Below are 144,179 nucleotides of genomic sequence, written 5' to 3' on the forward strand. Positions count from 1 at the left end.
GGGTGGGGGGTCGGGGTATTTTTAGTTTTAGGGGCGGAGGTGTGGGTGGGGGGTTGGGGTTTTAGTTTTAGGGGTGGGGTGGGGGGTTGGGGTATTTTTAGTTTTAGGGGCGGGGTGGGGGTTGGGGTTTTAGTTTTAGGGGAGGGGCGTCATGGCGGTTTAGGGACAGGGGTGGCGGGTTGGGGTATTTTTCGTTTTAGGGGCAGGGTGGGGGGTTGTTGTTTTAGTTTTAGGGGTGGGGTTGGGGGTCGGGGTATTTTTTGTTTTAGGGGCGGGTGGGGGTCGGGGTTTTAGTTTTAGGGGCGAGGTGGGGGGTCGGTATTTTTAGTTTTAGGGGCAGGGTGGGGGGTTGGGGTTTTAGCTTTAGGGGAGGGGGCGTCAGGGCAGTTTAGGGCAGGGGAGGGAGAGGAGGGGTATTTTTAGTTTTAGGGGCGAGTGTGGGGGGTCGGGGTATTTTTAGTTTTAGGGGTGGGGGTTGGTATTTTTAGTATTTGGGGGTGGGGGTCGGGTGGTTTAGATTTTTAGGGGTGGGGTGGGGGATTGGGGTGGTTTATGTTTTAGGGTTGGGGTTGGGGTGGTTTTAGGTTTTAGGGGTGGGGTGAGGGGTTGTAATAATTTTAGGGGTGGGGTTGGGGTGGTTTTATGGGTGGGTTGGGGGGGTCGGGTAATTTTAGGGGTGGGGTGGGGGTCCGGGGGTTTTAGGTTTTAGGGGTGGGGTAGGGGCTCGGGGTAGTTTTAGGGGCAGGGTGTTGGGGTGGTTTTAGGTTTTAGGGGTGGGGGTTGGGGTAGTTTAGGTTTTAGGGATGGGGTGGGAGTTGGGGTTGATTTAGGGGTGGGGGTTGGGGTGGTTTTAGGTTTTAGGGGTGGGTCGGGTAATTTTAGGGGTGGGGTGCTGGGGGGTTTAGGTTTTAGGGGCAGGGTGGGGGGCTCGGGTAGTTTTAGGGGCGGGTTGGTTTTAGGTTTTAGGGGTGGGGGTGGACGTTGGGGTACTTTAGGTTTCAGGGATGGGGTGGGGGTTGGGGTTGTTTTAGGTTTTGGGGGTAGGGTGGGGGTTGTGGTAATTTTAGGGATGAGGTGGGGGTTGGGGTAGTTTTAGGGGCAAGGGTGGGGGGTTGGTGTGATTTTACGGGAGGGGGTGGGGGGTTGCGGTAATTTTTAGGGGTGGGAGGCCAGGGGGACGCATGCTGGAACCATACATGCCTATCACTAATGCCTTTACCAGGAATGCCTTTACAACGAAAAATCGTTGTTCAGGCATTCGTGTTAAAGGCATTAGTGATAACAACGCGGTCGTTGTTCCGACCTCGTTGTTCAGGCATGCGTTGTTCCAGCATGCGTTGTTCCAACATACATTCCCTTATATGCCTATCCCTATATTCTTTTCCTTTTGACGTAGCTTCCTGGCCTTTGAGATTTTTCCTCACCATTTTATAGATTAATTCAGGTATATTACCTTATAGATTGTATTCATGTATAGGAGAGAAGACCGAAGTCTCTTCTCTGAGCATCAGATTCTACTGCTGATATTCTGTATTGCTGTAACTAAACTCTTAGTTTCCCTAATGCTGATTTGCCTAAACTTCTTCAGGAAGGTTTGGTTATACTGTTGGTATCCTGTATCTCTATAGTATGCTTTTGTGATTTGTTTATATTAACTTGACTGTTAATTTGTAATAAACATGTAACTTTATTTCCAATTTTGGTCCTTATTGTGTGATCAAATTGCAAATTAATGTTGATTTGGTTGAGAGCTAACTCCTTCCATTTTTCCTTTCTACAAAAAAGTCCCATCACCTAAGGATTTATGGATGATGGCCCAATGCTCCATGAAACTGGTAGCACAAGATTGTTTTGTCAAGGAAGTGAGGAAGTTAGGGTGACCAATTAAGAGATTGCCCATACCTAGCCATACGTCTAAACCCAGGATTCTTTCGTAGGATTAATAGAGTTCCAGTGGTTTGGAAACAAGTTGCATTGGCGGAAGTGTGAGTATTAATAGGGTTGCACATTGCAATTGCATATGCTTAGTTTGCAGTATTGTCTGTGATTGTGAAGTCTTTTGTGGAGAAACTTTAAGTTAATGTGGTGTTTATTGCTAAGAAGTTGAAGTTGCTATCAGGTTCGTCGTGGTCTAAGATCCTGGGATATATGCGACAAGTGTAGAATATACTGTGTTGTTCTTGTCTGCTGTGTTGTAGTACAAGTTGTGAGTTGTCTTGGACAGTTCTATTAAATAGGGACTTATCCTTGTGTGATTCGGAGGTGAGGTTGGTGTAGTGAATCTCAGTGCACAGGGAGGATCTATATCGAGTGAGTCCCCGCTGGTTGAGGTTTCTTTTGACTGTGTGTGAGACTAGGTCAGAAAGGGTTGCTCTGAACCATTCATTGAGTGATTGAATATCCTGAACCCTTTAGAGGAGCAGACAAAGGGCCTGATTTAGATGTTGCCGGTAACGGTCTTGCCGTCAGTTTTCCCACAGAAAACCTGCCCGCAACCTTGGAGGTCCATCTGCTGTATTTAGATGTTGACGGTCCCATAGACATTCAGGCCCTCATTACAACCCTGGCGGTAAATCCCGCTTTCAGCTGTGCTGAAGGCCGCCAACATACCGTGGCGGCAGTGGAATTCCGCTACAGGTATTACGACCCACATCTTGGAATCCGCCACAATACAGACACCCACACAAGTCCGCCACACCAAAGGTCAGTGATAAACTGGCGATACCAAAACCTACACCGTCATGCCAACAAGAATACGCCCACATTATCACGCCCCACGAATCAACGTGGCAGTCCTTCAACCACAGTAATCCATTGGCGGTACACAGCACAGCGCTCAGAATACACACACATTTACAAAACAAAACCACATTGGACAATTCGAAATACACACACCTGATACACATACACACACCACACCCACACACTCAGACCACCATAAAACACACACCCACATTACCCACAAACCCCTACAATGACATTTTTTTGAAAAAGCTGAGAGAGAGAGGATAGGAAACACAACACCAGCATCCACAGGCACACAACACCATAACTCATACAACATCCACGCACCTCAAAGAACACACACCAACACAACACATCACACAGCACAATAAACAGCACCTCACACATCACCCACACAACATCATGGCACCTCAAAGACACCCCAGGTTTTCAGAGGAGGAGCTCAGGGTTATGGTGGAGGAAATCATCTGGGTAGAGCCACAGATTTTTGGATCACAGGTGCAGCATACCTCCATGGCTAGGAAGATGGAGCTATGGCGGAGATTCGTCGAAAGGGTCAACGCAGTGGGACAGCATCCAAGAACACGGGATGACATCAGGAAGAGATGGAACGACCTATGGGGGAAGGTGCGTTCTGTGGTATCCAGACACCAGATTGCTGTACAGAGGACTGGCTGTGGACCCCTACCTCCTCCCCCACAACTAACAACATGGGAGGAGCAAGTCTTGGCAATACTGCATCCGGAGGACCTCGCAGGAGTAGCAGGAGGACTGGACTCTGGTAAGTCATATTTAATTAACATATCCTGGACCCCACCTGCATGCCAAAACATACCGCCTCCCTCACCCCATCACTCCAACACCTCACATATGCCCCACTATTGCAACCCAAACATCCCAATACCAAGGCCCTGCGTGCAACACCTATGCATGGATCCCCATCACCAAAGCATGTCCAGTACAGATACCCACACAGACTCCAAAACAACTATCACAAAAGGGCACACACAATAATGTAAGCACAGGAGTAGAGGGTACCCCACCCAATGTACAAGATGGCAAAGACAGATACTAAAACTATGCATTTACACCCCAACAGGACCCATACCCAATGTTATCGGACAGGAAGTGGCAGACATATCCAGTCCCCCCCACAGAAGAGGCCCACAGTGATGACAGCAGCTCTGCACGCCTGGATCAAGATGACCAGCCCGGCCCATCAGGGACCTCTGGACAGTCGGTTCCCCTGCCACTGTCACAAGCCACCACAGACCCTCCCCCCTAAGGAAACACCACCACAGCACCCACCCAGCGGGCCCATCCCTCTGTCCCCAGGACACGTCAATCAGCAGTGTGTCCACGACTCGAGGGACCCCAGGCAAACCCACCAACCCAAGACAATCAGGGACCTGAGGTCAGTGGCAGTGGGCACACTGTTCAGGGGACAGAGGCACAGGATAACAGGGAAGCTGGGAGGACTGCTGTGCGACAGGGGGAGGACAGGCCCAGGGAACCGACCCTCCACGAGGCACTCTCCAACATCATGGGAGCATACCACCATTCCCAGGAGACCATGGGCACGGTACTGGTCAAGTTTCAGGAGACCCAGCGGCTGCAGGAGGAACACTACCTTGGGATCAGGGAGGACTTGAAGTCCGTTAACACCACCCTGGTCACCATTGCAGGGGTGCTGGCAGACCTTGTCAACACCATGAAGGACACAGTGGCACACAAACGGGCCCCTGACACTAGCCTGGACGATGAACAGCCCTCCACCTCCACCGGCGCTAGTGGACAGGAGGCACAGTCACATGAACAACAGGCCACAAGCACCCCACCCCCTGCAGAAGGAGAACCACCCCGCAAACGGTCCCTGAGATCCAGGAACAAGACAGAGAACATTGCCAAGACCCCCGCCAGGAAATAACACCCTCCTGAATGTCACCCTTCTGTCCCACTTTGTCACCCTGTCCACCTTAAACTGCCATTGCTCCCCTTCCTATGCCCCATTGGACAATGCACCTGTGAGACCAAGAGACTGGACTCAACCATGGACATTCATCCACCATCACCCCAGCCCATTGCACACCCCCCTCCACTTATTAGCACAGAAATAAACACATTTGAATCACTAATCAATCTGGAGTCAGCCTGTGCTTTCACAAATGTGTAATTGCAACCTCTCTGAAATATAGTAATGTCAATGTACTTGTTCACATACCAATGTTACACAGTTGTTGGCCAGCAGTAAACATAGCAGAGGGCACAAAGTGGGACCCAGATCTGTGAAATGGAAAGCCAAAGTGACAAGTCAGGGTCCATACACAGAGGTAAAAAGGCACATTTATGCTAGGTCCTACAATATTATGAGATGTGTGAAGCAGTTCCATCCTCTTACCTGTGTCTCAATGGAAGTATTGCATGATGATGTTGTTACGGTTGTCTACATCTTCTTCTTCTGCCTCCTCTTCTTCACTGTCCACAGGCTTCACAGCTGCCACAAGACCACCATCAGGCCCATCCTCTGGCAGAAATGGCACCTGGCATCCCAAAGCCAGGCTGTGCAACATACAGCATGCCACGATGATCTGGCACACTGTCTTCGGTGAGTAGTATAGGGATCCACCTGTCAGATGGAGGCACCGGAATCTGGTCTTCAGGAGGCCGAAGGTGCGCTCTATTATCCTCCTAGTTCATCCATGTGCCTCATTGTAGCGTTCCACTGCCCTTATCCTGGGATTCCTCACTGGGATCAGTAGCCATGACAGGTTGGGGTAACCAGAGTCACCTGCAAATATCGAGGGACAACTGTTAGACATCCTCCAAATCTTAGGGAATCTCCTATACCCAGACACCAAATTAAACAGTGTGGGGACCTTGGGCTCACCTATGAGCCACACAATGTGCCTCTGGTGTTGCCCCATCACATAAGGGATGCTGCTATTCCTCAACGTGTAAGCATTATGCACAGAGCCTGAATACTTGACATTCACATGGGAGATGTACTGGTCTGCCAAACACACCATCCGCACATTCATTGAATGGTAGCTTTTCCGGTTTCTGTATATCTGTTCATTCCTGCGGGGGGGACAAATGCCACATGTGTACCATCAATGGCACCAATGATGTAGAAGATATGTCCCAGGGCATGAAAGTCACCTTTCAATGTGGGCAGATCCTCCACCTGAGGGAAAACGATGTAGCTGCGCATGTGTTTCAGCAGGGCAGATAACACTTTGGACAACACGTTAGAGAACATTGGATGTGACATCCCTGATGAAAAGACTCACGTGCCAGGAAATGGAGCACTGACAGGACCTGCACTACAGGGGGGATTCCTGTGGGATGGCCGATAGCTGACATCAGGTCTGGCTCCAACTGGGCACACAGTTCATGTATTGTTGCACGATCAAGTCTGTAAGTGATAACGATGTGTCTTCCATTGTTAACAGGTCCACCAGGGGTCTGTACACCAGAGGATGCCACCATCTCATCACCTGCCCCAGCGGACATGCCCTATGGAGGAGAACGGTGAGCAGAGGGCCAGACACCACATTGGTTTCACAAGGCTGTTTAGCACAATCGTTAAAGTTTCTCTATGTGCCTTTGTCTGTCCGTATTCCTGGCCTAAATAGGTGTGACGCAGTTAGTTGGTCTGCCATGTGGCCCCCTGAAATGGCAGCTGCCTGACCTGTAAGTTGGGACAAGGGTAAATGAGGTAGCTGCGCTGGCGTTGTGCAGCATCGCGGTAGGCGGTCGAAGACCGCTGCGCAAATCAGCATTGGTTATCATTGGGCCCTATGGGTTCCAGGAGCCAATGACGATGTACGCCGGCGGTGACAGTACGCACCGCCGCAGACGTGACCGCCATTTTCTATCTGTTCACTCACATGATACCTGACCTTCACCAGGAGAGGACCTACACTGCAAGTGCTGCTGTGACCTGCGTCTGGAAGCAACAATGGCTACAGTGTCTGGGGAAAGGGCCCCTACCTTCACTGCAGAGGAGTTGGAGAAACTGGTGGATGGGGTCCTCCCCCAGTACACGCAACTCTACGGTCCTCCAGACAAACAGGTGAGTAAACTGTGTGGATGGCACATGATTGTATGGAGTGTCGTCGATGGAAGTGACAGGGGGGGGGGGGTAGGTCAGCATGTGAGGATGGTGTGTGTATGTTTTTCTGGGCCAGGGTGGGAGGATTGTGGGCAATGTGTGAGAAGAACTGTACGGGGGAGCAACATCCATTTTTACGTCACTATTCCTCTAGATCAGCGCCCCCCAGAAGCAGGGTATTTGGCGTGTCATCGCCAAGGAAGTGCGGACCCTGGGGTTGTACCATAGACGGAGCACCCACTGCTGGAAAAGATGGGAGGACCTGCGCCGCTGGAGCAAGAAGACGGCGGAGGCCCAGCTGGGGATGGCCTCCCAACGTGGAAGGGGTGCCCGTCGCACCATGACCCCCCTGATATACCAGATCCTGGCGAGGGCATATCCTGAGTTGGATGGGCGCTTGAGGGCATCACAGCAGCCACCAGGGTGGTGAGTACACTTGCATTCAGCTGACTCTGCATGCTTGACGAGGTGTCTGAGTGGGGGAGATGGGCTGTGGGTACCCCTAGGCCAGGGCAGACGCTTAAAGGTAGATCCATTGATTTGCAGGCTCTGTCCCACTCCATCCCCAAAGGTGGTATTTGCCCTCTACACCTAGTCAGGCTCCTATGGGTTCCAGCTGTGCATGAAATGGGTCTAGACAGAGTCCCCCATGGGCATGTGCTTTTCCCATGCCCTGTTAGTGCATGGCTTAGTGCATAGGGCAGCTCCCTGTGTGTTGTGTCCGCCAATGATAGTGATGTTGCAGGCATTGACCATGTGTCTCCTCTGTCTTCCCCCCCTTTTTGTTTTGTCACCCTGTCCTTGTGTGCATTAGCATCATCTGGCGGAGGAGCAGTGGCACCGGAGCAGGAGGGAGCTGCATCGCACATGCCCCTGGAGGGTGAAGTAATGGAGTCCGAAGGCACCAGTGGGATGGAGAGCGAGGAAAGCTCCACAACGAGGACAGGAGGAGACACCAGTGACAGCGACTCCTCCTCTAATGGGAGCTCCCTTGCGGTGGCGGGCACCTCTGTGCCCACTGCATCAACAGGTACAGCTGCCACCCCCCCCTACCAGCACCGCCCTCCCAGCAGCCCCTCATCGAGTTTCCCGTGCCCGTTCACCCCGGAGGGTGTGCATCTCCTTCGCCCCAGGCACCTCAGGCCCTGCCCAAATCAGCCCTTCTGCATTCAGTGAGGAGGCTATTGACCCCCTGAGATCCCTCACTGCTGGGCAATCAACCATTTTGAATGACATCCAGGGTGCTGAGAGGCATTTGCAGCAAACAAATGCATACCTGGAGGGCATTCATTCTGGCGTGGCAGCCCAACAGAGAACGTTTCAGGCTCTGGCCTCAGCACTGATGGCAGCCATTGTCCCTGTGTCCAGCCTCCCCTCTCCAACTTCCTCTTCCCAGACCCAGTCCCCTGTACCTCAGCCTATCCCAAGCACACCATCAGACCAGCATGCACACTCCTCAACACACAAGAGTGGACATGGCAAACATAAGCACCACACATCCCACAGGCACTCACACAAGCACCATTCCCATGCAGACACACCAACATCCACTGCCTCCACTGTGTCCCCCTCCTCCACATCCTCCTCCTCCCTCCCTGTCTCATCTACACTCACACCTGCATGCACTACAGCTTCATCCACTACCTACATCACCAGCACGCCAATCACCAAACAGTGCTCATGTGCAAGCACCACCCCCACTACCATGCACACATCCCCTGTGTCCTCTCCCAGTGTGTCTGTGAGCCCTCCTGAGTACACAAACACAGGCACACACCCATCCAACAGCCATCCACCTCACAACAGCCTCCAGCCCATGCACCTTTACCCAAATTCAGCAGACATACACCTCCTACAACCACTACCTCTTCCTCCACTCCCAAACCCCCTTCATCTTCCCGCCCCAGTGTGTCTAAAAAACTCTTCCTGGCTAACATTGACCTCTTCCCTACATCCCCCCCCCGTCCTTCCCCTAGGGCCAGGCTGTCCAGGTCCCAGCCCAGCACCTCAGCCACCAAATCCTCCAGCACAGTGGTCTCAGCAAGTCCGGTCACATCACGGGCGGCACCCATCAGGGCTGCCAGTGTGCCACCTAGCGAGGCCAAGGAGCAGGCCATTCCGCCACCTGCCAAGGTGAAGAAGGTGCCCACATGTCGGAGGGAGAAGCCGCACCAACCACCAAGCAAGAGCTCCTCCAAGCCAAAAGGGGACAGTGCCAAGGGACCATCAGTGACATCAAAGGTGGGGAAGGGAAACAAGGCGAAGAGCAAGTCAGGACAGGGCACGGAGGCTCCGGCTGAGGGACCAGAGTCACCCCTTCTGTCAACCAGAACATCAACCTGTACGGTGATGGACACCGCCACCTGCATGTCTGCTGCCTCAGCAGCAGTCCCCAGCATCATCCCCAGTGGGCAGCCGTTCGAGGCTGCAGGAGACATCCTGCTGTGTCCCTCCACAGGTGCTGACACATGCACCACCGCCAGCACCTACGTCACAGACACCACCGCAACCACCGCCACCAGCCCTGCAATGTGCTCAGACAGTGCCACCACAGCTGACATGGCTATCATCCCCAGTGGGCAGCCATCTGAGGCTGCAGGAGACGTCCTGGACCCTGCACAGCGTACATGAGGCACGACACCCAGCACTGTTTGTACCTGCAGGTGGCAGGCGAAGTCGCAGCAGGGTGGAGTGTGTCTCTGTCTCCATGGAGTATCATGCTACCTGTTCCCAGGCAATCTCATGGCACACACACCCAGGTGAGGCAATGGGACCTGCCACACTGCATGTGAAGCACTCTGGGCACAATGCCCCCTCCAGAACCAGTGGAGAATCACATCCACTCACTTAATCCTTGGCAGGATGAAGCACTCTGGGCACAATGCCCCCTCCAGAACCAGTGGAAAATTAAGCACTCTGGGCACAATGCCCCCTCCAGAACCAGTGGAGAATCACATCCACTCACCTAATCCTTGGCAGGATGAAGCACTCTGGGCACAATGCCTCCTCCAGAACCAGTGGAGAATCACATCCACTACCTCAGTCCTTGGCCGGATGAAGCACTCTGGGCACAATGCTCCTCCAGAACCAGTGGAGAATCACATCCACTACCTCTGTCCTTGGCAGGATGAAGCACTCTGGGCACAATGTCCCCTCCAGAACCAGTGGTGAATCACATACACTCACCTAATCCTTGGCAGGATGAAGCACTCTGGGCACAATGCCCCCTCCAGAACCAGTGGTGAATCACATCCACTCACCTAATCCTTGGCAGGATGAAGCACTCTGGGCACAATGCCCCCTCCAGAACCAGTGGAGAATCACATCCACTTGAGAGACTGTGGCTTTTTCACTCCCCAGGATAAAGCAGTGGGCAAACCAGCCACTGGAGTGACGGTGGATTTGCACTCCCCAGGATTAAGAAGTGGGCAAACTACCCAGTGGGGAGATTCGAGAGACTGTGGCTTTGCACTCTCCAGGATAAAGCAGTGGGAAAACCACCCACTGGAGAGACTTGAGAGGCTGTGGCTTTGCACTCCCCAGGATAAAGCAGTGGGCAAAACACCCACTGGAGAGACGTGAGAGACTGTGGGTTTGCACTCCCCAGGAACAAACTGTGGGCATGGAGCCCCCTCGAGCAGTGGTGTCGTCCGTTCATCCGGCTGAGGTGCCCCCTCTCCCCCTGAGGTGCCTGTTTATTTTCCATCTGATGCCCCTGCAGTGTTCTCTCCGTTTCGAGTCAGGTATCTTGTGTGGTCTTTGCCCATGCATTTTGGGACACAGATCCACGGACAATGATGTCATTCATATCCGGACTTGTGTAGGTGGTGTACATATTTGTATATACTGATATTTTAATTTGGCCTATCTGATTTTTCAATGATTAGACTTGTTACAATCATTTCCTTTTGTCCTTGCATTCTTCCAGGGGGTGACGGGGTGTATATGTAATGTTGCTGCATGCATTTGTGTGTATGGTGTTGTGGGTGAGGGTGGGGGTGGGGGTGTTGCGTGTTGCGTGTGTGTGTCACTCTCTTTTCCCTCCCCGCCTCCCCTGTGTGCTAGGTGCAGTACTCACTGTGGTCGTCGCCGGCTTCTTTGCTGCTCCTGATACAAGAGGAGTTAAAGCAACGTGGGCAGGACGTGTAACTCGGGCTCCATGGCGTCCTGGGTCATTGTTGGGTGTTGAAAGGTGAGTGGTTTCCGTTCCACAGACTGTTTCCGCCGTGCTTTTGATGTCGTTGGTACCGCCCCGGAAAAGGTGGCGGATAGGTCTCTTGTAATACAGTGGGCGGAACCTTGTCTTCCGCCTGTCTGTTGGCAGTTACCGCTGCAATGTTTGTTTCTACTGCCGTGTCGGTCGGAGTGTAAAAGTGTCTGTCCATGTTGGCGGTTTCCACCATGGTCGTCATCTCATTTTTTTTACCGCCGGCCTGTTGGCGGCATTACCGCCGATTTAACACCGACCGCCAGGGTTGTAATGAGGGCCTCAGTCAATCATTCAGGTGGTTCTTGTAGAACATGAGCTTTTCGTCCCAGGGGGTCTCCAGATGCTGGTTTGGTGCTGTGAGTCTTGCCCTTCTGGTGGAGGTGGAGGTTGAAGAGCCAGGTTTTGAGCTGCTTTCTGAAGTCCTTTAGTGAGGTGCCGTGCGCAGATGGAGGGGAAGGTCGTTCCAGGCCTTGGCAGAGGGGTGGGAGAAGGAGCGTCCTCTGAGGCGTTCACAACAGATGTTGGGGATGTGAGCTAGGGTGAGGGTTGCAGAGCAGAGTTCTCTGGTCCGACGATGAAAGTTGAGGCGGTTGTTGATGTAAGTGTATCCAGCATTATGGAGGGCCTTCTAAGCATGCGTGAGGAGCTTGAAGTGGCAGGGTTGATTTATGGGGAGCCAGTGAAGGGTTTTGTGGTGGGGAGTGATGCTCGTCCTTCTAGGGAGGTCAAGGATGAGTATCACTGCAGCATTCTGGATGATCTAGAGGTGGTTTAGGAGATGTTTGAAGGTTCCAATGTAGAGTTTGTTGCCGTAGTCAAGGCAGCTGGTGATGAGGGCCTACTTGACAGCCTTCCTGGTGGTGAAGAGTATCCAACAGAAGATCCTATAGAGCATGTGGAGGATGTTGAAGCAGGCTGAGGAGACCAAGTTGATCTGTTGTTTCATGGTCAGGTGGGTGTGCAGAATGATCCTGAGGATGTGTGCGTGGCGGGTGGGTGTAGGAGGCGGACCAAGGGTGGGGATCACAAGTATCCTCCCAGGAGGATGGATTGTTACCAAAGATGAGAATTTCCATTTTATCTGAATTTAGCTTGAGTGAATTAGATCTCATCCAGGTAGTAATGTCAGTCAAGGTGTTCTGGAAGTTGGTTCACGTGGCGGTGGTGTCATCTACAAGGGAGAGGACGAGCTGGGTGAAGTTGGCATAGGATATGATGTTGAGTCCGTTGGTACGAGGAATTTTGGTTAGCAGGGTCATATAGCCGTTAAAGAGGGTGGAACTAAGGTAGGAGCCTTGGGATATGCCACGAAACCTGTCTTTCGGGGCAGAGACAAATGGTGGGAGGAGGACTCTCTGTGTTCGGCCTGTGAGGAAGGAGGAGATCCAGTTGAGTGTGTTGTCTTGGATGCCAATCGTGTGGAATCTGTTGATCAGGGTGCGGTGGGAGACGGTGTTGAATACTGCAGATAGATTGAGTCGGATGAGGACGACTGTTCCTCCCACATCTGACGTAATCTGTGGCTGCTATCAAGGTGGTCTTGGTGCCATGGTTTGGTCGGAAACCAGATTGGGATGGGTCAAGTAAGTTGTTGTGTTTGAGGTAATCCGTGAGCTGGCGGTTGAAGGCTTTTTCCAAGATCTTGGCAACAAACGGGAGGAGAGATATAGGGGGTCATTCTGACCTCGGCGGTAAAAGGCGCTTACCGCCGGCCAGAAGACCGCCATAACACTGCTGCGGCCGCGGTAAACCGCCACGGTCATTCTGACCCGCAACTGGCAAACCGCCAAAAACCCGCCATCCACAAAAGTCCGCCACACCAAAGGTCAGCGAAAAAATGGCGATGACCAAACCTCCACCGTCACGCCAACAGAAATACGCCCATACCATTCCGACCCACAAATCCACACGGTGCTCTTTCAAACGCGGTATTCCATTGGCGGTACACACCGCTGCGGTCAAAATACACACACACATAGAAAACTCAGCCACATTGGTCAGTTTGAAATACACACACCTGATACACATACTAACACCACTCCCACACACCCAACACAATATAAAACACACACCCACATCACCCACAAGCCCCTACGACCCGAAATCATTAACGAAGGCTAGAGAGAGAGCACAGAATAGACAATCCCACAACACAGAGGCACACAACACCATCACCCACACAGAAGCCACGCACCAAACACCACACACCACCACACGCACCACACTCATCACCACAAACGCCACCCCACACCTCAACCACACCACCCCATGGCACCCCAAAGACACCCCAGGTTCAGTGACGCCGAACTCAGGGTCATGGTGGAGGAAATAGTCCGTGTAGAGCCCCAGCTCTTCGGGGCACAGGTGCAGCACACCACAATTGCCAGGAAGATGGAGCTATGGCAAAGGATAGTGGACAGGGTTAACGCGGTGGGACAGCATCCACGCAATCAAGAGGACATCAGGAAGAGATGGAACGACCTACGGGGGAAGGTGCGTTCCATGGAATCAAGGCACAACATTGCGGTGCAGAAGACTGGCGGTGGACCCCCACCTACTCCCCCCGACTTTACCGCATGGGAGGAGGAAGTCTTGCATATCCTGCATCCTGAGGGCCTCGCAGGAGTAGGCGGAGGAATGGACTCTGGTAAGTCAAAACTTCACTACTGTTTCCCACCCCCACCCCACCTGCATGCCAAATCATACCCCCACCCTCACCCCCACCCCCATCACACCAACTCCTTGCAAATGGCTCACAATTACAACCCACCCATCCCAACACCAAGCCCTGCATGCGACCACAAAGCATGGACACCCATCACCAAAGCATGCCCACTGCACACACACATCACCCCCACAAGCCACCCTCACAAAAGCCCCCACAAGGGAATGCCTACACTTGGGTACACGGACACCCACCCATCACACGAAATGCCACACACAGAAGCAATAACCATACCTTTATACCCCTGCAGGACCCGAACGCCACCACACCGCCACGGAGGGTCCAGAGATGTCCATCCCACCCCCAGAAGAGGCCCCCCAGCGATGTCTCCCTGGAGCCAGATGACCAGCCCGGCCCATCGGGGACCTCTGGACAGTCGGTTCCCCACAGACAGCCACAGGCTACACCAGACCCAACCCCCTCTGGGAACACCAGCACAGCTCCCACCCAGCGGGCCCATGCCTCTGTCTCCAGGACACGTAAATCAGCGATGTGTCCACCACTACAGGGCACCCAGGTTGACCCACCACCCCAACAACAACAGGGACCTGGGGGCAGTGGTAGTGGGCACACCGTCCAGGGGACAGAGGCCCAGGAACACAGGGGAACTGGGAGGGCTGCTGTGCGACAGGGGGGGGACATGCCTGGGGAACCGACTCTCCAAGAGGCCCTCTCCTCCATCATGGGAGCATACCACCGCTCCCAGGAGACGATGGCGACGGTACTGGCCCGGTTCCAGGAGATCCAGGAACTGCAGGAGGAACAGTACATGGGGTTCAGGGAGGAACTGAGGAACATCGGTTCCGCAATGGGGACCATCGTCGTGGCCCTTACCCAGATCGTCACCACATTGCAGGACCATGTGGCACCCCAAAGGGCCACTGTCACTAGCCCAGGCCAGGAACAGCCTACCACCTCTGCCGGCGCTAGTGGACAGGAGGCCCCCACACAACGACAGGCCACCAGAACCCCACCTCCTGCAGAAGAAGAACCACCCCGCAAGTGGAACCTGAGATCTCACAAGAAGACAGAGTAGGATTGCAAGACCCCCACCAGCCTAAGATACCCCCTGATGTCATCCCACTGTCCCACATTGTCACCCTGTCCAACCTTGAACTGCCCCTGCTCCATCCTTCCCCAGGCATATGGACAATGCACCTGTGCGACTGAGAACTGGACTCTGCCATGGACATTACTCCACCCCCACCCATCACCGTTTCCCAATCATGAACCTATATGTAGCACTTAAAATAAATCACTTATTGCACTTAAAATTACAGGAGTCTGCTTGTATTCTTAACAAATGTATTACACATAAAGGTGCAATAATGTCCAGTTACTTTGTGATGACAACATACCAATTTCAATAAGCTTTAGTCCATGGGCAAACAAAGCTGAAGTCAGGCAGTGGGTCATACAGCTCTGAAAAGGGAAGGGAAAGTCACAAATCAGTTAACAGGAACTGGGGTGAAACACAGACAGTGGAGACGCATGAGGCCTTAAGTAAATGTAAAATGGCGTGGCTGATTCTTACCTGTGTGCTACTGAAAATATTGTTGTATCCCTGTTGTCCGTGTCGTCCCCGTCGTCTTCCTCCTCTTCACTCTCCACAGGCTCCACAGCTGCTACAACACCACCATCTGGACCATCCTCCTGCAGAAAAGGCACCTGGCGTCGCAAAGCAAGATTGTGAAGCATACAGCAGGCCACGATGATCTGGTACACCTTCTTTGGTGAGTACATTAGGGATCCCCCTGTCATATGCAGGCACCTAAACCTGGCCTTCAGGACCCCGAAGCTCCTTTCTATGATCCTCCTAGTGCGCCCATGGGCCTCATTGTACCGTTCCTCTGCCCTGGTCCGGGGATTCCTCACTGGGGTCAGTAGCCACGACAGGTTGGGGTAACCAGAGTCACCAATTAGCCACACACGGTGTCTCTGTAGCTGTTCCATCACATAAGGGATGCTGCTATTTCGCATGACATACGCGTCATGCACTGACCCAGGGAACTTGGCATTTACATGGGAGATGTACTGGTCAGCCAAACAGACCACCTGGACATTCATCGAATGATAACTTTTTCTGTTTCTGTACACCTGCTCACTTTCTTTGGGGGGAACCAAAGCCACATGGGTCCCATCAATGGCACCAATGATGTTGGGGATATGTCCAAGGGCATAGAAATCACCCTTCACTGTAGCCAATTCACCCACCTCAGGAAAAATAATGTAGCTCCGCATGTATTTCATCAGGGCAGACAACACTCTGGACAAAACCTTAGAAAACATAGGCTGAGACATCCCAGATGATATGGCCACTGTTGTCTGAAAAGACCTACTTGCCAAAAAATTGAGTACTGACAGAACCTGCACCAGAGGGGGAATCCCTGTGGGTTGGCGGATGGGGGACATCAGGTCTGGCTCCAGCTGGGCACATAGTTCATGTATAGTTGCTCTGTCAAGCCGGTATGTAAGTATGATAAGTCGTTCTTCCATTGTCGACAGGTCCACCAGCGGTCGGTACACGGGAGGATTCATCCTTCTCCTCGCAAGTCCCAGTGGACGGTGCCTAGGAAGGACAACATGGAGCACAGAGTCAAGCAACCCACAGGTTCGTTCACACAGCTTGCACAGTACACGAATCGCTATGCATTGAAAGGCTTGTATGAGTGGCAATGCAAGGCCTAGGCCTGTGTGACGCAGTAGAAATCATGCCATGTGGGCCCTTGAAATGGCGGCTGCCTGACCTGTGAAGTGTGACAGTGGGATGTGAGGTCACTGCGCTGGCGTGGCACACCGTGGCGGTAGGCGGTCAAAGACCGCGGCGCAAAGCAGCATTGGTTAACATTGAACCCTATGGGTCTCAGGAGCCAATGACGATGTGCGGCGGCGGTCGCGGCACGCACCGCCGCGGTACTCACCGCTGCGGGCGTGTCCGCCATTTTCTATCTGATTAATCACTCGAGACCTGATCATCCACAGGAGAGGACCTATACTGCAAGTGCTGCTGTGACCACGATCTGGGAGATACAATGGCTGCTGCGACTGGGGAAAGGGCCCCTGCCTTCACTTCCGAAGAATTGGAGAAACTTGTGGATGGGGTCCTCCCCCAGTATGCGCTACTCTACGGTCCTCCAGACCAACAGGTTAGTACACAGGGTGCACGTTGAATGGGCTATGCCTGTGTTGAGTGGGGTGTATGTAAGATGGTGGGGAGGGGAGCGAATGAGGAGTGCAACGCACAAAAGATGAGAGCATGTGCCACATGGCAAGGTTGGGGAGGGTGGGGCCACTCACATTGACCAGGCAGAAAACTGATGCGATTTCCTTTACCACCCTGTACATGTCACATAGGTCAGCGCCCATCAGAAGATCGACATTTGGCGTGCCATCGCCAAGGACGTCCGGGCCCTGGGGGTCCATAACAGACGGGGCACCCACTGCCGAAAGAGGTGGGAGGACATCCGCCGCGGGACCAGAAAGACCACCGAGTCTCTGCTGGGGATGGCCTCCCAACGTAGGAGGGGTGCCAGCCGCCAATTGACCCCCCGGATGTCCTGGATCCTGGCGGTGGCCTACCCCGATTTGGATGGACGCGTGAGGACATCACAGCAGACACAAGGGGGTGAGTATCAGCACATTCTGCTATCTTTGCGCGCAGTGAAGGTGTCTGGGTGGGGGAGGAGGGCTGTGGCTATCTCCAGGCCAGGGAGCATTCTGTAGGCTAGGCCCCTCCGTTAGACACGGCCCTGTGCCCTCACCCCCCACCTCTGTAGGGTGCCAAGTATAGCTATCCATGGTCCGGCCTCACCCATGTGTGCATTTGTCGTCCATAGACCTGTAGGCCTAGTCACAATAACTGAGTAGTGTACCCCGATTGCGCTGCCTAGTTCAGGGGGCTTCTGTGTCTGTCCTCTCTGACAACGGTGTTGCCAATGCATGCACTCAACCTGTCTTCATTTCTCCCCCCCCCCCATTTTCTTTGTCTTCCTGTTCATGTGTGCATTAGCATCATCAGGCGGAGGAGAAGTGGCATCGGCGCACGAGGGAGCTGCATCTCACATGGCCCCGGAGGGCCATACAACAGACTCCGAGTACACCAGTGAGACGGAGGGCGAGTGGAGCTCCACAACGGGGACCCGTGGAGACGTCAGCGACACCGACACGTCCTCGGAAGGGAGCTCCCTAGCGGTGGCGGCAACATCCGTGCCCACCGCCACAACAGGTACAGCCGCCACCCAGCGCACCAGCCCCGCCCTCCCAGCAGCCCCTCAGCCTTCGCTCCGTGCCCGCTCGCCCAGGAAGGCGGGCATCTTCTTCGCCCCAGGCACCTCAGGCCCTGCCCCAGTTACCCCTGCTGCCCTCAGTGAGGAGGTCATTGACCTCCTCAGGACACTCATTGTTGGGCAGTCTACCCTTTTGAATGCCATCCAGGGTGTAGAAAGGGAGGTGCATCGGAGCAATGCATACCTGGAAGGCATTCATTCGGGTCAGGCTGCCCATCAGCGATCGTTCAACGCTCTGGCCTCAGCACTGACAGCAGCCATTGTCCCTGTCTCCAGCCTCCCTCTTCTGACTCCCTCCACCCAGTCCCAGTCTCCTCTTCCTCTGCCTATCCCATCCACACCATCAGACCAGCCTGCACCCACCTCTACACCCAAGGGCAGCTCATCCAGACATAAGCACCACAGATCCCACAAGCATTCACCCAAGCAACATCCAGATGCAGACATGCCAACAGTCACTACCACCTCTGTGTCCCCCACCTCCTCATCTCCCTCCTCCCTCCCTGTGACGTCTCCACTCACACCTGCATGCACACCACCATCAGCCAGTACTTCCATCACCAGCACACCCTCCATTACAGTCCGCACACGTGCAGTCACCACCCCCACTGCCATTTACACGTCCCCTGTGTCCTCTCCCAGTGTGTCTGTCACCCCCTCTTTCAAACCACACAAACGCAGGCAGCCACCCACCCAACAGCCTTCCACCTCACGACAGCCTCCGTCACAAGCACCTGCACCCAAAGACAGCACACTTGACTCTCCTACAACCACATCCTCTTCCTCCACTCCCATACCCACTACACCTACCCGTCCCTGTCCTTCCCAAGTCGTTTTCCTTTCCAACCTTGAGCTCGTTCCAATCACTGACCCACCCCCTCCATCTGGTAAGAGTAAAAAAAGCACCTCAGCCACCACCAGCCCTGCATCTACTGTGACCATAGTGCAGGGCTATTGGAGTCCACCAGCTCCTAGGGCAGGAACATCGGCCAGCAGCAAGGGGACAGCCAGCCCACCCCCTGGGAAGAGGACAAAAAAAAAAGGCCCAGAGCGACAAGACTGAGACGGCTGCCACCAAGGACAGTAGCCTTGCCCCGTCACCTGCCACATCATACAAGGGAGGCAAGGGCCACAGAGCTTCAGCGAAGGAGGGCAAGGGCAGCAGGGCGGAGAAGTCAGGCAGCAGGCGAGCTGCCCAGGAGGGCCCCACCAGCCCCATTCCGGTTGTGACGGACGACACCCACAGGCCTAGGACTCCATCACAGGAGGGCCCCGCGACCGCAAGGTCGGATGGCGAATGAGCGGGAAGTCTTGCCCAGGTCTGGCTCCCTAGACACATAGGACAAGCACCGCCGAACAGGGCCCCGCCGGGAGGAGCACCGCTGAACAGGGGCCCGCCGGGACAAGAACCGCTGAACAGGGCCCCGCCTGGAGGAGCACCGCTGAACAGGGGCCCGCCGGGACAAGAACCGCTGAACAGGGGCCCGCCGGGACAAGAACCGCTGAACAGGGGCCCGCCAGGACAAGAACCGCTCCGCTGGGCCCTTCATCTCAAGCACCGCTCCGCTGGGCCCTTCCTGTCAAGCACCGGTCACCTGGGGCCTTCATCTCAAGCACCGCTCCGCTGGGCCCTTCATCTCAAGCACCGCTCCGCTGGGCCCTTCCTGTCAAGCACCGCTCCGCTGGGCCCCGCCGTCTCTGCACCGCTCCGCTGGGCCCTTCCTGTCAAGCACCGCTCCGCTGGGCCCTTCATCTCAAGCACCGCTCCGCTGGGGCCTTCATCTCAAGCACCGCTCCGCTGGGCCCTTCATCTCAAGCACCGCTCCGCTGGGCCCTTCCTGTCAAGCACCGCTCCGCTGGGTCCCGCCGTCTCTGCACCGCTCCGCTGGGCCCCGCCGTCTCTGCACCGCTCCGCTGGGCCCTTCCTGTCAAGCACCGCTCCGCTGGGCCCTTCCTGTCAAGCACCGCTCCGCTGGGCCCCGCCGTCTCTGCACCGCTCCGCTGGGCCCCGCCGTCTCTGCACCGCTCCGCTGGGGCCTTCATCTCAAGCACCACTGGCCCATTGACAGTGCCGGTTCTGTGTCGAGCAGGGCTTCAGGAAGCACTCTGGGCACCATGCCTCCTCCATTAACAGTGGAGTCGGTAATCCATCTGATGGACTGTGGCTTTGCACTCCCCAGGATGGGACAGTGGGCAAGCCACCCACTGTAGGGACTTGAGAGACTGTGGCTTTGCACTCCCCAGGATGGGACAAGTGGGCATGGAGGCCCCTCGTGAATCTGGCGTCGTGGACTCATGTGGCTGAGGTGCCCTCCCTTCCCTTCCCCCTGAGGTGCCTGTAGTTTTATCATCTGATGCCCCAGCAGTGTTCTCTCCAATGGTATCTGGTCTCCTGTGTGGGCTTTGCCCATGTGTTTGTGCACATTGGCCCACGGACTATGGAACTTTGAGGGAATGTGCAGGACTTATTGCCTATGTATATATTGTTGACTATGTTCATTCCTTATTTTTGTATCTTTTATATGGCATATTTCCCATACCTTTAATGGAGCTATTTCTACATATATTTTATAGATCATTTTAATTGTGTCTTTGCATTATTCCGGTGGGTTTGGGGGGTGTCACTCTGACTTGTTGCTCGGCATTGGGGTGTAGGTATTTGTGGTGGGGGGGTGGGTGCATGGCGCATGTGTGTGCGCGTAAGCTTTCCTCCTCCTCCCTCCCCTGTGTCGTAGGTGCAGTACTCACCGTTGTCGTCTGCGCCGGCGTTCGTACTCCTGGTAGATGAGCAGGTAGACAATAGCTGGTAGGATGTTTAATTCGGGTTCCATGCTGTCCTCCTTCTTCGTGGAGTGTGTATAGGTGAGCATTTTCCCGTTCGTAGTCTGTTTCCACCGTGTTTTTATCGGCGGGGCTCCCGTCCCGGAAAAGGTGGCGGATTGGTGAGTTGTGATAGGGTGGGCGGTACATTGTCTGCCGCCTGCCTGTTGGCGGTGACCGCCGCGCTGTTTGTCTGTCCCGCCGTGGCGGTTGGAGTGTTAAAGTAGCGGGCTGTGTTGGCGGTTCCCGCCAGGGTCAGAATTCCTTTTTTTGGACCGCCTGCCTGTTGGCGGGTTGGCCGCCGCTTTATCACCGCCCGCCAGGGTCAGAATGACCCCCATAGTGTGATAATTTTTGAGTTAGTTGGGGTCGACTCAGGGTTTCTTCAGTAATGGTTTGACCTCAGTGTGTTTCCAGGAGCTAGGGAAGGTGACTGTGGTACTGGAGGTGTTGAGGATTTTCTGTGAGGACTGTTGCAATTGCTTCTTTTCCTAGGTTGTAATGGTAGTGAGGGCAGAGATGTGAGGGGCAGGCGGAGTAGAAGAAGGTCATGATGACGATGTTGTCCTCATGACCGATGTGGCAAGCTTCTTCCATTCGGAGATCTGTGGTAGGTGGCTTCTAATGGGGGGAGTTGAGGTCATGGTCTGGGTCTCGAAGTTTCTGTAGATGTCCGAGATTATGTGGTGTAAGTAGTCCAATAGCTTGTTGCAGAGGGCCTGGGTGGAGTGGATCTGTGTTTGTCGTGGTAGAGGGGCAGGCAAACTCCCTTATGATGTTGAAGAGTTCTCTGGTGTGGTTGGTGCTGGATTCAATGTGGGCAGTGAGAGCTTCTTTCATTGCTTCTCTGAGTTGGTGGTGGTAGGCCTTGAGGGTGAATTTGAAGGAGTCAAGAGTGGCGGGGGTCTTGTTGGAGCACCAGCATCTTTCTAGTTTCTTGCAGTGTTGTTTGAGCATTTGGAGTTCTGGGGTGAACCACGTGGTTTGCTTGGAGAGTTTGTTGCTGACAGACTTTTTCAAGGGAGTTTACGGTGTTGGCGGCAGAAGTCAGCCAGTTAGAGAGGTTTTGCATGTGCAGTTCAAGGGTGTCCACGGGCTGGGTCTGGAGTTGTTGAAGGTGGTGATCCAGTGGGGTTTCATGACTTTGCTTCAGTTTTGGCGGGCGGGGGTGTGGGTTTTTGTTGAGGCATTGTGTAGCAGGTCGATGGTGAAGTGTATGATGTAGTGATTGGTCCATGTCAGTTCAGTGGTGTGGGACAATTTTGTTCTGTTGCTGGTGGAGAAGACGAGGTCCAGTGCATGTCCTGTGCTGTCAGTGGGGGTGGGGACTCACTGGTGGAGGCCAATGATGTTCATGTTTTTGAGGAGCGATGTGGAGTTGGCATTGTTACGGTCCTCTAGGTGGAAGTTCATGTCCCCTAGGATGATGTAATGGTTGGGTTGCCATGGGGGCAATGTAGTCCTGTATTGCACTGCAGAAGTTGGGTTGGGGACCAGAAAGTCTGTAGGTGAGGGTTCTTCTGATGGAGGTGTTGGTGTCTGATTTGATTTGGAAATTGAGGTCTTCCATGAGAGAAGTGGTGTCATCGTCAGAGGTGGTGCAGTGGAGTGACTCCTTACGTATGATGGCGATACCTCCACCGTGTCTGATTGGGCAGTCACGGTGGATCATCTTGTATCCAGGAGGGACTGCGGTGGCAATGTCAGGGGTAGATGCAGGGTGAGCCATGTTTCTGTGATGAACATTAAGTCCGGAGAAAGGTCGGTGATGGTGTCCCATATTTCTATGGCATGCTTGCAGGGGGATTGAATGTTGAGCAGTGCGCAATCGAGTTGGGGTTTTCCGCTGTGGATTGATAGTGCGGGGGATGTAGAGGTTTCTCCATTGCAGAAGATGCAGCAGTTGAGGCAGGAGGGTCCTTTTTTTGATTGTGGTGAGGCAATCCTACAATTGGTGTTCTGGGTCTTTGGCCTGAGGTTTAGGATCTCGGCAGAGGTGTATTGGTATTGTCCGAAAGATCCAGGGTTCTTGCGCTGGGCACGGTCCGGCGCAGACGAGCTTGCTATTAAGTAGGTCCTGGGGGGATGGGTCACTGTGGGCAAAGGGCGAGTGAAAGGCACGGGTGGCAAAAAATGGAGGAAAAAGGTGGCAGGGGTCAGGGACAGCCACCACACACCACTTACAAAACCCTAAAAACATGCCAATCCTATATCCCAAAGACAATCCTAATGAAGGTAATAACTAACCATGATGGAGAGCACAATACAATACCAGGGGGTGAAGGACAAAACGGAGCAAAAATACAGAGGACAAGACAATGAGTAACAATGATGGAGAGCACAATACAATACCAGGGGGCTAAGGACAAAATGGGTCAAAACACGGAGGACAGAGCAGAATTGGCAGTGCAGAGTACAAGGGCAATGTGGGGAAGGAGGCTCACAAGGCAGCAGGGGGCAGCAGATTGAAGGAGCTGGCGAGAAGCAGAGGTGGAAGCAGGGCTCAGGACCTACTTACCCGTCTGAGGCCCACCTACTGTGCCAAAGAATGTGCCACCTTGTAAACCCTTTGCACCACATCATGCATAATATATGCATGATGTGTGCAAAGGGAGCGTTCCCTCGTTAGAGGGAAACTAAAAGATTCCTTGGCACCATCTTTAGTGCCATTTTTAACGCCTGCTTGAAAGAGGCATTAAAATGGGGCTCCCATTGATTTCAATTTTATTACGTTAATTCAGTTCAGTATAGTGTTACAATAGCATTAAAAAAATGACGCTATTGCACTGACATGCTCCATTGTGCGCCGCATTGTAAATGGGGCGCTGCCATGGTGGCGTTAGGGGACACAAGGGGGCTGCAAGAAAAGTGGCGCATTACTAGTGATGCGCCACTATCTTGTAAACATGGCCCTTAATGCTTGGGAACACATAGCCCATCAGAAAGAGAGATATGTGGGAAAGGTTAAGAAGGCTATACGCACTTGTGTAAATGCTAAATGGGATGAACAACAAAAGACTTGGAGGACAGATGTGAATGAGGGAACTAGATTATATCCTGCCTTCATGAGTGAGAAGAGGGACAAGCTAAATGAAAAAAAAAGAAAAAGAAGGAAGATATGGAAGACATTGAAAATAGAGGTGAGAACAGAGATAGTGATCTGAATGAGGATTAACCAAATTAACTATTGTTGTATTGTCCACCTCTTTATAACATGACTCTAGTAGGAGGAACAAATAATGCAATAGGGAATCAGAATTCTGCTGTACCTGCAGCACCAGTAGATTTAAATTCAAGTCAGACAAGAGATGGTTTAGAGATGCTTCCTCAGAGTCCAAATGTCTCAGCTGCCCCAGATGTGTTGACTGTTCCCGTCACAAATGGTCCTGTAGTTCTTCTGTATGGACAGGGAATGGCAGGGAATAATGCACATACACTGACTGTTCCAACAGAAAGGGGTGTCTTGGGTGACAACAATTCTAGAAGTTCAGCAATTAGAAGACTTCATTCAGTCCCAACACAAAAGAATACTACATGCATCACAAGTACAGATCCAACAATTAGTCAGGCAGGAATTTACCCAAATGTAAGGGTTCGTCAGGGATCACCACCATTTTTATAGCCACATCCAAAACCGTTTCAACCAACAATTGCAGTACTCCTATGACAAGAATGCGTTTGGATTCGCCAAATTCTGCAATTGCCATTGTGAGTACACTAGACAATTTTAATCTTGTACTTCAACACCCCAGCAGAACAACCAGGTTTTAGTGCCCAAGAATTAGATGATTGGCTAGAGGGGATAGACATTCCAAATGAGGCTGAAGGTTCGGGATCAAGTGGGAAGACATTTAAAACTCCCATTAAACGAAATGATACTTGGAACTCCATACATGTCCCAATTAGACACCTACCAATATGACAAGCTCTTGTTCTCATGTAAAGACATCAATAGATATGGAGGAAAAGCTCATGAGAGATTGGCTGGATTAGTTGGAGATATGAATCTGATTTGAATAAATCCAAAGCATTGCAGGGAAGCTATTGCCTAAGCTTTAATGACTGTGACCTCTCTAAGATGAGCACTTCAGGAATGAAATTACAGAGCAGAGAGTTGATTATCTACATTTGAAAATGGAATAAAGTAGATAAGTGGGAAGGAAGATGGGGAAAGAAGAAGGGTCAAAAGAAAGTAAGGCTAGATCTGCCTCCGGCTGGAGCAGAGGAGAAGGAGGAAAATATCCAAATGCTCCCAAAGAGGAAAGTTTCTGGTGGCGTCTATATTCATGTGCCCTGGTGTAGGATTGATCTTGCACCATTCACAAATGATTTTCCAAAGTTGAGAGAAAACCAAGTGGAATGGTACGGACAGGTCAATCAATTTATGAAAATATCAAAGTTCTTGTGGGTAGATTTAAATACCTTGTTTGAGATTGCTGTTCTAAGCTATCTATGGGTTGAATGTAAGATAGCTGTGGAATGGCCTGAGAAGGAACCTATGAGACATAGACATCCAGAGACGAAGGCTCAGTCTCCAGTTGTGATGAGGAAGTACCACCGGGTGATTGCATTCTTGAAATCAAAGGTGCTTCCTAAAGACATTGATTGGTTCAAGACTGACAAGAGATTGTTACAGGTGTCCAAACAGTATAGTGGCACAGAGACTATTAAAACTAAAGGCATGGGACATTTGTATTCAGGTGTGTACATGGATCAAAACTTGAGATTAGTACAATAATTCAACAGCATTTGTTTTGTTGACAGAGTAAGTCAATTGATGAAATTCTGAGATATGCAAAATACTGCAGCGATGAATTGGAGATGAAACAGAAGAAACTGAAGGAAAAGCTGATGGTGCTGATGAAAGCTGCACAACAGAGTCAGAATTCACAGTTTGTTGGGAATGTTGATGCTATGGTGCTATGCAGGGAGTGTATCAGCAGGGAGCACCAATGATGCAAGAAGATAATGATTTCAACTGCAGAATAGAGGTTGTGTGGTCCAAATAGAACCAAGCACATGAATTGATGTGCCAACTTTGTAAAAAGAGAAATCCTTGTCATGTTTGCTGCAGAATGGGCCATTGGAAGCAAAAGTGTTGTTTCAGTACAAATATTATGGCAAATGAGAACCAGGTTCAGAATGGTGTATTTATACAATCCCAGGGTAGTAATCCTATTCAGACACAGCAAATACTGAGTAAGAGAACACTAAATGTTATTGTGCCCCAAGTTCTAGCGATGCAGGTTCTACAAGCTCTTATGCCCCAACTAAATGCAAATGTTCCCAGATCTAATTTGAATCAGGTCTCTAAATCAAATGGAAATCCCTTTGAGAAGCAGGAAATGTCCCAACATTACCCTCTGTTACTAACAGATGATGATTACAATTCTGATCTGAGAGGGGAGGAGGATTGCGTACTTGGCGCATCCTTAGAGATAGACCTGAGTGGTCCATTCGTGGATGTTGAGGTGATAGCCACCCTGTGTCATTCTAGATCTACACTGGTGGTACCCGCTCTACTGTGACAACAGCAGAGGTTTCCATCCTACCCCTCTCAGGGAAACAAATCCAAGTTGTAGGAGTTGCAAATAAGCAATTGACCTGCCCTGACAGAAGTTGTACCTGTTACAATAGGGTCTTTTGAGGAGAATCACTGATTTGTAGTGGGTATTTCGGGTCATGTCAGTCCTCTTGGATATGACCTCTTATGTAAACTCAATTGTTCCATCTGTTGTATCCCAAGGAAAACAGAATTCCAGACTCATGATGAGCACATTGCATTCAAATTGTGAATCAAACTCCAGATGACTGAATGTACCCCATACTGAGAAGCAATGCTCTACCTTCAGAATTGAGAGGCACAGTACTACCTAAAGTTTGGGATTTTCAGTAAAGAACAAATGTCTCATCAAAGTTGATGAACCTGTTTGAATAACTGTGAAGCCTAATGTTGAGTATCCGAGAATCCTACAACATAATCTGACCTCTAAAACCATTGATTACTCTTGTAATTTTATCAATGAATCAGCAGGGAATACTTAAAGAGATTATGAAAAGTCCATGAAACTCACCAACTATGGGCCTGCAGAAGCCCAGTGACAAGTACCTCATAGTGCAGGACCTGAGAAAGATCAATGCTGTTGTAGTTCCTTGTTGACCCGTTGTACCAAATCCAGCAGTGATTTTGTTTCAGATTCCATGTGCGGCAGAGTGGTTCACTGTAATTGGCTTTTGCTAAGCATGAGGACAATCAGTTCCTCTTTGCATTTTGATTTGGCAGTCGTGTTTTGGCATGGTGCTGAGTCTCACAAGGGTATAACGAGAGTTCCTCCATCTTCAATCAGTTCCTTAAAAAGAATATGGAGATCCTAGTGATGCCCCATCATTCAGTCTTAATCCAGTACATTGACGGCCTATTTATGGTGTCAAATAGATGAGAAGCTTGCAGACAGAATACCACCGCCCTGTTGAACGACTTAGCTAAGATTTGGCATAAGGTATTCCCTTTCTAATTGCAGTCTTGTAAGAGAGAAATTCTAGACCTTGAACATCACATTGAGAAAGATGCAAGGTTTCACAAGAGAGAATCTCAGGAATTCTGAAGAATCCGCCAACTACTCAGAGAGAAGTCTGGATGTTTTTGGGAATAGTGGGCTACTGTTGCCAGTGAATTACCAACTTTTCCGTATTAGCCAAGCCTTTACAAAGGCTGACATACAAAGATGTATCCGATCCGATATCATTGGATGACACTTGCAAGCTTGCCTTCTCAGAGTGGAGAGAAAGACTCAGTTGTGCGCCAGCACCTGAAATGCCTAATTACAACAAATGTTCTACTCTGTTTTTCAGTGAGCGAGAGAGAGGGCTAGGCTCTGCTCACACACCAGTTGTCTATTTTTCAGCTACCCTTGATCCAGTTTCTGCTGCGTTGCCTGGCTGTATTTTGCAACAGGTGTTAGCATTGAACAGTGTGAGAGCATTGTTATGGGTCATCTTTTGAATTTTTGCATCCCCCACTCTGTGGAAATTAGGTTGACCCGCACTAGAACACCGCACCTCACAAACAGTAGTTTGACGCAGTATGAGCAGTTCATACTTGGTGTCACTAATATAACCCTTAAGATGAGTACAACATTGAACCCTGCTAATTTAGTGCATGTACCTGTGAAGGATAATGATGCTGAATATGAAGTTGAGCATGACTGTCTCAACATCACTGAACTATGCACCAAGCCAGGACCTGACATACAAGATATGCCACTTCCAAAATCAGATTGTGTAATGTTTGTTGTGATGTTCCTGCCTAGGAGACCATGAAGAAAGCCTGAGAGCTGCCTATGCACTCTGTACTATCTCTGTGCTGGGCGAAACGTCCTGGCTTCAAGGAGTGTTTTGGGCACAAGTGGCTGAATTGATTGCCCTTACAAGAGTATGCTGTATTTAAGAACAGCTGAAGGTGACAATTTTCACTGATATTCATTTGTTAAAGGGATTATAGCTACATGCCCAAATTTCAGTTGTGAAGTGTTCTGCCCACCGCAAGAAAAATGACTATGTGACAGTTGGAAATAGGTATGCCAATGAGGTCACCAGATATTGGGGGTCATTCTGACCCTGGCGGTAAAATCCGCCAGGGCCAACGACCGCGGGAGCACCGCCAACAGGCTGGCGGTGCTCCCTTGGGCATTCTGACCGCGGTGGTACAGCCGCGGTCAGAAACGGAAAACCGGCGGTGTACCGCCGGTTTTCTGCTGCCCTGGGGAATCCTCCATGGCGGCGCAGCTTGCTGCGCCACCATGGGGATTCCGACCCCCATACCGCCATCCTGTTTCTGGCGGTTTTGGCCGCCAGGCACAGGATGGCGGTATGGGGTGTCGTGGGGCCCCTGGGGGCCCCACCAAGATTTTCAGTGTCTGCCATGCAGACACTGAAAATCGCGACGGGTGCAACTGCACCCGTCGCACCCCTTCCACTCCGCCGGCTCCATTCGGAGCCGGCATCCTCATGGAAGGGTGTTTCCCGCTGGGCTGGCGGGCGGCCTTCTGGCGGTCGCCCGCCAGCCCAGCGGGAAACCCAGAATACCCGCGGCGGTCTTTTGACCGCGCAGCGGTATTCTGGCGGTTCCAGCCAGGCCGGCGGCTTCTGCCGCCGGCCGGGGTCAGAATGACCCCCATTGTGTCTTAGATGATTGTGCTTCCAATGGTGAATATCAAAATGAGGTAACAGATGAGCCCAATCACATCCTTTTACTAACTGCAGCAGATACGTGGGAGGAAGGTAAGAGACTGCGGGAGAAAGTCTCAGAAGAACAGCAAGGTTGAATTAGAACAGGATGTGTCAAGAGAGATGAGGATGATATTTGGGTTTCAACTGATGAAGACCTGCATTGCCAGATAGCTTGTTTTCCCCTATGGTGAGACATTACTATGGACCAGCTTTTTTAGGAAGGGATGCAATGGGGAGATTGTTTCAGATGACATAGTTCAATCCCAGGTTCAGATTAATGGCTGAAGCATTTTGTCACAGATGTGTTGTGTGCCAACAGATTAATGTAGTCAAACAATTTCAGTGCCACTGAGTCACATAGGGAGATCAGGAGGTCCATTCAACAGGATACAATTAGACTTCATGGAGATGCCTGTGTGCAATCGATTGAGCTATGTCCTAGTGACTGAATGCATTTTCTCGTGTTGGGTTAAAGCTTACCTGACTAGGAGAAATAACAGTCTCACAGTAGCAAGTTGTTGTTAAGGGAACTTATTACCTAGTTCGGGTTCCTAAAATCTCTGGAATCAGACTGAGGAACTCAATTTAATATAATGAGGTCCTAAAATTATTGTGAGCAGCATTACAAGTGGGACAGAGACTATATTGCAGCTATCAACCTTAGGCTTCAGGTTTGGTGGAACAAATCAATGGGACACTAAAATCCAGACTGGATAAAGTGTGTGGTTCCACTTCTTTGAAATGGTCTGATGAGTTGCCCCTTGTATTGATGAGTCTTTGTAGTACTCCAGATAGGAGAACAGCACTGTCTGCCCATGAAATCATCATGGGGAGAGCCTCGAGATTACTATCTGTGCCTGCAAATGTGTTTGTGAACATTACAGATGACATGGTTATTGATTACTGTAAAGGACTAGCTCATTTGGTGCTTTCTGTGTCCCATCATGCTGGAGATGCTACAGCTCCACTGCAACAAGAGCAGTGACTTGATCTCAGTCCTGGTGACTGGGTTAAGGTGATGAAGTAAGTGTGCAAGACGTGCTTGGAGCCTTGGTGGAGAGGACCCTATCAGGTTATCTTGGTCACTACAACAGCTGTGAAGTGTGGTGGTCTCCCCAATTGAGTGCATGCTGTGCATACTTGCAGAGTCCTGTGTCTCCTTGATGTTGTAACAACACTTCTCCCTGAAGTGCCGGTGGTTACAGTGAGACAAAGGTAGCAGGTTAGTCAAGGTGTCGGGGACCAACAAGAGTCTGGAATGGCACACATTTGGTCTGAGGGGGGTCTGGGTGAGTTAACAGTGGGAGTCGGTACAGAAGGGTCGCATCCAGAAATGTTGACTGCATCAAACTCAGATCCTGGTGAAGGACCTTTTGCTACAGCAAAGCAAATTGTGCCTGGAGACCAATGGGCAAGAGGATAGAATTTGCCTGAAATACAGGTTCTACACACTATTCTGGAGAAGACTGAGGAATCTGGCCAAGTGACAGTGATGGTGAAGGGCCTGCAGTCTGGAGATGAAAGAGAGCAAGAGTACCCTCATGGAGGCACTCCTCACTTGAATTGACATATTGTGCTGCCAATGACTGGAAGAGAGAACTTGGAATATTTTGTTATAACAGTTAAGATCCAGCTGAACCTCCCTGAACTGAAATTTGTGGCTGAACTGATTTTTGAGATTGCATTGCCACTAAACAGAATGAGACACTTTACCTGGGATGTGATTATTACTGAATTTGAACTGTGCATTTTTAGCGACATTCACACAAACTTTGTAGGGAAAAAAAGAGTACTAAAGTATGTGTCTTTAGAGACATCATATGGTTGGTACTTAGAAGAACATGAATATTTTGCAAATATAATTTGCACTTTCATTGTATGGAAATTGTTTACTGCTCTTGCACAGGCTGGAACTGCGAGAATGGCTTTTGCTGCCGCTGCATTTTACTAACTGGTCTGTATTCAGAAAAACCACAGAACCTAGAAACAATAATAATAGACGTAAAAGCTTGTGTACAAGAGAGCTAGTTGTAATAAATGTAGTACTGATTATCTTACTTATTGGATTGAGCTTACCTACACCCTCTAATGAAGTGGGAATGAGACCAACAAGCACTTTGAAAGGACCATTTCCTACTGATGATAGTTTACCCCTATTTGATGAGTAAGAATTACATGTAGATGCATCTAGGGGAAATTATTCAATGACTGTCTATTCCAAATTTCTTTATGAGTATGTTGACACTACGGATGCTAGGGATTGCTACGTGTGTATGCACTTGCCCGGATCTACTGCAGAGGGCATAACCTATCACCATTTTCCTTTGAATTATGGTGTGTTCATAAGTTTGTTGCTGAGCTTATGCTGAGGAAAGGGATATATTCAATATTATAACTCAAACTATGACTCAGGTTTGGATAGAATGGGATTTAGATTTCTACGGACAGAATATTCATCACCGTTCTGACGGACCAACCCATCCGCTGAGTTCTAAATCATGCCCTAATCCTTTTCAGAGATTCCTTTGCTGAAACATGTGATATGTCATCCTGATCCTAAATCATTATAAATAGTTGGACATGTCTTTAAGCTTAAGCCTACTATGATATTAGATACAGCCTATGTCCATAGACACAATCTAACAATGCACATATTGACAGTCGTGGAGAAGACATTCATAAATTCAGTAGAAGATAGCAGGAGAAACATAATGGCTAGAGTTGCAAATCACCCATGTGCACCAATCTGGGCTAAGGAAGAACTTGAGCATAATGTAGCAAGAGATAGAGCTGATTTAGCATTAGATTGGCAACATAGTGGGATGTTATTTGTATGCACTAGAAAATCCAAACTGTACCCCAATTTTGTAGGTAGGAGGGAATGTTATTATACCTTTCAACTTTGAGGGAAATGGGGATTATAGTTGGATGGTGAGGATCCTGTAATTCCTGGATTTTGCTGTGTTTGTGGGGAAAATGTTTATTACAGGTCATCCAGGAGATGGTATGGAATATGCTATATCGGAGTAGTTTTCCCAAAGATCTATCATATTAAACATCTTGGAAACCTCACAGGGAGAGGTCATACAAGGACAAAAGAAGGTGCTAGTGAAATTGGTGGAGACATAATTGGTGCATTCATCCCATCGGTAGGATTGATACTGAATTCCCACAAGACTAGAAAGCTGTCCACTGTAGTTGATAAGCTGTCCACAAATACAGCTGGAGAATTTTAATTATAGAAACTGAGATGATAGTTAGTAGATCAATGGCTTTGCAAAACAGACTTGTGTTAGACACTCTCCTTGCAAAGGAGGGCATTGTCTGTTAGACAGGTAACTAACATAGAATAAAATGCACCCATGGTAAGGTATCACAGTGTACTCAGGATCCCAATCTCAACACTCTCTTGCCACATAAATGATGTCATTATCAAGGCATATAAGTGCTGAATCACCTACAAGTACAAATCACATACATGCATGTGAAATCTTAAAGTGTTGTGCCTAGGTCTGTAGTAGAAAGTTATGTTTATCTAAATCAGTTTGCCTCACATACAAATGGTCTACATTGCCATACCTATGTGTCAATCTACGTTTACCATGAGACATTGCCCTACAAAAAGCATTCGCATTAATACATATGTCACATGTTGGAAATTCACTACGTGTTCTAAGCAAATAACCATGCTAAATGTAGTTAAATCAAAGGCTGTGCTAATGTAATGTAGGCAAGCAAGGACATCAGAGGTGTCAAAAGGACAAATGTATGTGAGTGTTAAACATATTGCCACTGCCACTACCTACCCAGGATTGAGTATGTAATCTGATCATAAGTTTGTCACTTTGACATACAGTGATTGCGAATAACAATAGAGATATTAAGAACATTCCAAAATACCTAGCATAGTCAGCATATAGAAGTGTCCATTGTATCAGGACATGGACAACATTTGCAATGATACATTGAACTTGAAGATACATGTATAAACCAATGGTCAACAGTATATAACTAATATTGTTCAGAACTGTAATAAATGCTTGTGAGTTTACCAGCACAAAAAACACAAATGGACAGTTATGTCTCAGTAACAATGTGCATAATCATTTACTCTTGTATTTCTGTACTTTTAACTGACCAAGGATATGGGTTGTACTCATGGGTCATGACCCGATTACCTCATCCCCAGATGGAGGCCAAAAAACGATATAACACTGCACACACCAAGACAAGGAATGTTAAGGAGGGGACTTTTGGTGTCCTCTACATAACATTGGATATGTCAGGTGGAAGTCCGTTTTACTCACCCTGTATGGTGTGCAAATTAATCCTCTTCTGTGCTATATTGCACAACATCTGTGTAACAACAAACAACACATCTTGTGGGACTATGAGCCACTATAAAGAGGAACTGGATGAGGATGAAGACAATGAAGGAGAGATCCAGAACTATTGCTCGGTTGGCCGGAGACGTGACCAGATTGTGGCCAATTTCTTTAGTTAAACTATATGACGTGATTCTGACAGAAATCATGTCAACTTAGCAACCTATAAGTACATTCATTCATTGTGTTGTACATATATGAAAGTCGATGTAAAAATCAACTAGCTGTAAATCTCAACACATAACAATCATGTTGCCTGAGTTGTCTATCAACACGGGGCCATAACACCAAAAAATAATACAACCAGTGCAACAAGCCAATGTGATGCAGTGTACTGCATGAAAGGGAAATGGAAGGATTGCCACACATCTACATATCAATGGTCCATTCCTTTCCTCACACACTTAAGCAGTGCTGTGCAGCACAGCTAGCAGTCTTGCTTTGTTCTGCTGCAGCAAAGTGTATTTCATATGGTACTCATTGAATGATGGAACACAAATCTCCTAAAATGTCATTACCTGAAGTAGACCTCTCATTATAGTGTGTCTCACTAATAGACTAGCATTCAGAATGGCAGCACTTTGCATGAACAAATGTTGTCGCTGATACCATCACAGATCATAAGTAAAAAGGTGTTATGGACAAAGGCTTAGTACCAAGTGTAGATGTTAAAATTTCATTTTTAAAGAAGGCATTCATGCATGGCTGGTGATCCACAAAACACTACACATGTGACAACTTTCCTGGACAGGTTGATGTAAATATCACATTGGTCATAATTGACAAAATGCACATTTACCATTCTTTGCACAGCAATGCAAGGATGCTCAAAGGCCTGTAATAGAACACAATTACAGATTAATTAGCAATGTGTAACATTAAACAGAGAAGTAAGACAATGGAGATGGTTGCCAACTATCACATTATCTCAAGATTTCAAAGATGGTAAATGTGTGAAGCGTCCATGTCAAAAGGCAAGCACATATGAAGGTGTACTTACTGGATCCCATTGAATATTGTGCAGTGGGTATTTTGGATATGTAATTACCCCTGCATGGTAAGAGTAGTGTACCCCTGCCCTGAGTGTACAACTGCACAGTTGTGTGGCTCACCAACTCTGATGTATACTCAAAGGGGAATAATGTGTGCCATGACATAGACATGTGTCAAGGATTGCAGTCTGCTTAGACCAGGGGAGCCACACAAACACCTGCCCTCATAATAGATGTACGCTTCTGCATTTGCCAGGATTAAGGCAGAGCTTAAGTGGTGATGGCATCATTTTGTGTAGAAAACAGTAGTAGTGTCAAACACTATTGAGTTCTGGTTCACTGCATTGACGGCAACTGGCTCACACACCTCTACAAAAGGTCTGTTGCCGTGTGTTACACTCACCCCTGCCCAACAGCAGGTTGATCTGGAAATATGAGCATGACAAAACCATGTGCAGAATGCATGTGCTTGTGCAAGACATATAGGTAGGATGAAATGTTAAACAGTGTGCACATAAGTAATATGTGTGTGCTGGTACTTTGTGGTCTACGTGGTACTCTCTAGTACAGTAGAACTAAACAGTGGTGTAGGTCAACAAGTTTTGTCATGCAGTGTAACATGTCACCTTGCTGCACTGCACTGCTCAACAGGAAAAGGGGAGGAATGTGTTGTATTTAAAATAATATGGCACATTCCTGCTTTTTCCCCTGTCCTGGTGCCATTTTGGCTGCCCAGCACCGATGCAGAAGCCTTTGCATAATGGTGCAAGGCTGCCTTTTTTTTAATGCAAAATTGAATTTTGTGCATGATGGGGCACCTTCCATCAAATAACAAATCCTGAGCAGCATATTCCTCAAACTACATGTGCTGCTAAACGCAGCACACACTGAAATTTATTACTCCTTGTTACACCTCTCCTGGAAAGGTGTAACTTTCTGGCACAGTCCAAAGTCTGCCAATTTTGGTAAATCTGGGAATCTGACTAAAGCCATGGGATGTGTGTGGGACACACAGCCCATGGAATGCCTTCCCAGGACAGAGTAAGGCAATGCAGTGATTTGCACTACATTGGTTTACTCCTGATTTAGGGTGCCACTCAGGGCCACACAAAGTGGCCTTGCATGGCTTCATAAATCTCATTTAGGACTTGTGTTGCGCCACCTTGTGTGGTGCAAGAACAACACAGCTCTGCTTGTAAATAGGTGCCTAAGTGTCAGTGACATGAAACACTACCAACCATCCTGCTTCAGCACCTGGACACTGCCATCTATCACTGTGACCTGCCAAGTGGGGCCACCTCAGTCCAGGACTTATGGAAGTAGGCTTCTACTGTAGAACCAGCACGTTCTCCTAGTTGTGTGGCTCCTAATCTGCGCTTTGCCCGTTGCGTGGCTCAAAACGTACACATTGCCCCTGTTGCGCAGGTCTGAACCCACGCAGGGCTGCCATTGCATAACACTGACTGTACTGCAGAAGTGCTACTGTGCAGTGTATCCAAAACTCATTGTCCATTTGCATGTCAATGCATCAAAAAAATGTATGCAAATGTGAAAAAGTGCTGGACACACCTAGGAAATGGCACCGTGGGTGTACAGGCTGCATACTAGGAAATCTGAAAGTTAGTTTCACTTTTACTTACAGTATGTTATTTTGCACCAGGTGTTAGAGGAGTTTTTAAAAGTGTCTGGTGGTTTGAAGTGATATTTTGGTCTAGTGATGTCTGGTCTGTCCCTGTCTTGTGTGAATCTTTTGTGTAATTTTGTAGTATATTGTATTAATATTTGTCTTTGTATTGTTGGGTGTTCGTTTATTTAGGAGCTATACATATTAGGATTAGGCTTAAGTTTAAGGGGTGTTTGGTGTATTGTATATGGGGGAGGGACAAGGGTATGTCTGGAATGGGCAGGGCTAGGGATTTTTCAGAAGGAGATGTGAGGACCTCCTGTGGCTCCTTTGGAACTACCTGCCCCACATTGTGTCCTCAGGGGTAAGGATCAGCCAAGGCTACTCTCTCAAAAACAGGAAGAACAGGTAAAAGCATGTGCATTGGCACATGAACAGGATCTTTAGAGGTGATCACACTGTCTTACAATTAAAATATTGTTGGGCTGACATAGTGACACAGGAGGCTGATCTAGTGGACCTGTGGGGACTGGTAATCAGAGTGATTTTGCTATAGCAATCAGGCAAACCATAAACATTAAAGAGGCATAATTTGAAATGTGGTAGTTTTACATTGCACCATGCAACATGTATCATATGCATTTCAATGATTATAGTAAAATTATTGAAGCAACACCATGATAATTTGTGTGCCTCCGAGTGGCTACATAAAGCCAGTGTGAAGCAATGCAGGGCCAATAGCTGCGTTGCCGTATCCTGGCCCAGAGGGTTGTTCGGTGTGTTGTGGATGGTTGTCCACATTGAACATGCATTGAATTATAAGCATTCCCTGTTTTAACATACGAGAACGACCAGGGAATGCTCGTAAAATGCCAAACCTCCACTTGATGGGTAAGGAGGAAATATATGTTCAATCTCCATTTATGTTAAACGTTTCATGTGTGCTGCATTGTGCAGCACATGTAGACAGATTAATATGCCTCAGGCAAATGTGAATATGCAGGAATGTGGCCCTTAAAGGACAAAACAATGCAAACCTGCTTAAAAGGTGTGCATGCTTGCATCATGTTGCAAGGTAACATGCATTGCTGCTAGTCAGCTCTCTGGGCACCAGCGCCATGATAACTCTGTAGTGGCCCTTACAATGTCACACATGGTGTATACCTGTCCTTTCCCATCCCAGCACTACTTTGGTCTACCCCTGCCAATGGTGTCACCCATGTGTCATGGTGCAAGCGTGCCTGAGATGATGCTGACCAACAGTACTGAAGATATGACATGCTTAAGGCACACTTTAGGGTTGTGATAATAGATACCTCTGACCTTCAACATCCAGCTGGCTCAGCCCTGCAAGGTGACTAGCTGCATCCCATATTAATCCCATATTAATACAATGTATACATATGTATGTCAAGAGTGTTGAATATTTATTAAACACTGTGATGGCATGGGCCCTCATTACAACATTACCGCCGTGCAGAAGACCGCCAACACACCGCTGCGGCCGCGGAATTCCGCCACAGCAATTATGATCCACAGTTCTGAATCCGCCAAAATCTAGACACCCACAAAAGCCCGCCACACCAAAGTCAGTGATAAACTGGCGAAAACAAAACCTCCACTGTCACGCCAACAGAAATACGCCCACACTATCACGACACACGAATCCACGCGGCGGTCTTTCAACCGCGGTATTCCATTGGCGGTACACACCGCTGCGCTCAAAATACACACACATTTACAAAACACAGCCACATTGGACAAATCGAAATATACACACCTGATACACATACACACACCACTCCCACACACCCAATACAATATAAAACACACACCCACATCACCCACAAACCCTTACGACAACAAATCACGAACGAAGGCCAGAGAGAGACAGCACCAGCAAGAACAACAGCATCCACAGGCACACAGCACCATCACCCACAGAACTTCCACGCACCTCACACAACACCCCACTACATATCAGCACACTTATCACCCCACACTCACCTACACCACCCCATGGCACGGCAAAGACACCCCAGGTTCTCGAAGGAGGAGCTAAGGGTCATGGTGGAGGAAATCGTCCGGGTAGAGCCACAGCTATTCGGAGCACAGGTGCAGCACACCTCCATTGCAAAGAAGATGGAGCTGTGGCGAAGAATAGTGGACAGGGTCAATGCAGTGGGACAGCACCCAAGAAATCGGGAGGACATCAGGAAGAGGTGGAACGACCTATGGGGGAAGGTGCATTCTGTGGTCTCAAGACACCACCTGGCGGTTCAGCGGACTGGCGGCGGACCCCCACCTTCTCCCCCACAACTAACAACATGGGAGGAGCAGGTCTTGGCTATACTGCATCCTGAGGGCCTCGCAGGAGTAGGTGGAGGAATGGACTCTGGTAAAACAAATCTTAACTATTACATCCCCAACCCTACCTGCATGCCAGCACATACCTCCACTCTCACCCTCACCCCAGCACTCCAACTCCTCACATATGTCCCAACATCACAAACCACATATCACAAAACCAAGCCCTGCATGCAACAACAAAGCATGGACACCCATCACTAAAGCATGCCCACTGCACATACCCATACAACCCCCTAAACCATCATCACACAAGGTCCCACACAGGAATGCAAGCACTGGGGTACACGGTCACCCACCCATTGCACACCATGCCACACACAGATGTAATAAACATCCTTTTATACCCCTGCAGGAGACCAACCCAACATCACCGGACAGGAGGGTCCACACATGTCCACACCACCAACAGAAGAGGCCGACAGTGATGACAGCACCTCTGTCCAACTGGATCTAGATGACCAGCCCGGCCCATCGGGGACCTCGGGACAGTCGGTTCCCCTCACACAGTCACAGGCCACTACAGAGCTTCCCCCCTCTGGAAACACCAGCACAGCACCCACCCAGCGGGCCCATACCTCCGTCCCCAGGACACGTCAATCAGCTGTGTGTCCACCACTAAAGGGAACCCAGGCTAACCCACCACCCCAACAACAACAGGGACCTGGGGGCAGTGGCAGTGGGCACACGGTCCAGGGGACGGAGGCCCAGGAACACAGGGGAACTGGGAGGGCTGCTGTGCGACAGGGGGCGGACAGGCCAAAGGAACCCACTCTCCATGAGGCCCTCTCCTCCATCATGGGAGCCTACCACCACTCCCAGGAGACGATGGCAATGGTACTGGCCAAGTTTCAGGAGACCCAGCACCTGCAGGAGGAACAGTATATGGGCTTCAGAGAGGAACTCAGAACAATCAGCTCCACCCTGGGCACCATCGTAGGGGTGCTGAAGGAAGTACTCAACACCAGGAGGGACACTGTGGCACTACAAGGGGCCCCTGACACTAGCATGGACGATGAACTGCCCACCACCTCCGCCGGCGCTAGTTGACAGGACGCCCGCCACAGGACCACCACACCAGCACCCCACCCCCTGCAGAGGGAGAACCACCCCGCAAACGGTCCCTGAGATCCAGGAACAAGACAGAGCACGATGCTAAGACCCTCGCCAAGAAATGAGACCACCCTGATTGTCATCCTACTGTCCCACTTTGTCACCCTGTCCATACTGAAACTGCCCCAGCTCCACTTCCTATGCCCATATGGGCAATGCACCTGTGAGACTAATAGACTGGACTCTGCCATGGACATTCCTCCGCCATCACCCCTCAACATTTTACTACCCCCTCCAATATTGAGCACTTAAATAAACACACTTAAAGCACAAAACAATCTGGAGTCTGTCTGTGATTTCGAAATAGTGTATTAGCAATTACAGTGACAAAATGCTCTTTCAATTGTAATGTCAACATACCTATGTCACACAGCTCTAGTCCATGAGGAATCTAAGCAGATGTCACACAGTGGGACCCACATCTGTGAAATCGTAAGGGAAAGTGACAACTCAGTGACCATATACTGGGTGAAAACGACAGACAGTAGAGAGGCAGTAGAGTTTAAGTACATGTAGTAGGCAGGTCTGTACTCTTACCTGTGTCTCACTGGAAATATTGCTGGATCACTGAGTCCCTGTTGTTCATGTCTTCTTCCTCTGCTTCCTCGTCTTCACTGTCCACAGGCTCCACAGCTGCCACAACACCACCATCTGGACCATCCTCCTGCTGAAAAGGCACCTGTCGTCGCAAAGCCAAGTTGTGAAGCATACAGCAGGCCACGATAATCTGGCACACCTTCTTTGGTAAGTAGAATAGGGATCCACCTGTCATATGGAGGCACCGGAACCTGGCCTTCAGGAGGCCGAAGGTCCGCTCGATCACCCTCCTAGTTCGCCCATGGGCCTCATTGTAGCGTTCCTCTGCCCTTGTCCTGGGATTCCTCACTGGGGTCAGTAGCCATGACATGTTGGGGTAACCAGAGTCACCTGCAAATGGCGAGTGACAACTGTTAGACACGCACTAACCTGTAGGGATTCCTGTGGGATGGCGGATTGCTGACATCAGGTCTGGCTCCAACTGGGTACACAGTTCCTGGATTGTGGCACGGTCAAGCCTGTATGTGATAATCACATGTCTTTCCTCCATTGTCGACAGGTCCACCAACGGTCGGTACACCGGAGGATGCCGCCATCTCCTCACATGTCCCAGCGGACGGTGCCTATGAAGGACAACAGCGAGCACAGAGTCAAAAAACTCAGAGGTACGTACCCACAGTTTACACAGAACACCATTCGTACACAAAAAGTGGCCTGTATGTGTGTTGAGTCTAGGCCTAGGTATGTGTGAAGCAGTTGAAAATGAAGGCATGTGGGCCCCTGAAATGGCGGCTGCCTGACCTGTAAAGTGGGACAATGGGATGTGAGGTAACTGCGCTTGCGTTGTACACCGTCACAGTAGGTGGTCGAAGACCTCGGTACAATGCTGCATTGGTTAACATTGGACCCTATGGGTCCCAGGAGCAAATGACGATGTACGCCGGCGGTGACGGTACGCACCGCCGCAGACGTGACTGAAATTTTCTATCTGTTGAATCACTTAATACCTGATCTTCGACAGGAGAGGACGTACACTGCAAGTGCTGCTGTGACCTCGGTCTGGAAGAGAGAATGACTCAAGTGTCTGGGGAAAGGGCCCCTGCCTTCACATCTGAGGAGTTGGAGAAACTCGTGGATGGGGTCCTCCCCCAGTACACGCTACTCTACGGTCCTCCAGACAAACAGGTAAGTACACAGGGAGTATGATGTATGGGCTATGCCTGTGTGGAGAGGGCTGGATGTAAGAAGGAAGGGGGGAGAGTGCGGCGTGCATGAAACAACGGTGAATGCATGTGCCACATGGCAAGGGTAGGGATGGGGGCCAATCACTTTGACGGTGCAGTTGGTAATAACTTACTCATGTGGGTCAGCGCCCACCAGAAAAAACATATTTGGCGTGCCATCGCCAAGGACGTCTGGAGCCTGGGGGTCAACCGCAGACGGAGCACCCACTGCCGGAAAAATGGGAGGACATTCGCCGCTGGAGCAAGAAGACGGCGGAGGCTCAGCTGGGGATGGCCTCCCAACGTGGGAGGGGTGCCCGTCGCACCATGACCCCCCTGATGTTCAGGATCCTGGCGGTGGCCTACCCGGAGTTGGATGGGCACTTGAGGGCATTACAGCAGCAACAAGGGGGTGAGTACACTCTTATTCTGCTGGCTTTGCGTGCAGTGGAGGGGTCTGGGTGGGGGAGGTGGGCTGTGGGTTTCCCTAGGCCAGGGCGAGTTCCGTAGGCAAGGTCCCTCCGAAAGGCAGGCCATGTGGCACCCCACCACACCTCTGTAGAGTGGCAAGTACACCTAGTCATGACCCTTTGTCATCTCTGTGTGCAGATGTCGTCCATAGCCTTGTAGGCCATTTCCCAGGAATTGAACAGTGGAGCCCAAGAGCGCGGCGTAGTGCAGGGGGCTTGTGTGTCTGTTGTGTCCTCCAACGGTAGCGGTAATGCATGCACTCAACATGTCTTTCTTCTGTCGTCCCCCCCTTTTTGTGGTCTCCCTGTTCTTGTGTGCATTAGCATCATCAGGCGGAGGAGCAGTGGCACCGGAGCACCAAGGGGCTGCATCCCACAGTGCCACACTATGGGCTCGGACTTCACCAGTGGGACAGAGTGCGAGGGGAGCTCCACGGCGGGGACAGGAGCTGAGACCAGTGACATGGACTTGTCCTCTGATGGGAGCTCCCTTGTGGTGGTAGCAACATCTGTGCCACCCCCATCTACAGGTACAGCCGCCACCACCCCTTCCAGCACTTCCCTCCCAGCAGCCCCTCAGCCTTTGCCCCGTGCCCGCTCACCCGGGAGGGTGGGCATCACCTTCGCCCCAGGCACCTCAGGCCCTGCCCCAGTCACCCCTTCTGCCCTCAGCGAGGAGGCCATTGACCTCCCCAGGTCCCTCACTGTTGGGCAGTCTACCATTTTGAATGCCATCCAGGGTGTAGAAAGGCAATTGCAACAAACCAATGCATTCCTGGAGGGCATTCATTCTAGTCAGGCGGCCCTTCAGCGAGCTTTTCAGACTCTGGCCTCAGCACTGATGGCAGCCATTGTCCCTGTGTCTAGCCTCCCCCCTCCAACTTCCTCCACCCGACCCAATCCCCCGTACCTCAGCCTATCCCAAGCACACCTACAGACCACACAAGGGAAGCTCAGGCAAACATAAGCACCACACATCCCACAGGCACTCACGCAAGCATCACACACATGCAGACACACCAACATCCACTGCCTCCACTGTGTCCCCCTCCTGCTCATCTCCCTCCTCCCTCCCTGTCTTGTCTACACTCACACCTTCATGCACTACCTCTACAGCCACTACGCCCCTCTCCAGCACACCCACCACCACACCCCGCTCACGTGCAGTCACCACCCCCACTACCATTCACACGTTCCCTGTGCCCTCTCCCAGTGTGTCTGACGCCCCCTCCCAAGATACACAAACGCAGGCACACACCCACCAAACAGCCATTCACCTCACAACAGCCTCCAGCACATGCACCTTCACCCAAAGTCAGCAAACGAACACCTCCTGCAACCACCACCTCTTCCTCCACTCCCAAACCCCCATCCAGCTACCCATTCCAGTGTGTCAAAAAAACTTTTCCTGTCCAACCGTGACCTCTTTCCCACTCCTCCCCCACCCCGTCCGTCTCATAGGTCCCGAACTAGCACCTCAGCCACAACATCTCTGGGACCAGTGGTGCCTGTAGTCACCGGAATCTGGAGTGCACCGGCCACCAGGGCAGCCAGTGTGGCACGGAGCCACAGCACAGGCAGTCCCCCACCTGTGAAGCATCAGAAGTTGGCCAGTGCCCGGTGGGAGAGGGGGAAGACTCCAGCCACCAAAGCCGCTCCCTGGGGTCCCGGTGGGAGTGTGGAGTGAGCTGTGACACCTTCCAAGGTGGGCAAGGGCAACAAGAAACCCGGCAAGTCTGGGAAGAGCAGCACGGCGGAGAAGACCGCCATCATCCCCGCTGCCCAGGAGGCCACCTCCAGCACAAGCCCAGCTGCCCAGGACAGGACCGCCAGCACCAGCCCAGCTGCCCAGGACAGGACCGCCAGCACCAGCCCAGCTGCCCAGGATAGGACCGCCAGCACCAGCCTAGGTGCCAAGTACAGGACCGTCAGCACAAGCCCAGCTGCCCAGGATAGGACTGCCAGCACCAGCCCACATGCCCAGGACAGGACCGCCAGCACCAGCCCACCTGCCCAGGACAGGACCGCCAGCACCAGCCCACCTGCCCAGGAGGCCACCGCCAGCACAGGCCCAGCTGCCCACGAGGCCACAGCCAGCACAGGCCCAGCTGCCCAGGAGGCCACCACCAGCACAGGCCCAGCTGCCCACGAGGCCACCGCCAGTACAAGCCCCGCTGGGCAATGAAGAACCGCCAGCACAAGCCCCGCTGGGCCATGAAGGACCATCAGCCCAAGCCCCGCTGGGCCATGAAGGACCGCCAGCAGCTGAGTCCCTGCAATGGAGACCGCCGCCTCAAGCACCGCTGAACAGGGCACCGCCGCCTCAAGCACCGCTGAACAGGGCACCGCCGTCTCAAGTACCGCTGAACAGGGCACTGCCGTCTCAAGCACTACTGAACAGGGCACTGCCGTCTCAAGCACCGCTGGCCCATGAGCTGCAAGGGCACTGACGCAACTGAGTCCGTCACGGGGTGAATGATGCACTCTGGACACAAAGCCCCCTCCAGAACCAGTGGAGAAAGGCATCCACTACCTCAGTCCTTAGCAGGATGAAGCACTCTGGGTACCATGCCCCCTCCAGAACCACTGGAGCAAGGCATCCACTACCTCAGTCCTTAGCAGGATGAAGCACTCTGGGCACCATGCCCCCTCCAGAACCAGTGGAGAAAGGCATCCACTACCTCTGTCCTTAGCAGGATGAAGCACTCTGGGCACCATGCCCCCTCCAGAACCAGTGGAGACTGTCATCCACTTGAGAGACTGTGGCTTTGCACTCCCCAGGATTGAACAGTGAGCAAAACACCCACTGTAGAGACTTGAGAGACTGTGGCTTTGCACTCCCCAGGATTGAACAGTGGGCAACCCACCCACTGTAGAGACTTGAGAGACTGTGGCTTTGCACTCCCCAGGATGGAACAGTGGGCACGTGGCCCCCTCGTGGATTTGGTGTTGTGCACTCAAGCGACTGAGGTGCCCTCTCTTTCCCTCCCCCTGAGGTGCCTGTTTAGTTGCTCTCTGATGCCCCTGCAGTGTTCTCTCCGTCATGGTCGGGGATCTTGTGTGGGCCTCGCCCATACCGTGTGGTCCCAGTGTTCCACGTACTTTATTAGGGCACTACCTGGACTACTATGCTTGGTATATATTTTGTACATGGTGTATATATATATTTCTGCCTACTTGCTTTTAATATATTACAATGGTTACACTAATTTTCTATTGTCTTAGCATTCTTCCGGGGGGTTTGGGGAGAGTAACCGTGATGTATTGATATGCATTAGTGTGTGTGTTGTAGTGGGTGAGGGTGTTGCATGTGTATGTCCCTGTTTTTTCCCTCTCCCTCCCCTGTGTTGTAGGTGCAGTACTCACCGTGGTCTTCGCCGCCGGCGTTCGTGCTCCTGGTAGAGGAGCAGGAAGACTATTGCAGGTAGAATTTGGACTTCCGGATCCATGGCGTCCTCGTTCCTCGTGGGGTGTGTAGAGGTGAGCGTTTTTCCTTCCTGTTTCCGCCGTGCTTTTATCCACGGTGAATCCGCCCCGGAAAAGGTGGTGGATTGGCCTGTCATAATAGTGTGGGCGTTACATTGTCCTCCGCCTGTCTGTTGGAAGTGACCGCCAAGCTGTTTGTTTGTACCGCCGTGGCGGTCGGAGTGTTAAAGTGGCTGTCCTTGTTGGCGGTTTCCGCCACGGTCGTAATAGCAAATTTTTTCCGCCTGCCTGTTGCCGGTGTTACCGCCACTTTAACACCATCCGCCAGGGTTGTAATGACCACCATAGTATTTAAAATGGGATTTGGAGTATGTGCAGCTGCACTATTTACAATGCAATGTCCAAATCTTTGTCTTCTTGGTGGACATATTCCATTCAACCAGGGTGAGGTCGACAACTTCTGGGACCCCAATGCAACCAGTAAGTAAAATGAGTACATGGATGTAGCTTTTTGACGTCTGTGTATGATCCATGTGAGTTGTAACATTGTGATGTGTATAGGGAGGTATCATTCACCTGCAACCAATTTACAGTCAGGGTGCATACACAACAGAACTTGGCTACCGTCTCATTTAGAATTGATAAAAAGGTGTGTCCTTATGAATGTAGGGGCAATGTAAGCAGGCCTGCAGGATACATGCCTTTTTACATCAGTGGTGATGTTAGCATTTCTATAGTCTTGATGCATTTGGCACATCAGCTATCATCTGGTACATAATCTGCAGATGTTCAACGCAATCAAAGTTGGTTGTAGCACAAACGTAACAAACCATGAGGTAGCAGCAAAGTTGAATGACCGTCACTAAGCTTGCCTTGGCACGTTTCTGTTGCCTATATCCATATTTCCATATTTGTGTATGAAATAGATGCTCATGATGTGCAAAAATATTACCCAGACACTATTACCAAGTGTTAAAACGAAGGTATTATGAAATCAGAGTGATCCAAAATATGTGTCAATATGCCACATATATTCCTTTATCCTACAGCATACTATGCTCATACATGCTGTATACTTTTGCCATCTCCTACTACATAATTCCAGTGTGACTGGCTATATGTGTCCCAAAGTGTTTCCACATCATGTTTTTGAGCCATAAAAGTGAAAGAATACATCTCAACAAGTGTTCCATTGTACATTTTCATCAGTACGATTGAATAAGATAATAGCTACATTGCCCTGAGGTATGGCTGAGTCTCCCTCATAGTAGTCAATGTCATACCAATGTGAACTGGAGTAAAAGAGTTACAATCACACCGATGCCCTTGAGGCAGCAGGGATGTAGGCCTGCAACTATATTGATCCATGGTGTTGTACAAATCATTACCCAACTGCCTGACTGTTGCACATTGTGAGTGTAGATGTCCATATGGCAGAGCTCTGGTCATATGGCTTTGCAAATTTAAACTGAATGTCAGGCTTCATATCTCAGTGCAATGTTTATATTAAGAGCACAATGTGAAATTGTCATTGGTTTTACACCTATGGAGCCCCACTAGGCCTCAATGCATGGATACAGTGTCAGTGGCATGGTGTGGCCAGCTGGACAAGCAGACTAGTCAGCACATGGATTGGCAGTGACATGCAGTGACATGCCAGGCCCTTGGCCCGTATATCCCCTATGTGTCATTTCTGTGAGACTTTCATTCAAAGCAAGGTAAAAAGCCATGTTGCACTATTGTCAATGAGTTCATATGCAGGAACTCACAGTGTTAGCAGTATACAAGGCATTACACTGCTCACTTACTAGTGGGGCAAATTAGACTGCCTAGCACCAATGAGGGCACCATTGCATCATGATACAAGAGGCCCTGGTTTGTACCTAACAAAGTTCTTGTACAGATGTGTACTTGGGCAAGCATTCACACACTCCTGAGATCCATTTACATATGTAATATGTGCGCTGATGAATGCAGCCCAGGGAGAATGAGTGTACATAAAAGTGAATATATTAAGCTGATTATGGTATGTTACAACTGTATACTGGATGCTTAATGTCAGATTACAATGGTTTGCCTGAGACAAAATTGTTGAAGAGTTCCACATAAACATTTTCCAGGGGGTAGACACCCACCCTCTTTGTATGGAGTGGCTACCTGACGCAGAGCAAGTCGAGTCAGCAATCTGTGCTACAATGTGTAACTCCAGATGAGTAATGCAAAGCAGTAGCACACTAGCTGTACTAGCTTACCTTGTCACTGCTCACATACGTTTGTGTCCTACTTTGCCCCCTCACCCTATTATGCGAAACCAACACCCAAATGTAAACATCTGGACCATGTCTAAATTTACCTATTGACACATCGTGAGAATTGAGATTCACAGTTATAAGTGATATGGTTGCTACTACTTTGTGACAAACATCACATATTGTACACCTACACTGCCTTAATTTAATTCAGTGTCACATGTATTAGGAGATGTCTTTGGAATGATGGTGTATTGTCTATGGCCCTAATTATGACTTTGGAGGTCACTGTACTGCCATTCGGGCGGTGGCAGTGGGACTGCCGCCAGGCTGGCAGTGCAGACTGCCAAATTACATCCTGGTGGTGATCCCACTGTAACACAGCCAGTACCCCACCAGTACGGCCAGTGCAGTCCGACTGCCGCCGACTGCAGTTGCCATCTCCAGAACGGCGTCAAGCAGTGAACCACCCACCCTATTAAAAATCAGCAGACCGTTACGATTTCCGGGGCGGACCGACCGCCCCACAAAGCTGGCGGAAATGACCAGTTTAAAAGGAGACACTCACCTCCAGGGATACGGACGAGTCCGCTGATGCCTTGGAACGTGCACTGGAAATCTTCCCAGTGCTCTTCTTCACCTTCCTCCTACAGGATCAACAACACCGACAAAGACGCCATCAATTAGTATACCCGCCTAGCACACAATGGAGGAAAGGGGAGAGTCACACATGCAACACACACACCCGGCATGGACTGCAATGCCCACACATGCATCATAACACTCTTACCGATACACACACACACATTCACAGACACACACACACAGCCCACACACATGCACAACCAAAACATACACACCACACCCAACACACATGTCACACACACACACAGGCGTAAATCATCACAACAGAACCTCACATACCCACCCACAGAAATCCACACTCAATAGGCCAAAAACATAATTCTGGCAACCCGATGCTGTATCAGACAGGGCCAGCAAGCATAACAAAATGACAACACAACCTTTATGGAATAGGAAACATACAACACAACCAATTCTGAAAGGTCAGACATCCATGCAAAGGGAACATATGTACATCATGGACACACAACACACTCATACCTCAACACATACATCAAGATACTCAACCACACAAATACCACAACCAAGCATACACAAACATAACAATCCATAATCACTACAATACTTACACTGCCAAAGTTATGGATCCAGCCAATGCAGCCATACAGATACAATTCATAGCTATGCAAAGTAAACAGCATCCACATACATTTGTATATGAACCATGAACTGAGAAAGGCTCAACAAATGTCTGAAAATGTCACCAACATGGCCTGTTGGGTAGTTGTATTTTGATTTTGACATAAAAAACAGTTATATACAAAATTGGGCCATAGGCCAGTCCAAATGCAATTCACTGCCAAAGTACATAGGCCCAGGCAATTGGCCCAACTTCACTCCTGACAGCCTCATGGCCTTAACAGGGCAGGGACATCAATGGGGCAGGCAGGCACCTCAGGGGTCAGTGGGTGTGGTTGGTGGCTGGGGGTCAAGGTTTGGGAGGTGATCCTTGGGCTTTGGCTTGGGAGGGGGCCCTTGGGCTTTGGTTTGGGAGGGGATGGGGGTTCAACTTTCGATATGGTCAGAAGGGGAGGGGTTTTGAATTGGCTTTAGGCACAGGTGGTTTTTGGTATCGGGGGATGCTTTTTGATGGGAGAGGGGCATGGGAAACAGAAGGGGCTCTTGGGAGGTCTTGGAGATGGAGGGTCTGGGTGTGGGGAGGGAACCATGATAGCGAGGGGTAAAACCGGGTGGTACAGGATCAGGGAACAGACCAAGGCGTGCAAGGAAAAGTTTCTTAAGAAAAGATGTGATGGGCTTGGATGAAGATCTGGAAGTGGAGGCAGATGAAATGTTTGTAGGACGTGTAGGTGTGCTGGACATGAATGCAGGTGTATGCATTTGTGCATGTGTGAGGTAGAGGAATGTTGAGTGTTTGAGTGGGACCGTTTATGTCTCTTGGGAGGAGGGGGGAAGAGTCTCGGAGAGGACAAAAAGGTCATGGAAATGTATTTTGGGGTGGTGCCTGCAAGTAAGGTGGGTGTGCTGCAGGTGGTCATGATGGTGGTTGTGGTGAGTGCAGATGTGGTGAATGGAGTGCATGTCTGAGTGTCTGCTGTTGTGGTGACTGTGGGTAAAACAGAAATGGTGGCAGGATCTGGGAGTGAGGATGCAGTGCTGGCAGGTGTGAGTGGTGATGTGACTGTAAGGCAGGAGGTGGTGGAGGAGACAGGGGAGGCAGTGGCTGTTATTGTGTCTGCTTGTGAGTGTTGAGTGCGTGAATGCTTGTGGTGTGACTTGTGGTGCCTTTGTTTGTCATTGTGTGCCTTATCTGTTGCTGTAGGTGAATGCTTGTCTGAATGTGTGGGTTGGATGGGTGAAGGTAGAGGGCTCTGGGACTGGGCACAGATAGCTGGAGGGAGGACTGAAGAAGTAGGGACACTAGCTGCCATCAATGATGAGGCCAGAGCCTGAAACGATCTCTGTAGGCCAGCCAAGCCACTGTGAATGCCTTCCAGGTAGGCACTGGTCTGCTGCATATGGGATGCCAGGCCCTGGATGGCATTCACAATGGTTGACTGCCCCACAGAGATGGATCTCAGGAGGTCAATAGCCTCCGCATTGAGGGCAGCAGGGGTGACTGAGGCAGCGGCAGAGGTGCCTGCGGCGAAGGAAACACCCACTCTATTGGGTGGGCGGGCACAGGCAACTGGGCGTGGGGCTACTGGGAAGGCGGTGCTGGTAAGGGGGCTGGTGGACAAGGATATTGCTTGGCTGGTCACAGAAAGGTCCGCCCCCACAAGGGAGCTTCCATCGGAGGAGGAATCAGAGTCAGATGTTGCAGTTCCTGTCTCCCCCATGGTGCTCCCCTCACCTTCCAACCCACTGGGTTGACACTGCCTCCTTGGTCCCGTGGTCTCCAGCCTCCCCACTTGCTGGTGCCCCTTCTCCTTTATCTGCTGATGCTAATGCACACAAGGAAAGAAGAGGACAAGGAGGGAGGGTGGGAGAGAAAGGAAAGGAACATAGGGTCAATATCTACACATCTAGCACATGTTAACACCGTTTTAGCCATTAGCATAGCAATCACAGGTTTTCCACGCCTACTACATAACCACATTCTGCAACACTCCCACATTACTACCCATAAGTAAGTAAACACAACCATCATCCTTCTACAGCAGAACTCTGGATCTGCTGGGCACTGGCATGGCTCCATAAATCCTGTTACCAAATATTTTAAGGGAATCCCTAAGTTATAACATTGCAATGGTATGTCAACCTCTGTATGCCCTTACTGAACCAACAAATTCAGGAACAAACTGTACATGAGAGTCAGTTACGTCCAGTCCAATCCTAGATTGCACAACTTAACACATGCCTGGCATCCTTAGATACAGACACTTACCTATCTTACATACCTACAAACATTGTACACGAAATCCTAGCTACATACCCTATGATATATACACTAGGCATCTACCATTGTATACCTCACTCATCCTGTCCATTCAGAGTGAAATAACACAAGAAGTACACTCAGTGACTCCCCCTTGTGGCTGCTGTGTTGCTGCCAAGCGCTCATCGAACTCTGGGTAGGCCACTGCCAGTATGCAGGCCATTAGGGGGGTCAGGGCAACCCTTCCTCATTGGGAGTCCGTCCCCAGCTGGGCCTCTGTGATCTTCTGGGCCGAGCCTCTCAGGTCCTCTCACTGCTTCCTGAAGTGGGTGCTCTGCCGGCTATGGACCCCCAGGGTCCACACTTCCTTGGCATTGGCTTTCCACAACGCATTCTTCTGATGGGTGCTGACCTGGATTGGAGACACATAAAGATGGGCACAGTCATGTAGACTCATCAAGCATGAATATGATAGGACTACAAACAGTATACATCACACATCCATCCACAACATTACACTTTACTTTTTTCCAGCATGCGTGTCCGATGCATCAACCTCCACAGGGTATGCAGCATACACATACTATCATCCACACACAACCATGTTGCTATTAATACACCAATATGCAACCTACCTGCTGTTCTGGAGCCCCCTGCATCTTTGTATACAGGTGTAGAACCTCATCCACAAGTTTCTGCAGTTCTTCTGTTGTGAAGGCAAGGGCCCTATCCCCTGTGACCATGCCATCATGGCTTCCAGGAACAGGACACAGCAGCACACGCAGTGGAGGTCGTGTTCGCTGGAGAGTCAGGAGTCAAGTGAGATAGGCTGTAGAAAATAGTAGTCACGGCCGCGGCAGTCTGCACCGTCACCGCCGGAAGTCATCCTCATTGGCCCCCGTTTCCCATAGACATCAATGTTAACCAATGAGGAGTTGCACGGCGGTTACGACTGCGTACCGCCATGACAACATACGCTGGCGGAATGAGCTCACTGTAATCATTCCTCTGCATGGAGGACAGGAGGCAGCCATTTTACACATCTAATGTACATTGTACAGTATTCGATGTGCGTCACAGCTCGTACAGGCAATGTACATGCCAAGTAGAAACGGTTCTGAACAATGTAAAGCATGTCTTGTTAGTTGTACCGTCAGAGTTATGAGGAATATTGTGCAGACACATTAACAGCCTATAATTTTGTAGTAGGAAAAAGGGTGACTGTACATTAACGATGCCTGACACCAGATGCCACAAATATATGGTGTATTCACTTAAGAGCATTTAAGGGAGTTGTTATATTTTAGGAACTGTCTCTCTTCCAAATTCAGGTCTGAGTTTAGAACTTAGTTGCAGGTGTGATGCATATTACAGAAATAGGGGATAAATTAAGTGTAATCGTAGCCCCACTTGTGTTCTTTGCTAAATCTAGCTACCGACCACTGTGGGGGCTTAGAAACACAACTGTGTACCAGCCCATGGTTGACCTTGCTGCCATGGAAGAAAGACACATCATAGTCACCTATTGTCTCAACCGTGCAACAATCAGGAAACTGTGTACCTTGTAGGAGTCAGATCTTCTACCAGCCAAATGCCAACCTACAGCCATTCCTCAAACTCTGCCGGTGCTTTCAGTCTTCCACTTTTTGGCCACTGGCTCATTCCAGGGAACAGTGGGATAGGCAGCAGTTATGTCTCAACCTATGTTCAGTATTGTGTTGTGGAATGTCTTGTCTGCCTTGTTGAAACATGTTGAAAGCTACATAAAATGTCCCCATCTGTAGATTTTGCCAATGTGAAGGCTGACTTCTATGCAGTGGGACATATTCCTCATGTTATAGGGGCCATAGATGGTACCAATATATTACTGGTAGCACCCAGGGGCAATGAGCAAGTATACAGAAATAGAAAGAGCTTTCATTCATGTGCAGATGGTCTTTTTAGCAGACCAATACATCTCCCAGGTGACTGCAAAGTTTCCTGGGTGTGTACATGATTCTCACATCCTCAGGAACAGCAGTGTCCCACGTATGATTACACATCTACAGACGGAGAGAGGCTACCTCATTGGTGAGTATGTTGAGTGTGTGTATAAAAACTGTGACCTCAGCAAATCTACTCTTTCCACTCTGACAATAGCATGACTGTAATGGATGTTACCACTATCCACAGGTGATTCAGGGTATCCATATCTGTTCTGGCTACTGGCACAGGTGAGGAATCCAAGGACCAAGGTGGAGATTCAGTACAATGAGGCTCATGGGAGGACGAGAAGGATCATTGAGAGGACATTCAGTCTTCTGAAGGTGAGGTTCCGTTGCCTGCACCTCTCTGGAGGTTCCCTGCTCTACTCACCTCAGAAGGTATGCCAGATTGTCATGGCCACCTGCATGCTGCACAATTTGGCACTAAGGAGGCATGTGCCATTGCTGGAAGAGGAGGGAGTAGGGAACGTATTGGTAGCAGAAGAGGGAGCAATGGACAATGACGGAGATGGGAACGAGGTTGATGTCATCACGAGGACTCAGCTCATCCAGCAATACTTCCAGTGACATTCTGGTAGGTTAATCTCTCAATATGCCAGTTTTTATGCAGAACTACAGTATGGGTGTTGTCTGTGATGTGAGCAGTGTTATGTCTTAGTTAGGTACATCAGTAGAATGTACCTGATAGGTAGGTATATTGCCCTGCAGTACTACTGCCATTGCCATTGTCATTCTGTATGTTCTGATTTCAATTTTTATCCAAACACCTTATGTGCTTAATTTTATACGATATTTTTTGGTACTGATAATGTGATGTACCTTCTTCACAGCTGTCCTCATACATCACCTCAGTGGACAGTTTCCCCAAATCTGGTTTCTCCATTTTGTAAATCTATCAGTTGCGGGTAGCATACTGATAATTGAGCTAGACAACACTTCTTTTATGAGTCATGTGTCCAAGACAGAAATGCTGTGATAAGTTAAGTTATGCTCTAAATATCTTCTATGTGTAGTTTCAATTAGATATGTTTGTAGACACTTTCCATTGCAGGTGAATGAAGTATTGCATTGCTATGGTGATCTATCATTACAGAGTTTTTCTTTACACTTTTCACAGTAGACCAGTCGTTGGATGCTGAGTTCCCTTCCCTCTCTGCCATCTGTGGACCCAGAGATGTGTGGACATTGACAGTGAGCATCTGACACCAACCTGTATGGACAAAGGCTTACAATTTTTTACTTTTTTCACAAAACTTTGATTACTATACCACATTATTGTTTGTTCATTGTCACTTATTAAACACACAAAACCAATGTTGTGTTCATATCTGTTTATTGTGATTACAAAAGGATGGGTTGGTGCCGAAGAGTGGGGTCATGGTGTTCGGAATCATCAGTTTGTTGGACCAAGCAGTAGATATCACAGGTTCAGTATCCAGGAGTGATAGTAACAAGGAGCTATGGCAGTAATAAATCTGCAAGGTGTCTCAGTGGCACACAAGGGAGACAGTTCAGGGTAAGCTCATTTCCTGGCAGTGGGGTTGGTCTTGGCTTCAGTCCTTGCACGATGTCTGGGTCGGCGGCCATGTTTGCATGGGGGTTCCTCAGCTACAGGGGAAGGGTTACTAGTGGCAAGTGAGTCCTCAGGCAGGGCCACCATCCCACTAGCTGCAGCAGATGTAAAGGGCTGGTCAGGACTGTGGCTAGTGGAAGGGGCCTGGTGGTGGGTGTAGGACTCACGCAAGACGGATATCAACTCCTGAATTAACCCTTTCATGGAGGCCATGGTGGCATTGTGTTCCTGCCACTGCTGCATGGCCTCCAGGTGGTACTCCCTCTGCAGCCTTTGGTGTTCCCCTCACATGGTGATTATCTGTCCCATCTTGTCCTGGGATTGGTTGTATGCTCCCAGATCTTGTGCTATGGCCTCCTGGGCACGTGGCTCCCTGGGTTGCCCACCCTTTGGCCCACAGATGCCCTCCCACTGGCTTCATCCCCCTGTGCCTGTGTCCCTGGCACAGTGTGGCCACTTTTACTTACACCAGGACCTTCATCGTCTTGAGTGGTGGGTGCTGACTCAGGCCCCTGTATAGGTGGGCACACTATAGTGACACTGGTTTGGGGGCATTGGGTGACGGGTGTTGTGCCTGCTACAGTTCTGAGGGGCTCAATCGTGGCCTGGGTGAGGCTAGTGGAGGTGGACTGGCCCGAGGTGCCCGATGGGCCAGGGAGGTCATCCAGTTCCAGACATCCTGAGTAGCTGTCATCACTGGGGTCTTCTTCTGGTTGAGGACTGGCTTTTTGAGGGATCCTGCTGACAAGTGACATTTTCACTGGTACCTGTGAGTAACAGTGATTGTTATTTTCATCTATCTAATCTGTTTGACATATGCTGCTAAGTGAGTGCTATTTGGCATGCTTCAGTATGCAGGACTACCTATGTGAGGGTGTGTGTCCATTGTTAGGTTGATAAAGGCATTGTAGGATTCGTAATGCTTCACAATGAACATGCATTGGGTGCATTTGTGAGTGCAGACGTTTGGTTTGGTGTTAGTGGGGTTGGTTGGGCATGCAAGGGATGGGAACACATGCGATACAGGTATACTTCATACGAGAGATTATAGGTGACTTACCAGTCTCCAGTCCTCCGGGGATTCCACTGAGACTCTCAGGATGCAGGATTGCCACAACCTTTTCCTCCCATGATGTCAGCTCCAAGGGAGGAGGAAGGGGCCCACCACCAGTCTTCATGAGAGCAATGTGGTGCCTGGACGCCATGAAGCGGATCGTCCGCCTCAGGTCATTCCACCTCAGCCGTGTGTCATCCCTTGTGCGTGGATGGCTTCCCACTGCGTTCACCTTGTCGATGATCCTGGGCAACAACTCCATCTTCTTGGCAATGGATGTCTTCTGGATCTGTGCACTAAATAGCTGTGGCTCTACCCTGATGATTTCCTGCACCATTGTCCACCATTGTCCGCAACTCGTCATCTGTGAAAAAGGGGTGCTTTTGTGGGGGCATGGTGATGGAGATGTGTGTGTTTGTGTCCAAAAATGTTATGTGAAGTGTAATGCGTGAGGGGTGTACAGGTGGCGGTGTTGTACGTGTGCAGTGTGTTCTCCTAAGTGGCCGTGAAATGCGGATTACTGCGCTGCTGCAGTCTTTGGGGGGCCGCCGGCACGGCGGTCTTTGGAAATGACCATCAAAGTTTAAATGAGGGCCTATATCTCAATATTTGATGTTGGTTTGGACTTGCAGTTATGATAACATGACAATGTCAGCTGACTTTTGGAAACAACATGTACATTTGTAAGTCAATATAATATGTGTTTACTTTCACTCTGTAGACAAATTGACACCGGACATGGCTAGGACCTATGAGATTGGAAGTGACAACTATAGGCACATTAGAAAAAGTGCAAAGGCCTACTGGGATGGCTGCAAAATACCAGCAGGAAAAGGCCAATGGGACCTGGAGGAGTGGCAGCAGGTCCCAAACCATTAAAGCAGCAGCCCCACCAGTATCACAGGGTGCCAGACTGCAGGCACATCCAAATATCCAGGCCATAGCTGGACCCTCATATGTTTCAACCTTCCAACAACACACATCCCAGGCCATAGCAGGACCCTCTAATGGTCAGCCCCAGCAAAGGTTGCCCAGAAAGGCTGGAAGAACTTACTCCCTGCACTACAGGATGGTATGACAGATGAGGATGCTCAGCGCCAGGATGGCTGCCATGGAGAGGGAGCAGGTCACCATCAAAGTCATTTTACAAGATATACAGGCCAAGGAGCAGACTGCTGTCCTGATCTGAGACTCTGTCTCTCTTCCCATTGACTTACCCAGTTTAAATTTTGTATTTTTTTATAGTTATTTAGCATAGTGTTAGTTAAGAATTAGTATAGGTATAGTACGGATAAGTTTTAGTTTTTACATATTTTAGTAGATAGTAGTTATTAGGTCTGTTTTTATAATGTTAGGTTTTTAATTGGGCCAGGGTTGATGTTTAGCGTGTTGCAACCAAAAATATGTTTGGATGTAGTTCCTGTTTATATTGTCCTGATCTATGAGGCATATTTACAAGCCCCTTGCACCATTGATGTATCATGTTTTGGCACAAGGCACAATACTTAGTTCCATGCTCACACCACTGCTACCAGATGGAATCCAGCAGATGATGTAGGCCCTCTCCAGATGAAACAGGTAGAAAGTGTATATCCCTCGCAGGAGGTCTTTGTTGTCCCTGAGACCTCCACCGAGAACAGGGGGCAAGCTAACCAGCCCTTGGAGACCACACTTCAGAGTGGCACACAGCAGGCAGTCTGCCCAGGCCAGCCACGATGCAGGAAGGGTGCGCGGTCCCTTCCCAGGGCAGTAAATACTCCTGTGCACAGCAGATTCCTCTGGCAGTGTGCACCACGTGGTCCCGGGTCCCTATTCCCATGTTCCTGTAAGTGTATCTCTAGTTTGTTGCAGTGGGGCACCAGTAGGTATACTGTAGTGTGCCTTTGAAGTTGGGGGTCGTTCAGAGGGTTCCCCTTTGATTCACAGATGTCTCCCCTACATTTTAGTCCTGTCTGCCATGGAGCCGTGGAATACAGATCTTAATCTTTAGTGGTGCCATGATCTGGCCCAAGAGGCCAGCTCTCAAAACCTCTCCCTCCAAACCTGGTTGCCCACACGACTATGCCCAAACTCTCACCCTCCAAGCATCCCAGGCACCTGGCCATCATCCTGGCCACCTAGCTCCCTAACACTTCCCTGTTTCACCTCAACCTGATTTTACATATGTTGCATAGTCTTCTGGCTCGCTCCAGCCACCTGTGACACTATCACCCATGCTGTAATCATATGTAGACTAATACACCAATGCTCGCTACCACAGCATCTCTGCACAGCTGCAACATGTGTCAAACTATCATAGAGAGCAGTGCCTGACTATTACTCAGCCTACCTCGCAGCACACACATACCCTCACCTCTTTGAGATGCAATGGAGCCTATTTACGAGCAGGTTTTCATCACTCTTGCACCATACAGCAAGGTGCAAGAGGGACGCAGCATGTTAGTGTCACTCTTGCACCACGTAACATGGTGCAAGAGCAACGCAAACCTTAAGTCAGATTTTGTAAGCCATACAAAGCCATTTTGCGTGGCTCTGAGTGGTTCCACAAACATGGAGTAATGCAGCGCAAATTGCAAGAACTTGTAAACCTGGGAAAGTGCCAAAATCTTACACCTTCCCAGGGGAGCCATAATTTGGAGAAAGATATATTATTTCTCTTAGTTTTTTCCTCTTACTATGTGTGCTGCATTCTTAAGCACACATAGAAAGAGGAGTATGCCTTGCAGGATTGTTTTTGTGCAAGAAAGTGCCCTTTCTTGCACAACAAGAATCCTGCAAGCAATGCAGGCATCCTTGCACCATGATGCAAGGGTTTCTGAATTGGTGGTAGGTAGCCAAAGGGTCACCAGTGCAGGGGAAAGGACAAGAATGTGCTGTATTTCCTTAAATGCAGTACACTCCTGCCCTTTTCCTGTCACACAGGGCAGTGCAGTGCACAAGGTGACTTGCTGTGTCTTGCTCTGCAAAACGTCCCCATAAATGGGTCCCAGTCTCTCTCTTACTGCCAGTTCAATGTGCTCTGCCATAACTACAAGTCACTTCACTACCCTGGCCAACCCTAATTCATACAACATCTATACTTCCACCAAACAATCAAGGACCTTTGCTGAGGATCTCTTGCTTTAACCCCCACCCCCAATATTGATATGAGCCTCACAGGAGGTGGGTGGTCTCTTACATGAAAGCCAATACCTGTACAAACTTCATACAACACATCAGGACAGCTGCATCAAATATGGTTTAGTGCTAGTGACTGTACACCTGGCTCTTCTGGTAATTCTACTTTGAGAGTCGGCACATACTCGGCACCTGGAATCCCTCTCTGGTGAGAAGTTGACCCTCTGGCAAACCACATTACTTTACATTACAATAGATGTCACTTTTGGCTGCCTAGCACCAAGCAAAGCACACTTGCTTCATGGTGCAAGGGGGTCAGCAATGGCACGGACATATCTGCATAGATTCCAAAGTCCATGCATAATGTGCTGCCCTAATCCTGTTTTTTTGCTTTGTATTGTGGGACTTGTAGTCCTAGTCTATCATTTTGTAGATTACACTACAAATCCCAGGATTAAATGGACAAGCTGAACTGGAAAACCACATCACATATAAATCAGAGAAACTTGGCAGGGCTGGACATAAACATATGTGACTGGGCAATCAATTCATAGGTATGTGATGAATGCATTCATAGGCTAGATATTCCTGCCCTTTCACAAGTGCAAAGTGTTTTGCTGCTCTGCGCTGCATCAGAGTTTTAACCCTATGGTCCCTTATTTTCGCTTACCCTGCAGTTATTCCTGGCCCTTGAGCCCAGCACTTTCCCATCCGGAAGCCCTGGCCACCAACTCTGTCTAACTCCTCTGTGACATCACGTCCTTCTCTGGTCTTCATGGCTGTCCTAAGGTCCTAGCTAGTTTCTCTTTGGTTATGTGCTTTATAGTCGTACCACCTTCTCTTCAACTCCAGCACTGTCCTTTTTGTTTGCCTTCCAGTGCAGACTTTTGTGTTGTTTGGATTTCCAAATGAATTCCTTCTTCCCTAATGGCAATTTGGAGGTAATAAAGGGGAGGTGTTCATTCTTGTCTCCTCAGACATTAATATTTGTCTCTCCTCCTCATTGAAATTAGTCTTCCTCTTCATCCTCTCCTGGCTTGCTGTCTGGTCATTTTGGCTGGGGTTGGGGTTGTTGCCCTCCTGCTTGGTAGATGGTTCTCCCTCCATTTTTTAAATTATTTTTGGTCTGCTGTTCTTTGAATTGAGATGCATCATTTTTTGTGCTTACCACCAAGCAACACTCTCCTAAGTGACGCAAGGCTGATTTGCGGCACGTAAACGTGCTCCATGACACACAAAATAGTGTTGCGTCATCTAGGTGGCAATTGCGTTATAACACATTGCATCATTTAGCTTGACTGTGCATCTAAATTTTTTATGCTCCTTCAGAGCTTGTGATATGGTGCACCAAAACATAAATGTGGCACATCCGTGCTGCAGGAAAATGCCGCAACACAGCGCAAGTTTTTTTGATGTTCTGTGTAATCGTATATCTGTTGTTGGATGTATGTGAAGTGTTCTGTTGGTTGGATGTTTGTGTGATGTTTGTTTAGGTAGTCAGTGTTGGGATTTCTGTGATACCTGTCCTATTTGAGCTATGTCAGACCTCTGTAAGGTGTGGTTTCTCTGTGTTGAGACAGTCCTGCTGGAAAAATGCAAATGCATTTTTGCTTTGCTTAGATGAGCTAGCTATCGGTTAGTCATGACAAGCATTAAATCTAAATTAGTTAATGCTTTTCCAGACATTTAAAATAAATAAAGGCCAGATGAGAGCTGTCTCTGGCATCCAATGTTGCCGGAAACCAGAGTAGCATTTCTGCCCTGATAACCCTTTATGTATCTGCTGCCTTTGATACAGTCAGTCACTGCATGTTGTTGCGCTGCCTGGAGAAGACTTTGTGAACAGCATATGCACACTTTACAATGACTGGCCAAACCATAAAATACCACACAATGACTGGCCATCACATCCCACACCATCCCATTCCATCCCATATCATACTGTACCATAAAATGACAGGCTATACCATACCATTCTATAGAATAACAGGCCATATTGTACAGTACAATGATGGACCACACAACACCATACTATACAATGAAAGACCATTCCATATCTTACCATACCATGCCATACTATAGGACAGGCCATACCATACTGTACTGTACAACGGCAGGCCACACCATACCTTGAACGGCCATGTTATATCATACCATACTATACTACACCAGGCCATACCGTATTATGGCCCACATTATGAAGCCACGGGCACCAGAAGACCACCAGTGCTGGCGGTCTTCCAACCACCATATTATGAGTATTGAAGGATTTCTGACACAATTTGGACAGAAATCCTCCAGCAGTCAAGCTAGTGGTCGGAGGTGCAGGGGAGGTTCCACCACTGGCCCCGCCCAGCCAAAAGAACTCCGCCACCTGTGTTATGACCTGTAATATGGCCTGGCGTTGTCCTGATGGCTGGGCACTGCCGGCGGTGGAAGTGCCTGTTCCCGTTCCCCGAAGGACGACCTCCTCTCCGGACAAGGTAAGTTGATCGTCTGACAGGGGAGGGGGGCGTGAGGGTGGGAGTTGTTTTATGCGTGTGTGTGTAAGTGGGTGTTGTCTACGTGTGTGAATGTAATTGTATGTGTGTGTGAATGGGTGTTAGAAAGCGTGTTTGAATGCGTGTGTGTATGCGTGTGTATGGGTGTGTGAATGCATGCATGATTGTTAAAGTGAGTGCGTATTGGAATGTTTGTGTGAATGCGTGTATGTATGCGTGGGAGTAAAAGCGTGCATGTATGCGTGTGAGTGAATGTGTGTATGTTAGTGTTGGTGAATGGATGTATGCGGGGTGCATATGGGTGTGTGTGTCTGTGTGTATGTGGGGTGGGGGGTGCCAGTATGGAAGGGGGGGATATGGGGAGGGGAGTGCTGTTCTAGAAGGGGTAGTGGGGGGAAGGGAATGCTGGTATGGAAGGGGGGTGGGCAGTATTGAAATTGCATTGGGGGAGTTAAGGGAGTCGTCTGCCGGTGAAAGGAAAGAAATTTCCTGTCACGGGTAGCCTTTCCGCCATGGTTTTGTGGCAGTGCTACCGCCGCGTAAACCCTGGCGGAAAGCCGACTCATGATACCGTTGGTGGTCTTCAGTGGACTGCCGGGTCGGAGATGCTGATCTCTGCCAGGCTGTCCAACCGCCCTGGTGGTACAAGTGGGGATGTGGCAGCTTGGCAGAGGCCAAACCGCCACACTCATAATGTGCTGGTATTCATCACCGTCCCATCGGCGGTGAGACCGCAACCGCATCCCTGGCTGTCTTCAGACTGCCGGGGTCATAATGAGGGCCTATTTGTCAGGTCATACCATACCATACTATATGATAGTCCATAACATAGGATACCATAGCATACCATACCATACAATGGCAGGTCATACGATACCTTACTATACAGTGACAGACTATGCAATACCATACCATTCCATACTATATCATGCCATACCATGACAGGCCATACCATATGATAATATACAATGACAGGCCATACCATACAATTACAGCCCATCAATACCATGCCAAACCATAGCATACCACATAACTAAAAGGCATATTGACAAAGCCAATAGATCTCACAAAGGGGAGAACTATTGGTTTTGCCAGTGCTTGTTTGTGTAATGGAGTGCACAGTTCCAGTCTGTGCTGGGCACACCTACTTACTAGTGTACTGTGGTGTAAACATGCACAGGTTGCCCAATATGCAATTTGCAACCAGGAGATGTGCTACATTAAACTGTATAACACAATGGGCCCGATTCACAAAGTATCAATTTAGACTTTTGGTCTAAACTAAGACCAAAAGTCTAAGTTTATGACTTTGGGAATTCACAAAGGTTATTTACAAGTACTATCCTTACATCCACACTCGGAGCATATAATAGTCGAAGTTTACCTCTGTGAATCAGGCCCAAAGTATTCAAGGGAGTTAAGATAGTTCAATGGACTTTGCAATCCTTGAGTAACCTTGAAGGTGTTAGGTTCAAATTCTGAAAGTTCCACAAGGTCTCTCATTCGTCTGAGGTTGCTAAGTGCCTTTTAACTGATGAATAATACCTGTTGTCGGTACCTAAAGCCAATTGGGATTGTAAGATGCATTTAAATGCCTTTTATCTACAGGACGTTTTGCAGATAGTGGACAGCCACATGGCACTAGAAGCGGGAGCAGCTTGAGTAATGGATGAATAAAAGTAGAAAGGGAGGTAGCGAAGAACATATTTTATGATTTTACAATGCCTTCTTTGGATTTTGGTCTCAGGAAACCAGCCTTGTGCTTTTTATATGGCATTAGAACGAGAGGTCAATACTGAGTGTGTGGCCGTATTTTGGCATGTTTTTTCAGTTTCGAAGAAATACAAATAATGTGAATGAAACTAGGGGTTTTCAAACAAAAATCCAAAAATATTCACGGGCCCTTCAACGCTTATGAGCATCACTTATAGTGGGGTTCACACTTTCTTTCTGGACACGGTCTCTTCCCTGGGTACTGCCTGCTCCATGATGGCGCTGCTCCAGCCCCTCGAAGCGTATCTCCTTCATTTAGTGCACAGGCACCGTCTCCCCCTTAGTCCATTTTCAACTGTGATGTAAATCAAGCCTCAACTCTGGACCGACTCGTATATACACAACCATGCCTCTATCAGCTCTTCTTCTTTTTATCCTCATTGTAGTCCAGATTACTCGTAAATATTTCCCTTCTCTTGCTCTCAGAGCCTCTTTAACCCCATCTCTGTCAGGCTTCCAGCTGTCTATTCTTAAATGCCATCTGACTCCATGGGCACAGCTACCATTGGTGCAGTGGCACCTGTTCCCAGAGCCCCCAGGAGCACATTGAACTCTGACAATGCTGCATTTTACTACCAGAACAGCAGTCAATAAGGTAATTTGCCTTGCTTGCACGAGGGACCATGGTAGTCTAGCTGCGCTTTTGTCTGCCTCCCTGCATCGCAATCCAAATGCATGTCAAGTTCTCACTGTATTCTCATCCTTCAACCTGCTGATGCCCATCTTTGGCTGAAGAAGGCTTCCTGTTTTCTCAAACAATTCACTCTAGGGCTATAATTGAGGGTCCCGAACTCTGCATACCATCCCACTTCACTATCAATTCTTCTGCCAAAATTTGTGTTCTGCTGGTCTCGCTGGAAGTTTAATGCACATGTCATATATCGTCTGGGCAGTTCTTAAGTGGGTCCCTGTGCTTTTGGTTCTCCATTGAGGACTTTATCAGAAAGGAAGGGGAGGAGGAGTATGGGTATTCTGCCTGGATAACACTATCCCCAACAAGGGGAGACTATTCACTTATGAGTATTTTAAGAGGTGGCACTGCCTGTTGGGTTGGACTTCAGCAAAAGTGACAAGTCCATCCATTCACCCTACATGCAGTAAGTATGGGTGTTAAGATCCCCTTCCCCTAATGTAATAATCCTCAAACATTCTATTGTAATTGAGGCTGGGGCACCAATGTAGACTACAGGAACTATGTTTCTTGACTTGATGGCCTATCAAATATTAAGAGAGGTTGTGGATCAACATTCACCCCCGGTTGTTCAAATGGACGACACAGTAAAAAAAATACAAAAAAATATCCAGCCCTGTACCAGCCACAATGGCAAAAAAAAGTAGTCCAGAAAGTTTCATGATCATTTCTAGTCAGTCTTGAGATCTATTGCAATGTGATTCACTGAATGGCCCCTTTGCATGGGACGGTGGCACTGATAATTAGGCCCTGATTTATACATTTTGGTGCAAAACTGCACTAACGCAGTTTTGCACCAAAAGGTTTAGCACCGGCTTGTACCATTTCTGTGCACCAGCAGAGCACCATATTTATGGAATGGTGCAAGCCAGTGCAAAGGGTAGGCTAGCATAAAAGAAAATGACGTTAGTCGGGTGGGGCTGGCGGTATAGAAGAAGGGGGTTTGCACCAAAAAATGATGTTAGGCAGGTTAGAGTAAAAAAAAATACTCTAACCTGCCTAGAGTCATTTTCTGACAAAAAAACATCCATACCACATGACTCCTGTCTTAGAAAAGATAGGAGTCATGCCCACCACCCCAAAGGCCAGCAGAGGGGACCAGGGTCCCCTGGGCATGGCCATTGCACCCACTGCCATGTGGGACGGGGGGCATTTCAAGGCCCCAAATGGCACTTTAAAAAAAATACTTACCTGCACTTACCTGGGATGGGGTTCCCCATCCCCCGCCGTCCCTCTGGTGTGGGTGTGTGTCCCTGTGGCCTGGGTAGGGCACCTGTGGGCTTATTCCATGGTGTTCCACCATGGAAATAGGCCCACAGGTCCCCTAAAGCCTGCCCTGACCCAGGCGCTAAAAAATGGTGCAAAGCAAGCTTTGCACCATTTTTTGACCCCTCCTCCCTCCCGTGCATGATTTTAGCAGGGGGGTAATTATGGCGCTAAGGCCATAGAGTCATTTTTTGCACAGGAATGCCTACCTTGCATCTCAGTGACGCAAAGTAGGTTTCCACGTCCAAAAAATGACTTTAACTCCATAAATTTGGCGCTAGACAGGTCTAGCGCCAAAGTATAAATATGGAGTTAGTTTTGCACCGAATTTGTGTTAAAAAAATTACGCAAATTCGGCACAAAACAGGTACAAATATGCCCCTTAGAACATGCACAGTTTTTGCTGTGGAGATTTTCCTTCCGTGTTTACTGTTAATATTGTGTAGACTGGCAATAGCCATCTCATTGACTCCCGATTTCCTTCCTATGTTTCTATGGATAATTCAATTTTGTGAACTATCTATGCATTAAGTGCGATGGAAGAGTTATCTCAACAAGATTCTATTTTGGGCTGATGGGAAAGTTAGTTTACAGGTAGACTATGCTCTGAATACGCATTCCAAAGCAGGTGCTGTACTCTTCCTCGTGGTAATTGGGTTGATGCTCACTAATCCTATCCATGCTTCTTTCTCCTTAATTGAAGACGTGTTTTGCATTGATCGGAGAGTGCTGGCCTATGTTTCATCTGCCTTATAAAACCCTTCCTTGTTGTCCAGTCGCACCTGGCTGTCCTCCAGACACGGCTTAGCTTTGGTTTTGCACTCCACTCTGACCAGGGAGTATTGTCAGTGTGTGCAGGTCAGCACTCTTCTTCCTGCACACGATTTGTCAGGCTTACTGTGTAGGTGCTGGGTATCATTGGGAAGGCGGGGCAGCTTTATTGATCTTCAGGTTTTGATCAGTAGTTGGCTGTGCACTGGAATTGTCGAAGCATTTTAGGTAATTGTACTATCAATGAAAGTCATCGGATGGCACGACCCCGATTAATTATCTCAGAGCTGATGTGCAGTGTATGCTTCCTGTATTAGACTTTACCTAACGGTGATTGCACATGCTGTCGAGGAATATAACTTCATGTTTTCCCTTTGAATGGACTCTGTTAGCAGTTATGGAGTGGGTCACAGAATATGATGTTCACTATGGACGCTAATGCTCGTCTGCTGTGTCCCTGGTCACTCTCTCTCTATAGCTTTTTGCTCTGTTACTATCTCTCACTCTTTCTGTGTCTAAAGCCTATTTTATAGTCTGTCTTCAGTGCTAAACCACCTTTTTTAGTGACTTGAAGATGAAACAAGTTTTCAACTACACACCTAGGCCGCTAATATTTTCTATGTGCCACAAAAAATTGATTGTTACTTACCAAGGAATGAAAAAAAACTTGTCTGCAAATAGCTGCATAGAAAGAGGGATATATATGTTCACACAGGAGCTGGATGAGTTTACATGCGCGCACTCAGAAACTGGAAGAGGACGTTGACTATCTTCTTTGAATCCACTATGCCTGTGTACATAGAAACCCAAGATGTTTTAGTATGCTTTTACACATGTAGACTTGGGAACAAGATTGACTGTGCTCATATACGTGGTTTGAATATTATCTACAGAGTATTAGAGCCTATAGGCATCGTGACAGGATCTGTATTAATAGTCTTTGGCCTGTCTCAGAGCTGATACACGGGCTATGCTTCTGTCTATGACTTTACCTGAATGGTGATTGTACATGCTCTCATAGTATGTACCTTCATGTTTCCCTTTGGATGGACTCTGTTAGCAGTTATGAAATGAGTGACAGATCCTGACGTTGACTATGGATTGCAATGCTCATCTGCTGTGTCCCTTTTCTATCTTTCTCTTTCTATCTATCCCTGTTTTTCTTGCAGTCACTCTCTATACCTATCTTGAGGGGACCCCTTGCAGGGAAATACAAGCAATGCCCCAGCCTCGCACCCTCTGAGAGATATTTTCAAATGTTGTGGACGAGAATTATTTGTTTTTCTAAAAACAAACTTCCACTTCGGATGTTTGTCATGGAAAAAAAGATGCTAGTCGATCCATCTTGCTACTGTATCATAGTGAGCTGGCCGTCATTAAACAATTTCACTGAAAGTGCTCCTGCTGTGTCTCTGGAAGAACGTTCAGCAAAATATTTGTTCCGTATCCCTTGAATATTTAGATATGGTGTGTAGGACGCTGCAGAAGAAGGGTCTCCACAACCATACTGGCTTGGTATCCTACCCACAGGACTTTAAATTAGCCACTGTGGACCACATAAATAGTTGTGTTAAGTGGTATATGTGCATGTTTTTCTATAGGATTACCACCATGCACAATTAGAGGTGTTGTTGTATAGCCATTTTAGTGATGTCTCTGGGCATGTTATTTTAGCGACTAGGCCTGCTGCTTGTGCCCTTTAGCCTAGTAAAATTTTATTATGCTTCATTTTATTATTCTAGAATCAGCCACATTGATGGTGGTGTTTTATTTGCTTTATCTAGTTGTTGTTTCACCTACGAAAGCATTACATTTCTTAGCATGCCATTCTTTTCACTTTGTGCTTTCCTCAAGGCTGCAACGAGCTAAAATTGTCAGCACAAGTGGTACACTGCATCTCTAACATTCACAGAAACAGGGAGAATTTTCAGAACATCAGCTGTTTAAATATAAAACATGTTCTCTGTCCCATGCACATTAGAGGGAGGTTCCAGCCAGATGACCATGATCGCATGCTGATTGACTTTCTTAAAGCTCCTTGCTGAGACTACCAGTTCCCTGGCCTACATGGGGATGGTGTCTCTGTAGACAACAGGCTTCCTTGCTACTATTATTTTCAGATATGGGGGATGATGTCTTCCCAAAGGGGGAACCTAAGGGCAGATTAGGCCTTATTCTGCTGTGCTCTAACATAGTTTAGTTAGGAATCGCATATATTGTGCATAGTGAAAGTAAGGTGAGAGTTTTCCTGTGTTTTACTTTCCTTATCACCCTTTTGATTCCAGTATATTTCATCATTCTAATTATTGCATTACATGCCATTTTATCTAAGACGCAATTGATTAAATAAAGCTTATTGAACCATTTACTGCCTCTGTTTGTCTTTGCATGTGTGAGACTAATGTAACTAAGAGAAAAGGATAAGATCTGATCCACCACGATTTCCCTAGGGAGTCATCTTATCATGCGCCCGGTTGCCACAAATGTTCCCTGCTCTTCGGCAGACATGAGGCGCTGCTAGGAAACGGATTAGGCTGACAGTTGTCACATGGTGTCGGGTTGGACTCAGTTCCCCACAATTCAGAGGAACTGAATCCAATCCCACACCAAATCCAGAAGCCTCATTAAGGTAATGAGAGTCCATGTGACAGTGTTACCAGATGCAGAATCCCACTATCAGTTCCTAGGAGAGAACCCATACCCAGTAATACTACGTTTACCTCACCTGCTTTTCCAGTCATATATACAGTAGCTGGAATATATGACCGGAAAAAGGCTGATAATTGGGAAAAACATGCAGCAGCTTGTCTGGTGATTCCATTGTGGGCTTAAAGCTTGCCATTGCCTGAAAATACCACCCAGTGTTGATAATACTGGGGTAGACTATTCTCACTCCATTTGTACTGGGAAATTCTTAATGAGGCCTTATGTGTCTCATACTAAAACATGGTAGCAATTCAAGCGCCTGGGGTCTTTCCACTTGTAGCAATACAGCAAAGATTTCAAATCAGGAACTAGAAGTGGCACTTTGTGTGTGTACATACACAATGAATTTAGAAAGAAAACTATTGGGCCAGTTCACAAAACTTTAATTAAAGTTTGAAAATTCATGTATCACAGTTGTTTGTACGGTTTGTGCCCATGTTTTAATTTCAGGGGATGCTTGATTGATACCAGGACTAAAGCTTCTAAGGATAACGACTGAGAGACAGACAAGATTCCCCATTTATTCCTGTTGTGGACTCATTCTACCTATGGATATAGGTAATGTGATGGCAGCAAAGGGATAGAGAACTATTTATAGTATTCAGTCTAAAGGTGCCCCATCTGTGATTCCATCTGGATTGCCACTCTTTCCCCTTTCTTTTCCCTTCATATTTCTCTCTTCATCTAGTCTCTGTTTTGTTGTCTCTATCTCCCTACACATCCCTCTGTTTGTCCGTTCTCTGCCTATAACTCCATTCACGTATCCAGACAGTTCTAGTATTGATAGGTCACTCTTTCTATATATTCTTGACTTGATTAATCTGTCCCTCTTTTTCCAATTATGTATTCATTTCTCTCTTCTGTCTGCCTACCACTATGTCAATGTGGTTATTCGTTGCCATTTCTCCATTCAGCTTTTATTTATCTGTGTAAAGGACTTGCTTTCTCTGTCCTCTGCCTTTCCCTGTCTTGATCTATTTTCTCTCCATCTCTGTTTAAATTGCTCTCTCCCGTTTTCTACAATTATCTCCTGAGCTGCTGGCTTGCCATAAACTACTGAACTGCCCATGCATATGTCTTACTTCTGCCTCCTTTACATCTTTATAAATGAAACAGAGGAATAGAAGGCGAATGGGGCTCCGAGGCCTACCGTGTCCGTTCCTTAGGATTCAGGCAAGATAAACACAAGCCCTACTTGGGTCAAGCATTTGTCTTCCTACCATCGAGGACACCCTTGTGCCCTCTCATGCTGAGCAAACTGGTATTCTTGTTTTCATTCGCGCCACCTTCAATGAGAAAGTGTTTCAAGGAAACTATTTTTTTCTAGCTTACACTTTACATCTTGCTGTTAATGAATGTTTGTGTTCCCAATCGCCCATCAATGCGCCCCTGCAGCCGCCTCTCAACGTCATGCATTTCACGACCTTTTCCTCCACCCATCAGTCTACCCATCTGGACCTCTGACTCTAACTGTCCTGTTATTTCCGTGTGCCCGTGCCCCCCTGTCTGTTGATCTCACTATCTGTGTCTGTCAATCGTCTCTCTACGTCCATCCTTAAATCTATCGATCGTTTAATCTCTCGGTTGTATTGTTATTATTCTTTCCCCCAGACTGTGGGATTTCCTCTGTAGATATCATCCGTATGGGCAGGCATCTTTCTGAAAATAGATGGTGGTGACCTTCCATTATTGATATACAGGGGATGGGATCTGGCGCGCGCGGTTGGCTCCTCGGGGCTCCAGGTGGAAGCGCGCGTCATGTGGCGTAGAAACGGAGAGGGCCTGTGGTGAAGGCCTTGGTGAGAAGCTCTGTTCTTCCCGCATCTTTTCAGCTCGGAATTGTTCAACACAATGTTTTCTCGTCTAGCTGCTGGAAACACTCGGCTGCTGCGGAAAGCTAGCTATGAATAAAGGATAGCCGCCTGCGGAGCCTCCGTTTGCCACACACATGCCCCTTCCACAGGTTATTGTGAGGCGGATGTACGTGGTCTCGACTAGCGACAGTTCCCGGTCTCAGCTGTAAGCAGCGCACATCTGCATCATGTGCGCTGCCCCCGCCATTTCGCTAGACGAACATCAGCCTGGCCAAGGAAAGAGACGCGAGAAAACAATTTGTTGTAAAGATTAAGGGCTAATCTCCTGTAAACCAACTCTTCCCGCCCTTGCCGGCTGCTGGGGACTCCTGTGATTGAGGGTTAATCCTTCTTTGGAGCGGGGCTGTCCCCGTGTCACCGTGTCTCTGATAGAGGGCTCTTTTCGCAGGCTTCAGCCTCTGTTACCTCTTCACATGATACTCTGTGTCTATTGCGACATGGATGAAACCGCCTCCTGTCCTGGCTCCTTCTGCCTGACAGGGCAAGGCGTGGTGCAAGTTCACGTATGAGGTAACAGAAATCACGACCTCTCTGTACACTGTGACATTCTCAATCTGGCGCCGTGCAGAGCGTGTAATGTAGTGATTAGGCCCAGATCAGCGTAGGCGTGTTTTCCTCACTGTCTCTGCCGGTGTCTAAGCTATTTCAAAAGCTTTTAGACGAAATGTTCCACACCAAAATAAGAAACATTCTCGTGACCGATGACGGAAAATAACATAATTGACTTCATGCAAAGATGTTTTGGAAGAAGTGGCCTTTGTTGCCTCAGGCTGCCTCCAAAAGGTTTCTGGGCATACACTCTGGCTAGAGATCCCCCATAAAGTACATAAAAATACCAGCATCATGTGCGACATTTGAGAGAAGTGTCTAAGCGAGGCATATACAGTTAATGTTTGAAAGAGTTTATTGGCCTTTAGCCTCAAAATCTGCAGAAATCAGATGTAGAAACAAAATCAATGGCACATAGCATACGCTGCACAAGAAATGTTTAGATCCCGACAGAAACAAATCTCTGTATTGAAACCCCAAGTAGTAGGCAAACAAGGTTACGCACGTCTAAAAAACAAAATACCCAGACGTACCCACAAAATAATTTACACACAGATTTTGGAGCAACAGGCTTTCTTTAACAATACATGCACCCTAGAATGTCCCTAAGAGAGATGTATACAAATGATCTGCCTCAGATCAAGCAATGGTGCCAAAAACAATCCATTTCTGGGCATCCTTGCAAGGGCCACTATGGGGAAGCAATGTATCATGTATATGCTGTTCATCAGCTCATGCCCATTCTTGCGGGAAAGGTTGGTGCTTCTGTTCATAGTGCAGTCTACATAGAGAGAAGGTATTGTGTGTTTTCCCCTAGTCTAGTTTGCACAGAAAGAAGGTATTGTATTTTTGCCCATTGTCCAAACTGCACAGAAAGAAGGCATTGTGCATCTGTCCTTGGTCTATTCTTGATATTAATAAGATACCAGGTGTCTGCTCTTGGTCCATTCTATGTAGATAAAAGTATTATACCTGTGTCCATAATCTAGACAGAAAGATGATCCCATGCACCCGCCCATGGTCCATCCCAGACAGATATAAATATCATGACCATCCCTGGCAAAAAGAAGGTAATGTGTCCCTGACCATGGTCCATCCCAGATAAAAGGTACGTTGTGTCTGTTCATGGTCCTTCACAGACAGTGATACGATGTGCTTGCTTATGGTCCATCCTAGATAGAAGATGGAACAGTCAGCCTACTCATGGGCTATCCTAGACAGAACAAAGATACCGTGCACCTGCCCCTGGTATATCCCCTAGAGAGAGAGGATACTGTGCACCTGCTCACGGTCCAACCCAGACAGAAAGAAGATACCACGCCCCTGCCCAATTTCTATTTGAAACAGAAAGAATATTCTATGCACCGAATTATGGTCTGTTCAAGACAGAATGAAGATACCATTTGCTTTACATGGTTCATCAATGACAGAGGGAATTTATTATGTCAGAGCATGAAGCTGTCTTAAACCCAAAGTTCAAATAAGTCCTCTGTCCTTTAGAGACAAATAGATCGAAAGTAACCACTGTGTTTTTAAAGTCAGGGATGCAATAAGAAGTAAAAAAATCTTCCGGAAAAACTCCTCAGAAATAGTCACAAGCCCATTGGGAAGAAATGTTGCATAACAGCATGTACTATTACTGTTTTGCAACATTAAAACTATGGCCCATATTTAACAGAAAATGACGGAATGCAACGCTGCACCAAAATTGGTAATGCGGCACTCTGTTATTTTCACAACGCAGGGATGCTCTGTATGTGATTGAATATGGGGCACCCCGGTGTTGTCCCCTGCCCTGGTGCTAAAGTTTGTTGCCTAGCGCCAATGCAAGCATCCTTGCACCATCGTGCAAGGATGTCTGCGTTGAGAGGTTTGATTGTTTATGTGTGGGAATGTGTCCCTTCCTGCACATAAACAATAACTAATGGTGCTTTGGCACTTCTGTGTGTGCTGCAAAATGCAGCACACACAGAAGTGCCAAAGAGTCATTTTGAAATGATTGTTGATGTGCAGGAAGTGACACCTTCCCGCACGTAAATAATCATGTCTGGCATTTTTCTCTTTCTGTGCGTGCTGCAGAACGCAGCACGCATAGAAAATGCAAAAAAGGAGGAGGAATAAAAGTATTCCTCCTCATTGCGCTTTGCTAACGCTACCCTTGGGGTGGCGTTAGATATTGCCACTGCCTCAGGTTCACAAAATCTAATAAATCTGAGGCAGCATCAAAATGCAATGGGTGTTGCTGTGGCACACCCACAGCAACACCCATTGCATGCCCCTTCCACGCAAAGGGCTGCGTGTGAAGGGGCCATATTTACTAGGTTGCGTTAAGCCATAAAAAGTGGCTTAACACCACCATGTAAATACAGCACAGGGCCATGTCGCTAGGGGCGCTTACAAATGCCCCTATATTTGCCCCTATCAAGCACTCTCAGTCCGTGCTTCTCCTTTGTCTGCTAATTACGCAGGTTCTCCCTTTCTTCTTTTCTCTCACCAGAGAGCTTATCAGTCAATGTGTTATTGGGGCTTGATCTTTTTAATATTTAATTATTATGTACCCAGAGGCCTAGGTAAGAATGCAGTTGACAACAGCTTGAGGATCAGGGCTGTTCAGTGCAACATTACAGATGGTTAAAAGCAGAGGTAATATGAAAATGGCTGGCATCGGGGTTGCTTTCTTCATAAACTCTTCTGTCTTGCTCAGCAATGGTGCAGAGTGGAGTATATCTCAAAGTGTGGAGTTGCCTGGTATGTGAGGGCATTCTGGGTCAGGGTCCCAACAGTGCTACATCAGTTAAGTTTCTCTTACCGTGGCAGCTTTGGGGCAGGCCAGCTCCGGTGTAATATAATGTGCCAGTCTGCACTGCGCCTTGTGACTTTTGCCTATTACTGCATCCCATTTTCTCATAAAGCACATCATTGAAAACTTTTCGATGTTATAGAAAAAACGTTTGGGTTAGGGTCGGGATTATAGTTCATTTAGGGCAGAGGAATGGGCCAAGAACAAGATCTAGGCTAGGTTAAGGTCAGAGTCAAAGATAAAGGAAATGATTGGAGATGAAAATAGGTTTAATTTTAAAGTATTTCTAAAAAATACTTTAAGAAAAATAATTAAAAGTATTCCAAAGAAGAAGGAAGTTTCACTGAAAATTAATTTGGCTTCCTTTTTTCAACGAGATACTTTTCAATTAAATTATTTATTTTATTTATTTACATTATGTAGTTTCTTATGTTAAGTGCTCTTTCACTCAAAGGTATCATGGCACTCTGGGACATAATACTACTAGCTTCCTATAGCCATAAAATCATCTAATTAACTAGGTCCTCAGATATTTTATAAACTTCAACAATGCTCCCTCACGTCTAAGATTAAATGATAGGTCATGTTACAACAGACACACCTGGAGCTTCTGTCATTATATGCTACAGACCTTGGTTTTTTAATGTTCAAATCGGGTCAAGCCGCCCCATTCTGGACCAGTTGGAGATTTTTTATAGCATAGGCTGGAAGGCCCAAATAGATTGCATTACAGAAATCCAGTCTGAGTAAGACAAACATATTTATTCGTGGGACCTTCTGTGAGTGACTGAATAAGTAGATAATCCTCTTCAGAACCCACATATAAAAACATGTCTTCACTACTGACTTATTATGCTTATTCAGTTGTAAATCAGAGCCTAATATAACTCTGAGGATTTTAACTTTTTACACCTGGGACAGAATTTTGTCCCATTGTGTGAGGCCACAAATCATAATTTCACAGTTGTGATTGTCTAAACAAAGTGTTATATTTCCATTTTATCTCCATTTAATTTCAGCTCGTTTACCATCATCAGTCTGGCGCAGTTTTAATTATTCAACATTGTTCTCAACCTTATCCTCGATTCTGAAGATATTTTGAGTATTGTCAGTGTACATTAGTGCTGTCAGGCTTGCCGTGTGCAACATCTGTCGGTGGAAGCATAGGTAGGTTGAACAAAGGTGGAGACAACACAGATCCCTGAGGTACTCTCAGCTAATCTGTTAATAGTCTGTTAGCTGCCCCTCAGTTCAACCTGGAGTGTGCTTTGAGTTTAAAAAAACTTTGAAACCACTTCAATGCAATACCTCTGACACTGGAGACCTCCACCCAGGACTAAAGGATCTGGTGGGCCCTGGTGTTGAAGGCAGCTGAGAGTTCAAGAAGAATTAACACCACAGCTGAGTTCTTAGGTCATTCAAGTCTGCGTTAACCACACATTTCATACTGAACCCTGCTCTAAGACAATCTTGAGATGGTTCTAAAAGCGCGTATGATTTGGTTACATTTAAAAACTCGTCAAAACCGCCCACTCAGGAATTTTTTAAACGTATGGCAGTTGTGAAACTGCCCGATATTTCTCCAAATGCTCAGGATGCAGCAGTGATTTGTTTAGTATGGTAATAACCATAGATGCCTTCCTGGCAGTAAAGAAGGGTAAATACTGTGGAAAACTTCCACACAAGAGGAAAACAACATTTCTTAGTGTGTGTTTGCTGGGTGCAAAATCTGCCAATGATCACGAGGATTTACTTCCTACCATCAGCAAAAAAACAAATGATGGACGGAATGTTGAGCAATGCAAACATTCACCCCCAGTCACAAAGATTTGGGTTTAATCCATTGTTTTTTTGCCCACCATGCCACCTCAGTTTGGACCCAGACTTCTTGACCCTGTTCCCCATGGGAACAGTCCAGCCCAAACTGACAAACCAGGTCCTCCCTGGACCAGAAACAAAAAACCTGGGACCGATTTCAGGGTATTACCCTTTATCAACAAGGTTAGCTTGAATCCAATGCGCAGTAAGCACAGGACTCACATCTGGGCATACCCTTCCCTCTTAGGGTGACAAAAGAAATCACTTCTTACTATCAGCACCTCGCATTCACTGACCATTAACTTACTAAACTGTTTCTACATCGTAAACATACATCCAGTTTTATCATTCTGTATAGTTCCAGATCTTACATGTTGACCCAGCTTTATCTAATGATTTATTTGTTCTTCAAAGATAGTGGCAAATTGATTGCATGTAGCATTCAAATTATTAAATGGGTTGGCAGTAGGAGGTTCTAATAATTCTTTGACCACTCGGGATAGGGCCTTCGTGATATCAATAGCCTTCATTATTCAATTAAAATAATAGTCTGCTTTGGCTGACCTAATTTCTTTTTTATGTGTATTATTTGATGCAGTTCATCTTAATTTGGAGGAGGGTGAGCAATCTTTCCGCCAAGCCCACTCTAGCTAACGTAGATTATCTTTCTCTCCTCATAATTATCTAGAGAACCATTATTACCCATTCAAATTAAGTTTCTTTTGCAACAAGCGCCAATAAGCCAATATATCTAGAGCTGTCTTACTTTTCTTGCTATATAGCTCTAGCAACTCTTCTGGATCCTCCACCTTGCCTTCAAACCTGGATAAAATATATATTGCTCTAAATGCCCAGCATCTACTTTAAGCCTGTTTTGGTCAAATCGAGTGAAATCCTATTTATGTTTTTTTACCAAAGGCTGGTTTTCCATCTTTAGTTCGAATATTGTCACCAAATGGTATGACCAAGGAACTGGGTGAACAGCAGTTATAGTGCACTGCTTCTTATCAGAGCATATAGTCCCATATTTATACTTTTTTTGCTCCACATTTGCGTCATTTTTTATGCAAAAGCGGCACGAAGTTACAAACTATAATTGTATTTTGTAAGTTAGCGTGCTTTTGCGTCAAAAAATGACGTAAATGCGGCACAAAAAAAGTATAAATATGGGCCTCAGTGTCTAATATATGGACTGCTATATGAGTTGCTGAGGTAACAAGGACATTGTAATTAAAATGGTCCACCCACTCACACACCCTTTCTTGGTGTGTCTCATATATCTCATCAAAACACGAGCTCAAATCACCCAAAATCAAACTGCCATTTGACTGCAGAGAACAGCTACATCTTACTTTTCAATGAAGAGGGTCTTCGATTGAATATATTTCGATGAAACAACATGATCTGATATATCATTCAGGTGAGGGCCAGAGCAGCTGAGGCTACTGAATTAGAGCGTTCAAGCTGTATAGGTAGGCCGGAATGCACACAGGCATATAGACAGCGCCACAGCTATAATTGGCGCAGCAGGTCTGGTGGCACTGGGACCCAGAAGCCTCATCGCCCCCCACCACCAACACACACACACCTGTTAAGGCCGTGCTTTAGTACCCTACCAGATGGCAGGGGGCCATTTACTTGCTTGTGTTAGGGCCCATGGACGCCTTGCTGAATCACTGCACGTAAAGCTGATAGTGTCTGCTACACTTGCAGAATCCACTGTGAGCGGCGCTGTCGCGCATTGGCAGGTGCAAGCTAACACCCTATTGGCTCGATGGAAGCGGCACACATGCTCTTGAGCGGTTTCCGGAAGCATTTGGCAGACGGTTGCAGCCCCCAGCCTGTTTCGCCTGCCACATCTCAGCTGATGGATGGCAAAGGCCCGCTGCGTCGGCGATCTGTGGCTCCCTTGTCACTCCGCCGCATCTCGCCGATGTCACGTAAGTTTCTCTCTACAGATATTAGTAATTTATCGTGCCACCACTACCTCTGTGTCTCTCCCATCCCCGAGATGTAGCAGTTTCAAACACGCACAGCCTGTCTGAAGGCGCGGGGAAAAACACAGGCTAAACACTGTTAAACAAATAATATGGGAAAAGAAAGATTTCCTCTCTCGTGCATGTGCAGCCTGTTCTTGGTTTGACAGCTGGTGCCTGCAGCACTTTTCAACATCTGGACTTCAAAAACCTTACTGATTCCTTCAGAACAACCGCTGGCCATTACTCGGCTTGTCACAGTCACTAATCTCTCTTCCAGTGTTTGAAATCGGTGTTTAAAAGTAACTCCAATAACTTCCATCAGAGCACCAGGGACGGCCTGTCTTTAAAGCCGCGCATTGAGTGAATCCATCCATGCCCCCCGTGGTCCACTCTCCACTTAATGCACAGCTTGCAATTGCCTAATTAAGGCACAGAGGTAAATTACTTTATCTACAATCAGAGGGCATCAAATTCAGTGCCGGAATGGCAATATATATAATCTGGCTTTTCCCGGAGGTAAGAATTGGTGGGGTGGGGAGGGGAGCCTTGGAGGTAGGTTTTCGTAGGCCTGAGGCAGCTGCTGGCGCCCCTGTCACTTTATCCTGCACCCCAAGGTTGAATATAGCAGGCAGAGGGTAAACGGGCAAGACAGGGGCTCAGGAGAGAAACTGAGTTCAATAGCGAGTTATGAGGTCTAGTTGCATGATAGAGAAGGTCAGAAACAGAAAGGAAGGGGGAAAGGGAGTTTGGCTGCTTTCAACATTATTTCCAAGCATGCTTTTGGTTCCCAAGCTATACCTGGTCAAGTTTAGCCTTTGATTTACAAATTACTGACTGTAATCCGAGGTCCTCACCAATGGTGCACAAATGTTGCCTAAACTTAGTCTTGAAGAGAACAGACCTCAGGGAGCACTTGTGTATGGGGGTGTGCAACGTGTTTCAAAGCTGGGCAATTCGTAAATTCATATTTTTTTTTTAATTGAAATTCACAAAGTACATAGAACATACATTGAAAAAACAGAGCTTTAGCATTCCTTGGCCATTGTGGAAAACAGTTCCCTCTGCAGTAGAGAGCCAGGCAGTGCAGCATGAAGGGTGCTGCCAGTCTACAGCAGACCTCAGTCTACTGTTTAATACTCCACCAATGGGGACTACACAGTCTCATCTTCCACAACTCATACAGCACGTGTGCTCACTTGTCTTCCCGTTCATTGCCACCACCACCGAAGACCCCTCTGACCCACCACAGTCTGCTTCCCCTCTCTGCACCTTTTACCTGGGCGGGAAGAGGTTCCAGCATCTCTCTTCGGCATTTCGTTGCACACAGTGACCTGCCTTAAAGGGCATCCTGCACCAAGAAATCTGGGGCCACATTTTGCCAAATCACTGCATAAAATGCAATCAACAAAAGTACCATAATTATTTAGTGTGCATTAACTGACACGCTGGCCGTGCAACTTGTCATCCCTTTGCATGTGTGCTGAGAAGAGGGATGTGTGTTGTGCCAATGTGTCAGATCATTAGTTGCAATGGTTCCGTTGCAGAGCGGAGAACCCAAAGTCCTGAGCTCTAGTCCCAGGTGTTATACTTCACAAAAAGGCGGATTTATGGGAACATCTTTTTTTCTCCCTTTTTATCAAATTATAAATATTCGTAAAGCAACGTAAACATACGTACTTGTAAAAATAAATGTGTAATGCAAAGAAACCTTTACACTTTACTGTCACACTTACAAGATATCAGTACTCTTTGTTCTATGTAAAGTTTCTCATGTTTAAGATGCTTCTGCTGCAGCAGAAAGGGTTTCTTACAACGTGCTGCTTGGGAAAGGAATAAAAATAGAATGAAATCATTTATTGCTGCTAAGGCTTGCTCTCTGTGTCGGTATCTTCACATTCTTCAATGATACTATAAATTAGGTTGTGTGGTGTTGAGAGTGCGGAGTGTTTGTCTTTCCTTATAGTCTGACAGGCAGCAGTGTGGTGTGGTGCGCCCACTAGCCTATGCACAAGCCATAGACATGCTTTGTAAGCTTCTTTTCTCGAATCCCGTCCACAGAGATGATCTGCCAGGCTTTAAACCACCCCGAACGTGCCACTACAATACATAGCTAGCAGTGGCAGCTGCCACGTATATAGAGTGGTGGGGCTGCATTAATATAATAATAATATAAAAAAAGCACTTGTCTTTTTCACTCGCAACGACGTCCTCTTTGCTCCGGTGTCTTCTCTCTTCGAAGCTCCAGACCCAGGAAACCTCACTACCCAATCCTGGCACTACTCTCATGCTGTTGAACAGCATAAAAGAAGCGTCAGGATTCAAGGGAGCGGCCTCTTTCAGTGCTCTTAAGAGCACTAGAGGCCTGTGTTTTTCTCTAACCCCATTGTCTTAAGACAGCTGGGTAAGAGGAGTTTAAAATGTGCATGCCTAGCTGGCCATCGCAAGACGGCCTGTCAAAGGGACATGTGCACTTTAAACATAGTGCACAGCTCCCTGCTGCCACTCAGCAGCAACTGCCCCGCCCCTCGGTTCAGAACGAGATGCTGGAAAATAGAACGGTAATAAAATATTATTTCAATTTTATTTTTCAGCTGCTCTGGGGCATTTTTTCCGTGAGGAGATGCTCTTCCAACACTCTCATGGACGAGCCGCTCATGATAGATTGATGTTTTACAGAATAAGGATGTCCCTTGAAATATACTATCCATATTTAGTCAACAGAACCCAACATAAATGTAAAAAGTCTCAATTATTCCACTTTTCATGAAAGTATGGGGCATCATTTCATAGTTACTTTACTTTCTGTCTCTGTTCCTGAGTCTGAACCTCTATCTACTTCCCAGTATGGGTGTCCTAGGTGTGGTGTAGTATAGTGTAGTGAGTTCTCCTGATGGGTTCTTTGTAGCAGTAGAGTGCATTGTACTGTTGGAGGTATGATGTCGTGCTGGCTGGTGTGATAGAGCATTGTTAGAAATTGGATTTCTGGTTGTCGGTATCTTGCACCCTGTCCAAGCAGGAATCACAATCCTAGTCAGGGTAAGTCAGATACACACTGTAAATTAATCTGGGCTTACCCTCTGGTAGCTTGGCACAGAGGAGGCAGGCGTAACTTAAGAGACAATGTGTAAAATATTTGTGCAAAACCAAACAGCAACACAGTGAAAACTCCACAAAACCTCAGTGTCAAGTTAGAAAAATAGACTATATTTTTGTGAACAAAATAAAACCACAATGACAAAAATCCAACAAGAACTCAACATATGATTTTTGAAGAATAAACTTAGTTGTAGTGCTTAGAAGCATAAAGAGGCAACTGGGGCTATCTGGTTGTGCTGGAACAGGGCAAAGCTGAAAAATCAGGGCAACTGCGATGGAGTGAACGTGGGATACAGGGACTAGCCTTGGTCCGCTGAAACAGTGCCTTGGTTTGGAGATGCGTCATCATCGAGGGCAAGATGATAGAAGCAAGGGAAGTGATGCGTTGGCGTTTATCCGGAAGATGTAGTTGATGCATCAGTTCCAAGCCGCTCAAAGATGGAGATGTGCTGGGAATGGAGGCGATGCATTGCACAGTCGGCAATGCAGTGCTCTTCATCCTCACACCAGCTGCGATGCATTATGTTGACAGCGATGCAGTGTCCTCCATCCTCGCAGCAGCAGCAATGTGTCAGTCTTAAATGAGAAGCACCGGTTCTAATTGGTGCAATGGCATCAATGCTCAGGTTCAGGCAGCTGCAGCACTTTATACTCACTTCCAAGGGCCCAGGACTGGATTGGCACCATTTGGCAGGACAAGACTTGCAGCAAGCAAAGTCCAGGTGCTGCTGATGATGAGGTGGAAGTCTTTTGTGTCCCTGAGACTTGAGCAGAACAAGGAGAGTAACAGGAAGCAGGTCAGCACTGCAGAGCAGGAGTCCAGCAGAGTGAGAGTCCGTTCAGCAGCACAGCAGTCCTTCTTGCCGGCAGAGTATCCACAGGTCCAGAAGTGCACTGAGTTGATGTTGTCTGAGGTCCAGTCCCTATACCCAGTGGTGCCTTTAAAGTGGAGGAGACATCAAAGAGAGGCCTCTGAAGTGCACAGAGTCCCTGCCCTTCCTGCCCTGGCAACAGACCCACTACAAGGTGTCATGCAGCCCACTCAGCCCATTCAGGTGTAATTGTCAGCTTCTCTCTTCCATCCTGCCCAGGATCAGCCATCATTTTGTTGATGGACCATCAGTCACACCTTAACTCCCATTGTGTTTGGCTGTCTGGAGGGAATGCACAAGAGCCCCACTGTCACCCACCTATGATTTCTGCGAGCATATCGACGGACCCTGCATAGCACCACAAACTGTGCATTGATGAGTCTGCTAACCCAATGGTCGGCAATTGACAACATCCCTGCCGGAAGCAGCTGGCAGCCAGGGGTCCTGGACATGCCAGCAACCCAAGAGAAGGAAAACCAACAGCCAAGCCAGCCACGCCTGGCATGCCATTGCCCCAGCACTGTCAGTGGGTGACCCAGTGGTCAGTTCAGAATCGCCACCCGGGTGGAAGTTCCGAACACCCTTTGAGAAGGAAGTGTGGATAGTTGTAAATATACAAGGAACTATAGTTGTAGCACAGTGGGAGCAGTCCACTGTGGCTTGGATCATATGCTGGTTAAGCGGACATCTCCCTTGCACAGAGGACAGGGAGAAGTGCAGGTAAGCCAAGACTTGGAGTTGACTGATGCCATGTGGAGACCTCATAACCAACAGGGCAGGACAGATGACAGACTGCCTTAGCCCCCCCCCCAGTGGTCATGAGAAATTGAGTGCCCCTGTGGTCCCACCAACTGTGGGTACACCCCTGTTGGATGCAGGAGGAGAAGGGGGCTTGAACCACAAGTATGGTCTTCATTCTTACCCAGCACCTAGCCAGTTGCTTAGAGACTATGTATGATGTGATTACAGTTTATGTTTGCCTCAAATTAAAGGTTTATGGGATTCAGTGTGCCACCTGGCCTTTACCATACATTGTTACTGCACTGCAACCTGAGGGTCAGACGTGGCCCAAGGGTTTAAATAAATGCGGGGATGACCACTCAAGGCACTCCCAGCGTAACCCAGCATAGTGTGTCAGTGTGACTGATTCACCAAACTTCTCCATTCCACTGATCAGACCTACCTGTTTGTAGCTGCCACAAGGGCGCTACCCCTGCTTGATCCTCTCCCCAGTATGTGTCCATCATTCCCCCACCTCCGACCAATTCCTCATTCTAGATCCTTTCTTGGCATCTGTGATCTCTTATTCCTGCTTCTAAAGCCGATACTCCAAACGCCCTTCACGTCTCCATCTTCATGTCCACATCTTGACTTAATGCGTGTTTCCAACTGGAGCTGTGTTAGTATTTACTCCCCATTCTTTCTCTCTCCTGGTGCTCCAGCCGTCTTGTCTCCGATGCCTTGTTTCCTGTCCCTGTGTGCCACTTGTCTCTTTGTCTCTCAGTCTTTATTCCCCCAGGAGCCCCATGGTCTGTAGCTCCATCTGCCCATCGCATCAACTGCTGGAGTCTTGCTGAGGAAGGCTAACCTGGTTCCAGTGCAACTCTCTAAACTGGAGTCTGGTTGAGAAGGTTCAATGCTATCACGTCACAGACGTCTAAGTATGTTTGAGAAGTACCGTCACTGTCCCATTATAACAGTTAGGATCCAATTGAGAAGTGCTAGTGCTGTCCTGTTACAATTAAAAGAGCTAGAAGTTTTTCTGAGAAGTACTGTTAACGGCCAATAAACCAACGGAGTTTGATTTGATACGTTCCAGAACCTTCTCATAACAGTTAGTAGGGTCCGTCTATGGAATGCTGGTACTGCCCTATTACAGCACCAAGGTCGTGCTGAGATAGGCCCGTACTGTCCTATGATGACATGTGAAGAGCGGATGAGGCCTGTCAGGCTGTCAGTGCCGACCCGCAGCAGCAGCTGGACCGAGAAGTTCAATACAACAGCTGACACAGCTGGATACTGGACGTGAGCTGCCCGCACTCTCCTTGCAACCCAACTGCAGCAGCTGGAGTATGGCTAAGTGCCAGCTCCTGGGAGACAATATCAATCTCATCAGAATGCCGCTTGGACATTAACTAAATCTACTCGTGATTTTAACACTCAATTTCATTTTCTATTACAGAATTCTAATTTCGAAAAGAGAGCAACACAACATGTTCAGCTACTTCTTATTTTAATTTATGTATAGATACAAGTGCAGAATCAACAATTCATAACTACTGACTTACAAATACCATATATGTATCAGCAAAAAGGGTAGCGATCTAACCCCGTCACACCTGCCTTCTAACAAACATAAACACAAAACATGTAGACACAATTAAAAAACACAAACAACAAAAGAAGAGGGCTCAAGGGCCGTGGAAATAAACTCTGGAGAGAATAAAGCCCTTCTGGTATTTCAAAGTGAGAATCCAATATTCGTCTTCTTTCCAGCTCAGTACCGCCCTACGGTGCTCATAATCTGTTGAAGGTTCCGTCCCCCTTTAGTAGTTTCTAGTGAACATCCTCAGGAGTTGATGAAAGTCCAATAGTTATAGAGTACTTTGATCATCTGAAACATATCTTCAGACCAACACGCAGTCTCGATAACCTTTCCCTGCGGTCCACTCATCGCGTGTATAAATGCACTATGGAAAAAAATACGCTTTTAAGCTATATACACTGCTGAACACTTTAAACATTCATGAGGTGAAGATCAAAATCACATTTGTTGTCCAATGAGTTTCTCAAACTGCAGAAGACCGGCAAAAACGGATTCACTCCAGTTCCTAATCGAAAAGTCAAAGCCCCGTTAGATGATATTAGGCAGAGTACACCTTTTTGTGGTAGCCCGGTGGTTATTGAGAAGCAAAATGAGTACTTCATGTACTTCCTGCTTGCTAGAAGTGTAAGCACCAAGGTTGCGGAGGTTCAACAAAAGCTCTCTGCCCTCCTGTCTTTTCTCTGGTGGTGTGGCCGAGCAGCTCAAAGATAAATTCTATACAAATTGGTTTCAGTGTATACTACACTACACTACTACTATACATGTCTATGCCCAGTCAGGTGTTTACTTTGTAAATAAAATATCTCTTTAATGAACAGCATAAATATAATGCTGGAAAATAAGGTACTCCGAACAAAACCAGAACACTTTTCCTAAAGCCTTCCTTTAGTTGTGACCCTAGTCAAGTGCGATAAGTACCAGGCCCCATAAGAAACAATGTTGACAGTGTAATTCAGGTCATTCACTCAACTTCAGAGCCGAGCAAGTAAAGAGTGGGGGATACTCCAGTAAGGACACCTGCTGACTGCTGCCGACCAGACTATACAGCATCCAGTTGCACAAAGACAATGTGCAGTCTTGAAGGAGGAGCTGTGGAGTATTTTTAGGAGGCTGAATACTGCCCTTCACACCTGGTCTTATGTTTAAGGTTAGTTAGCATGGGTAGAAACCTGCAAAGCTCAATATCCGCCAGTGGCTAAACATATTTGCGAGGCTTGTGCTTCCCATGTCCATCCCCTGCAGAGCAGGCTGGCTGGGCTTTAACTTGTGGGATACTCCAGGCTTAGCTTCTGTATAGGCAAGAGTATGGCTCCAGCAAAGACATGAAGGCTCTGACAAAGACATGGGGGTCATTTTGAGTTTGGCAAATGGAAAAATCCTAAGTTTTTACCCGCTGGCCTAGCGGAAAATAGGCTGCAGCATAGTCACTGGCTCGTATTCGAGCCAGTGGCAATTCTGTAGCACGCAGGGTGCGCCAGGAAAGCAGACAGTGAACATTCCAATGGTGTTGGACCGGCGGGCCTGCACTGCCCATGCCAGATGCTTGGGCAGTGCAGGAACACCCCCTGTGGCCCCCAGTTCTCCGGCAGCCTTTTTATGACAGTGTTGCTGCAATGAAAAGTGTTGCAGAGAACTAGGTTGTAATCCCCAGGGCAGCGCCACCGCCACACCGCCGGAATCCAAGATCCTGGCAGAGCTGGTGGTTCCCTGGCATTCCGACTGCCAAGGTTGTTATGTGGTGGTCGTAAGACCGCAACACTCGTAATCAGGCCCAGTGTCTTGGAAAAAGAGAAAATCTTGCAGTAAGGATTCTATAGCTCAGCTCCTCTCCCTCCAATAGAGCCACACCAGTTTAGTAATCAAGTCCATCAGTAAAAATACACATTAAATTTGTATCCTATTTCATTCCTTTAAGTCATTTAGCAGTAATTCACAAGAATCCCTATTTCTTCAGATATAGCTTTATTCGCATTAAATCCAAGAATACAGCCTGCCCACACGTCTTTCAAGGGACACACCCCTTTTCTCAGGGCTTAAATTTTGTTGATGGCCTCAAATTATAAAATTCCAATCTGAAGATTGCATGAAAACCAGAATATCAAATTATCAAGTTGCCCCATATGGTATCAGGAACAGAAATTATAATGCTTCAGTTTCTTAATGGGTTCCTAAAGGACACAGTGTCTTGAGGTTTTAGGACAAAATATTGATTTAAAATATAGGGAGAGAGAAATATTGGAAATTAAATACTGTGAAACACAAATATCATGATGCAGAAATATTGTTGAAAAGCATATTGTTTTTTGAGGTAAGTAATATTGTAAATAATATTGATGTTTGTAACACCATTTTCACTGATATAGTGGTTAAAAATATATATTTTTGTTTGTTTGAATAGGTTTTAGTATATTCATTTCATGTGGTACTATTGCATATATAAATGTTACAAATTGTTTTTAAAAATATAGCTGGTCATAGCGGGTTGTTGAGTTTGTAGTGGGATAGGTAAGGATTATTTATTACATTTTATTTAATAGGTTTCTAGGGCTACAGCCTGGGAAGTTATTTAATTAATAATTGAATAACAATAGCGTATGAATTGCTACATTTTTACTGAATAGTAATAATGTAAAATAGTTGTTCTTATTTTAAGTGAAGTATTTTCCTACTTTTGCTTGGACTGCAGTTGGAATAGTTAAATTAACTTCTTCGCATTGCATGACTTTTATTACTGTTGTGCTGTTTGGAGTGGGAATAGTAAAGTTTGCCCCTTCAAAATCCAAAGGTTTCCCTACTGTTGCAGAAACTGTGGTGAGAAAAGTAAATGTTACCCCTCTAAAGTCCATCAATCTAACACCTTCCCTACTGTTAGAGAGACTGGAGTGGGGATAGTAAATTTCACCCTTCTGAAATCCGACACTTTCCTTACTATTGCGCTGTTTGGAGTGGGACTACTACATTTTACTTCTCTGAAAATCCACCGCTTTCCCTACATTTGCGCTATTTGGAGAGGGAATTGCCAGTATACATTACAATATTGCAAGTACTAGCCTTTTTTTGCAAACAATGGCAAGTGATGCAAATTGTGACTCCATCTGATTGCCAAGGGCTTTGTGAGCTTGTTCTATGGAGGTTGCATCTTTAGTATTTATGCTACTAGTGCTGCACCCTGTGTCTGTTTTCAGAGGTCTCTGGGTCTGTTTATTAGTGTTTCTCTCCTGTCTCTCTTGGTGTACCTCTCTTTCTGTCCGTATTTTACTTGCCTGACGCTTAATTGTTTATTTAGTTAATTTTAGGTGTTTTGCAGAGTGTGTTGAGATTGCTACATGGCCACTCCGGACAAGGTAAGCAATGAACAGATGGGTGTGCCATGTTTACCACGAGTTAATCTCCTATTGGTAAGGTCCATTCCCCCAGAAAAGTGTAAACGAGGGGACGTTAACCCAATCTGTTCACGTAGAAAACAAATTGTATGTCTGTAGTGCATAACTGCACAAACTAGCAGTGTTTAGACGGAATCTATGCTCCGAGAATGAAGCACTATGTAGATTACTGGACATGCTCATACTTTATCACTTTGAAGAGACAGCGAGGCTTGCGTCGGATCTCTTATCGGGCTTTTCCATGACTCTGAGGTTGCAGAATCATCTACCAGTATTGAAGATGAGACTATATGTGTGCCTTTCTTACAAGTCGTAAAGTGTGTTTCGAAGGTCTCCAAAACTCTCGTGTGTAGGTTGGTTTAGTTTAACTCACTGGAGTTGGTGGAAATGTTACGTCAGATACACTATAGCACAGTTATTACAAACACACACACACATAGATTACAGCACACAGTCACAATCAATGTTAAAATGAAATGATATGGTCATCTCAAAATGAAAGTGTCATGCAATTGAGAGTGAATAGTAATATAATCAGTTCTCTAGCCACATATGTTCAAGAAATATTGTTGAAAATATCTTTAGGGTTTGAGTCTGCTACACTGTTCACTGATGTCTTTGGGTTACCATTCCTCGGTTATTGTTGACGAAACAAACCTCTTGGACCTGCCCCCTTATTCCTCACGGTGGAGCGCCAGGTGGAGCTGTCCAGAGTGCTGAAAGTCTATGAGGATGAAATGTCGAGCCGCACTCTGGAGTGTAGTGGACACAGACGTCAGACAGAATAGTCAAAAGGCTCCCCGTGACTGTGGCGTAATTCCTACAGCTCTATAATCCTTCTTTAATTATTGTTTAAATCTTCGATGATGGCAGTTCTTACTGGGCATGGTATTATATTTTACTCCCCTGGATACAAGAACCCCCAGCTTCTCTTTGTTTGTATGAAGGATGACTGTGGACCATCAAGTTTGACACTTTCTGATCTACATGTGAGGGTCAAAAAATGTGAAGTATTTTTGGGGTACTCCAATACTGAGCCAAGGTACTGTTGCGATATATGACTCGCTCCCCAAAACAAATGTCTACATCATTGCCACTGCTGGTTTCAGTTAAATAACTCCTATTGAACTTTATAGAGCAGACCCTGGTTACTTCCTTGTTTTTTAAGGGGGTTGCCAGCGCCAACGGATGCCAGGGCTGGACCTCTGCCTGCTTGAGGGGTGACTCCCTCTCCCACATGAACGGTCCTCCTTAGAGGACGACGTTGAAACTTTGTGCATTTTCACTATTGTCTGATGTTATTGGGGCACCGTGTGGACTAATATCGAGGGCTGGGTGGCAGCACAACTTGGGCGGGTGGGTGGGGGGGGGGGGGGCGCTTGCGACATAGATCAGAATATATGAGGAGTTAACCCTAATTTCTTTGCTTGGATAACTGATGTAACATGAGAATGTATTTGATTGAGTTTGTTGCATGATATACCAGAGAAAATGTTCTTAAACTCAATAAAGTGCGTTTAAAAAGGGGGCTGCTAGGGCCTGCGCTGAGGATGCGTTGAGTAGTGGTGGTTCCGATGCGGCTGCGGGGGTGATGGTTAGTTACTTGCTGAGATTGGTTATCCACCTCGGAGTTGGTGAAAGGGAAGGAAAACGAAAATGCAGCAGGAGTAGAAGGTCTGCCCTTAATCTCCAGCCTCACATGTACAGGGTGCCATATCTCATGGGGTCTGGTTCCGGACCCAGGGGATTACTCACCCTGTAGAGGCTCGGCTGCACTTTACAGCACGACACTGGTCCCTCTGCTGTTAGAACCACTCTTCAGATCGCGAGCACGGGTTAAAACACGGGACTGAAACAAGAGCTGATGAACATGCACTATGTGCGTATGTGATGGCAGCAAAGGGTTATCGAGCAAAACGCTGCTGCTCGCAGAGGTTATGGATGGCTGGGGTAAAACCGGGTACCGTGGTGGTCTGACGGCAGGCTGGGGAGGGCCGGGTCTCTCTCTGCGGGTACGGCGGCCTTTGCCGTTTCAGTCTGTAAACGCCTCAATGCAGGTTTCTCTTTTTTGGATTCCCATGTCCTAGGAGGCAGAGAAGCAGGGATGAAGGACGGGGCCCTAATAAGGGTCCTTGGGCCATAAAAAGCTCTGGTGCCTAGGCCCGCTAATTGGACCAGTGTTATTGGCAGCAACCTCGCCTCATCTCTCTGCAGCGCGCGCCCTTCCCGGTGCTTAAAGGCTGCTGATAAAGAAATATGTTTCCCTTTCAGAGATCTCCTAGAATCCATCCAGAAATAGCTAATCCTGCATGAGGAGGGAGCTGATTAGGTCTCCCCTTTGCGGAAGGTTGATAAAGGCCCTGATTGGCAAAAAAATCAATTCTTCTATCCCCCTTCATACATAGACACGTAAACATATTAGGCACATAAAACAAACACACACTAGCAGCTAGTGGCACACACTGAGACATGGGCATATCACAAGCAGAGGTACGCGCACGCGGTGAGGCAAGTGTGTGCCTAGAGCAGACACATATGAACATCCCACACGCAATAATACACACATCCGTGAACGACAGGAAAATAACAATGCCGGTGACACGAGCACACAGAAACAAACAAGTGGGTGTATACAGAGCTGCAGATGGATATATGTATATACATCACAAGCACATCTACACCATGTATAAAGCATGCCGAACCACACAGAGGCACATAAGAATATCATACGCACTAGTATAAACATGCATGCATCTAAGCACGTGCATGCACACGGAAACATATAGACGGCACAAGCACAAGAATCGACACAGGCAGGCAAGTGCACTTACACATAGGCAGACTAGTGTATAACGTAGACCTGTACAGGCACATGTATACATGAATGCGTCTTCCCATCTCACACTCTCTCACACACGCGCGCAACTATAGCCGAAAACGCGACGCGCACAATTATAATAGCACTAAAATTCACACACTGACTCATCAGCATATAACCGGGGAAAACACACCCAGGGGCACGAGAGCACACAAAGATAAATTAGGCAAACCCGTTCCTTGTACTTCTCTGTTTCAGCCCCCACATGTTTCATGCTCCGAGAAGCTGTCTCCCTCGTACCCTCAGAGCTGACCATATCCCTGACTGCAGGCTGTAGCTCTTTTTCTCTCATCACTGGAGCTCCCCCAGCTACATGCTGGGAGGCAAGGTCTGTCTGCCTTACCCCAACCTCTCTTCAGCTCCCCTCAGTCTGAAACTGTGAGAGGCTGTGATCAGGTGCATAACAAAGGCCCCTCAAGCCCCCTCAGCACAGTAATCTGGCATGAGAGCTCCCGAGTGAGTCCGGAGGGTCCAATCCAGGTATTTTGGAGGGGGGGGTCCTTCAAGTTTCATTATGCCAGTGGATGTGGTGGTGTCTCACTCTTGTAAGACCACACCGTCCCGCTGCTTCACACAGAAAGGGACTGCTATGTTTTGTTCATTTGTATAGCACCTACCTCACCCAGGAGGGTATCCTGGTGCCGATGCCAGAGATGTATCGGCAGAGCCAGGGTCAGGCTAGGTGAAGACCAGGTACTCAGTTTCTTTTAGAATGCAGTAACTGAGAAGCAGGCTCTGATGTGAAGGTTAGGAGCGATGTAGGAGAAGGCACAGCCACAGGATCTGCTTCTGCATATGCAGGGGTGGGGATGGGGAGTGCTAGTAGAAATCTGTCTGGGAGGTGTGTGGTAGGTTTGTGAAAGTTTATGTGGTAGTTGAGGTATGTGTCGCAAATGCTGTGTAAGGCATATGTGCATGTGAGAAGTTTAAAGAATGCTCACTTAAGGGACTGCGTATGTGCATTACTGCTATGCTCCGTACAGAGCTGGACTGGCGGTAGTGGGCATTGGGTGTTTTCCCAGGAGGCTGGAAGGGTGGGGGTTGGGTTTTTAGCATTGTGGGCTGGTTTTGTTACTGGGGCCGGTTTTGCACCTTTGCTGCAATATTTGCCCCTAGTAATAAAGGCAGCAGTGCTTTGCACTTGCACTCCCCCCGAACCTGGGTGCTGCTCGGACAAAGTTGCCAGGGCTGCTTTGGGTTCTGAGACCGGCCCTGGCTCTGTATGCCTCACATGTGTTAGCACATCGGTCCTTAATAAGTAAACTTACAAGGGGACGCATATAGGTCGATGAACCTTTTGATTCATATAGGGTGTTCTTATCATAGTTACCAGAGTCAATAATCAACACACAATAATCAATAACCATTAGTCAAATCTACAATCAATTGAGTCAGTAATTTTAGCACACCATGACTCTTCAGCCATGAATAACCACACCTTGATTATACGTTTAGTAAGTTTATTTCCCTTTCTTTAATACTAATTCAGGAATCTTAATTCATCAACTCAAATTGAAACAGATGTTAATACGCTTGTTAATCAGCAAGTTGCAGAAGAGGTGATCTATTCAGAGCTTGATTAAAAAAACATTCTAAGGCATCAACACAAAACATTAGTAATACCCAATTCAGCAAAACTATGACTTCCATCAAGTTCAGCAAAATAGTTTGTCAACCATTTGTCTCTGATTTGTCTCTGTAATTCGTCAGTCGTCACATGAGTAACCACAGCTAACACCAATTAGCATCAGCATGTGGGGCTTCATGCAAAACAATTTAGAACACACATTTGGAAAACATCTACCTTAAGAAAAGTATTAAGTCAGCGCAGTTGGTACCTAGAAAGAAAAGGCATAAAGGGGGTGATTCTGACCGCGGCGGACGGCGGTCGCCGCCCGCCAAAAGACCGCTCCGCGGTCAAAAGACCGCGGCGGTCATTCTGGCTTTCCCACTGGGCTGGCGGGCGACCGCCGAAAGTCCGCCCGCCAGCCCAGCGGGAAACACCCTTCCCACGAGGACGCCGGCTCAGAATGGTGCAGGCGGAGTGGGAAGGTGCGACGGGTGCAGTTGCACCCGTCGCAAATTTCAGTGTCTGCAAAGCAGACACTGAAATTCTTTGTGGGGCCCTCTTACGGGGGCCCCTGCAGTGCCCATGCCACTGGCCCCTGCCCATGCCATGCCACTGGCCCCAGGGGCCCCGCGGCACCCCCTACCGCCATCCTGTTCCTGGCGGGAGACCCGCCAGGAACAGGATGGCGGTAGGGGGTGTCAGAATCCCCATGGCGGCGGAGCACGCTCCGCCGCCATGGAGGATTCTCAAGGGCAGCGGGAAGTCGGCGGTACACCGCCGACTTTCCGTTTCTGGCCGCGGCTGAACCGCCGCGGTCAGAATGCCCAGCGGTGCACCGCCAGCCTGTTGGCGGTGCTACCGCCGACCTCCGCCATGGCGGTAATTACCGCCAGGGTCAGAATGACCCCCAAAATGCAGTTTAGTCATTGTCATATCTACCTATCCATGGTATGAGTCAGCAAGCAGAAGACGTCTTCGTCATCAGTCGATCAGCAAAATATCAGGCTCTCAGTCAGAGAGTATGAGCCCAATGACAGAATCTCAAATCTCTTCTTCTTAATAGCAGTCTGCCTAAATCTCCTCAAGATCTGTGTCAGGTCTCCTCTGTCACGTTGTTATATCGAAGTTCCCAAAACCATCCCTCAATTTCTAATTCGTCAATTAATCGTACGTTATTACTCTACCCAATAATGTCCATTTACCAAATGTATGAATTCTAACATTTCACAGTTCACATGTTGTTGATTAGTCTGCTTTACGATGTTCCTATCATCAGGCTCGTCTGGTATCAATTTTGTGGCATCTTCGTCTCCAGTCAGTGTCTTCATTTTTCGCATCCTGGGAAAGTACATCTCATGCACATTACACACGATTAGATACATTGCTAGAGTCTTCATCTCCTGTCCGTCGGTTCTCATAGAAGGTTCTTCTAAGCATTTTATTAAAATAATGAGCATTTCAGTTAGTTCACCCTGTCAGCATTTTTCATTAAACACTAAGAAATACAGCTTCTACATGAGGCCTGGCAAAACTAGGCCAAGACACACGCTAAGTTAAGGCCTACAATTAATAAGCAAGAACATATTTCATAACCCTTAATATGACATATTACTAGATTAGTCTAATACATGTTCAATATTTCATATGGATTAATAATTACTTAGTACACTTCGTGAGCACTGGTGGTCATTCTTCGAAGTCACAATTTCAAATGTGCACATTATTTTTCTACGTTATTCATTTTCTACATGTCATTATTCAAAATACGTAATCATTCATGAATAATTTCTAATTAAGACATCTGCTTCCACAATCCCTCCTCTGATAACTAAATGTGTCATCACACCAAAAATACTACCCAAAATGTTTCATTTCAAATTCTTCCACATTTTGTCTTCTCCTTGAATTGTTCCTATAGATTATTTCCTTTTTCTTTTCTTCCCTCCTCTGATTATTTTTAGACCTTTTTAAGTTGATCCTTTTGCATAATTTACATAATCCCCATTTTCCTAATAAGCAGCCTATGATAATTAATATTCCCTGTATGATCCTCAATAGTACCCCATTCCAAATACTACTAAGCCAATTTCCCACTGAAGCAAACCCCTTACCAACTTTTTCCCAAACACCTGGTTCTTTCAACTCCCTCAAATCACTACTTGTGTTAGTCAGATTAGTAAGTAAGTTTCTTATCTCTTTACTGTTGTTAGGAATGTAAGAGCAGTAATGCCTAGAGTTAATCATTTTACAGACTCTGCCATTTTTCGCTAAAAGAATGTCTTAAGCAAGATGATTTTGAGGAGTCATAGCTCTATCCGCAGCCAATTCAGTATCTATCAGGAGTATAGCCCCTGAAAAGTTTGTCAACATGTTATCCACAATGGTAGACAACTTTCAAATCTTAATTGAATTCAGGATGACTCCCACTGAAGATATCACCGCACCAAATATATCTCCTAATATAGCAGAAGAGGTTTCCCTCCTCTGTCTTTTACAATGTCATTCTTTCACTTTCAGAAACTTTTTCAAATCCTCCATCTGGTAGATCTTTGGGAATACTATCCCCAAATAAACGTTCCATACCATCCTCTTGGAAGACGGTAATAAGCATTAAGTCCACAAATATAGTAGATCCCCGGAATCGCTGGGTCCTGCCCATTCAACATAAATGTCCATTTACTCTGAAACAAAAACACGTGTCCACATTCACTTGTACCCACAAATAAAGTGTCAGTGCACGATTTAGGCCTATATATACAAAGCCTCCCTATGGGAAATGCATCTAAAGCTAATTTCCCTTGCATTTTAATTGCAGTGTAAGTATAATCATTTTGATAAGTCCTTTTCTCTAAGCCTTTTTCTAATTTCTCTTTCAATGCTTTTCTCCTACTATAAGTATTATCTAAGAAGCTTTTCTCTAAGGGTGTAAGTAAGCATGTTAAATTATTTTTATGAGCATAGGCTGTCCCAAACGTTAGTGTAGGTTCAAAGAATCCTCTAACTAATTCTATGTCATTATCTTTAGCTACTCTACTCAGATACCTAATAATAGGAACAAACGAAAACTCAAGGTCATGATTGGAGTAGAAATATTGGATGTATTCCTGATTATAGAATCTTGTTAGTAACAGACTACAACGTATCCCATATGTTAGTGGAAGACTATGGTAAGTGACTCCTTCCTCGACTGATGAAGGAATCTGCGTACACACAAGACAATCCTTTGCATCAATTGTCTCAACATATTCACTCAATAAGCAATAGAAAACATTAGAAGAAATTTCTCCTTGAATATTTGTAAAGTCATGCAAATACTTTTCGTCTAACTTGAATCTTTCTAAAGCCGTTAATGCAGTAGTCTCTAAAGCAGAAGTATGGTTGGCTCCTTTCGCATCAAGAACAGACATACCCACAATCAACACTATAAACAATATCCCACACATAATTGCCAAACCAATGGTCATATATTTATAGAGCCTAACATCCCTAATTTGCTTATCTACCTCAGCCATGATCTGTAAAGAATCAGAAAGCAGAAGTAACTTAGAAAAAATAGACAATTCTTTCAGCCGATCAGTTTCACTTCCAGGAACCCTTCTCCTTGTCAAATTCGGTTAGCAGCTTTGTCAAAATCAGTTTCAAATGTCAAATCAGGTTATCAATGTCTTGTCCGGTTATTTCATCAGTCTCTTTCTCAAAAAATATTTCTCAGATTGTTTCAATAGTTCAGTTCATCAATTTCCTTCAGGTCACTTCAAAATACTGACTCTGAACTTCCCTATCAAAACAAAAAGACATAAACTTGTGTTGCCATTCGTTTGTAGTTGCATGTGCCCATTCAGGACCTGCGTATCTTCGACTTGCTATTCTTTTTCTTTTCAATTTTTGATCACCATTCAACTCTCCTTCACTTAATTCTTCCTTTCTCGTAGTGTCTACTTCTCCCTCTATTGTTGGTTTGTTAATGACCTCTTTCCCTTTCTCCACTTGCAAATGTGGCCACTTATCTCCTTTTCGTGTACCGTCTGTTCATATTCTCTTCTGGATTGAACTTGAACCTTTTTTTTTCTCGGTGGTGTTTTCTCTTGATGGACCTGCAACAGGTTCGGGAGGAGTCAGATCACTTTGACTCTATTTGTTTCTCAGAATCGTCTGCTTCTGGGATAGCCCTCTCAGTACTTGGCTCTCCTGCTGGTTCAGTTGCAATAGGTTCCTCAGCAACCTCCTGGAGGTCTTCACTTGTCTTTCACAGGGGTGATAGAACCATCCTCCATGAGCTCAGGCTCAGCTTCAGTTCTTCCTTGCTCATTTTCCTGTTCTATTGCTGTAATTTGTAGCACAGTTGTTGTTGGTACTTTCAACAACGCTTCCTCATGATCTAGTGGACATGCCACTTTCTTTGTGTGACTTGCAGGAATCCAGTTAGGGATCCCAGCACACTTCGCAACTGTCGTAGTCATTAGAACCAATTGGTATGGTCCCTTTCAACGAGGCTCCAAGCACGTCTTGTGAACATGTTTTCGGACAACAACCCAGTCGTCAGCTCTCAGGTTGTGTCCTGGATCGTGGATCAGTGGCAGTGTGGTGGCCTCCACCTGCTGAGAGAAAGAGCTGACTACATAAACCAGACCCTTGCAGTAATCCAACACCATATTATCTGAAATGGTGACAAGTGCATTTGCTGGAACTGCTGGCAACCTCATTGCTCTGCCCAGGAGAATCTCGTGGGGTGACAATTCTCATTGACATCAACACCAAAGGCAATGCATCTGGCCATTTCAGATTTGTTGCTGCACACATTTTTGCAATTCGTTATTTCAAGGTACCATTCATCTGCTCCACTAATCCTGATGCTTCAGGGCGGTAGCTACAATGCAACTTCTGTTCAATATTCAATGCTGCACACAACAGTTTAATCACTTCTTTATTGAAGTGAGTTCCTCTATCTGATTCTAAAGAGATCGGAAATCTGAAACGTGGTATCAGTTCCCTAAGCAATAATTTTGCTACTGTAAGGCCATCATTTCTCTGTGTAGGGTACGCTTTAATCTGGTGACTAAAGATGCACACAATCACCAACACATATCTCAAACCTCCACATGCAGGCATCTCAATGAAATCCAAATGAATTCTGTTGAATGGACCTCCTGCTCTTCCAATGTGGCTCACATTTACCACTGTCCCTTTCCCCGCATTTAATTGCTGACAAATGACACATCTATGGCATACTGCTTCAACTGCTTGTCTAAACTTGGGGTTGAACCAGTCAATTATGAACAGACGGACCATGACATCCCTCCCAATGTGTGCCTGACCATGATAGTACCTCACCATCTGAGACAACAGGCTATTTGGCAATATCATCTGACCCTCCTCAGATACCCACAGCTCATAGTGTCTCTGAACACATTTCATTTTGGTCCATGACCTTTTCTCTTCTTTGTCGACATTACTATGCAGAGTTTTTAACTCCTCTAATGTATCAATCACCTTTAATGCAAAGCTTGTGCATTTAGTGTCTTCTCCAGATAACAATTCCCACTTATCTTTGAACGATATACAATTCAATGCTCAAAACCTTGCGACTTGATCCGCATATCCATTTCCCAAGGACACGTAGTCCTGTGACTTTAGATGTGCACTGCATTTCACCACTGCAATTTTTTCTGGCAGTTAAATCACATATAACAACTCCTTTATTCTCTCACCATTTCTCACTGGTGATCCCGTAGAGGTCAGGAAACCTCTCTGCAACCACAATTGACCAAAATCATGAACTATTCTGAATCCACATTGGCTTTCTGTGTATATAGTGACTCTCAATCGAGCAGAAACATGGCATGCCTAGTAAGAGCAACCAATTCCGCTACCTGAGCAGAATATACTCCTCGAAGCCAGAAAGCTTCTAAGGTACCTGTAATTGTGCACACTGCATATCCTGCTCTCAGTGTCCCTATGCTGTCTCTCAAACAAGAACCATCAACAAAAACAATTTGGTCATTTTCTTCCAATCGGGTATCTCTAATGTCAGATCTCGGTTTCGTGCACAACTCAGTTACTTCGGGACAATCATGTTCAACATCTTCCTCTTTCTCTATTTCAGTAGTATCATTTGGAAGTAAAGTTGCCGGGTTCAGCACTGTACATCTTTTCAGTGTCACAGTTGGAGCACCCAATATGCCCGTTTCATATCTAGTCAACCTAGCACCAGTCAAGTATTGGGTTTTCATCCTTGTCAGTAAAATCTCAATTGAGTGAGGGACCATTACAGTCAGGGATATCCCATTACTACTCCTTCACACTGTGAAAGACTCTGACTAACTGCGGCAACTGCATGGAAACAACCTGGTAAGGCTGCTGCAACTGGGTCCAAGGTAGCTGAAAAATATGTTACTGGGCGATGAGCACCTCCATGGACCTGCGTCAAGAAAGACAATGAACACGCTTATGACAAAACAATGTGAATGGCTTTGTGTAGTCAGGCATACCCAACGCTTGAGCTCTGCACAAACGCTCTCTCAGTTCAGTGAACGCTTTCATCTGATCTTCATCTAATGCTATGGGGTCTGTGACATCCTTATGGGTCAACTTCTGCAATGGTTTTGAAATCTCTGAAAAATGCGGGATCCATTGGTGACAATAGCCCACCATTCCCAGGAACATCCTGACATCTCTCTGTGTAGTCGGGGGATTTATCTGCAGTATCATTGTGATCCATTCTCAGGATATTTTCCTCAACCCTTTCTCAATCCGATATCCCAAATACTTCACTACCTTCTGACAGTACTGCAACTTCAATGGTGACACTTTATGACCAAACTTTCCCAAATGATTCAGTAGGGCAATCAAGTCGTACTTACACTCGTCCCTTGTCCTTGAGGCGATCAATAAGTCATCAATGTACTGCACCAGAGTCGTTTGGAAAGGTAATTCTAGTGACTCCAAATTCTTTTTCAAGATCTGATTACACAAGGATGGTGACTCCGTGTACCCTTGAGGAAGTCTACACCAGCAGTAGACTTAATATAGGAATTTGAAACTGAAGAGAAATTGACTATCCTCATGAACAGGCACAGCAAAGAACGCTTGTTACAAATCAACCACTGTGAACCACTCTGCATCACATGGAACCTGAAACATTATTACAGCTGGGTTGGGCACTACGGGACAACACTTGACCACGATGTCATTTACTTTTCTCAAATCATGAACAATTCGGTCCTCAACATGGCTTCTTCAACCCCATTATTGGTGAATTACACAAGCTGCTTAACACCTCCTTCAAAACTCCCTGCTTCACAAAATCTGCAGTTATCTGAGCCACTTTCATCAGGACTTCTTGTGTCATATTATACAGGGGAAGCTGCGGGAACTCTGCATTCGGCTTTAAGGTGACCTTAATTGGCTCCACTCCTTTGATTAAACCCACATCTCCCCCTGTCAAGCCCCACACATTCTCTTGCACTGTTCCCTGCAAATCAGAATGAAGCTCTTTTACTGTAAACATCGGGAACATTTCAATAAAGGGATATTCTTCATTTGTAGTTTCACACTGCTCGACCTGAAAGGGGTAAATTCTGACTGTAGAGCATGTAGCTCCTCTGTCTACCAGAAATGAGACTTTGTGACTCATAACCTTTCATCTCACATAGGGTCCTCTCTGATCTACTTCTAGAGAAGTCGTAAGCACACATTACTCCTCATCAGAACTATCGCTCATCCAGTCACCATTTATTTCATTCTCACTATGTAACGGGAATTGGTGTACTGCATTACTACTTCTGTCTTGTCTCTGACCTGTTGAGAAAGCATCATCTGTTGCTGCTCCATCGGGGCTTGAGGTATCTGCATTTGCTGTCTAGGTACCATGGTAACCTGCTGCTGCATCAGCTGCAACTATAACACATGTGCACTGGGCATTTGCACCTGTTGCATAGGCTAATAATTCTGCATTTGATTCACATTATTCTGGAAATTTGGATTAGGACCCCTTAATCTCGGTCCTCTCATAGTCTGAAATGCATTGACGCCGTTATTTTGCTGAACAACACCCTCTTGCACCATCATCGGACACTCCTGCTTCCAGTGTCCCACGGCCCCGCAGATGTGACATGGCAATACCTTCTTCATTCCCTGCACATCACTCTGAACCAATACAGTATTCAAATCCAGAACACGATTCATATTGCCTCCACAACCTCTTCCTCTTATCTGAGTCTGGAACATGACATTTTCCTGCTGCTGTGGCATCTGTTGCAAAAAAGTCCCCTGTACTCCTGTTTGAGCTGCCTTAATCTGCATCACCATTGCCTTCTCTTTCAACTTTTTCTGCTTCAACTCAATCTCATCACTACAGAATTTCGCATACTGTAACACCTCATCAATCGGATTCGCCTGCCAGCAAATCAAATGACTCGTAATCATTTGACCTATTTCAGATCACAGTCTTTCCACAAACCTAAACACAAAATGCAACATGTCTTTCGGCTCAATTGCTTCCTTGCCACTATACTCCTTGAATGCCTTCAACAATCTCTCATAGTATTCATATATCGATTCCTTCACCTCCTGCACTGTCCTATCAATTCTCTGCCAGTCAATGTTTTGGGGCGAAATCCTCATCTTCAGGAACTCACTCACCTTATAAAAATGTTTCATTGCCTCAGGAGATGGTGCACCTGTACTCTTATCTCTCTCTGGCTCACTTGTCGGCCAATCTATGGCTCGCTTGCACTCAACCCACAAGTCTGCCGGAACCACTATCTCCAGTAAGGTATTCAAATCTTCCCACAAACATTTCGAGAGCATCACAAATCTGTCCGTCTGTTGATACCACTATACCGGCTTTTCCCTCAGCTTTGGATAATCATTTGTGAATGACAGAATATCACTCCTATGCCAAGGGACAATGTACAAACTGTCCCCCTGGGATCTCTCTCATCGGTAAAATCTTTACTGGGTCCTTGCCCTGTTGTACATTCTCAGTCACCTCTAGAGAATCTCATTTCTTTTTGCCTTTCTTCTTTGCCCATCTGCCTTCCCACTTCTCTAATGATCCCCAAACCTGAGCACTCTGCATTAATTCCTTCAGGTGTGTCTTAATTCCGTCTGACCTCATGTGTTCAAAATCCTTTGCCTCAAAATCCAATCTGTAGCTTCTCTTCAGATGCTTTGTTTTCTCAATTTCTATGTCATGCTTCTCTGCCAAGTCTGCTAATCTCTGATGTACCTTGCTCACTTCTTTTGTAATTTTCGGGCATAAGTATCTCAATTCTGCCTCTTTGTATGACTCTGACCTAGTCACCCCCATTGTTCCCTCTACCAGTTCACTTGCTTCCATGCTTAGTCTGACACAATTGATCTGCTCCTCACCCTTGGAAGCATTCTGCAAAGTATTCAGCTTGTCCAACCAATCGGTCAACTGTTGAGCTGTCAGTCCTTGTAATGAAATGTTACTCGCGTTCATTGGTGGCACCTGCTGTACCACTGCACTTAATGCCTGTGGTGTCAATAATTTCAAGCTCTGACCTGCACTAGGTCCATTTACAGTATCTGGAAGTGCAACAAGTGGACCAAGATCTAACAATGATCTTGACCCACCAAAGGTCCAGCCCATAAAAGAGACTACCTGCACTTGTTTATTTGGTCCCCTCCTCTCTAGACTCTGGTACATCTCTCCTTGCTCATTCATGCCTGATTTCTTCTGCGCAAATAATGGTACAGCTGGACCAACAATAATCAGCAGCGATATTGCATCTGGGACTGCTCTAGCCCATGGATATTGTGGGAGAGTAACTCCCTTGCTCTGATTCATAATTGGTGTCAAGTCCGACTGTGTCCCTGTTATTGGCGTAAACCTCGGCATCCCCTGTGGCTGTACCTAGGGGACCAAAATTGGAGTCAGCTCAGTCTGAACCAACAGTGGTCTTGGAACCACTTGCTCCATAGATACCACTAAATACGAAGTTGTCTCCAAGACAGGTACGTCTGGATAGATTCTCTGTATGGGTGACGGATGCATCTGGGCCTGAACTATTGTAGTAAATACATTAGGTCCTTACACCACACCCTGTGTCTGACTATTATTAACCTGTATCAGACTCACTGTCCCCATTGTCTGTGACGGGGCTGTTGTGTCGACACTAGTACTTGGACCGTTGTCATGCACCGCATACGGTAGTAGTCAATCTCGCAGTATCTGTGTAACAAGATCCTCAGTATCAGAGTCCTCCTCTACTATAGAAGGCTTTCTTGCTTCCTTACTCTCAGACAAACCCTTATTAGACGTTCTTGATGTGTTCTTTCCTTCTGTCTCATCTTCCTGCGTAGTTGCTGGAAACAACTTAACATCCTGCAATGTCACAGCTCTCCATTTCTTCTGCTCCCAATCCCATCTTGCCTCTGCTAGTGACTTTTCTACCTTTCTTACTTTCCTTTCAAATTTCATTTGCTGTTGCTCTCTAGCTACCAGCTCCCAAACTGCTAATGCCTCCAACTGTGCTTGTCTTGGAAGGGGCTTTGATTCATATAGCGACATCCGCAATTGTTCCAAAATTCTCAAATTGAACATTCCATTCTCGGGAAACGCCAAGCTACCATTTTTCTCTGTCAAATTGCACCACTGCTTCAACCAAAGGCAGGGCGTGACATCTGGCTCCTCCATTACAATGTAAGCTGGAATAGTCTCTGGCGGTGTAGGCTCTCCTACGCTCGCTTTAATGTAAGTATCTCCCTTTAGGGCACTCTTTATCACCTTGAAAAACTTCATATTTTCTACCTTTTGTTTATTCAAATTTACATTAGGAAATGACTTTTACTCCCAAGATTCCTTTCATCCACATTCTCAACCAGTTGCCTCTCACGGATGGCTGCCAATTCGTGTGCGACCCTTCGCACTAACCGACCTATCCCAGCGGGGCTCCAAAGACGTCACACACACTGCGGCTGACAAAGTCTTGCGGCTCCTTCTCATAAACTCCAATTCACACAAAACTAATGCAAAATATTGCAAGCACTAACCAAAATCCAATAACCAAAAACAAATCTGCTGGTTTACTACAGGAAGGTAACACAACCGCTTCAGAAACCTTATGGATTTTCACTGATGGCCCTTTCGCTAATGCAGCTATTGCTCTTTCTCTGTCTCCCAGATTCGCAAGTAAAATTCGACTTGCAAATTTTACTCTCAACTGATCAAGGGGTCTGTCCTGGTGCACATAGGACTCGCCAAATCTCAGTAAAAAATGTTCTCACAAACACCTTAACTCACACACTGACCTGTTGACTGCGACCGATCAACCTACTAAACCAGATGGATTCCACCATCTTATCAAGTGTCTCATACACTTTACAATATACTCCGAAGTCTTAGACCATGCAGGGTCCACATCAACAACCACGTGGACAATTTTTTAGCACAAAGCGCCACACACATATGAAGTTCGACGACTTCCCTACTCTCAGACTGCGGAGTACACACACTCCTACTAAAACTTCATCTGGAGTACGCAGACGCCCTAGATTCCCTCACAAATATTACAATTCACCTGCGATTTGCATAAGCTGTGCAAGTGCAACCTATCTCTCTCACTCTATCATTGGAATGCAGGGAACATACCCAACACTACTAGCAGGATCCAGGATCTGGGAGAGTCATTTCTGGGCTTAACGGAACATCATTCTCTCTACAAATGCCATTTTGAAAAACAAAATCCAAACGTCAATAATACTGAATTATCAAACGGATCAATACTTAAACTATTACCATAACTAGGAACACCTGTCTATCAGTCTCCTAGCACAACTGTCAATACCTGTCACTCTGTATCGAACACCTATGGCAAGCCCCTATAGAAACTAACCATCCTCTGCTACCATAACTGTTAGCTGGTCGGTCCTTAATAAGTAAACTTACAAGAGGAGGCGTATAGGTCGATGAACCTTTTGATTCGTATAGGGTATTGTTACCATAGTTTTTGTATAGAATCAACAATCAACACGCAATAATAAATAACCATTAGTCAAATCTACAATCAATGGAGTCAGTAATTTCCACACACCATGCCTCTTCAGCCATGAATAACCACACCTTGATTATAAGTTTAGTAAGTTTATTTCTCTTTCCTTAATACTAAGTCAGGAATCTTAATTCATCAACTCAAATTCAAACAGATTTTAATACGCTTGTTAATCAGCAAGTTGCAGAAGACGTGATCTAATCAGAGCTTGATTCAAAAGACATTCTAAGGCATCAACACAAAACATTAGTAATACCCAGTTCAGCAAAACTATGGCTTCAATCAAGACAAATTATTCGTCAGCTATTTGTCTCTGTAATTCGTCAGTCGTCATGTGAATAACCTCGGCTAACACCAGTTAGCATCAGCATGTGGGGCTTCATGCAAAACAATTTAGAAAACAAATTTGGAAAACACCTACCTAAAGAAAAGTATTAAGACAGCGCAGTTGGTACCTAGAAAGAAAAGGCATAAGAATGCAATTCTGTCATTGTCATATCTACCTATCCACAGTGTGAGTCAGCAAGCAGAATAAGTCTTCGTCCACAGGTCATCAGTCGATCAGCAGAACATCAGGCTCTCAGTCAGAGAGTATGAGCCTAATGACAGAATCTCAAATCTCTTCTTCTCAATAGCAGTCTGCCTAAATCTCCTCAAAATCTGTGTCAGATCTCCTCTGTCATGTTGTTATATTAAAGTTCCCCAAACCATCCCTCAATTTCCAATTGGTCAATTAATCGTACATTATTACTCTACCCAATAATGTCCACTTACCAAATCTATAAATTCTAATATTTCATAGTTCACATGTCGTTGATTGGTCTGCTTTACAATGTTCTCCTCATCCGGCTCGTCAGGTATCAATTTTGTTGCATCTTCGTCTCCAGTCAGTGTCTTCATTGTTCATGTCCCTGGAAAGTACATCTCGTGCACAATACACATGATTAGATACATTGCTAGAGTTTTTATCTCCTGTCCGTCAGATCCCATAGAAGGTTTCTGCTAAGCATTTTATTAAAACAATGAGCATTTCACACTAAGTTCACTCTGTCAGCATTTTTTATTAAACACTAAGAAATACAGCTTCTACATGTGGCCTGGCAAAACTAGGCCAAGACACTCGCTAAGCCAAGGCCTACAATTAATAAGCAAGAACATATTTCATAACCCTTAATATGACATATTACTACATTAATCTAATACATTTTCAATATTTCATATGGATTAATAATCATTTATTACACTTCGTGAGCACTGGTGACCGTTCTTCGAGGTCACAATTTCAAACATGCACATTATTTTTCTACGTTATTCATTTTCTACATAAATCATTATTCAAAATACGTAATCATTCATTAATAATTTCTAATTAGGACATCTGCTTCCGCACATGGGAGGAACTGCATATCCCTCACACTTCTGAGCAGCTGCAGCTCCTGTGTGGGTAAAGCAGCAGAGTGGGGCCACAAAAAACATTACAAATAAACAAAAACAAAATTAAACGTACCTGACTTGCCACCACCACCATGCCACAAGGCTCCTCAACCTCACTCACAGCAGACACAGGCTCCCAGCATGCCCTGCGCCCGATCTTAACACTGCTCTCATGCAACTTGCAGCTGCTGCTTTCAGCATGAGAGCAGCGTTAGGATTGGCCAGAGCACCCTGGCTTGTCACTCCCAGGCAGACTGGGAGCCTGGGCCTGCTGTCTCCAACCCAGCAACACAGTACAGGGTTGGAGAGAGCTCACTGTGCATGTGTGTTTGGCTGCCCTGAGATGGCCTGCCAAACACATGTTTACAGTGTGGGGAGTTCACACCACTCCCCTCAGTGCTCGTCACACCTACGGTCTGCCACTTGAAAAAATAAAACAATAATAAACATTGTTTATTATCGTTTTTTTTTTTCAATTTGCAGCTGCTGCTGCTGGCGGGGCTGGGGGGAGGGAGGAACCACTGCTTCTATAAGCTCCATTTGTTTCAAACAAGGAGAGACTTTCTACTGGCCTTTAGACCTCACTCTGTCTCATACTAGGAGGAACTCTCTCCTCCTCCCACATCATAGTTTCATCTTTCTAAGACTTGGCGGACATGTGGGGAGGTTTGTCTATCTCTCTCACGTCTGAACCCCTTGGGTTTCACACTGTGAAGGGCTGCCTATCCCTTTCACTTCAGAGCTCGCCATGCATCACACTTGGACGAACTGCCTATTACTCTTACTTTGAAGCTCCAAGTTCTGCGTCACACTTAGAGAGAATCCCCATCCCTCTGTTGCCTTGGACTTACCACACTCCTTCCAGGCCACATTGTTCCCACACAGATTTTTTTTTTCCAGAACGTTCCGAGTGTGCAATCCATTCACATTGCCAGTGTATGGCCTGGTGTTGTCTCAGTGCTTGCTTCCTGGGTGTGTGTCTGGTGCCACTTCTTCCGAATGTGTGTGTGTGTGTGCATGTGTGTGTGTGTCAGGTGCCACATCTGCTGAATGTGTGTAAGTATGGTGTGTGTGTCAGGGGCCGTCTTTTTAGTGCTTGTGCCAGGCACTGATCATGCTGAATGTGTATGTGTGTGTCAGGTGCAGCTCCTGCTTAGTGTGTGTGTTTGCGTGTATGTGTGTGTCAGTTACCACTACTGCTGGATGTGTGAGTGTGCCAGGTGTCCTCCGCAGGCCTGGCTTGCTGCCTCCTCAATATGCCAATGACACACAGATCCCTGCCTCATGCATCTTGAGCCCTGGCAGTGCAGGTCAAATCTGTCAACCCGCTTTACTGATACAGTCACACATATAGACTCAAATTGGATGGATTTACACCTCGGAAGTACTGTTGGAACGGGGTGGGGGAACCGTGAAACCGTGTGAATTAATACTCTGCCATCAGTGCCAGCTGTCATCTAAACCGTGTGCTATCTCGGGTCAACACCAGCTGTCACTGGCACACTTAGCAGCCTTGTGATTGTTTTTATGAGCCACAATGGCATAAGTTCTTGGCACTGCGCTTGCAAATGAATTAAAGAAGTACAGGTACTCACTGTCCCTGAGTACCTGTTTACTGCTGACAGATACCTGTGCTGTCCCATTATTAATATTGCGGCCCTGCTGAAAAGTGCTGGGGTTCACCCATCCAAATTAAAGAAGTGCGAACACTCAGTACGTGCCCATTTAAGCCACTCCTGGGCACAATAGTATACATCTTGCAAGGAGCCTGAATTGAGGTTTGCAACCTCTCAAGAAACTTCCATGAGGAACCTACATTGGCAAACTCATTAGTCCCCGCCTGAGCGTGAGTTGACTTGGATCCATCACTCTGTCACCAGGTCTGAGCATAAGAGCTTGGGGTTCTCACAAAATGAGAAGTTACTTAATGGTGCATCCTACGTAAATAGTATCACTGCCTTCTGGAAAATACTTGTGTTAGCAGCTTCTGTCTTCGAGGTGTACAATCATTGACACAGGATCAGACATTCTCATGGTTGGGAGAGTGGTGAGATCTGGGGTTTCTATTATCCAGACTCATAAGTTTGAGGGTGTTGTATTGCTGCAAAGTCCGCACATTTTTCCGTAACTCCAGTATAATGGGAGCTTCTATCACAAATAGTGACCACTCTGGCTTTGGAAATTGACAGCTGTGGTGGGTTTGAAGCCATTTTAGGTTATTTTGCTACTATACACCAGACTGTCCTTACGGGGTGCTTTACACACTCTTTAGAATCAACTAGCACTATAAAAGTATTTATTTGGAAGATCAATATTTGCGCGCCTGGTTTTGTTTACTTCAGAGCACTGTCGCTTTTCCATTAGGATTCAGTTTAGCGCCTCTGAGAGCTCAGAAAGGCCTTTGTAGAAAGTCCTGTTCGCCTTTACGTTGGTTTAGTGGATAAGATGACTAGGGAACTACCGCTGGAAAGCAAAGGCCTTAATTTTAGCATTAACACCATGTTATGAATCTCTCCATCTGGAAGCACCGTTTCAGAGCTCCCGCCTCAATATTTTGAACAAGCAATCAAAGACAATTTGCATGTGACTCTTGCTCTAAATAAAATCAAGCTAAATTTACTCCTTATTATAATAGAACTTTGCAATACTTTGTATTACGAATGAAAAAGCATTTTCACAAAGGCAATAAGGGGGCAATTTACTCATTAATGGTCTCAAACACGTGGTCACAATTTGCAACCAGTAATGAATTTAACAACCAAGCTATGTACTCTTAGATTGGTTCCCTAAATTCCAGTTCATATTGGGTCACGTCACAAAATAGCAGGAAAGTCACAAAAAAGCTGGTGCACATTTTGCATCCACTATCCGCAGGATGCCTGTATGTATATCAGGCACTAAGGGCCTCATTAGGAGTTTCGGACATTTTTCACAGTCCGCCGAACTTCTGACAGGAGGTTGCCACCACACTGGCTGTTTCCTGCTAGGATGGTAGGCTAAAACCTAGGTTTCTGACCACCAGCCTATCGGGAAACAGGCTACGGCATTGCCGCTGGCTCGTAATCGAGCCAGCGGCAATGCTGTAGCCAGCAGGGTGCACCAGCACCCTCACAATATTCACGGTCTGCAAAGCAGACAGTGAACATTGCAACGGTGCTGGGCAAGGGGGGCCACTGCACTGCACTGCCCATGCCAGGTGCCTGGGCAGTGTAGGGGCCCCCCTGTGGCACCCTGCACCTTTTATCTGCCAGGCTTTTCATGGCAGTGTTACCGCAGTGAAAACACTGGCAGAGACCGTGGTCATACTCCTCAGGGCAGCGCAGCCCTGGCGGATTAGGAGCTCTGCCACCTTCAGACCACCGGGATCCAAGATACTGGCTGAGAAGGCAGTTCCCTTGCAGTTGGACCGCCAGGGTTGTTATGTGACAATCGGACCACTTCATAGGCACCGGTCCAGACTGCCACCGCGCTGCCACACTCGTAATGAGGCCCTAAGTGTTTACCTTTAAGTGTATTTTAAAATTAAACTTTCAAACTATTCATCTATAGTTTTGGTGCTTGTTGTTGCTCCATTGCCAGCTTTGACTTTTATCCTATACATTTTGGATCTGAGAGATGTAATGTATAAAATTGCAAAACGTCTTCCTTATTTTGAGAATTCTAGTACATTTAATTGGTTTACGTTGCACCGGAACATGTCTATCCCTTTGTGGATTTAGAACTTTTTGTATTTTTGGGAGACAAATAAACAAATGTTCTATTGCAGAAAAAACAGAACAGAATAGGGACGGGCAAAGTTCTGTGTAGGATTGATCCCCTTCCAGTTGTCAAGGGAAAGCCCCAAGAGCAGGCGATAAAAGAGGAAAACTCGCCATGCAAGCCGTTTTATTTATATTTTATGATGGTCACAAGGGAGTAGTACCAGAAAGAAAATCGGTAATGCTGTTCTCTTTTTTTTCAAAGCAATTCCAAAGCGAATGGAAAATATGGGCTTCCTCCATCATCCATTTTTTCCCATTTTCGCGGGCCCAATCTGAGCTCTGTATCGAATAATTCCTAAAATAACACGTTGCCCTCCCACTTAGAAAATTGATTCCTCCCTCCCGTCGCTGACTAGCGATTTCTTAACATCTCCATTTAAATGCAGATTTCTTCCTTCGCTGTGGGACTACATGTCCTGGCGGTGCCGCAGACTCACGTGGAGGAAGAGGACAGCAAGGCGCGTGCCGCATTTGGAAGCTGTGTACAGGGACGTCAATTCGAGGTAGCTAGGACTAGCAGCTGCACTATGACGTCCAAGTCACCTCCTTTGTGACCTCTGTTCTCGGGGTCATGAAGACAGTGGAAGAACAGAAAGCTAATAGAGTTGTAAGAGCCAGGTGTAGTTTCTGCTTTCCACTCTTCCCTAACCCGTGAGCAACAGGCCATTGAAGGGATACGGGTGGGGAAATGAATCAAACCTTTATTATTACATTTGCTTCCCTTTGCATATTGGTTAACTGAAGTGCATGGTAGTGCTGGTTGGTAGTGGGCGTTTCTCTTCCACTTGTTCATCACTGGGTATAGATATTATCTCAAGACCACTCAGTGGTGCCACTGGTGCGGCTGAACTGGACACTGACCTGGGGAGGGGTTGCTGACCTCAAAGGGGTTGGGGAGGCGGTTTGCTTAGTAATAGCTTACAATAAAAATAAAAAAACATCTGCTGCAGAGTACCTTGGGTGTCCAGCTTTCAGACATCAAGAAAAATGTCAAGATAACTCTCCCCTGCTGCAAAGCATGCGTAACAGTACCTTACAAATCACAGATCTGTACTTTATGTGGATAACTGAGTGGATTGCTGCTTTTGTCACAGAGATTCTTTTGTTACTGCAGTTCATGGGATACAACACTAATATAGAACAGTGACTGTTACGAGCTATCATCAAAGATCTGCTTGCAAACTACATAAAATAGGTTAGGACTCTATGGCCCTCATTACAACCCTGGCGGTCAGTGATAAAACGGCGGTAATACCGCCAACAGGCCAGAGGTAAATACCGCCAAATTATGACCATGGCGTAAAGAGCTCAGACAGATAGCCACTTTACCACACCGACCGCCAGGGCGGCATCAACAGGCACCACGGCGGTAGCTGCCAACAGCCAGGTGGGAGTCAATGTTCCGCCCACTGTATTATGACAGGCCAATCCCTTTTCCAGGGCAGTATCAACGACATCAAAAGCTTGCCGGAAACACTGCACAGAAGGGAAACGACTCATCATTGGAGGCAGAGGGAAGATGCACACTGCCATGGAGCCCGAACTGCAGATCTTCCCAATGCTATTCTACGTCCTGCTCCACCACAATCACCAACAACGGCGAAGATGACCACAGTGAGTACATCCGCCTAGCACACAGGGCAGGGGGAAGGAAAAAGAGAGTGACACACACACAACACGCAACACCCCCACCCCTAACACCATACATACAAGCAGATGCAGTAAGAAAATATATTCCACTCGTACCCCTCAGGAATAATGCAAGGACCACAAGAATACATGAAAGTGAATGTAATAATATAAATATAGTAGAAATATGAAAATTCAATCTAAAAGTATATGCATATGTACAAACAAGAGACACTGCCCAGTCCTCAATCTGCGTGGGCCACAGGGCCACATTACAAAGTCCAAGGCCCCACTTGACTCTGGCAACAACACAGAGAGAACACTGCAGGGGCATCAGTTCAAAAATAGGCAGGCACCTCAGGGGGGTGGGGAATGGGGGGGCACATCATCCGGCAGATGGTACAACACCACTGGTCCTGGAGGGGCTAACATGCCCTGTGCTTGGTCCTGGGGAGTGCAAGGCCACAGTCTCGCAAGTGGGTGACTTAACCACTGGTTCTGGAGGGGGCAACATGCCCTGTGCTCTGTCCTGGGGAGTGCAAAGCCACAGTCTCTCAAGTGGGTGACTTGCCCACATGCTCTGGAGGGGGCAACATGCGCTATGCTTGGTCCTGGCGAGAATGGGGTTGGTTGGTGGCTTACCCACTGGTTCTGGAGGGGGAATTGTGCCCTGTGATCTTCATCCTGGAGAGGATGGGGTGAGTGGGTGCCATACCCACTAGTTCTGGAGGGGGCATCGTGCCCTGTGATCTTCATCATGGAGAGGATGGGGTGAGTGGGTGCCAAACTCACTGGTTCTGGAGGGGGCATCGGGCCCTGTGCCTCAGATCCTGCGGAGTGCAAGGTCACAGTCACTCAGGTGGGTGTCATATCCACAGGATTTGAAACGGACACGCCGCACAACAGCCCATGGAGACAGGACTACATACTGTCTGCCGGCGGTGACGGCTGCTCAGTGGTGATGGTGGTGCTGCTGATGCTGGTGGGGGGAGGATCCAGCCCATCCCCTGCAGCCTTGGATGGCTGCCCACTGCTGCTGGTGGTGGTGCTGATGCTGCTGCTGCTGGTGGTGGGGGAGGCTCCTGCCTATCCCTGGCAGCCTTGGACGGCTGCCCACTGGTGGTGGTGGTGCTGCTGATGCTGGTGGGGGGAGGATCCAGCCCATCCCCTGCAGCCTTGGATGGCTGCCCACTGCTGCTGGTGGTGGTGCTGATGCTGCTGCTGCTGGTGGTGGGGGGAGGCTCCTGCCTATCCCCTGCAGCCTCGGACGGCTGCCCACTGCTGTTGGTGGGGCTGGTGGTGGTACTGATGCTGCTGCTGGTGTGGGGAGGCTCCAGCCCATCCCCTGCAGCCTCGGACGGCTGCCCACTGCTGCTGGTGGTGCTGCTGATGCTGGTGGGGGGAAGCTCCGGCCAATCCCCTGCAGCCTCGGACGGCTGCCCACTGCTGGTGGTGGTGCTGATGCTGCTGCTGCTGGTGGTGAGGGGAGGCTCCTGCCCATCCCCTGCAGCCTCGGATGGCTGCACCACCATGGTTGGTGGTGGGGGCTCGACTGAGTCCGAGCACCAAGCCTCTTGTTCTTTCTGCCTGCTGGTGCAGGCCCCTTGCCCTTCCTGGCAGCAGCTGGGGATTCTTCCTTCCCCTTCCTGGCAGCAGCTGGGTATTCTTCCTTCCCCTTCCTGGCAGCAGCTGGGTATTCCTCCTTGCCCTTCCTGGCAGCAGCTGGGGTTTCCTCCTTCCCCTTCCTGGCAGCAGCTGGGGATTCCTCCTTGCCCTTCCTGGCAGAAGCTAGGGGTGGCACATTACCCTTCCTGGCAGCAGCTGGGGTTGGCACCTTGACCTTCCTGGCAGCTCTTGGGGCAGGCACCCTTTCCGTGTGGCTGACTGGTGGCCTGGATCCTTTTCCACCATGAGTGGGTGTGGTCACGACTGGGCCCGTGGACTGGGTGGCTGAGGTGCTTGCCTGGGTTTTACACACCCTGGCCACACGTGAAGGACAGGGGTGTAGAGATGTAGTGAAGAGGTCAGTGGTGAAGAGGAAAAGCTTCTTAGGGACATTGGGGTGGGAAGAGGGAGAAGGTTTGGGAGTGGAGGAAAAGGGAGTGGTTGTAGGAGGTGTCTGTCTGCTGTGTTTAGGTGCAGGTGCATGGGCTGGATGCTGTTGTGAGGTGGATGGCTGTTGGGTGTCTGAGTGCTTGCGTTTGTGTACCTTGGGAGGGGGGCACAGACACAGACACAGTGGGATAGGACACAGGGGACGTATGCATGGATGTTGGGGTGGTGACTGCCAGTGAGGTGTGTGTTCTGATAGGTGTGCTGGTAATGGAGGTAGTGGATGAGGATGTTGTGCATGCAGGTGTGAGTGTAGACGCAACTGGGAGGGAGGTGGACAACGAGGGGGCCACAGTGGAGGCAGTGGATGTTGTTATGTCTGCATCTGGATGATGTGTGGTGCTTGTGTTTGTTCGTGCCACTCTTGTGTGTTGTCCTGTGTGCATGCTCATCTGTCTGTGTGCTTGGGATAGGTTGGGGTTAAGAGGAATGGGATTAGGGCAGAGGACGTTGGAGAGTGGACACAGGGACAATGGCTGCCATCAGACAGGAGGCCAGAGCCTGGATTGATCTCTCTTGGGCCGGCAAGCCAGTGTGAATGCCCTCCAGAAATGCATTGGTCTGTTGCATTTGGGCTGCCAGACCCTGGATGGCATTCACAATGGTTTACTGCCCAACAGAGATGGGTCTCAGGAGGTCAGTAGCCTCCTCACTCAGGGCAGCAAGACTCACTGGGGCAGGGCCTAAGGTGCCTGGGGCAAAGGAGATGCCCACCCTCCTGTGTGAGCGGGCACGGGCAACCCGCTGAGGGGCTGCTGGGAGGGTGGTGCTGGTACAGGGGTATCAGCTGTACCTGTAGCTGGGGTGGGCACAGAGGTGTCCGCCACCACCAGGGAGCTTCCATCAGGGGAGGTACCCATGTCCGAACTGTCCCCTCCAGTCTCCATCGTGGTGCTGCCCTCCCCCTCCATCCCACTGGTGCCCTCACCGTCGGTGGACTCTGCCTCCTGAGTCCTCTGGGATGAAGCTCCCTCTGTCACCCGTGCCTCTGCTCCTCCACCAGATGATGCTAATGCACATAAGGACAGGGTGACAAAACAAAAAGGGGGGGAAGAGACAAAGGATACACTTGATGGATGGCTGCACCAACACCACTGTTGGTGTACATACCACCCTCACACACAGGTAACAGCCCTACGCACTATGCAATGCATTACCAGTAACAATGCTAGTCACCAGGGACACATGCCACCAACTGCAGCACACCTGGGACCCACACAGCCCTGCCCAGTAGTGGATGCCTACTAGCTAGGTTGGAGGAATTTCCTATCAGAACCCTGGCCAACATGGGACTTACTCTGCTATGTCAGGCCTGGCCTAGGGGCACCCACAGACACACATCCCCCACCTGGATACCACCCCACCAGCCGTTAGTTGTAATGATGGGCACTGTACTCACCCCCTTGTGGCTGCTATGATGCCCTCAAGCGCCCATTCAGCTCAGGATAGGCCACCGCCAGTATACGGGCCATCAGCATGGTCAGGGTTCGACGGGAACCCCTTCCTCATTGGGAGGCCATCCCCAGCTGGGCCTCTGCTGTCTTCCATGCCCAGTGTCTCAGGTCCTCCCACCGTTTCCATCAGTGGGTGCTCCGCCTGCCGTAGACCCCAAGGGTCCGCACGTCCTTGGTGATGGCATGCCATATACTCTTCTTTTGATGGGCGCTGACCTGCAGAGGAAACATACACAGGGAAAGGTATTAGTTAGACCGTCCTGCCTGTTACACTCATGGCCCACCATAGCCCTTCCCATCTCCTTTCACACAGACATGGCCCAGCATACATGCTGCACGCTGCCCAGGGCCCATCCACCAACCCCCTCCACACGAGGCCTTCACACACAGCACTCCATGCATTCATGCTTCATGCATCATGCTCACAGTGTACTTACCTGTTGGTCTGGAGGCCCATACAGCAGTCCGTACTGGGTTAGGACCCCATCCTCTAGTCTCTCCAACTCCGCCGAGGTGAAGGCAGGGGCGCTTTCCCCAGTCACACACGCCATGGTAGGTTCTAGACACAGGTCACAGCAGCACATGCAGCGTAGGTCCTCTACTGTTGAAGGTCCGGTAGCAAGTGAGTGAACAGATAGAAAATGGTAGTGACGTCCGCGGCGGTGCATACCATCACCGCCGGCGTACATCACCATTGGCCACTGTACCCCATAGGGCCCAGTTATAACCAATGAGGAATTGCACGGCGGTTCCCGACCGCCTCCCGAAACGGCGCACATATTGCATTTGTACCCACCCCACCGGCAGAATGAACAGGTCTTCAGAAATCGAAAATATTTTCACTCAATGAATGTGCAGATGGTGTGTTTGGTGGACCAGTACATCTCCCACGTCAATGCGAAGTATCCTGGGTCGGTGCATGATGCCTTTATCATGAGGAATAGCCTCATCCCAAATGTGATGGCCCAACTACAGAAGCACCGTGTGTGGCTAATAGGTAAGCCCTGGTTCCCACCCAGTGGATGTTGGTATATGGGTATGGTGTGGGCCATAAGGGATTCGTGTGTGGCTAACAGTTGTCCCTCAATATTTGCAGGTGACTCAGGTTACCCCAACCTATCATGGCTACTGACCCCTGTGAGGAATGCCAGGACAAGGGCTGAGGAACGTTACAATGAGGCACATGGGCGAACAAGAAGGATTATTGAACGTACTTTTGGCCTCCTGAAAGCCAGGTTCTGGTATATCCATCTGACTGGTGGATCCCTTTGCTAATCACCCAAGAAGGTCTGCCAGATAATCGTGGCATGCTGCAAGTTGCATAACCTTGCCTTTAGACGCCGTGTGCCTTTTCTGCAGGAGGAGGATGGAGATGGTCATGTGGCAGCAGTAGACCCTGTGGACAGTGAAGATGAGGAGGCAATGGATGAGGATGAGGACAACAGATCTGCAGTGATTAGACAATACTTCCAATGACACACAGGTAAGACAGTGTTACTTCACATTTCATTGTCAGTTTTTTGTTTCACATTGTCACTGGCAGGCTGTGATTTACCACTTCTATGGCCACTCACTGTGCCCTTTGGCAACTCTTTTTGCAGATGTTGGTGCCCCACTATCGCTCTTGGTGTTGTCACTGCAGCTAAATACAGGTCTATCGTATGTTAACATTACTGTACAGTTGAATTTCAATGTTTAAACCTTGTTAATGTAAATCATTTGACATACTCAATACTTGTATTTTTTCAAATTGTGTTTACTGCAGTGCTATAAAGAAAAGGGGGTAGTGCAATGGTCTGGGGTGATGATGGAGGAAAGTCCAGGGTATAGTTCCAGCCTATTTGTAGCACAGGAGCATTGTCCCTGGGGACCTAGGTAGGGGAGCAATGGCAGTTCAAGGTGGACAGGTTGACAGAGTGTGACACAAGGGCGACAATCAGGAGAGTCTTATTTTCTGGTGGGGGTTTTGGCAATAATCTCTGGCTTTTGCCTGGATCGCAGGGAATGTTTGTGGGGTGGTTCTCCTTCTGCGGGGGGAGGGGGGCTGGTGGCCTGTTGGCCTCCTGTCCACTAGTGGCAGCGGAGGTGGAGGGCTGTTCAGCGCTTCGGCTAGTGGCAGGGGCCCGCTGGTATGACATTGCCTCTCTCATAATGTTGGACATGTCTGCCAGCACCCCTGAAAAGGTGACCAGGGAGGTGTTAATGGCCCTCAAGTCCTCCCTGATCCCCTTGTACTGTCTCTCCTTCAGCCGCCTGTTCTCCTGCATGTTGTCTAGGACCTGGCCCATCGTATCCTGGGAATGTTGGTATGTTCCCAGGATCTCGGTGAGTGCCTCCTGGAGAGTCGGTTCCCTGGGCCCGTCCTCCGCCTGGCGCACAACAGTCCTCCCAGCTTCCCTGTTGTCCTGTGCCTCTGTCCCCTGAACCGTGTGCCCACTGCCACTGACCCCAGGTCCCTGATTGTCTTGGGTTTGTGGTGTGCCCGAGGGTCCCTGTAGTGGTGAACACACTGCTGATTGACGTGTCTTGGGGACAGAGGTATGGGCACGCTGGATGGGTGCTGTGGTGGTGTTCCCTGAGGGGGAGGCTCTGTGGTGGTGTGTGACTGTGGCTGGGTAACCGACTGTCCGGCGGTCCCTGATGGGCCAAGTTGGACGTCCAGATTCAGGTGACCAGAGTCACTATCATCACAGTGGGCCTCTTCTGTGGGGGGACTTGATGCTGCTGTTACCTCTTCTCCGGTGACATTAGCTGGGATACCTGTGAGGATGTAAATGCAGTGTTATTGTTTGTGTGTGTGACATATTGTGCATGGATGAGTTGCCCTCTAGGGTTGTTTTTGCCCTAGCAGCTTTCACTTGTGTATGTTAGTGTATGGTGGGATGATTAGTTCTCTCTAGTGTGCATGCTTTAGTGATAGGTGTCCATGCAGGTCTGTGAGTGGTGTCCCTGCATTGGTAGTGCATGCAGGGCTTGGCATAGGGATGAGTGAGATGTGATGGTGGGGGGGGGGGTGGGTAGTGGTGGAGTGATGGGAGTGAGGGTGGGGGTGTGTGATGGCATGCAGGTAGGGGGGTGATAGTAATAAAGAGTTGACTTACCAGAGTCCAGTCCTCCTGCTACTCCTGCCAGGCCCTCAGGATGCATGATTGCCAAGACTTGCTCCTCCCATGTTGTTAGTTGTGGGGGTCCACCGCCAGTCCTCTGTACAGCGAGTTGGTGTCTTGCTGCAATGGAACTCACCTTCCCCCATAGGTCGTTCCATCTCTTCCTGATCCCTTGTTCTGGGGTACTGTCCCATGGCGTGGCCCTGTCCACGATCATCCGCCATAGCTCCATCTTCCTAGCAATGGATATTTGCCCTACCTGTGCTCCAAATAGCTGTGGCTCTACCTGGATGATTTCCTTCACCATGACCCTTAGCTCCTCCTCAGAGAATCTGGGGTTTCGTTGTGGTGCCATGGGTGTTGTGTGAGTAGTGTGGGTGAGGGTGTGTAGGGTGATGTGTTAGGGTGTGTGTTGTGAGGTGCGTGGCTGGCTGGTTGTGTGAGTGGTCTTGCTGTCTCTCTCTGGTGCCAATGATTTGTATTCGAAAAGGGTTGTTGGTAATGTGGGTGTGTGTTTTATGGTGGTGTGGGTGTGGTGTGTGTATGTGTGTCAGGTTTGTGTAATTTAAATTGTCCAATGTGGTGTTGTTTTGTTTGAGTGTGTGTATTTTGAGCGCAGCTGTATGTACCGCCAATGGTTAACCACGATTGAATGTCCGCCGTTGTGATTCGAGGATTATAATGTGATGGGCGTAGTTCTGTTGGTGTAACAGTGTGGGTTTTGATACCGCCAGTTTATCACTGACCTTTGGTGTGGCGAAGTTATGTCTGTGGCTGTATAGTGAAGGATTGGATTGTGTATGTCATAATATGGTGAACGGATATCCGCAGCGGTATGTTGGCAGCAGTCAGCATGGCAGTAAGTGGGATTTACCGCCAAAGTCATATTGAGGGTCTATGTTTGTTCTCCTAGTCTTTCATTTTCTATTTCCAATGTTGCTGAAAAGTTTACGTTTGGGTAGGTATACATTCTTATTTGCAATGCCATCCTTTACCAGTGCTTTCAAATATATTAAATGTATGTAAGAGAGGGGCTTTGGATAGATGAGGAGTGCCTTTTGTCCACGGGCAGTGAGGAAATCCAAGGAGGAGGTCATAGGGGCTCTCCAAAAATTACTGTCACACTGGGCGTCACAAACGCTAAAGTGGGCCCTGGGGCCAATGATGCTCATGAGTTGGTAGCTAAACAGAATAAGAGCCTGGCTGAATCTTGTAATTCTGTTGGTTTTGTGCTTTCCTGCTATGAAAACTAGGCACCTTCAGAGGAACTATGGGCCAGTAATGAGCTTGTGATGGCCCTCGATGAGGGCTAATAATACCCAGTGATGTCCTTTGACTTAGACACCAGGCTGTTTTGACCAGGTGAGAGGGCAGTAGTATACAGCGATCTTGATAGATTGCAGCATTCTGGCACCTTTATCCCATTGACAGTGGACTATGGGTATCCCATGATAAAAGGCTAGGAATGCACACGTTTATGAGGTCAGCAGAAGATGCCTTCACTATTTCATCTTATCAGCTTTAGAGAAACAAATATTCAAACAGTAACTTAGGGCCTGATTTAGAGTTTGGCTGATGGCTTACTCCGTCACAAACATGACGGATATCCCATCCGCCATTTTACAGTTCCCATAGTATATAATGGGATCGTAATACGGGGGTGGAATATCTGTCACATCTGTGACGGATGAACCCCATCTGCCAAACTCTAAATCAGGCCCTTCGTCATCTTATTGGTGTGCAATAGCACCCAAGGTCTAGGGAGATCCAGCAGTACACAGCATTGTCCACCATGGACACTGCAAAACGGTTCTAGAACTTTTCACCATGAAAAAGCCACTGGTATATGCATCACTCCGGTGACTGTCCTGTGGTGATTTTGTCACCTAGGCCCGTATTTATACTTTTAATGTGCTTATTTCCACTTTTCTCTCTATCAGTACACCAATTTCTATTTTTTTAACACTGGATCTCTTTTCTGATTTATAGGAAGATGGGGAGGAGGGGAGTTTCAATGGGGTGTGAATAAATCTGTTTTCGGCAGTTTCAGCACACCTACAGGCTTGTGGAGTTTTTAGTTGTAATACGGAAAGGGGAGCTGACTCAAGCCCTGTCAATGTTTTTTTGATACAGGGAGGTTCTCTCCCTGTATCAGTGTCTCTGTTTTTTTTCACTCCCTATGCTTTTCTTTGTTCTCTGTTCTTTTTATTATTGGATACCCTGATTACCTATGCCCTGATTCTCTTTGTAACCTGCTCTTGCTGCGTGTTCCTGCAGTGAGGAGTAGGTGTAGCTGAGTTCTCGTACCATGCCCAGCAACTACTGAATGTCCTTGTACAAATATGTAGAGACTCACAGTCATCGTCCCGGCATCTCCTTCATCAATTAGAGGGTCAATCAGGTCCTTCTGTAAACACTGTCCCATCCACAGGGGTACATAAGTCACAGTCAGTGTATATTGAAAGCAGAGCCACTTTAAGTGTGTTCCTCGCTATCACAACTCACCAGAGCCCTTGCAAACTCAATTTGGGATAGATCTGTGAAGCCCTCAACAAAAAAAACCCACCTTAAAAATCTTAAAGCTGATAAAAAGAAACCTTCCAAATCCTCAGAATGTCATAGCCTACGTTTACAGCCTACTCTCTTGCAGTCCTGGAGACACTTCACCCACTATGGTATAAAATGATCCATAGCAAGCTGAACTCCAGTAGATGAAAGGGATTAGTGATTGCCTTGTCAGAGTATCTGACCTGCTCAGAAATCAAATACTCCACCTACAACTCCTTCAAACACCAAAACGCTCACCCAGTTATAGCACCTGCCTTATCCTGATAAATATGTATTGAAGAGCAGGATACAATTTCCATATCCTGCAAAAATGGCTTCTTAGTGACTCTACATACTCTGCTTTACAAAAGTGACAAGTATTCCTAGCTGGGAAAACAATATCTCAATAAGGCATTGGATGTTGTAGATAATATGTACTCTTTGAGCTTTACTCACTTCATCAAATCCCTTGCACAAAAGACTGAGCATGACTTGGACCTTTGCACACAACTTATTCTATTGTGTCCCATCACTCACATGGAGAACAACTATTTTATAATGAGTGACATACCAAGATAACCCGCCTTTGACTTACCTACATGGGTGCCCAGACTCAATTGCAAAAGCTCTCTCATGGAAGTGCCTGAGCCACCTTCTACGCATTGCATACAGCATTTCCAATCCCTTCCCTAGAGGATTGTTAATTGTTACCCATCATCTTACAGTATAATGTTATTAAAACTATCAATTTCACGGATCCTTATCAAGTTGGGAAAACAAAAGTGACAGATCAAATGCTTGAATTGTTTTCATTAAATGAAAATGATTCCAGGTCATATAGTAACATTCCAACCCAAAGAGCAAGGCCAGGTCCTCTCCAGACGAGAACACAAACAACCCCAAAAGGACTTTAGTTTTGTTGGGCTTCCTCAGAGAGGTCAAACTTTGGTCCTATGGCATAATGAGCACAGGACTCAAGTCTGGGCATAGCCTCGGCACCTAGGGCTTCCCACTTAGAAAATCAAAAAAGTGATTGGTGGAATGCTTGAAATATCCTCAGCCATTGGTGATTACTTGTGGCTGAGATTTCTTTTTTTTACCAAAATGCTGCTCAAAACAGAATCTGAGTGAGCAGAATTAACATATTAAACATAGAACTTGAAAACCAGAAAACGATGAGTTAAAATGTATGCCCTGAATGGAGAAAATCCAAGGCCTAATAAGGACTCTCCTTTCCAATTCTTGGCCTACCTCCCAGTATTCTTTCTGTTGAGCACTGACCAGGTGTCACGATCAATTGCCCGTGCTCATCTGTTCATATGTGCTTAGCAGGCAACAATACCCACTTTTCTCAACTGCAAAGATGTGTGAGAATTTCTCTGCAGAGGAGGTCATTAGTATATTCAGAGTATGGGCTCTATTTTGCCTGATGCTTTGTTGTTCTGATGTTTATGCTACAAGAAAAAAGCAAGGAAAGCAAGGAAAACCTACATTTTCCAGAGTGCCATAGAACTCTCACAAGATTTGCAAGGGTGGCAACCATGTTAGATCCACAGAGTATACATTTCAAGTGTTTCTGAGTATTCCTTGCTAGGCAGTCAGGCTACTTATTTGCTATAGGCCAAATCTTGGTGCCCAAAGATTGGAACTCATTATGCTTTCATCTAGAGGTGTCAATGGTTTTTTGATTTCTGAGAATTATTCTGGATAACACTTGAGATCAAGGATTTACACATTAATGTGAACATAAGAACTGGATTCATACTTCCAAGGTTTACACACTCTAATGCACTGGAGTCATCCTTCCGTGAAATACAAACGCTACTGCACTCATTCATGAGAGGAACCAATTACTTTTTAACTTATACAGACTTTGAAAAATAATTTGAATAATATATGATATTATAATATTGTCAGTGGTGATGAATTAATTCATATTGTCAGGAAATAACACACAATACTAATGTGTATTCATCATGTTACAGCTGATTAACCATGTATTTTGAGAATCATTCAGATGAAAGATGATTTACAATTCAATTCACTGAAGATAGTTATCTGTTTAGGAGCTTGTATTACAGTTCAGGTTATTTTGTGCAGTTATTACTAAGGTTTAATCTTTCAGCTGTATGAAGCAAGAGTTATTGTCAACCATAGAGAGTTGGTTTACAGAGATTGCTACAAGGCATATCATATGCCATATCAGCAACAGTGAACTGCAAAGTAATTGATAAAATATTAAAACAGTTACTTATTGAAGTATATATCATTGCCTCTGCAGAGCAGGTTCAGCACTGCAGAAAGAACAGCCAGCAGAAAGAGAACCAGTGTATCTGTTTCTCTCTCAATAGTCCCATTCCCTTTTTGCTGGGCCTGCTGCTGACTGGCATAATACCATTAAAAACATATACAAATATTGTGTGTGTGTGTGTCTGTGTGTGTGTATATATATTACCTACTGATCTGCTGAGATCTGATTGGCTGCCAACACTTCAAACAAGAAGTTTTGACAGCCATTTTGGGACACAGCTTCAGCTGCTATTTTCATCAGCTCCTTGTGTGCGGGAGCAATGCTGGCTCCCGCAGGAGACAGGAGCTGGTTGGGACCTCGGGGGCCCTCAGGCTCCCCTCAGGTCCTTATAACATTAAACTGGGTATCCTGGACACCCAATAATTGTTTGGGATGGGGCCCCCAGGGCCTAATTCAGCCTAGACTCCCTCCTTTTTTCCCCAGGGACCCAGGGTGTCTGTTTGCCCCTCATATATTTTATTTTATTTATGTTGTCCCAGGGAGGTTGTGGTCCCCGGGACCCAGGATGGTCTACGTGGCCCCCCATAGATTTTTAGTTATGTAGGCCTGGGGAGCCGGTGATTCCCAGGGCCCAGGGAGGGCGTCGCTGCAGCCCCCCATATACTTGTTTAATTTTGCCCTGGGGAGGTGGTGGTCCCCGGGACCTGGGGGTTCTGTGAGGCCCGTCTAAGTTTTTTTTAATTAATTAGTACCAGACAGGTGGTCGTCAGTGGGGCCCGGGTGGGGTCTGTGCAACCCCCCATACATTTTTCTTAATGTTGCCTCAAGGAATGGGTGTTCTCCAGGACCTGGGGGGGGGGAGGGGGTTCTGCTTGACCCCCTCAAGTTCTTTTCTTATGTAAGCCTGTGAGGTGGTGGTCCCCGGGGCCCAGGGAGTTCCGTGCAGACCCCGTATATTCTTTTAATGTTGTTCCTGGGAGGTGGTGGTCTTTGGGATCTGGGGGACCTACATGCCCCCCAAAGTGTTTTTATTATATATAGCCCCTGGGAGGTGGTGGTCCATGCAGCCCCTCCATATATTTAATAGTGCCCCAGGGAGGGTGGTCGTCCCTTGGACCCTTGGACCTGAGGGGGGGGTCGAATGCCCTCCCTCAATTTTTTATTAGATAGCCCTGGGGACGTGGTGGTCCGTAGGTCCTGTAGGGGCCCATACGCCCACCCTAAATATATTCATTTAATGTTGCCCCCTTTTAAGCTCCAAACCACTTCGGCGGAGTGACTAAAAGGGGGTTGACCACAGGGCCTGACTGCAGGCAAGGCCCTGCGGCCAACCCTCACCAAACATGGCGGAAGGCCATGCGTAGTGTGGGTTGGGTGGTTTCAGAGAGTTGATCGTGTACGGGCAAATGCCATGTGTGGCGTGGTGTTGGGTGGTTACAGGGTTTTGGCCGCAGGGCTAACCCCTGCTACATTCTCTCTCTCTCTATCTCTCTCTCTCTCTCTCTATATATATATATATATATATATATATATACTTCATGATCTTACCATCCTATATCCCTACAGACCTAGCAACGCACCCATAAAATAAAACTAAATTAAATAAGAATAGCACAATTTGCATAAATATTTATTAGCTACATATTTATTAATATATTAATATTTATTATTTAATTATTGTTTAATTAACTTCCTACCTGATACCCCTATAAACCTAGCAACTTGCAACTAAAATAAAGCAGTATTACACAATCTACATAATTAATGATCAATTCAGTAATTAATAATAACTAATAAATAATTGTTAATGAACTATTACTTGATTAACTTCCTACCCTATTCCCCAACAAACCAAGCAACCTGCACATAAAATATAACTAAAATATATGATTATTATACAATTTATATAATTATTGTTCAAATAAATAATTATTAATAACTTTAAAATGATTTGTTAATTTATTATTACCTAATTAACTTCCCACCCTATACCCCACCAAAAGAAGTAACCTACACCTAAAATATAATTAAAATAAATCAATATTATATACTGTACCTAATTAATATCAATCGGATAATTACTTAAAATGTTTTAATGAACTATAATTTGTTACTTAATTAGCTTACTACCCTATCCCCCTATAAATCCAACAACCTGCTATCACACTATTAATTACTATTAGCAATTAAATTAAATTAAGAATTGTAAATCACTCAAAATTACAAACTGTATTTAAAACAATGAATAGAAAGTATACAACCAATAGTAATATATAAAATAATATATGAACTAAAACATATTAAAATAATTGAAAAACAACATTGTTTACATACAACTATGTTATTGAAAACAATATAAACAACTACAATATTCTAAACAACAATGTTACTTACCTGAAAAAAACGATATTCTTGAAAACAATATTTCTGCATCACAATTTTTTTGTATCACGATTTTTTCCCAATATTTTGTTCAATGACCAGTATCCTACCTTATAGGAGATAGCAGCAGAGCGTAGAAAGTTAAATCAATTATTGCACTAGCAAAAGTACAGAGCACTCTATTGTAGCATTGATGAATATTGAGAGTCAATAATAATATTTATTGCCTTCCATGCAACTTATGTGCCTTAAAAACAGATTTAATATTTTAAAGGGAAGTAATTATATTAGCATGTGAATTTAGCAGAAATATAAATCCTTCTACTGCACCCTCCGCAATGGCAAAGTTTGAAATAGGATGCCTTTGGAAAGTCATTTCAGAGGAATTCCACAGTGATAGCACTACACTTTATACTGCGATCTGAGGTTGGCTACACTATACACAGTAGCGATGTTGTCCATTTATATCGAGACAACTTCTTTATAACATTTCAAGTGAGTAATCACAATAAACGTATTAAGACAAATGTATCTTTCTTGAATCAGTCATCTGCCACACGCTTGGCTATTACAAGTTATTGTTAAGATGATGCATAATATCATAATGAAAGGTATTTTTAACATGTAGGTGGACAGATGAGAGAATAATCTTAGATCACGCCTACTGGATAATATGGACTCCAAAGGCATTAAACAACATTTGAAGGGTCATGACCATGGACAATCTTTAGATCCTAAATTTTGTTGGGACACTCCTTTCGCAGGGAATGGTCAGTGTTGTGTGGTGCTGACAGGATATTTCCTAACTCCTTACCTAGTGGATGCATGTCTCACTGTTGTGCTGGCACTCTCCATGCACCTTGAAAGCTCTCAATGAGGCTGCAACCTACTGATGCCCAGCATTCAATGAGCCTAGTTAGATTTAACATCCCAATCCAAGATGTAGGCCATCGTTGAATTCTTCACATACTGCAGCACTTTTGGGTGTAGAACGAATGTTTTATGGGACACTTCCTAACTCTTCCCTATAAAAGGAGGGGTCATCGGACACTTCCTTGAGCCGCAACATGGTGTTCCTTTCTTGTTGCATTCTTCACTTCCATTGTCCAGTTCAGGATTTCCTTAAGGATTTACTCCAGCACTTTTCTTGCCTCTAATTTCTTTGCAGCTCCTCCTCAGAACCCCATCTTTGAATACTTCCCTCCCTCATTGATCTCAAGGAGGATGTGTCTGCTTCTGGAAGGCACTAGTCACTGGACAAATGCCTTGCACCAGTGTCAGTGTGACTACTAGAAGGGGTAGCCCTTATCTCTGCCCGACTATGACCAGAAGGCTTGACTCCCGGCATACTCAATGAACTTCAACTACGTGTCTATTCAATGAACGGCAGCCAGCACCAATCTAGGTAAATGCACCCCTATTTCAGAAGATATGCTAAATTATCCAATGATGAACACTAAAATCACTAATGCTAAGAGATGCTTTGATAAGTGTACTCAAATAAATTCAATGCTCTGGGCAGTACTACTATTTCCTTATGGAGAAAATATCAAAATGAAGCCTTAAAATGTGTAATAATTACTTTACTAAAGCACTCACCAACATGCAGATGCAAGCAAGCAGCTTGCAACCAATATGATGGAACTTATTTAAGGACACTAAAATCTGCTTCACGGTATTGAGAAGATGTTATTATAGGGCAATGAAGAAAACAAGAAAAGCATACTATGGGTACCACATTATTGCATAAGCAAACTAATTGAGAGAAAGAGAATTAAAATTCTTATATCAAACTTATTACACATGAATGATGTGCAATCAACAACATTGTGAAAACCTTCCATAGTAATTAAAATTTAGCAGAGCAATAATTCAAGATCACATAAAAATAGCATAGAAGAATCCCCAAATAATTCAATATACTCGTTAAGTTCTTACATTGTCTTCTTTAAGCCTATACAACCAAAAGAGGTAAAGAAATTGGCAAATAAAACATTCCAGTTGAACCATGAGTATTGTTATGTAATCAAGGACTACATATTAGGCTCTAATTTCAAAAACCTCATCAATACATAATCATGTGACCAAAGCCTTAACACTCAGAGCAAAGGGCTTGTTCTGCCAGCCCAGAAGACGCCAACAGTCAAGCCAAGTTCTTACACTATTAAATACAAGTCTCATGAATGGAATACTAAATAATCAGACAGTTACAGTAATAGCCATGATGATTTAGCTTACTTCAACAAAAGGAGTGACAGAAACTATGGCAATCACTATCTATGAGAACCTTCTCACCATGCCTCAAAGAAAACTCCGTTTCATGTGCAGGTGGAATCTGCAAAATATTTATTGCAGAAACTACTAATCTGCAAAATACAGAGTGAGCCAACGAGGGACTCACCCCGCACCAGTGATGGAGGCAAGCTGCCTGACAGAAGGCAAGATGCAAATATATGCTCTCTCACAAACAGTTTCTAGTATCAATCACATAGCTAAGAGCCTCATTTGGGGTTTGATGGAGTGGAAAAAGAGGTGGTCCTCGTGTCCCACAAAACATGCAGTTCACCTTCCTTATTTAGAGTCAATAAAACTGCAGGGTTACTGTTGGTGGGGTATCTGCTGCTCTGTCAATGGCAAAGCCAGAACAAGCACTCTATTTGCCACAAGACTGCTGGACCACCGCGGTGGTCATCCCACCAAGGCAGAGGTCATGGCCAGGGATTGCTGCTAACGACAAATACCAGTTTCAGCTTCCAGTCACCACAAGCCCTTCTATTTCGAAATTATGACAAGTCAACCCTTCCAGTTGGATGTCATCTGGAATTTTTATCAAGAGTCAGTGAAAGATCCATGGGATATGCTGATGGTTTCAGAGGGTATCAGATAGAGTTTTCCTTCCTTCCACAACAAGGGTCCACCAAACTCCTCTTTGGTGAGATCCGGTCCGAAGAGAAGCTCTCCTACTGCTGCAGAAATTAACAATATTGCTGGTTTTGCAAGCCAATATACATCTGGGATGCTACTCCATCCCTAATTTTAGTGCATAAGGCATCAGGAGGATTTTGCCTTGTACTACATCTCAAGGGAGTAAACAACCAGATTCCTCATAAGCCATTCAAAATGGTACCTTTGCTGCAGTTCATCAATCAACTGGATATGCTCCATGCCTACCTTCACATCCCCATCCTGAAAGAGCAATAGAAGTATCTTTGTGGTGGGTGGGATGGAGAATCACTATCCGTTTCAGGTGCTCCCCATCTTTCTTTCTTCAGCGTCAGGGATTTTTACCAAACTCTTGGCTACAGTGGTGGGTATTAGCTTCTTCTTTCCTTGAAGCGGTAGTGCATGTACAACAAGCCTGCTTCCCCCTGACTGAATACAGATTTCTCTTGAATGTCAAGAAGTCCATGCTTCTCCCTTCTCAGACTTCTATGTTCCTTGGGAAAATATTCTGGACTGACTTAGGAGAGGTTTATCTCATTAAAAAGAGACAAGCCCATCTAATTACACATCTCATTCCTCCTATCAAGATCTCGGGCTTTGGCGAGACTCTACATAAGGAGTAATGGCGAGTTAGCCATCCTTCCCTGGGGTCGCCTCCACTTGTCTCCCTTGGTGCATCACCTTCTTCGCCACTGGAATCATATATAACAGCAATATAAATCAATGGGTCCTCTCACCCCACAGATTTGGTTAGATATCCAATTGTGGATCACTCTGGGGAATATGAGCAAGGGCTTCCCTTTAGTTTCCCCTACTGCACCAATCTTAATGACAGATGCCGGTGCCAGTGATGGGGAGCTGTTTGGGGGAGGCCACAGCCCTGAGAAAAGTGAGATAGTTTTGAGAACTCACAGCCCTCCAATTGGAAGGACCTGGCAACAGTGTGGATGGTGCTCAGATGGCCCTCCCCTTTCCACAGAATCAATCTTTTTATGTTCAAATAGACAATATGGTGGTGATAACTTACATTAGCTGGCAGGGTCAAAAGGCAGCTATCACTTTGTCTTCCTTCCTGAAGATATGTCTTTGGGCCAAGAGTAATATCCTCTTTCTCAGCACTGTTTCTTCTGGGAAAGTAGAATGAGGCTGTAGATTGCCTGAGCAGATGATTCCAGTCCTCAGTGAGTCTCTGCCTTTGCCCCTTTTTGTTCAGATTGTTTTCCAATTGATTAGGCATGTCTCGACCTGTTAGCGAGGGAGGAAAATGCCTCATTCTTTCAATTGTGCAGTCTTGTTCCATCCACCAGGGCTTGGGTGTTTGATGCCTTGTTCACTCCTTGACTGCAGGGCCTTCTCTTTGGATTTCCACCTTTTCCTGTGATTCCTAGGATTCTGGAGAAGATTCACATGGATGGGTGGAAGTTTTGCTTGCAATACCAGTATGGAGCACTAGCCCATGGTTTCCATCCTCTGTTAAAGATGGAGCAATGTCTTCACTGCAATTTCCCTTTAGTCCATCCCATATCAGAGATCCCCTTCTGAAGCAAGATTCCCTAAAATGTCTGAGGTTGGGGGTCTTACTCTTAAAAGTGTAGCTCTTTTGGCCCAGAGTTGCTGGCTGGAAGTGCTTCAGTGCATTCAGCTATCTGGAAAACCCTCCAACTTAGAGAGTTACATTTATCACTGGCAGAACTTGGAATCCAGGTGCAGAGATAGGGATGTGCCCGTAAATTCCTGTGGCTCCCCTTAAGGCTTTTGACTTTTTAGGGGATTTTCTTTTTTAGCTTGGCGGTGTCTTCAATAAGAGCCCAGAGGGCATTGACCGAAGAGATCGGGCTGCTGGTATGGCTCCATTAGCTCCTCCTCTGGCTGGCTCTGAAGACCTGTCACCCATTGTTCTATTCCTTCCTGGGATCTTCCCTTAGTGCTCCAGGCTCTGATGTGTCCTTCTTCTGAGCCATTACAATCATCAGAATTAAAGTATCTACCGACCAAAGTGCTGTTCTTGATTGCCACCTGTTCAGGGCATAGAATTGGGGAAACTGGTGTGTTACTGTACCCTCCACTATTTTTGAGACTGTGTGATGGCAAAATCATTCTTAGACCAAGTCCCCTTCTCCTCCCTAATAGCCCATCGAGTTTCCACTGAGAAGAAGATATTTCTTCTTCCTATTTTTCATCCTTCCGCTGAAGAGGAAAAGCTTTATACCCTGGATGTTCTTTGAGCTCTATCAGTTTATTTGAATAGAACGGCCACTTTTCAGAGGGCTTATTCATTGTTCGCCACCAGTGATGGTCTCTCGTAAGAGGTCTTCGAACTAGGTCATCCACTCTGTCTACGTGGATCAGGACAGTTATTGTTCAGGCATTTGAAACATCTAAGGTTAATTTGCCTCCTGTTGTCCAAGGGAGATTGACAAGAGGCGTGGCTTCCTCATGAGCGATGTTAAAGGGAGCCTCGCTAAAAAGATATATGTAATGCAGCCGCATGGCCCTCCCCAAATTCTTTTGTATCACATTACTGCCTTCAGTTGGGCAGGGAGCATTGTAGAGTTCGGTGCTCATGTTTTGTTTTCTGTTCATCACATTTGAGTTAATATCCTGTCATTCACAGGTGTCGCAACAAACTCTGTGTATTTACTAAATTTTTCTTTCTAAAACAATATGGGAACCAATCACTTTCTGCTTGGGCATTGGCTAACTCCATAAGGTCTGGGACACAAAGATGGACAAGGAGGCAATGCCCGGATTACTTACTTGTAATCTGCATTACACTGAGTCCAGGTCTTCCGGTCACAATCCTGAGCCCCTCGCCTCTTTCTAGAAATGATTGTTTCTTTGATAACTGGTTATTTTATTTTTTATTAAGCTTTATATTACAGGAAGTGGTTATGACAAGTTCCTCTTTTTCTTAAACCTGGGATGTGGTGGCCATCTTTGGGGAACTTTTTTTTGTTGGCTAGGTAATAGATTTCTGTGGAGCAGTTGGACTGCTCATTCCTGAAGGACTGTGACAGGAAGACCTGGACTTGGTGTAATGAATATTACCAGTAAGTAACGAGGACAGTACTGAAACGTACACACCTCAAAAAACAAAATTGTGAATCAAAGTAACATTACAGTATGCCTAAAGGACTTGTACCACTGGACGAGTTAAAGCTTACTGTGTCTTAGGGCCGGATGTAGCAAGCAAAAATCGCAGTTTTCGTCATGCAAAATGCCCATCGCGATGCACATTCACAATTTGCGAGTCAGTACCGACTCGCAAATTGTGAATGCGACTCGCAAATAGGAAGGGGTGTACCCTTCCTATTTGCGACTCGCATTGCTATGCTAGATTGCTTTGTGACCGCGAATGCGGTCGCAAAGCAATTCACAGTTACCACCAGTGTGACACTGGTGGTAACCCATTTGCAAAAGGGAAGGGGTCCCTATGGGACCCCTTCCCCTTTGTGAATGTGGCCCAAAATGCTTTTTTAGAGCAGGCAGTGGTCCGATGGACCACTACCTTCTCTGAAAAAACGAAACCAAATGGTTTCGGTATTTTTTTTATTTTGCAACTCGTTTTCCTTTAAGGAAAACGGTCTGCAAAATAAATTTTAAATATGCTTTATTTAAAAAGCAGTCACAGACATGGAGGTCTGCTGTCTTCAGCAGGCCACCATCCCTGTGAGTACAGGGACTCGCTATAGGGTCGCAAAATGCGACCCACCTCATTAATATTAATGAGGTGGGTCTTTGCGACCCCATAGCGAATCGCAGACGGTGTCTGAGACACCGTTCTGCATCCGATTTTGCGAATCGGGAATTGCGAGTCACACCGACTCGCAATTTCCGATTCGCAAAATTGGAACTACCTACATCTGGCCCTTAATTTCATGAAAATTGAAATTCTTCTACAGGCTTGATAGATACAAATACAACCTCCCTGAAAACGTCACCAGTCTTCACCACAAAAACGAAATCAATCTACTCTCGAACCATAAATAGATTAGTCAGTTTTCCTCAACACAGATGGCACTTTATGTTTAAACCAGTTATACCTATGACCTTTTCTCAGTTATTCAACCTCTGTCTACATCACTTCAACAGAATCACATTGCAACGTTAATTTAAGAAAACCGTGGCGTCCCCAAATGGCATTGTTTCACCACACCTTTTTAAAAGGATGTTCTATACTGCCAGCAATTTCTGCTGTAGTAAATAGCCCATCGGGTTAGTGATGTTACAAGGGGTGTCATAACCAAAGCAGATGTCATCAAATAGAACAACATTCTGAAACACCTATTGTTGGTGATTTGGAGAGATTCAGGCCTGGGTAAAGAGTACTATTTGTTCTAGTCTGTAATAGCCTCTTTGAGAGTGTACATTAAACATTTCTAAACACAGTTCTGGCACCTGAGCAACTTAAAAGTGCTATAACAAGCCACCATGGACATCATTTAGGGGTCGCCAGAGGTTGCAGCTGTGACCCCTGTCTTTCCCATTGCGACCCCCTGGCACTGCCTTTGTGACCCCTGGCTTCAGAGGTTGCAAATTCAGTGCCAGGAACCAGTAGCAGCTTGGGGGCCGTAGAAGAGGTGGGGTGGGGAGGCACGGAAGGTGGGGGAGGAGGGAAGGAATAAACGTTAACTTTAAAAAAAAAAATTTAAAACACTCACCTCCTCGGCCGCTCCTTGTCCCTCTATGCTCCGCTGCCTCTGCAGGCACAGGCTCCCAGTCTGCCCTGCGCCAATCCTGACGCTGCTTTCAGCAGCGTCAGGATTTGCTGGGAGCACCCAGCCAGGGAGCCTGTGCCGGTTCGCAGTTGCTGGGCTGGAGAGAGCCTACAGCGCATGTGTGTTCGGCTGTCCCAAGACGGCTGGCCAAACACACATGCGCTGTGAAGGGGGAGTGCTAAGCACTCCCCCTCAGTGCACGTCATCTCGTGAATCTGCCCCTTTCAAGGAAAACAATAATAAACTTAGTTTATTATCATTTTCTTTAAAAGGTTTTGCAGCTGCCGCTGCAGGAGGGGTACAACACTCCTCCGCCCACATGGAGGAGTCACCACTGCCAGGAACACAGTGAAGCTCATTCACATGGATGTCAGGTGGGGCTCTGTTCTCTTTGTATTCTGCCAATTTGTTATTGCACCAATAGTGAATAATAAAATATTATTCACTTAAGTATAATGAAAATGTTAATATGCCCTTCCATGGCAGCTGAGCTAAGTAAAAATGCTTTTAAATGTATGATGTGTGCGTGCTTGCGGTGAGAGTGTGTTTATGTGACAGAGTGCATGTGTAAGTGTGACTCTGTGTGTATGTGTCTGTGAATGAAAGTGGAGGTCAAAGGGCGAGTGATATCCTTGCGCTACCCCTGGCATTTTGGTGTCTTGACGCCCATGCAAGTCACTAATAAAAAATAGCCCAGACTTACCCCATTGATCTAACCAAATACTACAGGCTAGCATTGAATTTGTCTTATCCCACTGAGATTTCGGAGCATGAATTGATCTCGCAGCTAGAACCATTTATTGAAGATAGAGGACTATTGGACTGTGCTCCTGCCGGCTTTTCTCCAGCATGAGGCACAGTCAGTTATAGCTTCAGTACGGACTATCTAAGAATGGTGATGGATGGCGACGGCAACCTAAGAATCATGATGGATGGTAGCGGTGTGGACACTGATGCATCTCATCTGTCACCGCCTGTAAGACAGTTGCCTATGTCATCCTCCTTAATAGGTTGCAAAACCTTGGCCTTCAGCGCAGCACACTAGAATGATTGAATCGTTCTTGACAGGAAGGACCCAGCTGGTACCCTCCCTTGTTACGAATCATCGCACCTTGATAGTTCATGTGTGATTTCACAGGGCTCAGCCCTGCCTCCTTTTTTGTTTAACATCAATGGACTCCCACTAGTCAAACTGATGTGTTCATCTGGAATTTGTTTTAGTAATTATGCTCATAATAAACAACAATTGCTGAAACTCCTACTCTCATCCCCAGGAGAATAGGAAATGTTCACCTCCTGCTTTTCAGCAATAGGCGAGTGGATGAAATCGAAATATTACATGTGAGCCCGAAAACCAAAGAACACGTTGTTTTGAGGAGAGGGTCAGCCCTTCTCTGGTCGCCAGCCATTTATCCGCCACATATTAATCCCTTTTCTTTGCCGGTAACAACTATAAAAAATGTGAGATTTGTAAGAGTTGCATAATTAACTATTGGACATGGCATTTTAAGGTACATATTTACTAAAAAGAGGCGCAGCACGCTGCAGCGCCAAAATTGGCAGCGATGCACTGCGTCACTTTAGAAAACCCCTGTGTTTCCCTAGCACTGGTGTTAAATTTAGCTGCCAGTTCCAATGCAGGCATCCTTGCACCATAGTGGCGAAGTGCACAGCACAGCAAAAAGTGATGCTCCGGTGGCGGTAGGGGCTTGTTAATGTGCCCCTACCTTTCTATAGTAGTGAATCCTGATTTTTTTGTGTATAGACTGTAAATAAATGTTTTCCCTCTCTCCATTTTCCGCGAATCCTACGTTAGTCTAGGTAAGTCTATGTGGAAGTCCATACCTGGGTCTAGTACTGTACCTGATACGTAACATACAGCTCTTATGTAATTCAGCAGCTCGTGTCTTCGGAAACAGAGGAACCTTGTTTTACCAGTTATTCGGTCACGGCAAACTGCGCTAATTCTTCAAGCGAGAAATTAGAGGCACTCATTATGAGTGCCTTGCAGTTCGGAAGGGGCCTCTAACTAGAGACCCATTGGAACATTGAATGTCTGATGCTAGCAGCTGAAATCCCAGGGTGAAATTAAACATTCTGGTGAAAAAAATGGTACAGTGTTCTCAATACCCCCAATAATTCCTAATTTCAAATAGTGCGCTATTTGGAAGAATATCCCCAGGCTCCCCAAGTTACCGATGTCACTGGCATCTATACCTCTGTAAATTGGACACGGTTACCAATCCAAATTACGTGGACCTCGTAGCATAGTACCCAACCCTCCATACCATAGGCACCCTTGTCTGATTGGAACTCATTCCATTCAGTGTGCTTCCAAATGTGTCAGGGACATCAACGTGGCATGCATGACGTGTGGGCAGAGTAGACGACAATTCTTCACTGGTGCTAACCAAGATAGATGGAGATAGACATTAGGTGCATTTATAATTTCTTTCATTTTAGTCAGAACATTATTTCTTGGATTGTGATTTCATGTATTTATTATTGAATCAAGATTGTATACTTTAGGATGGAAGCCGAAATAGTGAGTGTCGATACATCTTTTCCTAACCATGATGGCACTCTCGTAGTGAAGGTCTCATATCAAACCAGAACAAATGAATTAGAGTGTGACGGCTTCTTATTTGGCGAGGTACTTAGCCGGAAGAACCTTGCTTCCCAAAGGTAGCGTTTTTGTAGGCTTGTTTCTTGCTCAGTTTGAAGACTGAACGATTCTAAAGACTTTTAACATATTTGATTTGGCTTTCTTGACGTATTGTGAACTCCTTCGTCAAACTCATAACACTCAAAGGCATTAGCCCGTAGACTAATATTTCTCATTTTATGTTGCAGGCGAACCATTTTGTATTCACAGCTACGCTTAGCTGCAGGGTGTTACCCATCTCCAAAAGGTGAATCATATGCAGTATGTTCATTTCAGAAGAACAAGTAGGAATGTTGTTTACTCTGTCCAGGACTCAAACACACGTCCACGAGAGGGTGCTATGCAGTGACGTACGTTCCCTATTGTACCTTCTCTGTATACTCGGGAGTGGTTTTTAGTCTCCTTGGAGTAAAAAGTGAGCAAGACAGAACACATCCAAGTCCAGAAATCCCTGCACTGCATCTCTGTGTCTGACACACAGTTTGGCAATTCCTAATAAGATCTGTGCTTAATTTCTGGAATTTCTCATTATGCATGTTAAATTCCTAAAATCACACTAATTACGTGCTACTTGCTACAAATTTTCACTGCAGGCGCATTGGGATAGGCAGAACGAGTGTTTGGTGTTTACGAAGCTTGTGGTTTTCATCCTATTATTTTAGTGTGAAATATAGCCCTGTGCCAAAAAATGGACACAAAGATGCCCCTTGCGCTAAAAGCATACAACCAAATGCTAGTTTTGCATTTCACGTAGTTATGCGTAATTTCCCAAATGTTGGTGTCATTACATAAATGTAAATTATGGGAATTTGACATCCATATCTTTCCAAGCTGTAGAAAACAAAGGATTGCAGCTGTTTATTAGTCTGCTTCTAAATATAAATGATGTCTACAATCTATACTGAGGAGTGTAATCAAAACCTTCTTGAAGTTAATCTGCCTTTTATTGCTGGTAGACCAATAAGTGCCAATTGCTCCTGGTAAAAAGTACTTAAAATATCATTAACATTAAGAAAAAAACCACATCATACCCACACCAAAATCCATCCTCGAAAGAACAGCATTTAATTATACAAAGTACTTTTCAGCATGGGCAAGACATTCCAGTCAATCATATATGCAGAAAGGGACCAGGCACTGTAAAAACAAATCAAATCCCTTATCGGTCACTCTCGGAGGCAGACTGTTGGAAGCACGGGGTCTCATAGCTGTGGACTTCCCAGGCCGTTTGAGCATACCTAAGCCCGTTTCTTACCAGGGCGTTACTATCCCATAACAGGAGCGGCTCCCCCAGTCACATTAAGAAGAAGGGTCCTACATTCTGGAATTCGTGCGGACAACCGAAATGAGCATTACCTATTACTTTCACTCCATCACTCGATGGCCCATCATTTACAGCCCTTACCAGAAGACCAGAACAACTTAGGTGTTTCTTATCCTACATCCTAGCGTCCCGTTTTGAACCTGTGGGTAGGGTACCACCTAGCGACTGGGCTGTAAATTTTTCACTGAGAGTGGGATCCTTCATCCTCGTACCTAGCAATTTCCTCTACGTGGCTCTGGAACTAATGCTGTACCAAATATTTTGTTCTCACACTCTCTCTTCCCCTCTTGCTTTAGTTCCAGTAGCTGGTGATTTGATCCAGGTTTAAGCCAAATGAATCACTTCACTGACGTTTATATTAGTTCAGTTATGTAAACTGTTCTCATGTTTTGGGGAGTGTCATCAGCGACATGACTTTGTGTACTTTTAGTACTTTATGTGCTATTATCAGTACAAGATCCTTCCAAATCCAATTGTCATGAATGAAGGGAGAACAAACCTATGATGCAGGAGATTTTCATTTTGTTGAGTAGGAAGAGGGTTTGAGATAAATGCAAGGTCTTGGAAAAGAGATACGGTTCTCAGTACCCTTATTCTAAATGAGACAGTATCTGTCAACTCACCTCATTCAGATTCAGTTGTCAAGGTCAAGAGATGGGCCTCTGTTGGAAGGTGGGTCATTAGTTGTGTGGCCTGCCCAAGAAATGGGTCTGCACTCGACCTCCACTGGGAACCAAACACCCCATTGTACTGCTTGACTCATGGAGGGCAGCATTGCAGAGAAGTCCAAGGCTTACTCAAGGGAGGTGGTTTGGGCTAGTAATCACCATTCACAAGTACACAAGAATAACACTCAATTCGTGATTGACCAGTCTGTGCTTTTTCTTTTGAAAAAGGAAAGTTAATTTATTACACAAACTATGCTATGCAACAATTAACAAATATATACAAGCTGATGGAATTACTCTTGAATGATATTGTGTAATCATTGTTGTCTCTCCAAAAGGGAGAGGTAGACCAACAAGCCACATGGCAAAACATTGACTTGTATTCCAATGTAATATCTGACTGTAACTAGGAGTGAGAGCACCTAATACTGGCAATAAAGTACAACTACTTTGATCACTAGTGGCAGTCAGTCTCCTTACACAAATAAAGCATTAACAAGAAACATGTATAGGCATGTTGGAATGATTTGTGTTGTTACAATAACTCTCTGCATGAAACACGCAGTCTAACCATACCCCTAAAGGGTGTTGGCAAAATTTAACCATATTCCACATTGCAGCATTCAATATAAGATTTTGATGCACAGTTCACATAGGCCTATATTTATACTTTTTTTGCACCGTATTTGCGTAATTTTTTGATGTAAAAGCGACGCAAACTTATAAAATACATTTGTGTTTTGTACGTTTGCACCATTTCCATGTCACAAAATGACCCAAATGCGGCGCAAAAAAGTATAAATATGGGTGATAGTCCTTAAAGGACATCACTGGGTTGTTCACAGATGTGCAATACCATCTTTCACCCCTAGGATATGCCTTTTCATATGACCATACACATATCACAGCATTGTACACAATTCTGCAGCCATACATTTTTAATCATATTCAGCCTAACATGTTGCACTTTATCCATAGTCCTTAAAGAATTACATTTCTGTAAAAACAAATGTAATTACAACCCTTCACCCCTTGGGGGTGTTAACCATTTTGGTAATCCATTGTTAATCACATTCAGGCCACAATGACTGCATGCACCCATGATCCTCACCCCTAGAGAGTGCAGTTCCACCACCTTTAATGAAAGTTCCAGCTGGAACATAGCTTGAAAACACCTTGGCACCCCTGAAGTGCATTCCTTTTCAAGTCCTGTGAAACTGAGGGTGGGGACAGCTGGAACTTTCTGGAGGAGAGGCTGTGCTGCTCCTGCAGCTCCCCCATGCCTGGGAATCCATTTGGGGGAGACCCTGTTCCCCTGTGGTCACCACTGCACCAAAATGATCAATTTGGTGGCTTGGGCAGTCAGCCTCACAAGACATTATGGGGCGCTCCTCCTGGAGCGTGCATAAGCAATGAGCGGCTCTCCCACTGCATCAGGGAGAATTGCTCTGTTCCTCCCTCATCAGCAGCCTCATGCAGTGGTTGAATCTCCCTTTCCGGGGTGCCCAGTCCCACCCGGACACCTCAAGTGAGGTGGGTGACATCGGAGAGCACTGCAGGGAGCCCACCCCCGGCTGCTCCTGCTGGCTCCCCACCTGGCCAGGATGCTCAAGTGCTGCTGTGGGAGTCAGCACTCTTGTTCAGTCTGCTCGCTCCTGCGGGCAAGAGCCTCCAATACTGCCTGTCGTTCTGCTGCCGGCCAGCAGCTCAGGGCCCAGGGATGGGTCACTGGGGCCCTACCGATGTAGGTGGGAGCGTGGCAGCACTTCCCCCCCTCAACCGTCTTTGGGAGGAATCTTCATGGGAAGTTTTGTCAGATACAGGAAAAATCACTATGTTTGTTATCGCATTTTATGTTGGCCTGGGATTTCTAGCATGAAAGAAACTTTGAACTCCTTGACAAACGTGTGACCAAACAGGAAGACATTTACTTAGGAACGAGTTTCCCTAATGTCCACCTTAACCATCTTGGGGCACGACTTCATCAACATGTTTCTGTACTTCTCTGCCATTATTTCCTTATTCCCTAGGATAAATAACTCATTGGAACCAGAAATGGAGAGAAAGGTTGACTGTAACTCTCTCTTAACAACCTGCTCTTCCATTTCAACAGTTGGGTCAGAAAAGCTATTAGTTTGTCCAGGTAATTACTGTAAAACCTATCCCAACCTGTACCTGGATGCTGCCCTGAATTCGAATAAAATGTAGGGAAGGACGATTCTACTCCTAGCAGAGTGGACCATGTTCTGTCCAGAGGGGCCCCTGAAGAGCAGGGGAGTCACACTCCTGGTCGAAATACTCAGATGGGTCCTCTTCAAAGTCACAAAAGTATGCCATTTCATTTCTAGGGTAGGTTTTACTCAACTCCATTCTAACGACTGGGAGAGCTAAATTTAGCATCATTAGTGCCACTGTCAGTGAATGGTTTGCTGCAATATTGCAACCTCAATGCATAGAAGGCACCATCATATTCTACACTAAAACCAACACTGTATTGAGAGTAAGCCACTATGCATGTCCAGGAGATCTAGAAGAATTCACACTGAAAAACACCTACCTCGGTGCCTTCGTGAATCAAATGGTGTCCACCAAAACAGTTCCATCTTTGCCTCCCTGATCCCCTAAATCGGACAGATGTGATGATGGCTCTTCTTGGAAGGGTAAAGTTTCATCTAACATAGACAAGAAGGCGAAATCATGCACTAGGACAGTGGGCTCTTAGTTAGACAGACAGACATCGATGCCATAGTGGAGCACAATTGGATTGCGTTAGACCATTAAACCTCAAGATGCCCACAACGAGTATGGCCTTATGCTTAATGTAGGCCTGAAAGCAGTTGGGCAGAAACTGCTGGTGGCCTGAGACGTCATTGATGCTGACTGTAGTCACACAGCTTTTCCATGCACTAGCAGGAATGACTGAAGCCTTCAGACCTGCCAGGTGAGAGCCATCACATTGCTGGTAGTGGGAGCGATCCATTGGGCTGGGAATGATAGTCACCTTAATGGTAATGAAGCCCTAAATGTAGTGGATTGCAGCATGTTGCCTGAAAATTGAAATAAATAGATGAAATAAATGTATAAGCTATCTGACTGACTGTCCCAGGCTCAGCATTCCAACCAATGTGTCCAGTTTAACATTATTAATCACAGAGCTGGTCAATAACCCTACCTATTGGCCTAATCCTGATTGATGGGTCTGTGCTGCAGAGGTTAATGACTAGATTAGGGTTACTGATTCTATTAATAAATTAATTCACCACCCTGCCACTCCTCTTTCTCGTACCCCCATCTCTCAAGACGTTCCTCCTCTGAATCATTGCAGGGCTTGGAACGAGCTGGGTGTTTTGTGACAAATTTCAGGTTAGCACTATGCGAGTATTTGCGGACTGCACCGTGAAGAATGCGATCTGTATCCTGCATCCTGGATATCGTGAAAATGAGCTTTCCGGGTTTGTGGGGGCTATTGAAAGGCGTCTTGGTAAGCATGACGTGCGATCTAGACAGTGAGAGCTGGTGGTGGGGACCAGCAGAGACGGGCGAAGCTTATAGGAGGGTGCATGACGTGTGGCCTGCACAGGTACGGGTGGGCGTGCTTTCAGGACAGACTGGAGAACCCTGTCCAGCTATCCAGATCATCGGCAAATATGCAAGCATTTTCATTTAGCCCCAGTGTATAAAAATGTTCCCATGAATATTTATTTAAACTGTCATACAACATAGCCAGACTTTGCATTAAGTGGTCCGAATATGCAAACCCCTTGCAGAAAGTGAGGATGTGATGCGAGCAGAGGAGCTAATGAGAGGGAAGCAGAGATAATTAGAGGACGAGAGCAAGAGGAAAAGAGGGAGGATTGATGGGAGAGTGAAAGGAGGGAGCGAGACGGAGAAGAACGGGGTTACTGGGCATGGGCGTGTGTGTGAGACAGAGAGGAGGGGAGCGATAGAGAAAGAGAAGAGAGGGCTAGAGATGATGAGAGAGCGAGTATAGTGAACAGGGGCTATATAAAGAGGGGTAGTGGGAGAGAAAGAGAAAGCGAGGGAGCGAGACAAAGAGGGCGTTTATGAAAACCGAAGGAAGAGAGTGGGACGGTAAATAGACAGAGAATGAGACAAAGGGGACCGGGGAATAGAGGGAGCGAGGGAAAAAGAGAAACTCATTTTAAAGATTAAGACGCGAAGTAGCAGCTGCCTCACTCTTCCTATCCCATTTTCACAGTTTTCTCTCCTGGTTTCCAGCCTCAGTGTTTGACCCTCTGAAGCTGCATGGGTGCCACGTCTCTGTGTGCCCCGAGAGCCCTTCTCTGTTGCTTGTTCTGCATGGACTCTGACAGCATCCTCTAAAGATAACTAATCCTATCATCCCAACCATGTTTTAGCATCTCTGAAAATTATGAATACAGTTCGATATGGGAGGGAGTGTTTGCCTTATGCATTCGTAGCTCTCTTTAGATCTTATATATTGCACCTCATAATGTGGTACATCATACATCATAATCCTATATATCCTAAATAGGCAGCATCAATCACAAAGCCATCATAAAGCCATAGATCCTGACAATATGTCATGTATGCGAGATCTGATATCCAAATTCAGGCTCAACAAAGCCCACCCCTCTGATGTAACACCGCAATCCATTGAACGCCGAGCCTGTTTCAAAGTAAAAAGCCTAGAACTCCCTCATCTTTTGATACCATGCTGAGACGTTACAACAATGGGTAATGATGAATGGTGCAAGTACAATGCCAACAGATATCACTGGAATGTTTGAATTAACACTTATTTTAACACCTATAATAATCAGATTCCGATGAAAACTTCTTGATAGATAGTCAGATGTACCCACTCAACACTGGAATGCTCTGAACATGTTAGGTAGGATGCTCGGTATTCCCTGTCTGGGTTGGTAAACTTCCACTGTTTAAAGCTTTGAATGTTCATTGAAAACAGGCACATTGGGGAACTCCGGACTGCTCACAGAAACACTAATAATTAGTTCAAAAATCGTATTTCAAGGTCCTAAATCGAATTTCTCCAGTCATGAGGTTGCTTCATCAACAAAGCCAAAGGGACCACGAAAAACCGGGCCATAAAGATTCAGAACCTCGCGGACCCACAGGAGGCATACTTCACAATCACGTTTTCTTCCAGACCTCATATGTGTCCCGGTAATCACCACTAGCCCTGTAGCAAAAATTACCATCCTAATCGGGATTGCAAGAGCTGCAGGGACACTGATGGACCACAATTCTTCACCCATACATTTCCTCAGATGAAAGGGACGAAACGTCTGGTAGAACCTCCAGATGAAAATGGAGAAAAACATGCGGGAATCAGTGCAGAAACACGTGTGAGCCACGCATTTTATTGCCCCAAATCTTTTAGTCAGCAGTACTCCCCTCTCTCCAGGAATCACTGACGCCGATGGTGCCTATAGTTGTGGACAGAGTGATACCAGGCCAAATTGTGAGCAATTGTAATGAGCCCCACAGTCCCATCAGCACCAAGTGCCCCTCCAAAGCTGTCCATGATGCTGAGTTATTGGCCCTTTAGACAAAGTTGGCCGTTCCTTTGCAGGTACACACTACAGGAATTAGTAGAACACTGCTTACCACTTATGGAATTGGCGCCTGCCACTTTCAAAAGCAGTACCTACCACTTACGGGAGCAGCGCCTGCCACTTACGGGAGCAGCACCTATCACTTTTGGGAGCAACACCTATCACTTATGGGAACAGCGCCAACCACTTGTGGGAGCAACACCTAACATTATGGGAGCAGTAACCTACCACTCATGGGAGCAAAACCTGCCACTTATGCAATCAAAAACCTACCACTTATGGGAACATAACCCATCACTTATGGGAACAGTGCCTACCACTTATGGAAGCAGCACCTAGCACTTATGAGAGAAGTAACCTACCACTTATGGGAACAGTGCCTACCACTTATGGGAGCAGCACCTACCACTTATGAGAACAGTGCCCACAACTTATGGGAGCAGCACCCATCACTTATGGGATCAGTAATTTACCACTCTTGGGAGCAGTAACTTGCCACTTATGGGAGCAGAACCCACCACATAAGGGTGCAGAAACCTACCACTTATGGTAGCAGAAACCTATGACTTAATGGATCAGGACACATTTCTTACGAGAGCAGAAACCCACTTCTTATGGTAGCAGCACCTACCACTTATGGAAGCAGCACTTGTCACTTAGTTGAGGCAGTAACCTACCTCTTACTGGAGCAATAACCTACCACTTATGGGAGCAGAAACCTTCCACTTATGGGAGCAGTAACCTACCACTTATGGACACAGAACCCACTCCTTATGAGAGCAGAAACCCACCACTTATGGGAGCAGCACCTACCACTTATGGGAGCAGTACCTACCATTTATGGGAGCAGAACCCTCTAATGGGAGCAGCACCTACCACTTATGGGAGCAGAACCTACCACTTATGGGAGCACTTTTGGCAGCAGTACCTACAACTTTTACCACGTCTCAGAACTGTTTGAGGAGGAGTGTCATCTCTATAATTGGAAGGACTTATAACCTAAGATTTTCCTCTGGTGCCTTATTAGAGTTGTGTATTATTCTGATTTGTAATTAAATACATCTTACACTTTGAAAGTTAATACTACAGCTTCAACAATGACATTATTAACTGCTATAGTCCTTTGAGACTGATATTTACTTGTGCAGCCCACATGATGCGGAGAAAGAGCCGAGTAGGAGGGAGAGGCAGAGAAAGAGGGGATCAGAGGAGGAGTGGAAAAACCGAGACAGCACATTGACAGTAGAGACTTGGTAAGAGGAAGGGAGAAAGAAAAAAGACTGGGAGGGAGAGAGGGGCGAGAATACGAAAGAATCACAAGGATATGACTAAGGGGGTGGGGGGGAGTAGAGGGGATGTCGAGTGGCAGAGTTAATTGATGGTAGCAGCAAAAAGAATACTGAGCAAAGACAGACACAATAAATTGGGCAGAGATAGAGACATAAGGATGGAAGACATTTTTGATCAGGAAGTGAGGGTGGGAGGTTGCTGAGTAGGCAGAGAGGCAGGTGATCAAACAGAATGACAGAGAAAGACGAGAGGAGGAGACAGGCAGCGAGCTGAGAGGGGTTTGGGCATATCTGAAGGGCAGAAAGGAGCACAGCGAGGACCCAAAATGGGGAAGAAGAGGCGATTGTACCGGGAGAGGCGGGGAACACTTTGAACAGATTGAGAGATAATGCTTCCAGAGCAGAGACAGGCACAACACAGCGAACGGAGGGAAACGCATTTCGGGTGATACTTGACAGCTGAGAGACAGAACGGTGATCAGAGGCGGAGATAGGCATGATCAAGTGGGTTCGGGATGCGAGCGCATTCAGCTACTAGATCACGAGAGGAGAGAGAACAGATCACGAGGGGAGAGAAGACAGGTCATGGGGAGAGGGACCAGAGTTGATACAGAAGTGGAGCCCTGAGGGGGAAAAGAGGAGGAGGATTTATACACAGGAAAAAGCGAGTAGCGAGAGGTTTATTAATAGGGACAAGGGGGCATAGGGAGATGATTATACACAGGGAAGAGTGAAG

This window comes from Pleurodeles waltl, chromosome 3_1, assembly GCF_031143425.1.
Source record: "Pleurodeles waltl isolate 20211129_DDA chromosome 3_1, aPleWal1.hap1.20221129, whole genome shotgun sequence".
NCBI classification, from domain to species: Eukaryota; Metazoa; Chordata; class Amphibia; order Caudata; family Salamandridae; genus Pleurodeles; species Pleurodeles waltl.